Source organism: Phoenix dactylifera, chromosome 12 (genome assembly GCF_051530095.1).
Source record: "Phoenix dactylifera cultivar Ajwa chromosome 12, Ajwa_hap1_PhDact_Kaust_v1.1, whole genome shotgun sequence".
In the NCBI taxonomy this organism is placed as follows: Eukaryota; Viridiplantae; Streptophyta; class Magnoliopsida; order Arecales; family Arecaceae; genus Phoenix; species Phoenix dactylifera.
The window spans coordinates 22,987,394-23,130,426 of NC_143201.1; the positions used below are offsets into that span (position 1 = coordinate 22,987,394).

At 40.0% G+C, this 143,033-nt stretch overlaps 7 protein-coding genes, 1 long non-coding RNA gene and 3 pseudogenes across 17 annotated transcripts; 3 read left to right on the plus strand and 8 right to left on the minus strand.

The window, feature by feature from the left end:
* Positions 1-4,091: 4,091 nt before the first annotated feature.
* Positions 4,092-10,515, minus strand: LOC103701142 (putative UDP-3-O-acyl-N-acetylglucosamine deacetylase 1, mitochondrial). Of its 6 annotated transcripts, none has more exons than XR_015972264.2 (8): positions 10,322-10,515; positions 9,925-10,221; positions 9,455-9,661; positions 8,407-8,505; positions 7,289-7,353; positions 6,370-6,499; positions 6,126-6,270; positions 4,092-4,649 (listed from the first exon to the last, which is right to left on the minus strand). XR_015972264.2 is itself a non-coding variant. In XM_008783125.6 (8 exons), exons 1-7 carry the CDS (start codon positions 10,394-10,396, stop codon positions 4,596-4,598), a joined length of 942 nt encoding a protein of 313 aa, XP_008781347.3. In that variant the 5' UTR covers positions 10,397-10,513; the 3' UTR covers positions 4,092-4,466; positions 4,591-4,595. The 6 variants fall into 6 exon arrangements, 5 of the variants coding, with proteins under 5 accessions (XP_008781347.3, XP_008781354.3, XP_008781340.3 ...); XM_008783125.6 differs by lacking the exon at positions 6,370-6,499 and having other exon boundaries at positions 4,092-4,466; positions 4,591-4,649; positions 10,322-10,513; XM_008783140.6 differs by lacking the exon at positions 6,370-6,499 and having other exon boundaries at positions 4,177-4,466; positions 4,591-4,649; positions 6,167-6,270.
* A 4,092-nt stretch (positions 10,516-14,607) lies between these two features.
* Positions 14,608-32,062, plus strand: LOC103701127 (protein VAC14 homolog). Of its 4 annotated transcripts, none has more exons than XR_603137.5 (20): positions 14,608-15,094; positions 15,214-15,327; positions 15,495-15,560; positions 17,615-17,704; positions 17,802-17,921; positions 18,024-18,052; positions 18,155-18,297; positions 18,378-18,472; positions 18,719-18,805; positions 19,088-19,195; positions 19,278-19,369; positions 19,593-19,674; positions 24,590-24,655; positions 26,029-26,144; positions 26,324-26,444; positions 26,538-26,699; positions 26,782-26,910; positions 29,368-29,436; positions 31,257-31,470; positions 31,610-32,062. XR_603137.5 is itself a non-coding variant. In XM_089926703.1 (20 exons), the coding sequence occupies exons 1-20, from the start codon at positions 15,005-15,007 to the stop codon at positions 31,712-31,714; spliced, it is 2,220 nt and encodes a 739-aa protein (XP_089782829.1). In that variant the 5' UTR covers positions 14,610-15,004; the 3' UTR covers positions 31,715-32,062. The 4 variants fall into 4 exon arrangements, 2 of the variants coding, with proteins under 2 accessions (XP_089782829.1, XP_008781327.3); XR_016398100.1 differs by having other exon boundaries at positions 14,610-15,094; positions 19,278-19,409; positions 19,573-19,674; XM_089926703.1 differs by having other exon boundaries at positions 14,610-15,094; positions 19,278-19,409; positions 19,573-19,674; positions 31,195-31,470.
* A 17,263-nt stretch (positions 32,063-49,325) lies between these two features.
* LOC103701116 (glutamine synthetase cytosolic isozyme 2-like) lies at positions 49,326-53,725 on the plus strand. Its single transcript, XM_008783094.6, has 13 exons — positions 49,326-49,680; positions 50,426-50,465; positions 50,582-50,685; positions 50,769-50,817; positions 51,029-51,135; positions 51,268-51,355; positions 52,013-52,141; positions 52,238-52,312; positions 52,468-52,521; positions 52,706-52,743; positions 52,871-53,030; positions 53,126-53,186; positions 53,290-53,725. The coding sequence occupies exons 1-13, from the start codon at positions 49,607-49,609 to the stop codon at positions 53,382-53,384; spliced, it is 1,074 nt and encodes a 357-aa protein (XP_008781316.3). The 5' UTR covers positions 49,326-49,606; the 3' UTR covers positions 53,385-53,725.
* A 2,321-nt stretch (positions 53,726-56,046) lies between these two features.
* LOC103701107 (phosphoglucomutase, cytoplasmic 2) lies at positions 56,047-74,331 on the minus strand. The gene is made up of 18 exons (XM_039130160.3): positions 74,021-74,331; positions 73,039-73,120; positions 69,395-69,450; positions 68,486-68,599; positions 68,300-68,362; positions 66,991-67,110; positions 66,808-66,908; positions 66,328-66,387; positions 66,132-66,231; positions 65,875-66,032; positions 65,699-65,794; positions 60,644-60,707; positions 60,485-60,566; positions 58,856-59,031; positions 58,668-58,744; positions 56,867-56,999; positions 56,530-56,646; positions 56,047-56,438 (listed from the first exon to the last, which is right to left on the minus strand). Exons 1-18 carry the CDS (start codon positions 74,099-74,101, stop codon positions 56,367-56,369), a joined length of 1,752 nt encoding a protein of 583 aa, XP_038986088.3. The 5' UTR covers positions 74,102-74,331; the 3' UTR covers positions 56,047-56,366.
* Positions 74,332-78,535: 4,204 nt separating this feature from the next.
* On the minus strand, positions 78,536-81,814 carry LOC103701099 (putative inactive receptor kinase At1g48480). The gene is made up of 2 exons (XM_008783072.6): positions 80,280-81,814; positions 78,536-79,477 (listed from the first exon to the last, which is right to left on the minus strand). Exons 1-2 carry the CDS (start codon positions 81,601-81,603, stop codon positions 78,798-78,800), a joined length of 2,004 nt encoding a protein of 667 aa, XP_008781294.5. The 5' UTR covers positions 81,604-81,814; the 3' UTR covers positions 78,536-78,797.
* Positions 81,815-90,698: 8,884 nt separating this feature from the next.
* On the minus strand, positions 90,699-92,338 carry LOC103701093 (plasmodesmata-located protein 6 pseudogene; annotated as a pseudogene).
* A 141-nt stretch (positions 92,339-92,479) lies between these two features.
* Positions 92,480-102,576, minus strand: LOC103701087 (ubiquitin-conjugating enzyme E2 variant 1D-like). 2 transcript variants are annotated; one of them, XM_088709153.1, is made up of 6 exons: positions 102,293-102,571; positions 97,817-97,852; positions 93,612-93,751; positions 93,363-93,488; positions 93,121-93,247; positions 92,639-93,012 (listed from the first exon to the last, which is right to left on the minus strand). In XM_088709153.1, exons 1-6 carry the CDS (start codon positions 102,318-102,320, stop codon positions 92,954-92,956), a joined length of 516 nt encoding a protein of 171 aa, XP_088565279.1. In that variant the 5' UTR covers positions 102,321-102,571; the 3' UTR covers positions 92,639-92,953. The 2 variants fall into 2 exon arrangements, with proteins under 2 accessions (XP_008781270.1, XP_088565279.1); XM_008783048.6 differs by lacking the exon at positions 97,817-97,852 and having other exon boundaries at positions 92,480-93,012; positions 102,293-102,576.
* A 3,611-nt stretch (positions 102,577-106,187) lies between these two features.
* On the minus strand, positions 106,188-108,777 carry LOC120111915 (nudix hydrolase 17, mitochondrial-like). The gene is made up of 5 exons (XM_039130161.2): positions 108,413-108,777; positions 107,594-107,705; positions 106,925-107,008; positions 106,697-106,825; positions 106,188-106,600 (listed from the first exon to the last, which is right to left on the minus strand). The coding sequence occupies exons 1-5, from the start codon at positions 108,484-108,486 to the stop codon at positions 106,484-106,486; spliced, it is 516 nt and encodes a 171-aa protein (XP_038986089.1). The 5' UTR covers positions 108,487-108,777; the 3' UTR covers positions 106,188-106,483.
* Positions 108,778-124,093: 15,316 nt separating this feature from the next.
* On the minus strand, positions 124,094-125,302 carry LOC108511616 (cytochrome P450 86A1 pseudogene; annotated as a pseudogene).
* Positions 125,303-133,386: 8,084 nt separating this feature from the next.
* On the plus strand, positions 133,387-134,288 carry LOC103716316 (21 kDa protein pseudogene; annotated as a pseudogene).
* A 1,843-nt stretch (positions 134,289-136,131) lies between these two features.
* LOC148700488 (uncharacterized) lies at positions 136,132-139,419 on the minus strand. Its single transcript, XR_015972265.2, has 3 exons — positions 139,068-139,419; positions 138,280-138,326; positions 136,132-137,548 (listed from the first exon to the last, which is right to left on the minus strand). It is a non-coding gene; the product is annotated as an uncharacterized LOC148700488 (long non-coding RNA).
* Between the last annotated feature and the right edge of the window lie 3,614 nt (positions 139,420-143,033).

Consider the following 143,033-nt stretch of genomic DNA (forward strand, 5'->3'; position numbering starts at 1 on the left):
AGGAATCTACAAACAGTGAATACCGAAGTTCGATGCGTTTGTATCAAGATTTCCATTAAATTCAGCTCTCAACCAGTCCGAATTAGAGAGATCAACTGAAGAAATCCTTAAGTTGTCCGTTCCCACGAACCAAAACTTGCGACCTGCTAATCTGAGGTCTGACATGCACTTTTTTTCGTTTGCCTGTCTGGTGGCTTCTTAAATATAAAACTTGTCATAGATGGCGGTGCACTGTTTATTGGTAGAATACATCTATGATGTTTAAAATATGTTAAATGATCAGAGCTGGTACTTGTACTCAAAAGTATTATAACATTATATTGGACTAGTACTGACATATCAGAGTGCATCATAGCATATATCATAAAATAATGGGCTTTCATTACTTTCTTTGAGCACTTCAATCTATGTAATAGCAGTGGATTCGCTGTTTCACCAGGAAAACTGACTTAGTTGGTGGGAACCATATACAAAAGTTTGCAGGTATCGGATGAAACAGGGTATTTGTCACTTGTCAGGCAAGGATTCACCGATATGGCTGTTCCATGTCATAGTGGGACTGTCGATCCTGGCATTGTGCAACTACAGCCCATAAAGATGAAAGTCGGGTATGAATCATTCCACCCATCTGTGCGTCATTCCAAGCATCCAATGTAGCTCGCAAACATATATATTCTCCTATCTGCTTACAGCCACAAAGAGACTCAGTTGGCAGTTGTAAACTATTGTGGCATGTATTGGAAAAGGTAGGCAAGAGATGATATAGCTGGATAAGGAGGAGGGCTTTAATGTACATTGAAGAATCTTCTTGGCTGTCGACAAGCACTTGGAAGGGAGGGGGAGGAGCATTTGGTATTTGGTAGAACTAGTTTGTGCTTTACCTCTCTTTCGAGCCAAAATAAAAAAAAAAGGCGGGAAAACCACGACAGATGCTGATGTATATAATAGCACGCTTGATTCATGCTAGTCATAATCACAAGATATACCAATATGATTATCATTTTTAATACATTCCAAATTTGATTTTGAATTTTAAACATCAATAGCAGACATGATTCATGTAATCACGAAATAGGCTAACATGATTACCATTTGTGGTGCATTTTAAATTTAAAATTAAATTTCAAATATCGGTTATGCAAATGTCTTCCCTCAATCTTGAGATATGCAAAATTATCATTTTTGCCGTATCTTAAAATTGAATTTGAAATTTATGATTTAAATTTAAAATGTAACAGAAATAATAATCATGCTGGCATGTGATTGTGGCTGGTATGAATCAAATCTGCTATCATACCACAACGACTACATGATTTCCTGGGAGCAACCAATCTTATCTTCCTAACTAGTTAAACAAGCAGACTCAGTACCACTTATCATCAATACTAAATAGTGACAACCTAACTAAGACCAGAGAAATGGTTGAAAGAGATTAGTCATATACTGATCGATTTCTACATGTTATAAGCAAAAAACACAAACGTCAATAGTGATGTTATATCGATACTTATAAGTCAGACTCTGCTTTGGATGTTACAATCTTTTTCCTGGGCAATATCATGTCACAAGTTATATGACGCATGCAATTCATTTGTATGTCTGCCATAGGCTGCATTTGTTAATCTGGAGTATAACCTTTCACATTCTTATTAGTGCATAAAATATTATGCTTTAGACAATACATCCTGATCGTTTGATGCATGTCCATGATGGTATCTAGTTATCATAGCATAACTATCTCTCTCACACACACACATCAATGTATACAAAGGCACATGCAGGTCACCATCTAAAAGGGATTACGGCGCCACTGAAAAAGAGACTGAACTGCCTTCAGGGATGACAGAGATGAGATAATATGCTGGAGAATAAGTGCTTTGCGGGGGGCATCGCTTTCATGAGAAGCAAAGGCCCCAGATTTTGGGATGACTGGAAGAAGTTGATGGGCCCTGTGACCTCAAGCATCCAAAACCTTTGCATGTCTCTCGTCTCACTCCCATGAAAACTAATATCTGTAACTAATAGTGCCTTCTTTTTAATAGACTCAGCCAACAATGTGAAGCATAATTAGCAGACCAAAGCAAAACACTGTCAGTACATGTGAATGGCGACAAATCTCGGATAATTGTAATGATTTCTTCAATCTTAGAGTGAAATAGGGAAATAGAAAGAAGGGTCATATGTCCAAACAACATGTATACAGAATATTATATGAGTGCACATTAATGAAAAGAGTGTCTCTTTCATAAAATTCTCTAGGGTTGAATGTGAGAGAAGATTCTGTTGGGATTTGCATAGAAGCATTGCATCTCAACTTAAATGACCTCTTAATTTGCATATTCTACTCCATGAAGAATCAGATTTTTCGCTGAACAGAATCAGATAAGCAAATAACACTCCATGAAGCAGCGTCCATTGGTTTTATCACTAGCACATGAAGATTAGAAAAGAGAGATGCTGGACAATTAGGATCAAGTTAATATAATGCACAAACATTAAGTTTGCTGCAGGTAACGTCCTTGTAACTTTCAATTCAGAGAGATTTTTGCAGTATCTAAATTAAATGAGTGAGTTAGCACAAACAATGGAAATCTTGAGGTTTGATGAGAAAAAGTGCGAGCTTTATATTAGATAAGCAATTGTCTGCATTCTAGATGTTTTCATGAGATGATTTAATCAGAGATCTTAGTTGATATGGGAATATAAATAGTATTTTTTTATTAGCAAGGCAATGACAGTCTCAGGCTACGGTAGAACTTTGAGGGGTTTGCTCAGATAGATGTGCGGAAGAAAACTTATCATATGACATGCTTATGTACATGGTATATCCTCTTCTAATACAGGGATGGGGAAAAAGGCCAATAGATTATGTCGTTTTCGCAAGTGAATAAGAAACTCATCCAGACTACATTGCTGAAGAAAAGTAAGGCTTCAGGTCTCAAAGTCGCAATTGGATCCACATGATTAAAATCATCACATATAATATGGCCCTCTGCTTCTTTTCCAACACCTATCCTTTTTTCTCAGTGTGGCAATGACAATGATCAATAGGAAGAGGAAATAGACAGACATATTAGAAAAATCCAGTATTATATCAATATCTATTCAAATTATAGTGAAATATGAAGCAAGAAAATTTAAATCTATTATACTCATAGAAACTAAATATATCCAACAAAATATTAAAAATAAGAATATTGATTAAAGTTTCGATGAGATGTGCAAACTCACTTAACTTCCTGCCATAGAAACAACTTCTTGCACATTTCAAGAACAGATGGATGACCTAGTTAAGATCTCCATGCTAAAGTATAAACAAGAGACAAACCACAAATGCTATTATTTTATAGAAGGATTGACATAGAAGAAAAGAATGCTTATCTTTGGCTTCAACTGTCTATATACTGTGAACCTTTTTGGGCACATGCAATGCACATGAAAGGATGATGCTCCGTGACCCTCTGTCTGGTTATTTTTCAGCTATATAACTTGTTAAAACATCCTCCCGCTTTTAGATGGTGCACTTCTCGTCTTTCCCTCGAGGAAAGAACTATGTGGGGTGTTTTTTATCAAGGGCTGGGAACATACAAATGAGTGGAGAGTGGAGACCTGAGAAGCCTTTTATCCCAGCAGAGCAATTGCATTATAACAGTAGAAAATGCTGGGCTTGAACGGTAATCAGCAATTAGCCCAAGAAGGTGCCCAATAATCACAAAATAGAACAACATCAGTGTCAAGAAATACATGCACTAACAACTTAGCAACAAAAACAATGAAAGGTAAACATCTCTTACCACTAAAACAGGACAGCATTCTGCCATGAATGGTTCCTGTGGCTATTAGCGTACCGAGAAAGCTACAGTACTTCCATTAGGATTTGGCAGTCTCTTCACCAACTGGATGGTAGATAGTTTTGATGCCAAAATTTCTAGCCACTGAATAGCTTCCATCAATTATCATCAAGCATTTATGATTATCTTCTCTCTTGAAATAATAAGTCAAGCCAAACACACGTCGAATTCCAGAAATAAAATGATGAAAACATACTTGCATCAAATTGACATTAAATCAAGCCAAACACAGGCAAGCCAGGCGAAATCACTACTTCAGGCCATTTCTCACTTGAGAGGTCCTCCATGTTATGTTTAAGCAATAGCTCAAATTGGGACATGAAAATTGAAGTTAAAGGCTTCGTGCAAGTTTCCTCTCCACATGAAAATGAAACTGCCGATTTAGCTTCCCATAAGCACTTCTGATATAACAAATTTATAATGCCCAGAAATGGTTGCACTGAAAATACTAAAAGAAAAAATAATGGAAAAAAGGTGCTCCACAAGCCCTTCTTTTGCCATCAGAGATAGTCATATTATGCTCAAACATTTACAGCAACAATCACATGCCTGCTCCTTACATTCCATAAAGATCTTGCTCGATCGGAGCCATCGGATGGGGTACGATTTGCAATCCTGTATGTATCCACAAGTATGGATCCAAATAAATTATTGTACAACAATTTTGTACACCATTTTTGGCAGCAGATAGAGTTCATTTTCAGAGCAACTTGCAGCCTTAGATGAGCTTATGACGTACTTTTATCAACAAATCTTCAATAGGCTTCGCACAAATTCAGTATGCAGCGAATGACCAGCCTGCATCACAAGTTGATCATAAAATGTCCACAGATGGCAAGAATATCTTTCATCAACTTCAGTGGTAGGAATACTTACATCAGAAAACTTTTTCACAGGAGGCAAAATATATGTAGAATTTTTCCTTGAATATTTAATTTATTCAATTCAAGCCTCTTTTGACACTCCGATGATGATTGAAATAATTCACTAATTGTATCTTCTAATTCCCTCTTTTTAAAAATTAAAGATGTAAATCTGAAATTATTTAAATCATGAATGTTGTACAAGCACTATATATTAAAGTACTGTTATTAAAAGTTTTTCTTTGATTGCTCCACTTTTTATTCTTCAATATTGAAGGTCAAAAGTTCAAGGACTAGCTGAGATGCTCAGTTGACTCCTTAACCTTGATAGGAAGATGGCTTATTCAAAAATTCGTGCATAAGGCTAAGGAACTTTAATGCAAATTGGTGTAAGTCTCACTGCTCGGAAACATCCAATGCAGTGCTGACCATACTGTACAGCAATATGATTTAAATATGGCATCTTTAAAAGATAATATCAGTTGTCTTTTCCAGATTTTTCTTCTTTTCTGTTAAAAGCAATGCTTCAAATTCAGGCTGTCATCCTCAGAATTATAGAGATATTATATGATGTTCTGTTCTCCAAGAAACACCCTATCACCAAGGTGCATCCAGATAACCAAGCCCATAGATGGGTGGCAAGACTGAAATGGAACAAGTCTACACGTATGGCATGCTCAGCACGTCTAAGAGAGTGCAACATCCTTTTTTTTTCCCCCTAAAACGCTTGAATTTAGTATGTTAAGACACCCTATGTTGGCACCTTTTCAGAAAATAAAGGTCAAGCAATGCTTTTTGCTATAAACTTATATCAGTTTTACTAAGCATACACTAACACAGTCCTTTATTGGTTTTAGTAAAACAAGGATTTATTATTGTAATTAATTTTTCTTAAAAGTTATAAGATAAAAACAAAGGATTTGCCTTTAATATCAAATTACAGCCACCTTTACTGACCAAAAAATTATTTGTACAAAATCTACTCCAGAAACCACTGCTTGAGTTACAATTCTCCCATCCTACACTCCTCTTTAATCTCATAATGGAAACCACCAACTTTTCTTTAATGTGTTCCTTAATTCTTAACAGTTTTTAACCTTTCAAGTCTCCATTCCAATGTCCCTCAAATTTCCCTAAACTTTGCATTAAATGCAAAGTCTGCAAAATGAGGAAGATTAAGAAGTAGATGAAAGCAATGAGATCTTAGTTTCGGGAGTAAGGATACTACTACAAAAAAGAGCTAGTGGAGAAACAGTATTTCAATGTTAACCTCCAAATGTTCACTGGATAAAGTTGAAAGAGAGGCAAATTAATCATGTCAATATGATACGGAAGGACAAATATCCACCTCAATTAATTTTGAACTATAACTAAACCAAGTTACATATGCATCATAAGTAAAGAACCAAACCTTATATGCAATTATATGTGCAAGCAAAAGCCCTTGGTTACCATTTTGTGCAAAGAGAGAAAAGTCCCCCACAAGATCTAAAACTTTGTGGCGGCAAGGTTCATCATGAAAACGTAGTGGTGGATTTAACCAACCAGCACTGGCACTACAAAAGAAGAAGAAAAAATAAAACAAATTAGATTTGCGACGAACATCTGAAAATCCCAAAAGAGCATGTAATCTTTTGTATATAGGAAATTTAAACCTTGTAGATCACATCCAATGTTTTAGGTTTGCAACTTTTTCAGCCCCCAATGTTGAATTTCGTTCTGAGGGCATAGTTCTCTCTTGACACCATATGTGTATTATAACCACCACCATATAGAGCGAGAGAACTATATATATAATGCAAGGATTTGTCTGTCAAATTTCAGACCTAAAACAGGCTTCACATGGAATTTGGAATGACAAAACAATCGAAAAAATAAGGCTCTCTCGTTCAGATTAGAGAATGCTTTAAAAAAATTAGAAATGATAAAACAAGACAAACACAAACACACATGGGAAGATCGTGCTGAGTTTAATATCAGCACCAATTGGCTTCAATCAAGCTGCAAACTGGTTGAGATGACTAGGTAATTTGCCTGACATAGCCCAAGATGCTTACAGAATTGAGGTTGTGTCAGGTCAGTCTACAAGTTTAAAATTAAGCCCAAGCTTGAAATATTAAGACTTCATATGTTTAAGTTTAGCTCAAGGTCAGGGCACTCGTAATAGTTAGGGATGGTATCAGGTAAGCATTTACCTCTGTTACATTGTTCCACGTTATATATTTCAGTCACAAAATGTGCTCTTATGTTAAAAACATCATGATCTTAGCCTAAATCATATCAAATGACAGATTCAAACAATCCAATTTCAACTTATGATAAAAAATAAAGTAATCTTGCCACAATTTTTGCTTTCTGATTCTTTTTAAGAATGTTGTAAGTGATATATCTATGCACTATATATGATGCAAACCCCAAGCATAGCTAGATGGTTGCACATGGAGGCCAAGTATCATAGTATCTCGCTTCCCTTCAAAAATTACACTCTACTTTAATAGATTAACAATCACCAAAATCATCCAAAATAAACATGATAAACATAGATGATGTCAAAACAATTATGGGACATCTCGCCTGCAAACAATGGCATTTTCAGCTGATCCTCCTTGAATCAACCCAGCATTGCGCATTCTTTCAACCTACAAACAATTTGTATGCACATTGACAGGTTATGATATATGAGATAATATGAGAAATTTTAAATTAAAATATATCAGTATTAGCATAGCCTATTCAAAATGTTTACAAACTATTGCAAACAAAGTTCGCCATCTCGGTACTGGACCCCATACCGGTGCCACACTAGTACTGTATCGGTCCAGTATAGTATGAGGTCTTTTCGGCGTACTGAGTGTCAGTACACCACCAGTACCAAGTACCGGTATCGAACCGGTACGGTATGGTACGTTCTATACTGGCCCAATACGGACATCATGATTGCAAAATAAATGTACGTGCAAAACCTCTACTGAATTTAATATTACAAAAACTGAAAATTGAAATAATAAAGCAGCAATGCATTCTGCCAAAAGTAGGACAAGGCCTGTATTTTAAAGGCAGGACTATCAGTTGAGATGGAAAGTAAAAAAAAAAGTGACAAATCTGAACATATCTTGCAATCAAATGATGTCCATATACCAGCCATCTGGAAAGAGGCTTAGGCATGACAGCATTTAAAGCATCCAGATTCTATCTCAAGGACACACACAATGCATACGGGCAATAGAACCTAGCAATGGCAACAATACCCTGGTTGGCGCATGCTTTTTCTTTTTCACAAATTGTTGTTAGGCTCCACTTATGGCTGCTTCTGCCAACTCTACTCTTATTTAGTTTTTTTGGGAGGTTGTCCCTTTCTATCTTCTTGACAGAGGAATAAATTTTTCTCCACATGCTCCTTATTTCAATATATACAATTCTGTTTGCTTTTTTCTCAGAAAAATCAATCCACTCATTCATCTTTGGGTTTCAAGAACAAAACCGAAGAATGCAAACAAAAATGCCAAAGTTACAGCCACCATGTAAATTGGGTTTCAAGAACAAAACCGAAGAATGCAAACAAAAATGCCAAAGTTACAGCCACCATTTAAAAAATGTTGATATTATATGGAACCAGGACGGAGTAAGACAAGTAATACCAGCAATGAGAAAAATAAGATTGCGAATACAGGTGCAGTAAGATGTAACCGAACCTCCTCATATATGCAAAATGTTCTTGAAGAAGCTATTTCCTTCAAGTATATAGAGGCATTCAAGAAACAAGAGAACCACTGACAACCAATAGCTGGCACCTGTTACATGATGCGTATGTGATTTAGTACCTTAATCATCAAGAATTATTGTACGAATCACATTAAATAAATCATATTCCACCTTAACCATTAAACAAATCATATTCCACCTTCAGCTAGTTTTCCACCATCAATATCATGCATAAGTGCATAAATTGCAAGCATATGGTTATGCAATGTCGATGGTTTGCTAGATATTTAAAAGGACAAAAATCAATCCATGGAAACCAAATAATTCAAATGTCAACTATCCACACAATAGGGTTAATGAATGACTTGAGCGTCTAATGCTATTGCATCAGGTCAAATGTAAGAAATGAGAAAACTGAAACAACAAAACTCTAAGGAACGACATGAAATATGCACTCATCCTTCTACTTTTATGTATTACAACGTACACCAAAAGTATAACTTATATATTTTATGATTGTAAGCAAACCATGTGTGGTGATATTTTTGATCAATAAATACAAGGTATAGTGTGCTCATGATGATCAAATCTTCTCAATTTTTAAACAGGAAACTTTTAAGATATTTTTGAATTTATTAGAAAAAAACTCACAAGACTTCGGCTATTTCAAATCTTCTCAATTTTTAAACAGGAAACTTTTGTTCTAGAACTCCATCGAGTAGCCAATAGAACTATGTAAAAACAAGTAAGAATACATGGAATACACTTTTTTTGTATTTTCCCATATTATCATAATAATAAAATAAGATTGCTAAACTGACCTGTTTATTATTTCATAGCTATATGTAGTTTTTGAAAATTATGTTTGCTGTATGTCTAATAAACATAGTTATCTCTTTTTCACAGATTTTAGCAAGTTTTCCGGGAAAATATCTTTGAAAAAAACTGGAGAGGTTTGTTGCAGTGAGTGGCCTAGATTTAGGAGCTTGTGTTAGCAAAATTTTCCCAGTAGCAATTGGCAATAAAAAGAAAATGTACCTTCGGAAAATCTATTCCATAAGTGATCTGAACATTTGAGGAGGGGAAGGCAGTTACAAAAGAATCGTTCCTCCTTAAATACATGGGCTCATGCAGCTCGGGTGCTAGTTTATCCATATTATGGCCACTGGAATCCTCCGCAGCACACAAACCGGCTTGTTCTATCGCCTCAACCCATCCTTTCGCCGAACCATCTAACATAGGGATCTGAAAATTAGGTTATCATTTGCACTAGAAATTCTCCCTACAAAATTTCACCTTGTCATGCCCCACTAGAAGAACTCCATTGTTCTTTGCATATTTATCTCAAGATACGTCCCCTAAATGGCTCAATTTAGAATAAAGAAGCAGCAATATGGCATAAATTTTCAAGCAAAGGCGACGTTAAAGGCCAAGGGATGGGCAATAGACCCTAGCACCATCAAAGCCGGGAACATTAACGAAGAGAACAGGAAAAGAAACCCAACAACCTCGTCTCCGCCTTCAATCTCGATGCGGCAGTTATCGACCCCGCACGCCTCCAGAGCCGACAGGAGGTGCTCGACGGTCCGGACCCTCGCCCCATCGCCGCAGAGAGTGGTGCAGAGGGGGGAGTCCATGGCGTGGTCGATCGTGGCGGGGATCCTCGCCCGGCGGGGCCCGGAGACGAAATACCGCCCCTCGCCGGCCATCGCCGGGAGGAGCCGCGCGGTCGTGGAGGTGCCGGAGTGGAGGCCCGTCCCTGATCGCGACACGTCCGAGGCTAGGGTTTGCTGCGGCCTCCCCGTCTTCCATGGAGAAACAAAGAAAGAGAGGCGACGGTATTATTGACAGGGTGCGACGGCGAGAAAGAGGCGCGCACGCGTGAGAGAGAAAGGGACTACCAACCGGCTTCCATGAGATAGCGTGGGAGACGGGTTTAAGAGCCCGGGTATAAAAGGAGAGGCATCCTCGATGGCCCATCAGGATCGCCGGAGAGCGGTGGTCTCCTTCGCCGGCGCGAGGTTCTGTACGCGAGGCGGTTTATAAGCACCAACCCCAACATCGCCGATCAGCGGTGGTCTCCTGAGTTCGGATTGTGTCTTTCGGGCGAAAGAACGATTCTTCTTCTTTCGCGACAATAACCGTTGGATCGTAATTTGCACGAATCATCGAGCAATCCGAACTCCTGGATTTCAAAGTAACCATTTCAGAAACCAAGGGTGGATCCGTGCGAAGATTTTTTTTTTTTTTTTTTTAAAGATACACCACCAATCTAGAGCTCATCGTACGGTGAACCTAGGTAAATTATATTTATTTTTAATTAAGCTTCGGGCTAGAACTATTTAAAATTTAATATTCTCTGCATCAACTAATGATCAACTCTAACTCATCCTTGATCAAATTTGGCTGGATGGGCGACATATCAGCCATATGATAGATGGGCAATCGGTCGCCTATCTTCTTTGCAATGCATATATTGCAGAAGATCCAAATAATTTATAAATTTAAAAATCCAATCGTCTTACTTTAACTCAAAAAAAGGATTGAAAGAGAAGCTTATGGTTTTCATAGGATTAGACTTTTGGCATCATAAAATTAATTTTGAAATAAGATTAAATTTGGATGTGGTATAACTTAATTCTCAAATAGAAATAAATTGATCATATCAATTAATTCGAGTGTTAGAATCTAACTATTTATTTAAATCTCACTTGAATCTAACTAAAAAGTAAAAATTATTAGACATCAAAATGCGAAAAACCATGCATTGTGGAGGAATAAATCATCATGTATGCAAAGAAAAGAATTTAATAAGACTATAAATTTAGAAGTAGATTTGGTCTAACTTAATGTAAAACCTTATATATGTAAATAACTCGATAGTAGAAGAGTTTGTATTTAAAAGTTCCAGTTATTCTTTTAGCATGATATCTAGATAACTTGACGGAGAGTGAGTCATTCAACATTAAAATGTTAACGAAGATCTTGATCATCGCTTTATTTGACCGGCAGTTTGAAAGAAGCTGTTCCTATTGTACTTTATTAAAATCAATATATTTAATAAATGCCCCACTTTGCTGTCTACCATTTTGATTCAAATCAAATATGCAATTGATCAAGCTTTAGTTGTACAAAATCTCCGCTTGTTCTACTCAAATGAATTCAAAGAAATTTATCATAAATGCATCATTTTTCTAATTATCAAATGATTAAAATCCTTCCATCACATCACTATCATTTTGTTCAGACGGTTATCCCATGTATGCATCTCAAAGCTGCAAAACTCTAAAATACAGAGCATTGAAACATCGGAAATCACAATAATCCTTGAGATAGCCTATATATCATAAAATTACATGTTACCATGACTAAATACCAAAAAAAATAACTCAATATTCTCATAAAACCTATATGTTATCATAATTAGACACCAAAAAAAGAAAAGAAACAAATGACAAATAGAATTCTTAGCAAAAATTGAACAACATGGAGATCGTACCACAAAATGCAACCATTCTGATGATTCAAGAAAGCCAAACTAGGAGAGAAATCGAGTGGTAGAGATTATCAAAGAAGGAGATGGATGGAGACATGGCAGATATCCTTGGAGCATCGGTGGCTACGAATTGGGCAGTAGATCGAATTTGTGAAAGAAACCGAACACCCATCGGCTCCCCATGTCGCAAAACCCAGGAACACGAGGAGTAGAGGATGACGTGGACGAGAGAAGGAATGGTGGTTATCTTACTTCTTTTGGGTATCCCCATCCCCTGGTTATCTTAAAGTGAACTTCGATGGTGGCATGGCGGAGGATGGCGCCTCTGGGGGCGTGGGTTTTGTGATCAGGGACCACCAGGGCACCTTTATTGCTGCTGGGGGACGGAGCACTTTCGGCGGTGCGACGGTGGGAGCAGAGCTGCAGGCTGCTTGGGAGAGTGTTTGGTTTGCGAGACGAGTACTGAGGGCCGAGAGACTCGTTCTCGAGGGTGACTGTTCTACGGTGATTGACTGGATACGAGGTGTGGACATGTATGGTGATGGCCACCATCTGATACGGGACACCCGGAGTTTGGTGCGGGAGCTAATCTCCTGTCAGGTTGCCCATGTTTATCGAGAGGCGAACAGTGCAGCAGATTGGGTCGCCTCTTATGTTGTCTGGCATACTGAAGAAGTCTTTTGGTCTAGTTTAGATGGCGTTCCACACGCCTTATTTTGCTTACTTTTCTTTAATATATTTGGTTGTATTCACGTTAGAGGTATATGAATGAAATACCATTTTGACCCAATAAAAAAAAAAGAAAAAGAAAAAAGGAATGGTGGTTATAAAAGAAGCTTGGTCAATCTAAGACATTGCCCAAAAATGCCGCCGGCGAGTACTCTTAAACCTTCCGATGCATAATAAAGATGCTCGGTTGCATGCTGTCTTTTTTAATTAAGTTAGGCAAATTGGTCCTCTCAACAACCGACTTGGTTGGATAAACAAATTTGGGAACATTTGCCCTGATAGAGAATGGAGTCAAGCCATGAGTTGGTCCATCTACGTTTCTCATTTAATGGTTGGAATGCTTATGTTGATGAAGCGATTGCTTGCCGACTTCTTTATATTGAGTCGGTTTCGTCTTGTCAAATGCTGACTTAGATGGCTTTGAGGATTCTCTTTCTTTTTCCAAAAAAGAAAATTTTTCTTTCTATAAATCATGTGACTTATTATCTAATTGTTATTGTCCCCGAGGGGGCAGAGGAACGGCCACAGGCTCCCAAGCAAAGATTGTAAGAGGCTATTAAGGAGAGACTCTCAAGCTCTCGTTGTAAGAGGCTCCTATGGAGAATCTCTCAAGCTCTCATGGCTATCCTTGCACTCGACTCCTCTTCGATGATCGTTTCGAGATGCTGTCTTCTCTCCAAATGGGATGCACATCCTTAGAGACCGAGATGCGCATTCTTAGAAGCCACTTTTCTATGTCACCTGAGATCTGAGCGCCGTGAGTACGAGATTTGCGTCTTTGAAGACCAAAATGCGAGTCCTTAAAGCTGCCTTTATGTGCATCTGAGATACGAGCGATGTGCACGTGAGATGCGCAGCCGCTGACTAGAACCAGGTTGAGCTATCGAGTCTAAGGTCAAGCCACCAAGTCTCTAGCTGAGCTATCAAGTTTGAGGCCGAGCTATTAAGCTCCTAAAGTCCAAGCTTCTATGCCAAGCACTTTAGGCCAAGCTTCCAAAATGAACACTTAGGCCAAGTTCTGAGTCCGAGCTCCCAAGCTAAGCACTTCCAGACCGTGCCTCCTACAACCAAGCTCATGATGGCTGAAATTCTAAAAGTTGAGGCTGAGCTCCCAAAAGTCGAGGCTAAACTCTTGACGATGTACTTTAGGTCGAGCATTCCACGTTAGGCATTTAAGGCCTAACAATCTAGAAAGATTATTCTACTTTGATGTTTTTTTTTGCTATTCTCGCTGTTGCTCTAAAATCTTGGCCGATTTAAGCATTGAAGGCGATTCGGTCGGAGCCAACTTGATGGGTTATTTTCTTCACTTTGTATGCAGATCCGCAACTCTCTATGACAACTTGATGCTCTATTTTTCACTATATGGATGGAGCAGATTGATCTACTTCCTCCCTGCCTTCAAATCACCAAATTATGGTTGGGTAGAATTTGAACATCAACATCTGCTAACAAGGAGCAAAGTCTAACCTTTATTTGCTTGAGCTCCATATGATGATGCGATGTTTTATTTATTTAATCCCGGAGGAAGTTTCTAGGAAGCTTCCTCCGAACATTTCACTCAAGTCCCGCCTGTAATCAAGCGTGAGTTTCACGTGCACAGACAAAACCGCAATCTTACTCTACATCGGAATTTCCAAATTTACCCTACAATAGGAGCAGAATTTATATTTTCCGCGGGGTATCTCGGTCCAAATGAAAACAAGAACCTCGAAATCATCTTTTTCCGAAAGGTAGGATTCGAAGGTAGATTATCCCTCTTCGAGCTACATTCATCTGCCACCAAACCGTCACCGATCTACGGCACCATCCGTGCCACCGAACCCCGCAAGCCAAATCTCGTTTCTCAAATCCGTTTCCCGCAGTACTCGATTCCCGTTCCAAAATAACTCGTTTCTCCATGGAAGAAGGATTTTGCTAGTCGAAAAAGGTTTAGTGGCTTTTAAAGCCCCGTTGATTAAACGACGTGGCCGTGACTCACACTCGTGACGGTAAACGAAGGCGAGCGGCGCGACTGGTAGAAGGAAAGAAAATTTGCGAAAATAGAAGAAGCCTTGGGAAAAACTCTTCGAGCTCTCTCTCTCGATCATCTCTTCCCCCACCCCGCCCCACCAAGAACTTTGGCCCAGGGCTAGGGTTAGGGTTTCTGAGTTCCCTCCGCGGTTCGGGGCTCTCCTCGTCGATCTGTCCCCACGATCTCCCGCTGTCCTTGGCGGAGGCGCTTCCGCGATTTCCGGCGCTCGATCTGACGGGATCTGCGCGGGCGATGTCCCGATTCGAGAAGGAGGAAGTCGGGAGGCGCCTCCCGGTTCCGATTCTCGACAGATAGCCCAGGGATCTCCGGACGGGCCGTTCCCGGCAACATGGCCGACGCTCTGTCCATAATCCCGGCGTTCGTTCTCAGGAACCTTGCCGATAAGCTCTACGAGAAGCGGAAGAATGCGGCCCTTGAGGTATTCGCCCCCCCTCCATCGGGATCTTCCTTCCATCTCTCAATTTTCATCCCTTTCGGTCTCAAAAGTTGTTGATTGTTTCTTTGGCATGAATTTGGGAACAAATAAAACGAAAACAGATCGAAGGTATCGTGAAGCAACTGGCGCTAGCGGGAGAGCATGACAAGATAGCAGCTGTGATCAATCTGTTAACCAATGAATTCACGTATTCCTCGCAGACGAATCATAGGAAGGTCTGTCGATAGTGGAATTGTTGGAATCCGAACTTCGATTTTATTGAAATTAGTTTTTTTAAATTTATTCCAAGTTTATTTTATTCTAAGTTTGAAAATTTCCAATAATGTTGGTTCCTGCTGTCTTATCTTATAATCTAATGGTGATGCTGTGTAATTTTTGGCAGGGTGGCTTAATAGGGCTTGCCGCAGCTACTGTTGGTTTGGCAACTGAAGCTGCCCAGCATCTTGAGGTTGGTAATGTGAAAAAAGTAAATGAAACTTGCAGCACATATGATGTCACCTCTTTTTTTGATACTCTGGGATATCTGGATCATGCTAAAATGACCTATGCTAGATGTTGATTGTAGGCAAGATCTTTAATGCTTCATGTTAATGCCGCGAGGAGCTGATGTGTGAAATGTATTCTGCTGTACATGCGGATTAGTGGCATGCATTGGCATGCCACAAGAAAAAAAACAAGATGACGATTAAATAAAGCTTTAACTTTTATTTTTTTAGATATTTCATTGGTCGTTAACAACTTAACAATGTCTTTTTCATACTCAAATGGTAAATCTATGATCCAAATCCATATAAAAGTTGCATGCTGCAATTTTTGAAGAGGTCCTAAACACCTGCATAGCTCCATCTAAACTGACATAGGCAAGAATAATCAAAACAAAGAGTTGAAGTGTTGACTTTAAGGTGGCGTTTGGTAGGAGCATAAGGAAAATGGGAATAAGGAAAAACATGCTGCGTGGTAGCTATGCTAGGGATCTATGCCAGGTTCTGTTTGGCTGTTAAAATTTTTTGGGAGAGCTAAAAATTGGAATTATAGTATATATTATAGTATAAATTGTCAATCTTGTTTTTTGAAATTGCAAAAATGCATAGTATATGTTATACAACAATATTAATATTTTAAATAAAATATCAATTTTAAAGAATAATAGCATATATTATAACATTACAATAAATATATTATATTATAAAGGACATGATATAAATAAAATATATTATATAGTGATATTTTTTATATTGTAATATTAATATTTTAAATCCTATATTAATGTAAAATAATAATATTATGTTATTATTTTATAATCATATATTATTTTACTATATTAATAGGTATACAACGATCCTATTGTATATTGAATTTTGTATCATGATATTATACTATAATACTAATATTAAAAACATTAAACATGAAATATCATATTATCTTAATGTTTACAATATTCATATTCTATAGTATTATTGAAATACAAAAATTTAATAGAATGTTAATTTTCTTATATTAATAAAATAGAATACTACGACACAATATTATCATATAATATAAGATAATACTAATAGTATTATTATATTAATTTATATTAATGTAATAAGTATTAAGTATTTGCTATAATAGATATAATATTATTGTAGTAGTATTGTTATATTATAATAATATTATTAGTAATTATTTATAGCTTATCAAGATATATTTTATAGTGAATATTATAATATAATAAAATAGTAATATTTTGTGATAGTAGTACTATGTATAATATATTGGCTGCTATGTGATAATACTTATGTAATATAATAGATGCTATAAGATTAATTTCAGAGACACAATTTAGAAGGGTGAGAAGAGCACAAAAAATGGGCTTAAGCCTATTCCAAGTTGGATGTGAAATAGCCTATGCCCCAAAATGCAAATAAGATGGTTTGATTGGGCATAGCCTATTGCAAGTATATGCCCATTTTGAAAATGGTGTTTGGCTAGCATAAGGCCCCAATTCCGGATCTTATGTTCCAATTGAATGCCACCTAAGCGTGAACTGTATAATTAATATGTCATATTTTACTTAGAATACTTGGATACAAATGAAGAGGAAGATATAGGCAATAATACTCCAGTTAATTAAAAATGACAAAAAGAATTAACATAAGAACATTAGGGGTAGGCCAAGTAGTAGGTTGCTAAGAATCGGCTCGCTATATAAAAGAACTAATCATGCTTGCCTAGAAACCCTAATATGGGCAAAGATATATCTTTTCAATAATTACTTGATGTTCTTTTCTGACCCATCAAACTTACATCTCAAAAAGCGTTACATTGGCTCAAATAAGTAGGAAAAATAGGAGTAATTTTCTAAGTTGTGTGCATATTTGTTTTGATATAAAGACAATAGGTTCTCCCTTTTCTGATTCATCGTGTCCTTTTACTTCATCTAATTCAGCTTTTTGTGTATGATGTTTGATTTTCTATGTGAAAGATTTTGTAATACATCTTTTTCTTGTACTCAATTGTCAGCAAATTGTACCGCCTGTACTTAATTCCTTTCTTGACCAAGACAGTAGAGTTCGGTATTATGCTTGCGAAGCATTGTACAACATAGCAAAGGTAAGTACGAGCCTAGTAACTGTGACGGCTTATGTCTATAAATATTGTTAGAAGAATAGTGTACACTTCATACTATCTGGTCTCTTTCTCTCTTCAGGTTGTAAGAGGAGATTTCATCATATTTTTCAATAAGATATTTGATGCACTTTGTAAGCTCTCGGCAGACTCAGATGCTAATGTGCAGAGTGCTACTCATCTTCTAGACCGGCTCGTAAAGGTAAGATATGAATTTGATTTTTCTTTTTTTTCCTATAAGAAAAAATATGTCAAGCTTTTTTTTTTTTGTTATAGTTGTAATGTAATTGAATATATTGACCAGGATATTGTAACCGAGAGTGATCAATTCAGGTGCACTATCTAGCCCTATTTGTTTAAGTTTTGATTGATGAATGCCTATTTTTGTCTGAATATGTTTACATTAAAATACCATCTTCTTTGTGTATTTTAAAGCATAGAAGAGTTTATACCACTTCTGAGAGAACGCATGAATGTACTCAACCCTTATGTACGCCAATTTTTGGTGGGATGGATCACCGTTTTGGATAGTGTTCCAGATATTGATATGCTTGGTTTCCTTCCAGATTTTCTTGATGGTAATTTTCTGAAGTATCCCTTCAAACTATTTGCGCTTCCACTTTCTAAACATCTTACACAAATGATTCATCCTTTGCAGGTTTGTTCAACATGTTAAGTGATTCCAGTCATGAAATACGTCAACAAGCCGATTCCGCACTTTCCGAATTTCTGCAAGAAATAAAAAATTCTCCAGTAAGGCTTCTGTTCTCTAGATAATAAGGTGGTTTGCAAGGAATTTTTCTTGAAAATAGATTATAATATTCTTATCATCAATCATTTTCCTCTGTAGCTGCAATTAGATATCAACTTGTATCCTATGTTTCTTTGAGCTTTCTGTAGATGTTTTATTATCACAACAGAAATTATCAGGAGCAGCATTATTTAGTAATCAATTTCTAAAAGTATAAGATTCTAATTTGACATGTCCATGCTATGAAGAATGTAGATTATGGTCGTATGGCTGAAATATTGGTACAAAGGGCTGGTTCTCCTGATGAATTTACTCGGTTGACAGCTATCACATGGGTAAGAATAAGTTCTCTTAGAGCTGTAGCAGTCATACTTTGTTTTTTGAATTGTAGTTTCTTGACTGATGGCAATATTTTCTCAACTTTTATGATGTAAAATTTCATTCAACCTTTACCCTTTTATCTCGTTACCTATTATTTGGTATTAGGATATATAATTTATGCTTTGCCTATTCTTACCTATTATTTGGTATTAGGATGATAATTTGCACTTTGCCTATCATTACCATTATTTGGTATTAGGATAGATAATTTACACTTTGCCTATTTAATGATGCAGATAAATGAATTTGTAAAACTTGGTGGAGACCAGCTTGTTCCTTACTATGCAGATATACTAGGAGCTATATTACCATGCATATCCGATAAAGAGGAGAAGATCAGAGTGGTATGATTACTTCTTTGTTTGTTGCAGTTGCAGTCAACAGTTATTGGTTTCAGTATTTTGTTGTTAATCTTTTTGTTCTCAGGTTGCTCGTGAAACCAATGAAGAGCTTCGTGCCATTCAAGCTGATCCGGCGGACGGATTTGATATAGGGGCCATCCTCTCTATTGCAAGGAGGTGCATTTTTTTGTCACCTGGGAAACAGCTAGGTTTAAAGGTTACTTATGCCTCTATAATTCATGTATTAATATACCTCTTGTGACTCTAAATGAGCAACAGGAGGAAGTACAGGAAGTGTTTCTTGTTTTGTGCTATTATATGTTTTTATGGGGGGCAACAGTCATTTTAAAATGAATTAGCCATTTATGATTTTGTGATAGTGTCATGATTTTCCTATCAGGGAATTAACTAATGAATGGGAGGCTACCCGAATTGAAGCATTGCACTGGATCGCAACTCTTTTGGCCCGGCATCGAGCTGAGGTAGTTAGTTATTTAAAGAATTTATATGGACGATATACATTCTTGTATGTAAGTGGTGTGTTTTTTTTTGGGTTTCTTATGTTATTTCTTCCACTTATTGTGATTGATCGCCAAATTGTATGCTTAACTGAGAAGGAACAATTTTTGAATTTTTAGTATTCACAAACTGGAAATTTGGTGCATACTCGTTTTCTTTGCGTGGCATAGTCTGTGACTTTTGTTTTTACCTTTTTCATATTTTTATGTGGAAATGTTTGCACCATCTGATTAAATGCAGATGTTATGGTTGTAAATTCTGAAATTATGTCAAGAAGGTAAATCAAACCTATGTTATATTGACTTATGTGTGAGTGTGTGTGTATCTATATGTTGAATCCTTCTAATCTTTAAAAATTTCTTCTTTGGATCCATACACACAGTGTCATTCCAATGCCCATTTTCTAAATGTTGGGTGCGCGCGCTTTAGAGTAAACTGAAGGGTCCGGATAACATAGCTTCCACCAAATGTATAAAGGACAAGTCTTGATATACTCAACTATTGTGCAATTTGAAAGGGTGATCCACTTGATATATGTAGCACTGTAAAAGAATTGCAAGGCCAGCTGTCCAAAATTAAGTAGAATCTTGGACCGTTAAATGGCGTTAATTTAGGAAGGAGATGGAGATTTACTTGTATGGTATTTGGTACCATGTACAATTTGCCAAAAGAATTTGCAAGGGAACTTTTTAGAAACATTCAATCCACTCCTTAGTTTGGTCCGAGAAGGTAACACTTCCATTACGAGGACATGATAAAGCCTGCTCCCCTCCTTTTCTCCCTTCCCTTTATTTTGTACATTTTGCTTACCTTTTTGTTGACAGAATCAGCAAGATTTATATCATGCTCGATTGCTTTTCCCTTTCTCTCTCATTTAATATAATGAAATTTGTTGCAAGAAAGACATGCTTTATTTCTGTGTATATTGGCTAGGAGAGTTAGTTTTCAAGAATGGATTTAACATGAGCACGCCTGGTGCAGGGAAAACTAAAAGATTTCTGTAACTTATCATACACTCTTTTGTTTCTACATATTCGAGAGAAGGAAATGATTCCGATTGACTGTCATTTGCATTATCTAAAACTTGAGTCTGAATTGACACTAAATATATCGATATCTCAAATACCATGCAGTAGAGCCTTCTTGCTTGCTTGCCAATGCTAACATGCCCTTCTATCCAATATTTTACCTTCCATATAAATTGTTTGGTAAAATTTTGTTTACACACTAGAGTTAGAGTACATTACCTGGATGATAGTTTACAATGTTCCAAACGACTGAAGAATGAGTTATATCTACTAATTGTACAATGGAAGTGCTCTCTTAATTTCTAATTTTGTGAATAAACCAAACCAATCCTAAATAATTTTGTTTTCTAATTTATTAACAGTGAATTTCTGACCTTGCATAAATTGTATTAGTTATAATTCCATGAAACAAAAAATAATGTGTTCAGTTTTTCTCATAATTGATGGTACATTCTTCCTTTCATTGACTTGAGGCATGATTATATCAGAGTATTGCAAATGCTAATTTGTTAGGCATCGTGAATTAAAGTTAGCAATGTGGTTACTATGCGACCCTTAACAATTTCGATAAGGGAGCAACCAAGAAATACTGAACCGGTCTATATCGGCCGGTCCAGCCTGTACTGAACTGGTCCGGTCTCTGATCGGTTTGGTTTGGGCATAGAAAACGGTTCCGGCCTCTACGGAGCCGGAATCGGCTGGTACAATAGCGAATCGAACGAAACCGGACTGGTTCCTTCGGCCAGGACTCGGTGCAAACTGACACTGAGTCAGGTTCGATCTGCCACAGCGGGCCGCGCGCGCTGTGACCTTTTTGACCTTCGGACCGGTACTGAATCGGTCCAGTAGCTGACCGGTACGCCTACCAGTAATGTTCGGCGATCCTTGGGAGCAATTATGTGCTCAAAAAGTAGTCGCAGTAAGACATGTAAGTTTTTAATTGTAGTGAGAGCTGGAAAAAAAAAGGAGATTGTAACCTTTTAGCTTTTTAAACTTATTATAGATGAGCTAGCTAGTGTTATTAAAGGGGTATGTAATATCCAATTAATGTACGTTATGAGAATAGTGATGAATCTTTGGATTTAACTGAGCACAAAGTTTAAAATTTAAAATTTTAAACAAATTGGAATTAGTGCAAATTAGATAGAATACATTTATGATGCAGGATAGAACAACCTATGGTACCAAATTGACGCAGGATAGAAGGAGGAAGAAGAAGAGGAGGAACGAGAAGAGGAGGAGAAGAAGGCAGGGGGAGAGGGCAACTCAATATTATGCATTCACAAATCTCAATAATGCAAACTGTCTTCTCAATTAACATAGTAATGGTTTATATAGACAACTCAAAACTCTAATAAGAGTTTGCATAGAAATAAAATACTGGATTCCTCCTAAAATTCTAATTCTAGACTCCACAAAAGTTTAGTTCTAATTTTAGACTCCACAAAAGTTTGTTAATTTTTATATTTGTGCCTAACAGAAGTGCATCTAGATTTTTTATTGGATAGTCCCCCGTCAATCTGTAGTTTAAAAAATTAAGGCCATATGTGTGATTAGCGACAAAAAAAGGTAACTTAAAGTAATCATTTTTTTCTATCTCATACAGTTCATATGATAACTCGAGGAGTCAATTGTTGACATGGCCTTAAAGTTCAAGAGACATATCCATATGGTTGACATTTTACAGGTCTGAAGATTGTCCAAGCATATGATGATTGTTTCAAAGAGCGCAATGTTGAAGTTGACGCACGTTAACGAAATTATAATGAGCACACTAGAAAAATGCAAGGAGTCGATTGGTTGAGGTTGAACTGTTGAAGTGATTCAAAGTGATTGTGACATGGTCAAGTTTGATTCTGGCCAAACAGGAGCATAGGTTTTTACAAAAGGGTGGATAAAGATGTGGGGAATGATTGCCAAAAGCTGGATTTTGAGAAAGCTTGCATTGATGGAAGATTTAGTTATTGATGGTATTGAAAGTTAAGTACGAAGTACTTCAAGTTGGTTGGAGAGAGTCTTTTGAATGTGGTTGTTTGACTTGTGTGATCATGTGTAAGAAGATTGGATTTGGCTCCACTTAGGGGTGGATTTTGGATATGTATGTGAAAGAAGCAGAAATTTGAAAGAGTTTGCAAATATTTGCATGAGACTTGCTTTGGCCAAATGTTGGCTTTCAATGGTATACATCTTAAAAGGAATTACCAAGTTGACCCCAATAGATTATAAAACTTTGTTATGCTTTATGCTATTGACTTGCATGTTTCATGTTGTTGAATATGTATATCTTGTATGTAGAATTTGGTTTTTGGGGTACATGTATTTGAGATGGATGATATGAGGCCAAAAAACAATATCAGATGTTCAAACTATTCCCTGTCGTTAATGATGAAAAAGATGATCTGGTTCATATTGTTGTGTCCAACTCATTCCTGACTGTTATGTCCTATTACAAGTTACCGTCTAAGTCTGACACTCATAATGACTAAGCCTTTTTCATGTAAATACATGGGATTCCTTCTTCTAGATTGATGTGTGAGATTAATGGTTTGATGGCCATGGTGTGAGTATGCTGCTTAAAGAACTTGAATCCAATGACTGGTTGCTTCGTATGATTTAATTTATCTCACTTTTTTTTATCAATGGAAATAAGATACTTGTGACATGATTGTTTATATTTAAGCTATTTGCATTTAGTAATATTGGACAATTCCTTTTTTGAATTCCTCAAGTTTCTATTAGTGTGTGCATGTGCTCATTTTGTGATTTAAACTTAGGGCTGCAAATGTGTTGGGTAGTATATATTTCAACATACATGTGCATGTTTATATGAAATAAAACAGGATTACTAAAGTAGTGATGGGATCTTTTGGGTCTTGTAATTGATTTATGCGGTTGAGACTCAAAGGAATACTTCATATTGCTCCAACAATTGTATCAGTTAGACTGTTAGGCCTTAACCTGGGAATACTTACTATTGCACTTTATATGTATGTACACAATTGTATATATTAGTTTGACAGTGGAGTGTTATCTTTTTAAATTCTGCTTAATGGTTGCTTTGGTAGGGTTCGACAATAATTTGGGCACTATGTGTGTGGTAAACAGTCTGATTTTGGCTTCTGTCACTGAATGATTTTTTTAGTTCCATATTTTCAGTTGGACTGGGTGGTTCAGGTTCTAGATATTTTGGATTTTTCAGAATTAGTTTGGTCCGTTGCACTTGTGCCTCTTCTTATTTTTCTGCCTTTTCTTTCTTAATCACTTTTTTCTGCTCAAATATTTTTGAATTTGGTTTGGACTAAAGTGGACCTAACATTTTGATACTGATCTGATTTACTGAAGTCAGGTCTGAATCTGGTCATTTCTGGGCTTGCTTTGATTTTGGGGTCATGTCAATCGGGTCCTTTATAGCTCTTGTTTAGGCAAATGTTTAGTTTATTATACACTAGCGACTGTGAGATCATTAATGCATGCCATGTATAGAGTTACATTGTTTATATTGCTATCATGGAGGCATGCGTTGATGTCTATTTCTATGCCATGCATGCACAAATGCATGAATTTATGTTCCTGCAAATGCTTGTCTACTCATCCCATATAAAGTGCAATGCTGTTATGTTGCCCTTTCAAAATTTTATGCATTTCAGGTGCCTGCATTCATATTCATGTGTATATGTTGGTGGTTATGCTGGTGAATTTGCATATTCGTGTGGTCGTATTAGTAAATTTGATTGTGAAATGGCTTTTTTGTGACGTTTCTGATCCTGTCCACTTAGTATACTGCCTATGGATCTTTTCTGTTATTTGAGCTTTGCTCATCTATGCGATTTCATGACTTCATCTGAAACAGGTTATTTCATATTTGAATGAGATCTTTGGTTCGCTTCTAAATGCACTTTCAGATCCTTCTGATGAGGTAAGTTTTTTGAATATACCCTTTGTCAATTTCATTAACATTCCTTCCTTCTGAGCGCTGTTTATATATCAGAAACAAGATAATGCAGCATTCATGTAACCATTTATATGAATAAGGAGCCAAAACTACTTGTATATTCTTTGCAGTGTCATGTTTAACTTTGCATATAACTTATATATTCGTAATGTTTTCAAACCCAAATGAAGCTGGCATTACACTTCCATTTTATTATTTTTGGATATTATTTTCCTGTATCTTTCAATGCTAAACTTTTGCTGAGTTCTACTGCTTATTGAATATGGTAACAAAATTGGTAAATATGATATGGAATTTTGGTGACTCTTAGTGTAATCAAATGAATTGTCTGGAATTTTATTCTCTCTCCTTTTTTACCTTCTCTAGTTTTTCTGTTGTGAAGAAATTTATAACAGTGAAATTTTCTTGGTGCCCCTCTGCTTTGTTGCTGGGGCTGTTTTTGTTTTTCAACTGTGAGCTTTTTAATTGTGCCATTCTGTGCTGAATCATTCAACCATTTGTTACCTATAATTAATTACTAGGTGACAGCAATACAGTGCCTTGACACCCAATGTAGTGATTGTAAGGAATTTATTTCTCATCTTTTCTAGGTATTGATCTATGAATTGCAAAATGCATTTACTTTTGTTTCTTTATTGGGTTTTGAATTTAAATAATTGACTAGTACCGGTTCATTATTTTCATTTGTATTGTGTAGAAGTTACAACTGCATTGACAGTTGTGGAAGATGCCTAATGCCTTTCCTATTTTTGCCCTGAGCTGTATTGCTATGTGTCCAAGATGTGAGGCCTTTAGTTCCTTTTTGGTATTCATATCTTCTTAATCTGTTCGTGCTCTTTCAGTTTTCCTTTATTTTAAACAAATACTACACTGTTTTATTTGTGTATACGTATGCTTGGTTGGTGTCTGTTCCCTGGACCCTGGTTGATATTGTGTGAAAGTCATCTTGTGCATTGGCTTCATAATAATATGATAGACTGCAAGATTTAACGTGCCGGTCCGTGATAGATGATGTTGCATGTGTGCTGCAGTACCCAATTGCACAGTATCACCCTGTGCCACAACTTATCGGCCCATGGCAGTTTGGTTGGTTCATTATGGCATGGCACCAATCAACATAGCCCTTCTTCCTTTTTTTTAATAAATTTTTTGTTTTGGCATGGCAAGGCATGCACCATGCTGGGAACAGACCTGCTAATGGCAATTAAATCCTTGGTTGACTGCTCAGCTTTTGACAATATGATCCCAAATCTTTGTTACATGTTGAAATTTTTCATGTGATTGCTGCTGCTTGACTTCAAATCATTCAAGAGTTTCCTGCATATGGTTTTTTGCAGGTGGTTTTGTTAGTCCTAGAAGTGCATGCCTGCATAGCAAAAGACGATCAACACTTCCGTCATCTTGTTGTTTATCTAGTCCATAACTTCTGCAATGATCGTTTGCTTCTTGAAAAGTATGTATTTTTTACTTTTCCTGTATTGTCTTCTATGTGTTACTGTGATGGAATTTCTTTTAATTCAATTCCTTAAGAAAAGGAATCAAAACTATTACCTCTACTAAAAGAAAAAGAAAATGGAAATGCATCACTTGGAACACATATCAATCACAGGTTTTTGTTTGTTACGGTTTCAGGCGTGGTGCTTTGATAGTACGTCGACTTTGTGTTCTTTTGGATGCAGAACGGGTTTTCCGGGAGTTTTCTACAATTCTAGAGGGTGCAGATGACTTGGATTTTGCGTCTACTATGGTTCAGGTTTTCCTTATTTGCTGAGATCAGTAGTTGTCTTCTTCTTCAAAGCAAAACAGAAAATTAACCTTGGTAATTTAATTGTTTTTAATGTTTTAGGCCTTGAATTTGATTTTACTCACGTCATCTGAGTTGGCTGAGCTACGAGCTCTACTAAAGCAATCATTGGTGAATTCTTCTGGCAAAGATTTATTTGTTTCTCTATATGCTTCTTGGTGCCATTCACCAATGGCAACAATAAGTTTGTGTCTGCTAGCCCAGGTGAGCATATACTGCCATGGATTGTTCTGTGTCTTGCTTGAACCCTCAAAATCTTCTGACTTTTTACTTTCTTCCACCAAAGGCATACCATCATGCCAGTTCTGTAATTCAGTCACTGGGAGAAGAAGACATAAATGTGAAGTTCTTGGTGCAGCTGGACAAGTTGATCCGCTTGCTGGAGACTCCAATTTTTGCTTACCTACGATTGCAGGTATGTACTATGTAATGGATTTATTGCATAATTTTTCTCTCTTGATGAGTCAAGTCTTTTTTTTTCTTCTTCTTTTTTTTGGGTTGAAAAAGTCCTTGTTTTCATAGAAGGAATTCTTCAACCTCAGCAAACTATCCTTTTTGAGATGTTGACAAATTTGAATCTGGACTGGGTGTGTCAGCCTTCATGAGCCCTTAAGATTTTTCAAATGTGTTTCCTGAAAATTGGTTCTGAAATGGCCAAGAGTGCTACTTTGTATTCTTGTCTGATGTCATTTAATTTTGCTAAATGGATCCTGTCCTAAGATAATCATGAACTGTAGCTTCAAGCTGCATTAACTAACCACCATGTTTGAAAGAAGTGATAAAGGTGGATCTTTTTTGTAAACCATGTCTCTTAGTCTTCGGTCATGAGGCACTCGATCCACAATTTGATTAGGTCAGTTCTGTGATCTCTGTTCCATGATCAAACATATCATTTAATATCCTGGTGACCACTATCATGGATCTTAAATAAATGTATAGATCTTGTGATAGATTCTGTTACAAATCTTGTACCTGAGATCCGGTTATTGGATCCTTCAAGTTCATTTTTCGTGATAAAATCTTAAATGACCAGTCCCTAACTGTTATATTTATCTGTAGCAACTAGTCATCATTTGTTAAGTTAGCAGCAAATAAATTGCCATCACATTCTTAGTTTTTGCCTCCTCATCAGGTGTTTGGCATAAGTTTTTACCCTTAAAGATCTTTCGTGATTATATGAAACTTTTGTCTGTACCTTCCATCTTCCCATCTATGTAAGGGAATTTGCAACTGCTTTCTCTCATTGTCTTTTCAGGAGATTCAAAATGTGTCTACGTGGTGCTAGATCTCTTGGCACTAATACCATTTTGATGTAGGGGCTCTGTGCTTGGACGATCTTACTCATGAAAGAAAACAATTAGATCTGTTACATTAGGGCTGCTGTCATTGGCTGAATACTACTTACTTCCATAACAGCCCTGTATAAGGGTCAAGGGTTTAGGGTTGAGGGTGGATATACCCTTTTCCTCTGTATGCATATACATACGTGCCTTGTTACTTGAGGCCTGATGGACCTAAAACAAGATAAATTATTGATATAATTGGACAAATCCTAACCTTAAGTTAAACATTTGACTTTTTTTTTCTTTTTGGGGGGGGGGGGGGTAGGACTTGGTCTTGTCACAGCACTTTTAGGCCATGATATCTTCTAGAAGAACCTGTTTGGTACTTCCACATCTTGAAGATGTGCCTTACTGGGTTTCCCCAAATTGTATCTAATGAAGCTGAAATGGATGTTATGATACCTGAAGGTTTGGTCTTTGACCAAACCTGAAAATATCAAACCTTAAACCAAAGCAGAAAGCTAGGACTTAACCAAACCAGAAAATATTATATTTTGAAAGTCATTGGATGCTGAGTGCCAAAGAGTGCGAATATAGGGATTATAGGAATTATATCAAGTTTAGCTGCAAATAATGTTCCATTTTTCCTACAATTGTGATTAACCCATTTTTTTTTCTTCCATTATCTGTCATAGTACCACTTTTATATCTTATACCAAGAGTTTAAGTATCTCCTTTACTGGCTCCATACTAGCCAAGCACTGCATAGGATGCCCTCGGTACAACCCTAGATTGTGTACTGCGTATACTGCACAATATACATTTTTCCTTTTTTAGATTTTTGTGCTCACTTGAACTGGCCTCATTTTTCTTTTTTACATTTTTTTGTCTTGTATCAAAAAAAATGGGCCTCATGCTGGCCCCACATTGCCCCATAATGCGGTATGTACCGTACCATCTGATAACCATATGGGCCCGTACCTCAATTTTTAAATTGTTCTTTTACACCCCAATTTTTAGGAGTTTTGGACAGCCGCCCACATCATGTGTACTGGCACCTTGCTCCTTAAATATATTTCCTTCATTTTACGGGGAGTATATATAAGACATAACTAGTTTCTTATAAATGGATGGAATTTGATTTGTGCCTGAAAAGGAAAGTGGCAAAATTAGTAAATCTAATGTCTAAAAGAGAATTTTCCTAAACAAATATGCCACATTCATCCCCATACTTTTACATCACTTACTAAATGCTGTTTCTTAAGAAAAAAATATTTATTTTTTTGTTTGCATCACTCATTCAGAAATTGGACCGCATGTCTTTCATTTATCTTAGAAGATCTTTAAAGTTTGTTAAGGGTAATGATTAATAGAAATCAAGATGAATTGTCTGGTGAAAGTTGCCTTGGGTAGGAAATCTACAGAGGCATTTCTGTCCTATAACTTTTTGTCACAATGAATCATATGTTGATTTTTAAAGTTGCTTATATTTTTCATGTCAATTCAACAAATCTATAGATCATGATTATTGGTTTGCTTTGAAATTTTGTCTTCGATAAATTAACTGTTTTTTTTAATAAAAATTGCAGCTTCTTGAACTTGGGAAACATACATGGCTATTAAAGTCTTTATATGGTCTTTTAATGTTGCTTCCCCAGGTATGTCTGCTAGTTATTTATCCATTAAATTGTTAATTTTGTTTAATAATATCAATTTCCTTTCTCACTTTTTCTTTTCCTCCGTCACATCTTTGTAGTATCCAATCGTATGAGCAGTTTTTGTCTTCTACGATGTCATATGCTACTTCATTAACAGAAAGAAATATTTTCCACGTCTTTCTAACATGAGGTCACAAGAAATATTTTGATCTATTTAGACTTCTTGAAGTATTTTTTTCTGCCCGTACCAATGACAACTAAACAACATCTTGATTTCTTTCTGGTTTCTTCCGTTTCACAAGAGGTAGTGCAAACTATTTTGCTTTGATGGGCATTGCAGTTTTTTGATGTTGCTGTCTTCCTTTCCTTTTGTCATTTTCACTTACCTTTCTAAGCAAGTTAGACATGATATACTGCATGACATGTACGAACAGTTGTTCATGCCTATGGTCAATAGACTGGCTGATGCTTTGTTTGATATTCTTTAGTGTACAATCGTAAGAACAACTATCAAAACTTGTCCTGATTACCAAGGGCTTGTTTTGTGGCCTTATTCTCCTGATATTCTTAGTTAGGGCCACCTTTGACGTTCCTGAAAGCTTTTCCAAATTCTTCCTTGTTGCTTTCATCCACATTAAGTTAGGTCTTCCAGTTTTCCCCTTGTTTCTCTTGATCCTCGACATAAGCTTGAATACATCTTCTTTTTGGAGCCTGTTATAGGTCTTTGTTGCACATATCCATACCATAATTAGTTCTGCATCATGTGATCCTGAACTGGTGTAACTTCCTCGTTTCCTCTCCAATATGCTTATTCTTCTTAGTTTTAGCCATGCATCCATATGGATTTGTCATCTTTGCCAAGTTCATTCTGTTTGCTCAGGTCATTTTTATTACCCAGCATTCTGAACCTTATTTCATTTAATAGAATATAAGCTTACAGCAGAAGCATCTCTCTATTTCATTGACCCATCTCAATTTCTCACAGATATGTCTTCGTCTTTCTGCTAGTTTGTAGGATATATTGATGATTGCAAAATAGATCCCTTGTGGTATCTCTGTCTATCAACTTTAGATGGAACTTTTATCATTTCAGTGTGCATGACATGTTGTCACCAGTAATATTATACCAAGAATTTTCCAAAAATTAGTGGAGTAACTAACAAAGATCATTGGTTATTGACTATGCTTCATCGTCATTCTGATGCAAGCCTTTTCTTGTCAAATTGGCATTTCTGTTATTGAGCACCGTTTTACCATGAAAATTGTCTGTCGGCGGAATTGAGATCCTTGACCATGGCAACTTTTGCACAAATATGGCAAGTGTGTGTGAAGCGTACCTTATTGCTTGTACTAAAACTCAGTTAAACCATAGGTTATAATTCTGAGCATGATTCGTCAAAGATTATTGGATAACAGTTTGTTAATAGTTTATGAGAAATGCTAGTTTTTTGAGAGGATGCTGACTAAAGTATTGCAAATTAAGATGTGGAAAACCTAAATATGTCAAGTACAGGCTGATAGCTATATAGTATTCAATTTTGAGTTCATGGAATAAACCCGGCTTATAAATTCAATTGCCGAGTTATTTTTTGCATGCTGGGTCAATGTTATTAGACATTTAGCATGCCTTCAATTTATTATGCCGAATGAGGTTCATCATAGACTCATGATATGAATATATTATGCTCTTTCTCAGATGACTAGTTACATTTACCTACTTGATAGTTTTAGCTTTATGTATACTCCTTATGTTTGCAGCAAAGTGCAGCCTTCAAGATATTACGGACTCGATTAAAAACTGTAACTTCTTCCAATTTCAGCAATGAGCTCAAGCGTACATCATCAGGAAATCCATACTCCCAGATTTTACAAATAACAGAGGACAGCAATAGGAATCAAGATGCAGCCAACATTTATAATGCACTCAACTTCCCATCTAGGTTGCAGCAATTTGAGCACATGCAACACCTACATCGGATGCATGCCAAATTACAGCTGCAATCCCGCAATTCGACATCCTCAACATGGTCGCAGGTTGGATTTGCTTGTTTAGGATATTTTTGAACCCTTATTGGATTAAACAAAACTTCATGACTTACATATTTATTTGCTGCTTCGAACATTAGGGAGCTAAATTTCTGCTCAGCAGTTTACTAGTGTGGCTGATGTGCAGGAAATGCAAAAATTGAAAGAATCACGCCGTCCGTCACCCCTTCCTGACGTAAGTCGGCCCCCCCCTAGATCATCCTGGAACGTTTCAGGACAGCTGCAACGTTGATGGTGCTGGTTAATTTTTGGCACCATGTCTGGCCATATGGCACTGATCTCAGCATCTCAAGAATACTGTGCAAGGAATGAGATCGGTTAATGTAAAGTTGTATATCATATTGGTCAGTCTGCTAGATTTTGTTGTGTTGGGACAGCAGGGTTTGAGAAGCACGGCATGAGCTGTACTCCGTGAGTTCCCTTTCTTTTATTTGTCAGGCAAGTTGGCTCATGTGGTTTTGTAATTTTTTTATTGAAGACCACATGAGTCGAGGATTTGGGTGAGGAGATTCAGTTGTTTATACTGTTCAGCTGATTCAGTAATCTTAATAAAGCAGGCAGGAAATGTACATTGTAGTCAGCGTTTGTTAGTATTGGGATACTGCGTATTATTATTGGTAAGTGGATGCTGCATATTATTACTACAGCATATCACGTATTTATTTTTCCACCCATGTTCGCATGCTATTGGTTTCTTAGTTAATAATGGTCGTCTAGTTTAGAAGCACGGAGGTGGATTATAGAGTCATCCAGTTTTGGCAGACTATACTTTTATCACTTGAATCAGATAATCATTTTGCCTATCTTTGATTCCTCAATAAATGACTACTAATTTAGCTGAGGGACGTCTCTCGTGCCGTAGTTTTGGTTGAGATTCTATTACGATGTCGACTTCCCACAGATCGAAGGTCGAATTAGGAAATTTCTTAGCAATGATTTTAACATGTCATGGACATTTCAGTTTATGCTAATGTATCCGTTAAAAATTTTTTGCTAGACAATTCGTCGTTTAGCGTTTCGTCTGCTTGCCGTTGAGCGATTGGCATCTCATGGTTGTACTAAGAGAGCTTTTGATGTGCGATCTTAGTTTTAAGCTATAACATGTAGAAAATTATAGCACGCAAGATGCGAGCATGATTGACAACTGTATGATGTTGGAGCATATTTGCCTGGAGATTGAAATGTCAAAGCAATCCTTTGAAGCCTGATTTGAAATCATGGTCATCATTCTCTGAAAAAAAACTTAATAGTAGGTTTTAGGAGGCCTTTTGTTCAAATAAGCAACCATGAAAGAAAGTGATTAGAACAGACAAGCCATGATATTTATTTTCCAGCAGAAATTACTAAATCAATGATTGTAGAATTTTTATAATTTTTTGTTGCTCAATCAAATATCAGGATGGATGAAGGTGAGAAACAGAAATCCGTGCTAGAAGCTGATGCCGCAATAGATGCTGAAAAAGGTAGCCATGCAGCTGCGAGAGAAATAGTAGGCATATGATGCTCCAGGTAGATATAAATAATTAGTATCTACAGAAATGCTGCCATTTTTCAAATGGCTGGCTTTTTTTGTAAATGATTAATGGCTCGAGAGAGGGAAGGGAATTCTGCTAGTCTAAAACAGGAGTGACATGGAGGTGGCAATTGCTGCTCTGCAGAAGATTAGTTCACATCAAAGAACACCAAACATTAATCTGGACAAATCCTAAGTCTCGTGTAAGATATTTTTGATGTATAGGATCCTCTACGGTGCATGTTTTGCATGGCAGAGTTTTGTACATTGCTCCATGGCTGCCATCAGGAGATGGATTGCAATTAACAGCGACATGCCGTGTATTGTACATAATGTAAGGCTTTTCTGCATGATAGCCTTCCATCTCCATGATTGTATAATGCAGCAGCTACCGAGTGTCGTATGGCACTCTGTTGTCCAAACCGCATGTGAACTCTTTTCTTAGGAGGAGAAAGATGATAAGGATGATGACTAAAAGTGAATCCACATGTGCTCAACTAAGCCCCCTGCTATACAGAGAAAGAGAGAGGGGGGAGGATAAGATTCAGTGCATATGTTCTCCATCCTGTCACGCTACCACCACTACACTAGTGGCCCTCATGGCCTCCTTGCATACCTTTCCTCTAACCAAAATCAGCCTGATATGATGGATACCATGCTCGGCCAACTTATCGGAATTGCTCAAGCTAGGGATGATTGTGACACCTACACCAAGGTTGAAGAAATTAGCACCAACAAATTTGGCTGGAAGTTAGATAGTGGGCCGGTATTGGCAAAAACTCAGTGGCAGAGGACACCCATCCAACATTCCATCTTACTTGATCCGCATACATTTCCATAAACATGCTACAAAGTTAAGTGAAAATTGAGACCATTAATAACACGCAACATTTTTGTATCTGCAATATATAAAGAAAAACAAGTAAAATGCCGACATCACTTTCAGAGGAAAATTGCCAACATGTCTTGGATATCAAGCTCTGATGAAAGGTTCCAGGTTCAAATGCAGATAGTAGCATCTCCATCATTAGTATCAAAAGAATTCTTAATTAATTAAAATTTTGTGCTTAGAAAGCATGTGGGACAAGTAGATAGGCAAATGCATTCCAAGTTAAAATTGATTCTTCCCCCATCTTAATAGGATAAAGTCTTCAAAAATGAGCAGAGGAAATTTCAATAGTTTGGATCACACACACACACATACACACAAAGGCTCTTTGATTAGGTCTTCAGCACAATCCTTTTTTTCTTTCGTTTATTTGTCTTTTTGGGTACAACTAAGGCAAATCTATCATCAAAAAAAATAATAATAATAATAAGGCAACTCATTTGTTATTGACAGTGATGAATAGTTTGCAAGGAGAAGAAACGAAGCTAAGATAACATCCCAACATTGGCCAAACAATGATATGCTAAAACTTGCCATATACCTAACGTCAATGACCTGAGAAGAAGTTATGGCCAAGGAGCTGTGAGATCACCTAAGATTCTGTAGTGACATTATCATTTTATTATAATAATAAGATTCTATAGTGATATTGTCATTTTATTATAATAAGTAAACAACCTTTTTTTTTCTTGGATTGAAAGAGCATGAGGTAGGGTGGAGGAGGCGAAGCGGAGCCGCTCGTTTGAACGCCCACCACGGGCACAACTCGGAGTATACTGATATACTAATTGGAGTTAGAATATTTTGTACATGTTCCTTATAAAATTCTGCGATACATGGAGAGCCAAGCATGAAGCATCATATGCCACTCGGGGAACAACTATACTAAGGCCCCAGTTGCTATAAAGAGTTGAATAGAGGAAAGGGGGCATGCAACTTGATGCAAGAGCTTATGGGGCATTGATAATGATGGAGAGAACACGTCAAATTCTTGACCAGTGACCCTCTTAAACATATATTATGAAACTTGTTTAACGTTGTAGATGTTTGAAAGGTGGGATATCTTGGCAGATGAGTACATGCATGTTAAGATTCCACGCGAGAAGGGTCATATCTCATACGTGTTGTGATTTTAAGAAATTCATTGAAGGGTCAACTAGCTCTTTTGGGGATTCTTTGAACACCATCTTGCGACCTTTATGAGGCCAAAGAGGCATCATCATGAAGCCAACTACATGTCTATATACGTACGTGCATACGTACATACCTACATACATATAATGGATAAATGTGTTTGATAGATCTAAACAAGACCAAATGTGACCAAGACCTGAAACTTGTGGCACAGGACTCGAAAGATTAAACTCATTTTTGATTAGAGGTGATCAAGAAAATAGTTTAAGAAACTACCTCCCAATTATAGATTACGTACCCGAGCCAAATTCAATAGATGGGTTCAGAACGAGCCCAAAGAATATAGATAAGTCTAAATGGTGTCCCAGTGCTATCGTTGTGTTAAACAACAAAACAATCCAACTCAATCCAATGAGAACCAGACCATCTACGCCCATATAAAAATATAAAAACAGATCATTTTCAGGGTGTGCATTTTTAAAATATTGTACCCCTCAGGGTAACTTAGGTCAACTAAGTGGCCACCTTTCTAGAGAAGGTGTTGGATTTGAACCTAGACTTGGACATAGCATTCCTCCTATCTCTCAATAAACAAAACTATGAAGTCAACTTGTGCAGGGTTCAGAAAGCGTTTCAAATGTCCTTATCGTTGTTCAACGTCTCCAACCATATAGTTTAAAAGTATTTAACTTCTAAACAAATGAAATATACAGAAGTATCAGCAATCAAGTTGGCCAAGTTATGCAAACAGAACCTTCAATTTTTTTATTTACTTGCTTTGCTAGAGTTCGATGGTTTGCAGGTGGAAGAAGTTGCCGGTGTAATTGAGAAAGTAGATCATTTGTTTTCTAGCTCACTTTTTCAGCGAGGAGTTAAAAATCCAATTAAGATGAATGTCAACTATTTTTTTTACTTTAGTTTCTCATTCATGACAACCAGCCAAAAAAAAAAAAACACCTTCATGAAAGTTTCTCATTCTAAAATGTTTTTTTAGCAAATACCACCTGTAAACAAGTTGTAGTATACGTTGTTTTGTTGTTGACCCAGAACATTTGACCATAGATAAGTTTTTTTAGCTAGCATTGCTACGGAGAGAAGAAATGACATATAACTAGTACTCTGACCTGCTGTGATTTTTCTTCATGGATGGTATAAATTAGTAGCCAAGCTTCCTTTCTGAACTGACAGGTCTTCTCCCTCCTTCACTATCTTCTTTTGATTTGCCCTGGTTTTATTGTTGTTAAAAGACAATTTAGAATGGTTTGTACCATGTTTTATTACATTATCGGCATATACAACAACATAAATTTACTAATTAATAATTATTATATATATATATTTCTCAACAAGAAAACTTCATAGATGCTTGCCTTTCTTCTATAATTGTTCTCTATAATTGTAGGGAATGACCTACATAAATTAATTTTTTGTCCGTCAAAGAACATAATTTGCTAATACCTTTCACATTTTAAATGTATATATATTGTACAGGCAATAACTAGCAATCCCTTCTCAAGCATAATCTCTTGTAAAAAATTATTTGACATCTTGTTACCAATTAGATGAAGATGACAAAGTGAAATAGACACGTAATTTTGGATTCAAAAACTTGCAGCGCATATATACTCTACTCGCAAACTCTTTTTTTGAAGTTAAATTTTACTAATAACGCTTCTTTTCTTTTTGCAGCATATATCTTGATGAGGAGAATATTTATCTATCTGACCTCGATGTGATCCAAAGATGCCCTTCTCCTTGGATTGCAAGCTGACCTCCGCTTTACCTAGGACCGAGCCGATCTCAATTGACCTCAGATTTCAGTGACAACATATCTATTTTACTATTGAACACAAACTCTCTAGCTTGTCAGTTGCATGTCGCCCATCTCCACACCATCTATCTCGCACGTCAGACATATCAAACTCTAATGGTAAGAAAAGTAAAAGGGTTGATCTAACCCTATGTGACTATATATGCTTAAATGTCATTACTCAAAATAAAAAAAGACCGGGTCTAACTTGTCTTGTGTGTTTTTTTCAAGGAGAATTGGAAGTAGAACAAAGGAAATGATATTTGACATCAAGGCAAGACAACAAGAAGTACCTGCAAAGATATGCCAATGCAATAATTGAACCATGTGGCTTGTTTTCAAAATTGCTTCTCAAAAAAGTAAAAAGATGGCACCAAAAAAAAGTTCTCAAAAAAGAATTGGAGAATAAAGTTGTCGATACTAATATTTGTACAAGATCTCTAACGGTCCTTTACAGAAACTCTACCTTCAAATTATGGAGAATATTCATGCAGGCTCTGAGAACATAAAAAATGAGAACTTAATGGATACTCTTAAGAATGGTGGCAAGCAACCGGATTCGTGAAAGATAGGATATACAAATCATGGTTGGGCTGAAAGATTAATTATCTAACGTTGATTAGGAAAAGACTGGAATCAAAAGGGAATTGCGGTTTGGGTATAAAGCCAAAATATGTTGGAATATTGATTAAGGTAGCTGGAATAGAGAAATTTCATCCAGCAAGGCTATCAACTTCGACAGGTAATATTATGCTCCTGATGTTTGCGTCAGTCGGGCTAAAATCCACTACTCGACCAATCATCGACTTCTGTTTCGAGCCGATCGCAATAATCTAGCTAGCGATCTTTAGCATTTTGTCAAAAGAAAAATATAATTGGAGGTTCAGGTTGTATCTTTCGTACAAAAGAATAATCGATCTTCTTTTATGATATAGCCCATGAGAATGCGCTCCGCATGGATCTCAAAGTACTCCATATTTTTCTATTCACCTGTTGCATAGCTCTCGAAGCAACCATTGCATGATCCAATGATGGATTCGTGAGAAGAAAGATGAATTCTTTTTTTGTATGAAAGATACAAACCTGTACCTAAAATTTAAGGCTTAATGAGATGTATTCATATCGTGATGCTTCAAGTCAGCCTCCTAGACTGGTGAGGCCAATCAACGGTTGGCAAGTTCTAAACTTGCTTCTTAGACTGGTGAGGCCAATCAACGGTTGGTAAGTCCTAAACCTATTTGGACGAGATTACCTACTTCTCCTTTGAACCCTAAATCCTTCTATTAAATTCTTTCTTATTAACTCTATTTCACTTCTAAAACCAAATTAATATAGGGTGCGGATTCAGTGGAGCATGCAGTATGCCATCCATTGAATCCAGCCAACCATTAGGTGCCACGCTGCCTAAACTCCGTTTCTTTTAAAAAATAAATAAATTAATGAAAATAAAAGCGTGTGTGCCGCTTTCTTTCCCCCTAATTGTCCGAGCGGAAGGGAGAAGCAAACTATTGATATGGTAGCCCAGTGGAAGCGTGCCTTACTTCCAACTAAGTGGTTCCAAGTTCGAAACGCACAGGCGTCGATTAAATTATGGAGATCGGATGCTCCCTACTCGGACACGGGGTCTGAAAGGGCGTATCGCTCTACTGGTAATCTCGGTGGTGCCAGATGTGACGTACTCACATGTGGTATTTGTTGCTGAGGGTCCAAACCGAGAACGATTGGCACAGCGGTGTGAACGGGGTTCCCTTTAAATTGCTTTGGTTGCGCTCCACCTTCCGCCGGGAAACCTGCAAGCAAGCCTCGCACCACCACTGGGGTAGTGAGGGCCCTCCGACGATCAAGTTAGAAGGAATCGAAGGAGAAGGAGAGGTAGCAGGTAAGATGATGCTATGGAGAATCTTGCTTACCCTCCCCCTTCCCCCCCCAGCCCCATATATATATCAGGCTGGGGGGTTTTTCTGGGGATTGGTCATCGTGTGGCACGATGGGGTTGCCACTGACGTGGCCGTTACAGGGCGTCGTGGGGCAGCGCCGGGTACGGCCATGGCAGGGCGTAGTGGAGCTCCGCTTTGTACGGTTGTTACAGGGGATCGTGGGGCAGCGCCGGATTCGGCCGTTGCAGGGAGTAGTGGAGCAGGGGGCCGCGGCGTGCCTCAGGAGAACAGTCTGTTGTTGTCAAGAGATTGCCGACCCGAAGTCGGATTGCTGGATCCAGGGGGCAGCCGACTTGGGGTCGGACTGCGGAGCCGAAGATATCCGACCCGAGGTCGGATTGCTGGATCAAGGGGCAGCCGACTCGGGGTCGGACTGCGGAGCCGAAGATATCCGACCCGAGGTCGGATTGCTGGATCAAGGGGCAGCCGACTCGGGGTCGGACTGCGGAGCCGAAGATATCCGACCCGAGGTCGGATTGCTGGATCAAGGGGCAGCCGACTCGGGGTCGGGCTGCGGAGCCGAAGATATCCGACCCGAGGTCGGATTGCTGGATCAAGGGGCAGCCGTAGTCTTCCTGGGCGCGCGTGCCGGTCACGTGGGGCATGGTGGCTAAGTTCCCCCGTAACAGTAGCCCCCCACTTCCGAGCCTGGAACCAGGAGGGGAACGGGTGAAGGGAGTGATGCTTCGAGATTGCCGCCATCCCTCGGAAAGGCGCGCGCGCTCCGAGCTCCCCGCTCTTTTTTTATGGCGTATGGCGGTTGTCGCTGATCTGGCGGTCTGCGGATTTCGGCGGACATCCTTCCTTAATGGCGTCGATTCGCCTTTGGGGCGAGAACGATCCTTCGGTAGCCAGGCGTCCTCTGGCATCACCGAGGCGTCACCCGCCTTTCTGCCTATTTAACCGGGGGCCCTCCCCCGTCCGCCTTTCTCTTCACAGGCATCCTCGAGTTTCTCCCTTGTGCTGTTGCCGTTGCCGTCGGACTGTTCGTTCGCTCCTCCTTTGACGCTCTCGGAGCCGTTCTTCCTTCCCTTCCGGTGAGTTGCCCCACTCTTCAATTTAGGGCTCTCCGTACTTTCTCCTTTCGTATTAGTGTACCTCAGTCGTTCCGGTCCCTTCTCCCCTCTTGACCCCGTCCTGACCGTAGATTCTCTGGCCGTTAGGGATGGACGAAGTAAGAGCGGACCGCATTCAGTCGGAGCTGGTCCCCGAAGACCTAGATAGGTTAGTGGCCCGGTACCACCTTCCCGAAGCCTGCAACGTTACGCTCCCGGGGCCTGAGGAGAGGATGTCCCATCCTCCTCCAGGGAAGGTCGCCATTAATGAGGACATCCTTCGGGCTGGGTTCCGCTTTCCCCCCTCGGACTTAGTCGTGCAGGTGCTTCGAGGTTTAAGAGTGGCGCCGACGCAACTGGTGCCGAACTCATGGCGTACCCTGACAGCCTTCCAGGTTCTCTGCCGCATGCACGAGGTTCCCGCCACCCTGAATGTCTTTTGGGAATGCTACGGCCTGAACGGGCACCCCCAGGACAGAGGGTGGTGGTGCTTTGCGGCGCGGCGAGGGTGCGGCCTCGTCAAGGAGGCTCCTTCCTCCATTCATGGCTGGAAGGAGCGTTTCTTTTTCATCGACGTAGATCCCTCTTGGGGAATCGGGACAACCTGGGAGACGCCGATGAAGTCCCCGATCGGCCTATCGAGGTTGTCAAGGGAGGAGTCCGATGGCGTCGCCGTTTTGAGGGGGTTGGTTGCCGAGGGCCGGCTCCTGACTCTTGAAGTTCCTCCGGCACTAGGCCAGGCATCCGAGGGTTAGGCCTCAGGAAATCCTTCCGGCGCTAGGCCAGGCATCCGAGGGTTAGGCCTCAGGAAATTCTTCCGGCGCTAGGCCAGGCATCCGAGGGTTAGGCCTCAGGAAATTCTTCCGGCGCTAGGCCAGGCATCCGAGGGTTAGGCCTCAGGAAATTCTTCCGGCGCTAGGCCAGGCATCCGAGGGTTAGGCCTCAGGAAATTCCGCTCATTGGTCGGCCAAGGCTGGCGCAAGCCGAGGCGACCGGTCGGGGCTTCAGGCTAGTCTGCTCCCGGGATGATCATCGGGTTAGCCTGGCATCCGAGGACTGAGCCTCGGGGAATTCCGCTCGTTGGTCGGCCAAGGCTGGCGCAAGCCGAGGTGACCGGTCGGGGCTTCAGGCTAGTCTGCTCCCGGGATGATCATCGGGTTAGCCTGGCATCCGAAGGCCGAGCTTCGGGGAATTCCGCTCGTTGGTCGGCCAAGGCTGGCGCAAGCCGAGGCGACCGGTCGGGGCTTCAGGCTAGTCTGCTCCCGGGATGATCATCGGGTTAGCCTGGCATCCGAAGGCCGAGCTTCGGAGAATTCCGCTCGTTGGTCGGCCAAGGCTGGCGCAAGCCGAGGCGACCGGTCGGGGCTTCAGGCTAGTCTGCTCCCGGGATGTTCATCGGGTTAGCCTGGCATCCGAAGGCCGAGCTTCGGGGAATTCCGCTCGTTGGTCGGCCAAGGCTGGCGCAAGCCGAGGCGATCGGTTGGGGCTTCAGGCTAGTCTGCTCCCGGGATGATCATCGGGTTAGCCTGGCATCCGAAGGCCGAGCTTCGGGAAATTCCGCTCGTTGGTCGGCCAAGGCTGGCGCAAGCCGAGGCGACCGTTCGGGGCTTCAGGCTAGTCTGCTCCCGGGATGATCATCGGGTTAGCCTGGCATCCGAAGGCCGAGCTTCGGGGAATTCCGCTCGTTGGTCGGCCAAGGCTGGCGCAAGCCGAGGCGACCGGTCGGGGCTTCAGGCTAGTCTGCTCCCGGGATGATCATCGGGTTAGCCTGGCATCCGAGGGCCGAGCCTCGGGGAATTCCGCTCGTTGGTCGCGCGCCTATCACTTGCTGCTCGACGGGGTTTCTCCGTGGCCAGCTGCGATCGTATTTCTCCTCCTCTCGACGCGTCGCCTGGGGAACACCAGAAGGCTATTAAATGTTAATTGAGGCGTTACCTGGGAAATCGGATCGGCTAGTTGCTGCTTGCGAGGAGTGCCAGTTAAGCGGCCGCGATACGCGCGTTCTTCGAGGCGGATGCGGCCTGGGCGCATGCGGAGATACGTGTGCCGTGGGATACACGCCGCCCGGAGTGTCCTGCATGAAGAATGCAATTAAGGAGAACGACGCTTAGGAGGTCGTGGGAGGATACGCCTTGAGAGCCGGAACGGCTCCGGATTCGATGCGCCCGCATTTATTGGAGCCACCCGCATCGGAACAACCGGGGGGCCACAGTTTGGCTATAAATATAAGTGCAGGTGCGGTGGAGCCTGCCAAGCCGGAGCTGTTCAGGTTGCCATGGATCGTGGACCTCCTCTCCGGTGCGTGGCTGGGAAGCCCCTGCCGGAAGAACGGGAGGTGCGCCCCTCGCGACTTCCGCCAACTAGCCGTTTCATCTGGGATCAACGGGGAGATTCTCCCCGGTGGAACTCCGCTCTAGGCGTTTCATCCGGGATCACATCCCCCCTCTTTTCCGTCCCACCTCCCGATTGAGCTCTGCGCCAGACGCTTCATCCGGGATCGCGCCTCCTCGCGCTCTTCTCCCTTGTATTCCTTCCCTCCCCTTCTCTTGGGGAGGGCCGGAATATCCTTTGGAGGTGGCGTTCCTCTAGGAGCAGTGTGAACTCCTTCTTCGTCCACTTCTTCTTCGTCCGCGCCGGCTCTTCGTCTTTTGCGTGAGGCGTCGATGGCGCCTCCGGGGAGAAGCACCCACGCCCGGTGGGATTGCAGCTGCTTCGGGTGGAGGGTTCGGGATCCCGGATCTTCAACTCTACGGAGTCCCCACCTCTTCCTTACTTTCTTTACTCCCCAATCCCCCTCTGGGAATTCTTTGTAATCACACGAACACGCCATTGTGACCAGGAATTATTGAAATGAAAAGGACTATACATTTTTTGAACTATCTTTCTGGCTTTGTCTTTCTACTGGTAATACACCCGTAGGTTAGCGGAATTCCAGCTCCTTGGAATTTCTCGACCATCTAGGGCCTCCAACTGGTAGGAGCCAGGTCGGTTTACCCAGCGAACCCTATACGGGCCTTCCCAATTTGGCGCCAGCTTCCCACCTTCCGCGGGTTGAGATGCTTTGGCTCGCCTTAGCACCAGATCTCCGATTCTGAAAAGTTTTGGTCGGACCTTAGAGTTATAATATCGGGCCACCCTCCGCTGATACATCGCCATCCGAACCTGCGCCATTTCCCTCGCTTCTTCCAAGAGGTCCAAGTTTCCTCGGAGTTGCTCCGAATTGGCCTCGGGTCGGTGCGTAGCCACCCGGGGCGAGGGGAGTCCGAGCTCCACGGGGACAACCGCTTCCGTGCCATAGGTTAGGCTGAAAGGCGTCTCCCCGGTAGGGGTCCGATGCGTGGTCCGATACGCCCAAAGGACGTTCTCGAGTTCTTCGACCCAAGCTTGCCCCGTCCGACCGATTCGCGCCTTAATTCCTTGGAGGATTGTCCGGTTTGTCACCTCGGCCTCATCGTTGGTTTGGAGATGCGACACAGATGTGAACCGATGCTCGATCCCGAATTCCTCGCAGAAGTCACGGAAATGCTTGTTGTCGAACTGTCGACCATTATCCGAGATGAGGACCCGGGGTACCCCAAATCGGACAATGATGTTTTTCTTCACGAACTTCCGAACTTGCGCCTCCGTGATAGTGGCCAGCGGCTCTGCCTCCACCCACTTGGTGAAGTAGTCGATTGCAACAATCAAAAATTTCCGCTGGGCGGAAGCGACGGGGAATGGTCCGAGGATATCCATTCCCCACTGTGCGAAGGGCCAGGGTGCGGTGATTGGTGCCAAGGGGACAGAAGGGGCTCTCTGGACGTTGGCGTGGCGCTGGCAGGCGTCGCATTTCCGTACGTGATCCTTTGAGTCCTCCAACAAGGTAGGCCAATAATAGCCTTGCCTCATGATCTTGTGCGCCAAGGACCTAGCCCCCGAGTGCGATCCGCAGACGCCCTCATGGACTTCGCCGAGGACGTAGGCCGCCTCCGAGGGGCGGAGGCACCTTAAGAGGGGGGCGGTAAACGAGGTCCGATACAGCCTCCCTTCATAGAGTACGTAGTGGGCGGACTTCCTGACAAGTCGCCGAGCTTGATCTTCGTCTTCAGGGAGGATCCCTTCGGCGAGGTAGGCGACGAGCGGGTCCATCCAAGACGGCTCCGGATCAATCGCCATCACCGCTCCAGCCTCGCCGATGCTCGGGGCATCCAGGGTCTCCAGGTATACTGCCCTCGACAAGTTGTGCGCCTCTGCGCCCACCAAGCGGGACAACCTGTCGGCCCTGTCATTTTCGCTTCTGGGGACCTGCTGGATGTCGACACTGCCGAGGTCGGGAATGAGTGCTTGCACCTTCCGGACGTAGTTCTGCATGGTCGGGCTCCGGGCCTCGAACTCCCCACGGACCTGCCCGACCACCAGCTGGGAGTCGGTGAAGACCTTCAAACGCCGGATGCCGAGCTCCCCAGTGAGTTTGAGTCCTGCGACTAGGGCCTCGTATTCCGCCTCGTTGTTGGTAACTGGAAATCCAAACCTCAAGGCACACTCGGCTATCACTCCATCAGGACTGGTAAGGACCAGCCCGGCCCCTCCACCCTCGGGGTTCGACGACCCATCGATGTGAAGCGTCCAGGTCGGGAGGTCGAGGCTGGGCGTTTCCGGCGGTCTAGGTTCCGCCTCCTGCACCGTGCACTCAGCGAGGAAGTCCGCGAGCACCTGGGCCTTGATGGCGGGTCGAGGCTGGTAGCGGATGTCGAATTCTCCGAGTTCTACTGCCCACTTCACCAGCCGTCCCGCATTCTCGGGATTGCTGAGGATCTGTCGTAACGGTTGATCAGTTAAGAGGGTGACAGAATGGGCCTGGAAATAGGGGCGGAGCCTCCTGGTCGCGGTCAGCAGCGCGAAGGCGATCTTTTCAGCCTTCGTATACCGCGTCTCGGCGTCCCGTAGGACCCGGCTGATGTAGTACACAGGCTTCTGGAGCTTTGCCTCTTCCCGAACCAGCACCGCACTGACCGCGGTTCGGGAGACCGCCAGATAGAGGTAGAGCATCTCCCCTTCTTGCGGCTTGGACAGTAGGGGAGGAGACGCCAGGTATTCCTTGAGCTGGTCGAATGCTGCTTGACATTCGGCAGTCCAGAGGAAGTCTTTTGGGCGTTTTAACACCTTGAAGAATGGTTGGCAGCGTTCGGCCGATTTTGCCACAAATCGTCCGAGCGCGGCGACCCTTCCAGCGAGCTCCTGAACTTCCTTTACTTTGGTCGGAGGGGACATACCTTGGATGGCCTTGATTTTGTCCGGGTTGGCTTCGATACCCCGCTGGTTGACAATGAAACCAAGGAACCTCCCGGCCGAAGCGCCAAAGGCGCACTTCGCTGGGTTCAGCTTCATGCGAAACTTCCGTAAGGTGGTGAAAGTCTCCTCCAGATCCACGATGTGCTGGTCTGCCTGGCGGCTCTTCACCAGCATATCGTCCACGTACACCTCCATGTTCCGGCCGATTTGCTCTTTGAAGATTTTGTTGACGAGGCGCTGGTAAGTGGCGCCAGCGTTCTTTAGACCGAAGGGCATTACCTTGTAGCAGTACAGCCCCCGGTCCGTTATAAAGGCAGTTTTCTCCTCGTCCTGTGGGGCCATCATTATCTGGTTGTAACCGGAGAAGGCGTCCATGAAAGACAGCAGCTGATATCCAGAAGTCGCGTCGACCAGTTGGTCTATCCGCGGAAGCGGGAAGCTATCCTTAGGGCACGCCTTGTTCAGGTCGGTATAGTCGACGCACATCCTCCACTTCTCGCTCGCCTTCCGGACAAGTACAACATTTGCCAGCCACTCGGGGTAACTCACCTCCCTTATGAATCCTGCCTCCAAGAGTTTGTCTACCTCCTGGTCGACCACCCGGATCCGATCCGGGGCACAGTGTCTCTTCTTCTGCTTCACTGGCCGGTGGGTCGGGTCGACGTTGAGGGCGTGAGAAATGACCTCCGGGTCGATCCCAGGTACATCGGCCGCCGACCAGGCAAATACATCGGCATTGGCTCGGAGGAATTCCACCAACCGGGCCCGAGCTCCCGGGTTGAGATTGGCGCCGACCCGGACCACCCGGTCCCGGCGGCCTTCCTCAAGGGGAACTTCGACCACACCCTCGGCCGGCTCCCCCTGCCGCAAGGCCACCTCGTCTCTGGCATCAAGGGACTCGACGCTTAGGGCTTCTGCGGGCTTCTTCCCTTTGAGGGTCGCTAGGAAATTGCCGTGCGGTCGGTTGGTCGCCTCGGACCTCCCCGATCCCGACCGCCGTGGGGAACCGCATGAGCAAGTGGTACGTAGAGACCACCGCGCGAAGGGCGTTCAGTCCGGGTCGTCCGAGGATAGCGTTGTAGGCCGAGGGAACACGGACGACCAAGAACCCGAGTCGCACCGTGGCTTCTGCGGGTGCGACGCCCGCAGTCACAGGCAGCTCAACGACACCTTCCGCCGGGACAGCGTCACCGGTGAATCCTATGAGGGGGGTGGATATTTTGTGCAACAATTGTCTGGACAAGCCCATCTTTTGGAAGGCCTCGTAAAACAAGATATCAGCTGAGCTTCCACTATCCACAAGAACACGCCTTACATCATAGTTTGCCATAGTGAGGGAGATCACCATGGCGTCATCGTGGGGGGTCTGAACCCCCTTTACATCCTCATCACAAAAGGTGATTACATTGCCGACCCTCTGCCTCTTTGCGACGGCCGCCCCTAACGCTTCCGTCGAGCCCCCTGCTTTCCTCACGGGCCGGGGGCAGCCCCCAGTGATAGTGTGGATTACGCCCGCAACGGGTCGATTCTGCTCCCGAGGCTCCGGAGGGGCCGGGTCGGCCGGACGCGGGTCTGCGGGGGGACGTCGGTCGCTCACATATCGACCGAGACGCCCCCGGCGGATGAGAGCCTCGATCTCGTCCCGAAGCTGGAAGCAGTCCTCCGTGTCGTGGCCGTGGTCTCGGTGGTACTCACAGTACGCTCGGGAGGGCCTCTTCCCAGGGATCCTCCGCATCTGTCTCGGGGCCGGGAGGTCCTCCCGCCCCTTGATCTCCATAAGGATCTGGGCCCGGGGAGTCAGGAGAGGGGTGTACCGGTGAAAACGTCGGGGCGGAGAACGAGGGCGTGGGGCGCCGTGGTTCTTCGCCGGCGACGGGCTTCTGCGCCGACGCTGAGGCGTCGGGCTCCTCCTCTGGCGTGCCTCTTTCCGCCTTTTCTTCCCAAGCTTTTGAGGGATCTCGGCGGCCTCCTTGCTCCGGTGGGCGGCCGCCTCCTCGGCGTCCGCATACTGGTTCGCCCGGGACAACAGCTCTGGGAAGCTCCGCGGCAGGCGTTTGTCCAGGGAGAAGGTGAGTCTGCCCTTTCGGAAGCCACGCTTCAGGGCTGAAAGAGCTACTTCCTGACTCAGGTTCCGGACCTCCAGCGTAGCCCTGTTGAAGCGGGTAAGATAATCCCGCAGGCTTTCTCCCTCGTTTTGCCGGACATCAAAGAGGGAGTCGGAGACCAGTCGCCGCCGGCTACTGACGGCGAAATGAGTGATGAAGAGGCGAGTGAACTGGTCGAAGGACCGGATTGAGTCAGCCTCCAGCCCGGCGAACCATGCCCTCGCCGGGCCACGGAGGGTTGCCGGGAAAGCCTTGCAGAGAAGGGGATCTGATGCTCCGTGGAGGAGCATAAGGGTCCTGAAACTCTCGACGTGATCCCGCGGATCCGCCGCCCCGTCATAGGGCTCGATCGCCGGCATTTTGAACCCCGACGGATTCGGGGTCCGCAGGATCCTCGAGGCGAGCGCCGGCTGGGAGGAGATCTCTAAGTCGGCGAAGGGATCTTTGGAATGGCCCTTCAGGACCTGGAGTTGTCGGTGGAGATCGTCCACCCGCCGGTCCAGAGAGCGCGACCGGTGGGTGGGAGACAAGGAGCGGCGAGAGGGGGACCGACTGGAGCGCGGGTTCCTCGAGGACTGGGGGGTCTGGGAACGCGCCCGGGCCCGCCTCTCGTACCCCGCGCAGCTCCGGTGGGAAGGTCCCGGCAGAATGGAGCGTGCTCGAGAATCCTCCTCGCGCCGGCGCTCCTCCCCATGGGAGAGGAAGGAGCGCGGGTTGAGGAGGACAGGCGAACGCTCAGGCAGCGGCGGCTCCTGAGCCCGCTGCGGCGCCCGGGACATCGCACCCTGCAGATTCTGCACCGCTTCCGCGAGGGTGCGAACCTGCTGGGTTAGCTGGTCGAACTGGGCGGCTTCGACCATCTGAATAGGCGGTGGGGCGGTGGAGTGTTGCTGAGAGCGTGTTGGAGATGCAGCGGCCTCCCGGCCAGTGGCGCGAGAGGCCCCGCGACCGGAAGCATTGGAAGCTCCACGACCACCTCGCCGTGCCATTACGATCGCTCTGAGATCCGGTCCCTTCCTCTAGCGCCAACTGTTGCTGAGGGTCCAAACCGAGAACGATTGGCACAGCGGTGTGAACAGGGTTCCCTTTGAATTGCTTTGGTTGCGCTCCACCTTCCGCCGGGAAACCTGCAAGCAAGCCTTGCACCACCACTTGGGTAGTGGGGGCCCTCCGACGATCAAGTTAGAGGGAATCGAAGGAGAAGGAGAGGTAGCAGGTAAGATGATGCTATGGAGAATCTTGCTTACCCTCCCCCTTCCCCCCTCAGCCCCATATATATCAGGCTGGGGGGGTTTTTCTGGGGATTGGTCATCGTGTGGCACGATGGGGTTGCCACTGACGTGGCCGTTACAGGGCGTCGTGGGGCAGCGCCGGGTACGGCCATGGCAGGGCGTAGTGGAGCTCCGCTTTGTACGGTTGTTACAGGGGATCGTGGGGCAGCGCCGAATTCGGCCGTTGCAGGGAGTAGTGGAGCAGGGGGCCGCGGCGTGTCTCAGGAGAACAGTCTGTTGTTGTCAAGAGATTGCCGACCCGAGGTCGGATTGCTGGATCCAGGGGGCAGCCGACTCGGGGTCGGACTGCGGAGCCGAAGATATCCGACCCGAGGTCGGATTGCTGGATCAAGGGGCAGCCGACTCGGGGTCGGACTGCGGAGCCGAAGATATCCGACCCGAGGTCGGATTGCTGGATCAAGGGGCAGCTGACTCGGGGTCGGGCTGCGGAGCCGAAGATATCCGACCCGAGGTCGGATTGCTGGATCAAGGGGCAGCCGTAGTCTTCCTGGGCGCGCGTGCCGGTCACGTGGGGCATGGTGGCTAAGTTCCCCCGTAACAGTATTCATGCCGAAGCCCAGAGGAGTAACCGAGCCAGGCTCATGGATGAAGAGGGTATGAGTAAAACCGGCCGGGATACCCAATACACGGTCATTTCTGCCCGCATCGAATATTCTTCTGGCGGGTTTGGGGACCAGTGGGGGCTGCTATGTGGGGGTGGGTTTGTCTCTTCCTCCCCCTTTCCCTTTTTCCGCAGCAAAAAAAAAAAAAAGAAAAAAAGAAAAAAAGAAAGAAGAAAGAAGAAGGGAGAAGCAAAGCATTCGGTATTATTTCATATTTATTTCCGAGAGGAGCCGTGAGAAAACGGAGGTTTCTCTCCGTTTGCCGAGTTAAAAGAGAGATCGCGCGTCGTCCATCGAATCCGCACCCATATTATACGAGCATTTCGTCATCTTCTCTATTTCCGATAGCCTCCCCGGTATGCAAATTCCCACCGCCACCTCCTTCGCTATATAAACCCCCCTCCCCCGCCCCCCATTCCCCTCCTCACACAATATTCCGTTCTCTCAATATCTCTGAGACAGGGGAGGTTCTCTTTCTTCTTCTTCTTCTTCTCCTCTCCTTTTCTCCTAGCAGCCATGTCTCTACTCTCAGATCTCCTCAACCTCAACCTCTCCGACTGCATGGAGAAGGTCATTGCCGAATACATCTGGTTTGCCCTCCCCCCCCCCACTCTCTGTCTCTCGCTCTCTCTTCTCCTCTGTTGTTTCTCTTTCTCTCTCTCCCTCGTTTGGTTTTCTATCTGATTGTTTTCTTTCGGATGGTGCTCTGTTGTTCCTTTCCATTATCGCACTTTGTTTTGCTATGGATATCTAATAAACAGTATCGATATCCGCTATGGGTTTCTTCCGTTTTGTTCTCTTGTCTTATCCCTCGTTTGCATTTTCTCTGTTGGCTCTTTGAGCTGGTTTTGTTACTTTTCTAATAGTTCTTACTTTCCTTATAGTTGAGTTTTCTTTATTACAATTTTTTTTACGTAGTAGGTAAGCAATCTGGTTTGGTTCTTCCCCTCTCTGCTCTGTGCTGTTTTACTCTGTTTTTATCTCTTCTCCTTTGGTTGTCTGGGTAATGCGCTGTCGCTCTGATTTCTTACGTTTTGTCTTTGCATAGATTTCTAGTAAATGGATATGTACGTCAAGTTTGGTTTGGTTCGTCCCTTCCTTGGCGTGCTCTTGTGATCCCTGTTTTCCTTTTGTTCTCTTATTCTCTTTAGGGTGGCAGGCTGTTTCTTTTTTCTTTTTTTTGTAATCTTTATTACGCATGCCCTATTTTAAGCTCTGTTGGGTAGAAATTCACCAGTCCAATGGAGTGATCAACTGCTCCATTTTCTTTGGTCATTTCTTCACTGGATATATCGCGCATCTGATGTTTAATCTAGCTAATATTATATCCAACAGGGTTGGAGGATCCGGTATGGACATCCGGAGCAAAGCAAGGGTATCTTTTTCAGTCCTTAAATTTTATTTAGCTTTAATTTTTTACCACTTAATATGTTTTTTTTTTGTGGGTTTGATTTGCTCAGTCCATTTGATATATACAATTTCATTTAACAGACGCTCTCAGGGCTTGTCAGTGATCCCAGCAGGCTTCCAAGGTGGAATTACGATGGTTCGAGCACTGGCCAAGCTCCTGGGGAAGACAGCGAAGTGATTCTATGGTATGTTTCCATATTCCTCCATACTGTTTTGGTACTTATATCCTCTCTGCGTTTGCATTAATTCTGTCGATGGGTTCTTGCAGTCCTCAAGCCATTTTCAAGGACCCTTTCAGGCGGGGAAACAACATTCTTGTAAGAATTATTTTATTTTTATATTGATCTACTTGGAACTTATCATTATTAGTAATCTTGTTTCTGTTGAACTTTATGATATTAGTTTTCTCATGGAATTTTTCATACTTGCTGTATGACATGATTTTTTAATGGTTATAAGTTGTTTGGATTCTTCTTATGTGCATTTCTTTCTTTTATTTAGATTACCATTTCCCTTTTTCATAAGTAGGTCATGTGTGATTGTCGCACACCTGATGGCGAGCCGATACCCAGCAACAAGAGATCCAATGCTGCTAAAATTTTCAGCCATCCTGATGTTTCTGCTGAAGAACCTTGGTATTACTTTTATGTCTTCTTACTGTTTGTGCTGTTTAATTATCTTTAACCTCCTTTTCTTCTCTTCTGATGATTTGTATTTTATGTTAATGGGATCTTTCATTTTTTGTTCCTCTCTTTCAACTGGAACAGGTATGGAATAGAGCAAGAGTATACTCTTCTTCAGAAAGATGTGAAATGGCCTATTGGGTGGCCTGTCGGAGGCTATCCTGGTCCTCAGGTAATTATTTGCTACAAACCTGAGGTGCTACATGATGGATTCCTTTGACTTTCTTATCTTTATGTTGCTTTTAATCTTTGATATGGTTTTTGTTTATGCTTGATATATGCTCTGCTGTTCTCTTAGAGAATTGCTAGAAGCTTATATTCGCGCCTTCTGCATTTCTTTGCTTTACACATAAGAATTTATCGAAAATGTTTCGATTGTTATTGAGAGAAGAACGACAAAAATTGTGTAGTAAGCACTTCTATCCTATTGATTCTTTTGTTTTGTTGTTAAATTTTTGATGTTCATGTCCTATATGTTGAAGCTCGTCATTTCAGGTTATCTTTATTGCAGATATAATAACTGCTTCTGAATTGCTTTTTTTTTTCCTGTGCCATGTTTTTCAAATTTTCTTCTGTTGGCTGATGTTGCATATCTTGCAGCGGCTTTCTTTAGTTCGTTGCTGTTGTTAACATTTGCTCGTAAATTTTAACATCATTCTCATCATTATTGAATGTATAGATCAGTTTTCTTGACCTGATGCTTCCTCCTTGCACCAAAGTAAGATCATGTATAAGTCTTGCAATATAGGGGATCACACAGAGAGTGTTTCTCCGATACGCTCAACCTTATCAACTTGTTCTAATGAGTAAGGATGATTTGTATCATCAGGGCCCATATTATTGTGGTGTTGGCGCAGAGAAATCTTTCGGGCGCGACATAGTCGATTCCCATTACAAAGCCTGTCTTTACGCAGGGATTAACATAAGTGGCATCAATGGAGAAGTCATGCCTGGACAGGTAAGGTTTTTGTTATTTTCTTTCACGCTCTTCAGTTCGAAAAGCTGATCTTTAGTCATTGTTCGACGCCACTTTGGGACATTTCTATCCGTACAGTGGGAATTTCAAGTCGGTCCCGCTGTTGGAATCTCTGCTGCTGATCAATTATGGGTTGCTCGCTACATACTGGAGGTAAATGTGGATGTTCAATCATATATATATATATTCCTCACTCATGGCATCTCATATGGATGAGGGACAGGCATATGCTAGTTTTGAATCTGAAGAAACTATAGCTATCGAGATACTGAAATTCTAATTGTATATCGCTTCTTCGATGTACACAGCGAATTGCTGAAATTGCAGGCGTGGTGCTCTCTTTTGATCCAAAGCCAATTCAGGTAAGATTGGCTTTCTTCTTTTCTCTGCCAGATCTTGTTCTTCTGACTTTGTGCTGTGTTTTTTATTTTCCGGACATTGAAAAAGGAATCTTGTAAAAAGAAATAGAAGTTTTTCCAGTTTATATCAATGTCATTGTGCTTTTCTGATGCTCTAAGTTGCTTCTTGAATGTGTGGTGCTGCTAGGGTGATTGGAATGGTGCTGGTGCTCACACAAATTACAGGTAATACAATTCACAGTGAATGATATGTTGCTACCACTTCAGTTCTTTTTAAAGGAAAGGAAGGAACAACCTTTTCCATATCTGAAGGTTATGTTGATGTATTCCTTATTCTGTCTGTGGCTATCAGCACCAAGTCCATGAGAAGTGATGGAGGGTATGAAGTCATAAAGAAGGCAATCGAAAAGCTTGGCCTGCGGCACAAAGAGCACATTGCTGCCTATGGAGAAGGTAATGAGCGCCGGCTTACCGGGCGGCATGAGACTGCTGATATCAACACCTTCGTCTGGGTATGCATGTCTTACAACTCTCCTGTTCAGAGACATACTTCAGAAGAGCATGAATTTCAATTGAGTGCGTTCATCATCTGTCTCATGGTTGGCAGGGAGTTGCGAACCGCGGGGCATCCATTCGTGTTGGCCGCGACACTGAGAAGAGTGGCAAAGGTTAACAATGTTGCTCAATTAAATCTATAGTCTTCTTTCTTTTTGCTAGCTGTTTTGCTTTCAGATCTCAGGCTAGTAAGTTCCCTTGTTCTTCTATCATCAGGATATTTTGAAGATAGAAGGCCTTCTTCCAACATGGACCCCTATGTGGTCACATCAATGATTGCAGAGACTACCATCCTCTGGAAACCAAATTAATCACGAGAGGCCTGCCACTTGCACCTTCTGTTGGATCCTTCCATCTCAGTCTTCAGGGGTTCTGAGGCAATGGGAGCTCTTTATCTCTTCATATGTCTTCAGTTGCTGTTCTTGTTGTGGTGGTAGTTTGGAGTCATTGCTCTATACTGGGAGAGAGCAGGCAGGCAAATAGTTTTGCCTATAGTAATGTCAGTAATAGCAGGAAGTAGTGTGTCTTAATAGCATAAATGTTCTCTCTCAAGTCCCAAAGCAGATCCTAATTGTTTGCTTGCAGTGTAATACTTTAAAATTTGCTGCGAATGACTTGCAGCTAAATGCATCCATGAAATTATTTGTGGTAATCTTGATTTTTGGTTGTTGAGTTGGGAAGTCGTTCGATGGAACTTAGTAGTTGGATCCCTGCATTTTAGTTTTGCTTGCTGCTATCCAATGACAAAGGCAACTTTTTATATAATTAATGTAATGATGACTCTCCTTTGAACTGATCTGCATTGTCCTTTTGCAATTTTTTTTCTTCTTTATTTTTTTCAACATTGCTCAATTTAAATGACCATCAAGAAATTTTTTTACTGATTTTTTCTCTTCAGAAGTAACTAAGATAAATAAATTTATGATCATAAAAGGTTTTTCTATTCTTTTTTTTTTTATTTCCAATGGATTTTACTTTATCGTACTGATCAGAAAAAATAATAATAACAATTTTTATGGCTGTTATTTTAATCTAGTAGGCAGAAAAATTTGGATTTTTTTTTATTTTATCCAAATCAAATTTTCATATGAAGCAAGGCATGAATGATTAAAAAAATATTTTTGCACACGAATTTATCTGATTAGTTATGTGGTAGCATATGGGAAGGTATTTGTTTGCATGAATGGCTTTAAAGAAAGGAAAAAAAAAAATGATAACTAGGATCTATTGTTGCTTTTATCTCAGATGGTAGGACCTCTCTGTCGTGCGTGATTACTACGTTGGAAAATTGCATGAGGCCGATGGCAGCCTGTACACATTTTTTCATGGATAGAAAGTTATAAATTATTCTTCTTTTAATCGCATGTGGCAATAAATTGCCTTTCATTTTATTATACATAGCCTAATCACATATGACTAATATGCTCAGTACTGGGTACGAGAACCAAAGAGAACGTTGTCGATTACAAAGCCAATACGGATCTACGGACCACCCGGAGACATGAGACTTGAGATTGCCGGACTTCTCAGTTGTAAACCGAAAGGAGATCAGAGATATACACCTCGGATCGACCGTTGCTGATCTAATCGAAGTCGATCGATGGAGGTCCGCCATGTGACCTCCACTAGAGGCACCATAAAGCCACTTAAGTTTATGCAACGAGGGATGGTTATGGCTCGTCCCATGCAGCTAAATCCCGCGATGTAACAAAATTTTCAGGTCGCTGGCTCCGGCCCTTATTCTATATAAGCTGCACCTGAAGGATCCAAGCACTATGCTACTCTTGCTCTCAAAACTCTTTTTCAAATGTCTATTGTTCCCATAATTTTTGTCTTTGCATCGGAAAATTTTCTACCGGACAAAATCTGGCAACCTTCGGTTTTTTTTCCTCTTATTTTTAGGTCAGATTTCGAGCAGATCCCTTAGTCCGAGCAATGCAATTCAAGCAGAATCGACCGGTCGCCGTTCACTAGCTCATCAAATTCGGCCGGGGCGGATTTTGGCAACAACAAAAGATACGGGTGTGCTCGTAGTATTGTGCCACCGTCCAACAGCCTCCACTTGTTTTTTTTCACCCTTGTGACGGCTAAAATTCTTCCAAGAGATACATATCATCGCTACTTTCCACAGTTTTAACCTAGCGAGAGACTACAACCAGATTTGAACCTGGTCCAAGGCGAGAAGGATCCTAATCAGCTGACAAGAGGATAATTGGCAGCTGTATCAATGATTTAGATTGAACTTTTTAACTAGCAAGAAAACTTGTTTCTGACAATAATAATTCATCAGGAAACCATCTACATTCTACTATGGCGGAGAAAAATAAAATCCTCTTATGCTACTCTATTATTCTAGTCCTCCTAACCTCGGGACTCATCTTAAGAATCACAAACAGAAGATGCGGAAATCAAGACCGATCCACTTTTGCTAAATTCAACTATTAATAATTACTAAAATAATTTAGTATTTTATTTATGACTAATAATATTTATTTATTACTAGAAATACTTAAAAAAATTGATAATAAAATAACATTATTTTATTCAAAAAAAATACTTTTAAGCATTCATGGCAAAACTTCACTTTTATAAAAAAAAAAAAAGACTTTCAAAAAGGGATCACCTTCTACTCCCACTTTCGTGCAACCACAAGCTTCCTTGATCATAGCTGGCAAGCCCCCACTTATGAAACCTTCTGCTGTCTCTTTGCTTATTCCCTCATCTCAATGATGTGGCTTGCTCTTTTGCTGTAACCATTTTTCTTCAATAATAGGGTGTAAGACTGAGACTTATTTTTTCTTATTGGACCATCTAACAAATTTATCTTATGGTCTAATCCTTGTTTCCTCGCCTTATCACCATGCCTGATATAAGTACCACATTGCAAGAAAATCTTTTCTCAATTTCATTTTCACAATTACAAAGATCTCTGACCATCAGACCATCAGCAAACGAGCAGCACCCTCTTTCCTCTAAATGAAGCATCAATGCACTCCTATTATTTCTTAAGGAAGAAAGTCTTAGTTCCCGTCCTGGAAGTAAGAATTCACAAATCTGTTTTGTGAAATCCAGATCACTGGTTATCCAAAAAAGATTCAGTGTTTGAAAGAGAGCAATATAAGATAAATCTTATTACACTGTTCTTTTGCCCTTGATGACAGCACCACAGATAAGACCGGATTGTATGTGGTAAACTTTCAAGTCAAATCTTCGTAGGATGCCCTAGTCTCGTACCACAGTCACACAAAACCAAGGAAGCTCGACCCCTATTTTATTAGTTAATCTACTTCGATTTATGTGATAACAGTGGGAGCAGATCGGCCTGTGAACTCTTGCATCTTTGAAAGCTTAAGCGCCACGCCCACCTATAGCAAGAAGTATCAGAAGTCACAACCCTAGAAGATCAAATCATTGGCATCAAACAATGTGATAAAGCTGAAGGCATGAGCTCCTTACAAGTGGAGCAAGTGCTTCTTGTGAATCCCTCCCAGTCTTCATAGGGTCCTTCTCATATTGCTCAATGTAGACTCGAATGGTTGCACCTTCGGAGCCAGTCCCAGAGAGGCGGAAAACCTGAAGTGCATGATTTTGGAAGTTAACAAAATACTGCACATAAGGGGAAGTCCTATAGAGCATGTCATCTAACATTAAGCATAGATCGTGCAGTCTATGACATGGGAGATGAGAAAGGGGATAGATCGTGCAGTCTATGACATGGGAGACGAGAAAGGGGATAGATCGTGCAGTCCATGACATGGGAGATACAAGAAAAACAACAAGGGAAACTATTTACCAGTCGTGATCCATCCTCAAAGAGATATCGGATTCCCTGATGCTTTGAGATAGAGTCATCCACAGGATCCTTGTATTCAAATTCATCCGCTTGGACCACATTTGAGACATTTGGTCTTACCTCCCTGATAATCCTGAAGAAAGCAAGCAAACATATGTATCTCTTAACAAACGCCTGCCTAACAACTACATTCAATCAATAAAGGAAGACAGATTAATATATGTTTACACAAGTCAAGCTAATAATCACATATTATTTGTGAGCCTTTCATTATGCATGTGCATGATACAGTTGAATCATCCCTACTAAATCATAAACAGTATTCAATCCTCAAGGAAGGAACTCTTTAAGGACTATGGACAATAAGATGAATAAGATTGACCCCTTCTTTTTGATTCTATCACCGAAATTTTCTACATTCATTTATTTTGAAAATAAACAAAATGATGAACATGCGAGCCCATAATTGACAGTAGAGTAAAACAAATGAAGCTTTATTATCTAGTTATGGTCCCGACAATCCAGGATCCTTGGAGGGGTGAACTGGGGACAATCTTTGACCTTGTTTTTAAACAAAGTGACTACCCCAAGACTTGAACCCACGCCATTGAGCTTGTCAGCCCAAGACTTTACCATTGCACCAAGCAATGGCTCCCAAAGAAAAACAATTAAAGCAAATAATAAAAATGCTTCTTCTATAGTAACACCTAATATATTTACAAAGGCAATTTGTATTTCATAATTGAGGTGCATGAACAATTGATCACCATAAGAACTTCATAATGAACACATTAGTGCTAAATTAGCACTGTATATAGATAAATTCCAGAATCACAGCCCTGATGAATAAGTCTCGTCCCATCTACTAGGCTCATTTTATTATCCTATTCCCTATTCATTTGAATCAAGGAAATATCCCCTAAACAAGAGCTACTTTTATTATTCTCCACAAGCACTGTAACAAAATTTTGTTCCTTTGAAATTCAAAACATGTCATAAGATAGTAGAGAAGAAAAATAAAAGTGCAAATATGCTGAACAAAAAATTATTCACCATATTTTATCACATAAATGGATGTATTTTGACATGTTTTCATGCCTCCATTCATGTATCTATGGTATAATCCATGTCTCCCAATTAACCAAGACACTCATGCTAATAAAACCTCCTACATAAATCCAAGCCCATCTAATTACCACAGCACTCTAACACTCATTGTACAATGAACCACCAGAAATAATTCTCAGTAATTGGAAATTCATTGAACATTAAAAATAGATTACAGACATCCTGAAGATCTGCAATAAAGACCCCAGATTTCCTTCAATTGTATCAAGGCTACTCCAATTCCAATCAGCTAGAAGCAACCATCAACCCTATCCCTACATTGTTAGAAATAGTTGAATAATGGGAACAAGATTTATCTCAGCTGTCAAGAAGTCAAGTTCCCTCCGTAAGATCAATCATATGATCTCCAAAAACTCTTTGTTCATGGATATCATAATGTATTTGATGAAATGTTTTAACTGAAATGACAGAACTATCAGAATGCTGGGTTCACAAGTATACGATGCAGAAAAAATGGGAAATTTACTATCTAAACTCAATAGTCCATGTACCATTGAGGAGCACAAAATGATAAGTCTCATGGTTTAAGGTTCAATCCCACTCATTCCAAGAAGAATTAAAATTGCTTAGATATCTTAATGCATGAAAAATATCATATGTAGTGGCAGTCTTATCAAAGTCTAGTGGGTATCGATGATAAAGTAGGCTGGGAAATATGCTAGCAGAAATGTACTTGTTGACATCAGGAAGAGATGATTGCAGGTTGACCAAATGTTCCATAAGTTCCTTAGCCGCACCAGCATCAACATTCTGCACCAAACAATATGAACCAGTTAAGAAGAACTAGCAAGCATATTAGGAGGATGAGCAGTCAGCTACAATTATCTTTTGAGAGTAATATGAGCATGCACTTTAGTCTACCTCGTAGTCATATCGAGTATAATAGTGACGACCATAAGTGGCCCAATGCTGAAGAACTATATCTTCAACCATGACCAGCTTCTCCCCATCAAGTTTGTCCTTGTTTCTATAAGCAAGAATAGAAAGCCAAGCTAGAACTGCCCAGATACCATCCTTTTCACGAATATGATCCGAACCTGTAATAATAGCCAATGAGAATGCATGTAAGCTCCTTGCATACCTATTCTTGCATATAATAATTTTGTCCAGAGTTGAGAGACTGATAAGTAAACTTACTGCAACATGCATAAACAGGAATAAAAACACTTTGAATATGAATCCTGATTCACTTATTATCTAAATTTAATTTTTAACTTTATCATTCAAAATACATTCCAGATGATGCTGAATATGTATATACATTGAAGGCAGGATTTCCCATGCAGACACTACAAGAATGTGTGCACACAGAGATAAAGCACAGAATACATGCATGCCCTGCATGCAAGTACCTACATATTATGTGCACACAGACAAACAGATATACAAACATACAAAGTACATGCATATATAAAATATATGTACATATTGGTATGTATGTACTCATACATACATATATACTACAAATGTCTCCACAGACATGCATAAATTATAAATGTTTATGTATGTGCATATATATGGGTTTGCACAATTATATTTTGTTCACTGTTGGATTTTTTTCCTAACAATTAATAGCAATTATACAGATGAAAACCACTTGTTTTATGCCTTTGCTCTGATTTGATTTACTAATTGATCCATGATAATAATATAGAGGTAAATAAAACATCACAGCACCATTTTCGCAATCAGTTCTGAATCCATAACAGGAGAACAAGAAACAAACTATTTGCCTCAACAGTCTCTCAGTACACCAGTCTCTTCCTTTCCATCCAAAAATTCCTCAAATTCCTAACATTATCAATGGTATTGCCTTAGTTTTGTGAAGCTGAAGAATGTGTGGGTGCGGAACAAGTTTTCAAAGTGGACAGCACCCTATGTAGAACTCTCCTGCTACTAAGGACCCAATCTCTCAGTCCAACTTCTTCCCTTCTTCCCACCTATGAATAACACCCCCATCCCTCCCCTTTTACCTAATCCAATAGTTAGGCCCATTCTCTAAGTCACAACCATCATGATCACTTGGTTTCCTAGTCTACCTCACACTTTCCTTGCACATAGAAGGTGGCATGATTTGATGAAAGAGAAACAAGAAAAGAATGGAAAAGCTAAAGATGGTTTGGAAAAGGAAGAGGGCTGGGGAGAGTTCAATGAATGGTCAATTGTGTAACTGAAGGAGTTATAGATGCAGTAAGTCTAACATGTAAGAGAAGCCATGATGTAGGCGAGTGGCCATGAACAAGGCTGCTGGGGCAAGGATTATACAAGAGAAACAAGTAAGAAAGGACTAGTGGAATGCTTGCTTTTCCTCATAACTTTGCAGAAACAGGGATACGCACACATGTTCACATGCTCAAAAGCATTTTATATTACATTGTAGGTCTTTTGATTCCATTCCAACCAAAATTTTCACGTCTTTCCTTTTAACATAATATAGAACTCCAGAAGATTAACACTGCAAGATGCATGAAGTAAATAAATATCACCAACCTGTTCCAAAGCTCTCTTCACCACAGATTGAACAAAGGCCAGCATCCATCAAGTTCCCAAAAAATTTCCAACCAGTTGGTACCTGAAAAATGCCATTAATCTAATTCTGTCGAAGCCATAGAATTGAAAGCATCGGTGCTCCTTATGATTAATAAATACCTCAAAAAATTTAAGATTTAGATTTTTTGCCACAATATCAAGGGCAGCTGATGTTGGCATGCTCCTGCAGGTACCATGGACAATATGTTCAGTGAAGATTATTCACATTAAAGAGCTAGGAACTTTTATTTAAGACTTTCTTAACAAAGATTAGTAAGCAGTGTCCAACCTGTTAAAGAAAATCAACACAACTATGATGCATTGGATGTGAGTTATATGATCTATTACGACTGGCATAGCCAGTATTTAAGTGATCAATTGTAAATTTGCTTGTATTGGTTATGGTCCAATTTAAAGTTAATATAATTGGCTTTCTCTTTATTTATTTTTCAGTAAGTTCCAATTACAGAGAACACATCAAATGAAGACAAAATTTGTAATATCACAGCTAATCCTTGCCAAAAGACTTAAAATTAGAAGTGATTGTTAAAAGTGACAAGGATTTTCACGTCTTGAATCCAGACCTCAGCACTAACAACCAATGCAATAAACACCCCTGAAAACCCTCCAAAATTTCTCCAAGAATAATGAGAAATAAAGACATTACATATTTTAGGTTTCACCTGTCACTGAATCACGCAGAAAAAAGTAGTACTCCCTGCATGAAGTCACACCTCATTCTCCTGTAATCTCATTATTTACGGATGAATATGAGCAGCCATTAGAGAAAACATAGGCTTAACATCAATATGTTACCACAAAATGACCCATTTAAATTATCATATCAGGGAACCGAGACAAAAACTTACCTAATTCAGATTAAATCACATAAACTTCCAGAAGAAATTAGTGATATGCTTTTCTTGTGATCCCATCCATTTAATCACAGAAAGTGGATAATATCATTAAGCTTGTTCATAAGTGGCACACTACAGGAGAGGGCACAAGTCTGCTGTTAGGAGATCAGAAAATTGGAAGCCAAAGCCACACTAGCATCAAAAGCGAAGTAAGAGTGAGGGGAGGCATGTTACAAGAACAATACTGATCAACGGCCATTTTGGTATTGCAGAATTCCTAGAATTTGTTGCATTCTCATCCATCACCTCACCGTCCACACACACACACACAGAGGGAGGGAGGGAGGGAGCGACATAGAGAGAGAGAGAGAGAGAGATCAGCCAACATGTATCCTAAAGTTGCAACATATCAGCATCCCAAACTATTGGGGCTTTCACAATGTAAAAAGTAAAAACTACTTCTGTATTATGATAGAAATGTATGAAATAAATTCCTAAAGAATGCTAGCAATAATGAAAAAAAGGGTTGAAAAGATCACTTGTTTTCTTTATATTTAAAAATTTTATGTTTTCAACCAACATTTTAGGTTTTAGTGGTAAAAAATATTTTCCCGTACAATCATGGCCCTAATTTTTTTTCCTCCTCTGCATGTTAGAATTCTACTCTTACCCAGAGGGAAACAAAACTTTAGTATAAAAATCTTGCCTATAGGAGGTCAGCCAACACAGCAATCTGGCTTTTCCATCTAAATAGCATTTCTGGCCAAGGTAAGGGTATGCGTTCTAATTCCAATTGAGAAACTGCAAGATAGATGTTTCCTTTTTAATTAACTCTCTATGCAACTAAAACATCCATACATCAATCATAATTTCATACATCTTGAAGACTCAGGACAGACAATTGCACAGATGTATATGTCAAAGGTTGAACAGTTTTTGGCACAATATTAACTTGGATAGATGCCATAAACAGGAAGGTTTCTCCATTCAAAACAAGTGTTAGCATTGGGTGTCTCGTACTACCGTACTGTATGTTGCAGGGAACCAGTACTCAGTATGTTGCTCAATACTGTGCTGTACCAAAAAATGGTGGGTAGCATCACCCTTACTTCGCCAACACTAACTACGATACCATGTATCTGTATAATACAGTAGATAGCAGAATCTATTATGCCAATCCTCAATCAGTTTGGGTGCTGATACCAGAATTTCAAACCTTGATACAAAGTAATGAATTACAGAATTTGAACATTTTGACTGTAAGAGTCCTTGTTTCATGTTTATCAAAATGCTGCACCCCTTTTAAGTCACCATATTGCAGCCTAATTCATAAGCTCCAATTGTTTCACCAAGTGATCAATGTCAATTACCATCAAAACCCTGGAACCAAACAGTCATACAGCAAGTCCTCTTCTGTATTTATCGAAATTCCTGGAAACAAAATAGCAAATGGACCAAAGAATAACCCTTACCTCCATAAGAGGAAGTAAGACATCCTTTTTCCAACAATTAACTTACCTATCTCACTTGCTTTAATAGCATCCTATGCCATGTCTGTCCAAACAATAGAGGGATCAACAACAAAGGCTTTAGATATCAAATCCTAGAACTTCTACAGCTGGTTCCTTATGATTACTTTCAAAATTCAACAATATTTAAGTCACCAACTCCATAACCACCTTTACACATATGCTACTAGCAATTTAAACTAACATGACTTGTTTCCAGCTATTGCATACTCAACCCCACTTTAAAATGTGGACCACCTTCTCATTGGTTGTATGCGCATGGAATGACTATTCATCTATTGTATTTTCATCAAATAGGGGGCAAGAAGACTCTATGGAAAAATGGTGGTTCAATTCGATGTTGCCTTCCCTAACAAAAGATTTTTTTAACAGATATATTCTTTTCACTACTTTTTATGTCACTTAAAAGGTGTCTTTTCAGAGCTGTGAGCAAAGAGACAAAATTCAAACCAACCAGTTTTTTTGGGCCAACCATGGCATTCTGATCAACCTTAGAGAACCATAAAAAGCTGAGAGAACTCTCAGGAAGAAAATTTTGTTCTACAATTCTTATTTTAGGCAAACTAGTCACTAAGCAATCTACCTCCAAACAAGCTCGTGAAAAAAGGGAATATTTGAGGCCCCAAAACATCTCAAATAGACCAGGTGACACCTGAGATTTCAGCAATTGCTATTCCTTATTAATTGAAAATATGGTCGTGACATCTGCAAATATCATACACGAATAAGAATACAAATATTGCTTTGGTGAAGTCCTTCCTCCAATTTGAAGATATTGATATAATATGAGAAGTGAAACCTCATAAAAATGATACAACTCATAATCCAAAAACTGCATCTCCAGGGTAAAGCTCGGCAGTTCTAGAATCTTCATCAACAAACTCCATTCCATATAACTATACACCTCTATATTAAGCTTAGAGATTGCTCCGGGCTCCTTATCTTTATGTTTTATGGTAACATACTAATGGGAAGTGAAATACAATTACAAAATTTTCTTCCCTTTCATGGTAGTACTCTAATTCTAAGTTCAAAATTTTTAATGATCCTTCACCAGAACAAATCTAAGAAAATAAAAGATGTTAAATTTTACAAGGTTTGACCTGAAAATTAGACTCAACCATATCAACAATCTTGATATCTCAACTCTACTCCTAAAGATATCATTCCAAGTGAATAATAGACCTTGGCTATCCACTTATTTTAAATGTATTACTCCAAATCCTGAATACATTAGAGGACCTGTGCGAGCATGTGTTTAGTCTCACATCAACTATCCATTGCAAATCTTTGGTATTTATACATCACCAAGGAACCCAAATAATACCTTCCTGCTAGCTTTTTTGGATGAGGTCCTGGATTGCTGCGAATGGTGTTATGAGTAGATGTGGACTAAGAAAAATTGCAACACGGGCTCATTTGGGACTAACCATGGACCAATCATCGTGCTTGTATTAGGATTTGATTAGACTAAATCCTTAGCCTAGCAAGGATGCCAGAGCTTAAACAAACAAGTGTATGATCACCCGTACAAATGCATGCTTGGTCCAACATCAATTATGCACTAGAGAGATCTTGGATAGTTATGCAAGACTAAAGAATCCAAATAACACTTTCTGGCTAGCCTTTTTGAGTGAGGTCTTAGATTATTACAAATGATATCAAAGCAAACCCAACATATGGTTCATGTAGACTAGGGGACACTGCAACACGGCCTCACTTAACCATGGGCCAATCATAGTATTCGTGATTGGATTTGATTTAATTAGATTTGGACCCTTAGTCTAGCAAAGACACTATGGCTTAAACGGGCAAAGTATTTTAGAAGCATTGTAGGCATGTGTTTAGTCCCACACTGGTCACGTGCTTGAAAGATCTTGGATACTTATGTAAGGCTAAGGAATCCAAATAGTACCTACCTGCTAGCCGTTTTGGGTGAGGTCTTGGGTTGTTACATTATGCATTCCATCTATCCAGTCAGCTAATTTTATTGATAATGTATCAACTTGGCCAAAACCCAAAAAATCAGGAAGTATCTTCGTTCTACTGATAAGCTGATAAAGAGTAAACGCTATAAAACCAACCATGATGGACCAAAACCACCTAAATAAGGACTCATTCTCTACCTACCTTTGAAGTATCCAACTTGTCAAGGAGAAAACAAAAAGAATCATGTTCGAACTTGGGATATCTTCAAAAAAATAACCAAATACACGAAATCAAATGAAATTTCATATTACATTTTTTTTACTTTTCTTAATCTTGAATTGCTCTTGAATAAGTCATTCCTCAAAAATTATTTGGAAGAAAAAATTATTGAAATATTAATTAGTAAAAGCCAGGATAAGAGTATGTCTTTCCTCCTTCCCTTTTTACTCTTACTAGTGAATCTTGACTCCTAGACAAAAACTTCGAGGTTTGTGACCTCATACAATGTACATTAAGGAACCTTCATAGAGTGGTGTCCATATATTTTCATCCAAGAGCTCTTAATCTAGCCCATTACATCACACATATCCCCTTCGATGCTATTCACCATATCATCCACTCCCTAGTGCTATCTAAATCCATCATTGGTCTAACTGCATGACTTAGCTAATGGGTGAATAGCCTAATCTTAAGCCTTAACCTCTTATTACAGATCGAGGAGACTCGTAAATCCGATAAAAGGTCACCCTTTGGACTTCACATCCAAATTTTCATAACAATTAGGAACCTATGAATAGAACTAAAAGTATGTGAAGATCATTTTATTTACATCAGTTAATTGAGAAAGCTTCGAAAGATACCTGGCAACCCCCTTCAAACCAGAGGTGAAATATGGAATGGCTTGAACAGCATTTGCAGCAATTATGGCAACAGAATCCGATGGAGTTACAAAAAATCTGATTACACAAGAAAAGCATTCGTAAGTACTATGTACAATATATCTATCATTATATAGATAATCTCAGTGCATGAATACCTTTTGCCAAGGATCATGTTACGATCCGCATCACCATCAGCTGCAGCACCAAACTCAGGTGGTTCACCTTGAGGGCCTGATTTACCCAGTCCCATTCGTGCAACTAATTCCTTTGCATATGTCAGATTAGGATCTGGGTGACCACCTCCAAAGTCTTCCTGAGGTCAAAGCATGGAAACAATATATGCAACCTCAGAAGAGATATTCAACTCAACAATCTCCTAAGACTAGAGAAATTAACCAAGGTTCAGAGATACCTTAGGTGTGCAATTTATAAGTGAACTTTCATTTGCACCAAGCTCTTCAACAAAAATGTGTTTCGCATAAATTCCAGCAACACCATGAAGTGCATCATAACTGAGAGTGACCAAAAAGAACTGCCTTCAGACTCATTGACAACAGATAGTATAACAAGAAAAACAAGGAGATGCTAGCTAGGCACGAGATACATACCAGAATGTGAACTTTGGACATGCAAGCAGCTTTTGAATGGACTTGAAGTCAAAAATTGTCCTGATGGGAAAAGGAGAAGCATATTAACTTTGCAAAAATGGAAGAGTACTCTTTTTTTTTTGTTTAAGAGGTGCCATTCATCAGATAATTCTAAACATGGTTTTTTATTTTCTTTTTTCTAAGCAAATGATGGGATCACACCAACCATTTCATTGGATAATTCTAGACACTTTTATTAGGGTTTTTACCATTAAAAAAATCAAATCCAATTGTTTCTGCTAAATCATTTTTATATGAACTAGGATTGCATCAATCTCATGGTTAGATAGTATGATACTCCCAGAATGACAGAATCGGCCCCTCTACAATCTTAATCATAATGAAAATATTAGAAGTTAAAGCCAGATCAAAAAAAAAAAAAAAGAATATGAAGATTTGACATCAAGGAACCATACATATGCACAAGGAAAAGAAGAGTACTTCATCAATGTTACATAATCACTGGTTGAATCAAAGACCTCCACATCAAAAGGTCCTTCAGGCCCACCGAAGCTACTTACACCTAAAACAGAAATATCTACCTGCAATTAAAAAATGAATTAAACATCAGGTGCACAAATGAAGCATTATGAGACAAATGCAAGCTCTTAACATAGATTATACATCTGGAAGATCTTCTGCAATTAAGTATTCTTTTATAATTTTAGTATTTGCAAAGATCTTATCAGTAATAGCCTCTGGAGCAGGCCCTCCATTTTCCATGTTGTACTTGATTCCAAAATCCTGCCAGAAGCAAAAATCTGATAAACATAACAACAAAAGAATCAAAGACTATAAAAGAAAACAGAATTTTAGTCATGAATGCATGTATAAAAAATGTTACAAGCGAAAATTTTTCACCATATCAAGATGAAAGTTTGGTTCAAAATTTAATTGAACCCAGACAAGGATAGAATGGATGTTGATATATCTACAGTGCATGAACATGTTACTATCAATGAGCACAAAATCCCCTTTGATCTGACACATGATGGATATATTGAGGTCAAGAAATAAGACATTTCAAAGTTTAGATATTCCTGCTTGCAGTTAAACAACAAAACAACTATCTTTCTTTCATGGGAAAAATAAAGAGCCAGGAAGGGTACTTAATTTAATGTGTGAACAATTTCTAAGAATCCCACTCACCTTCATGCAATGATGCATGGTTTTTGGAACTGTAAAAGCAAGAGATAATAAAATAAAGAAAGTTTTGAAGGTAAAAGTACTGAATGGGGCTAACATATGTTTGTAAGTTAGATCAAAGAAGTAAAATCCCGACATAAAATTTGATTTGACAAGCTTACCTAGTGATGAAGCACAATGCTTAATTTAATTTATAATCAACCTTTTTTTACATTCTAGCCCATAATGAATGCTAATTTCGTCATGGACAATTGACAATGAGAACTCGATACTAAGCCCTTTATGAAGAAAAATAATCCTTGTATAATTTTTGTTTATGTTGTGTTCTTAGGAAATGGAATGTTCTGTCTAGGGTGCCAAGCCTGTTTTAGAACCAGAATTGAATCACTTCAGATGTGAATAAGGTTTTGGAAATCCAGCTTACATGCCAGAAGGTTGGGAAAAATATAAAGAGCATCAGTGGAGCCATCCTTATGTAAAATGACAAGTAACATCAGTACACTAGTGCAACAGAATAGGTTGAGCTACATAACTCAATTCCTATATAAATTGTATAACCATATTTCTGTGGTATCTCAAATTTTTAAAAAATAAAGACAGCAGTAGTTTTTTATTCTTCAATACCATGGTCACCAAACAAACAATATGGTTCTTCTCTCTCTAGTTGAGAACATTTTAGATCTCCCACTTATCTTCTGAAAACTTTTCAATCTTCTGTTAAGAAAAAAAAAAGAAAAAAATTTAACAGAACTGCAGTGGTGAAAAATTAACAGCATAAAAAAAATACCTCATGCGGACCACCAGGGTTGTGACTTGCTGTCAATATAAAAGCTCCTGTTGCCTTAGATCCCTGTGGTTGAAAGCATAATAGGGACCACTGTTAGATTTCGTTGAATTATCCGTGCCACAGAAACAATCCATTCACAAATATCAGGGGTACACAGGACCATATCTAATAAAAATTCAAACTCACATCTGCACCAACTCTTTCACGTATAACAGCTGAAACTGCTGGTGTTGACAGTAAACCATTTTGTCCCACCCAAATACGTCTTACTCCATTAGCAGCTGCCATTTTGATAATAACCTGCCAGATTTAAAACAAAAGCTGAGAACTCAAACTAAACTATATCAGAAAGAAAACCAATATCATTTTCAAATAGATTTAAAAACCACTAATCAGCTTATTGAACAAACAAACACCAACCAGACATTAGGTTTGGAAACACTTGCATCATCATACATCTATGAGTGCATACAAGGAGAAATCATTTTAACCCTCCAAATTATGAAGGGTTGTTCGACAGGCTATGCTTGCATGTACTTTTAGCATGAAGCTCATGCATGCTTGTGTTACAGAGTGTCCATTGGGAATTCTAGCCAATAGTTAAATGATTGATACACACTTTAGATTTATTCATATAATAAGAAACCCAAATGGTGTTTAGCCATTCAGAGGCCTTTCAGTTGCCGGGAAAAAAAACAGGCTACAAACTCCCCTCACCTCCTCCTCTCTCGCCCATTTCCACCTCCCTCTTACTCCACAACTGGCTACCTACCAACATCCTCTTCCACCTCCCTCTTCCACAACCACCAGCCATCACCACGGAGAGTGATTATAAAAACTGATGGATTTCCTATATGTCTTGTATTGACAGGTGGGACATAAAGTTGATGGCAAAGGAAGGCAACAAATGCAGACAAATAACTTAATGATCTTTTTTTTAACTGATCTAAATATATGAACTAATGATGAACAACTAAGATTTGTCATTACACTCCAATTTATGACCTGAGAAAATCATGATTCTCACCAAGGGATTACATGTAACATCAGAAGGCATAAAGAAGTAGATTTCACAAGTTCTTGCATTAAAAGTACCTGAATAGCATCCTTTGAGAAATAACGGCCATCACCAGAAACAACAATTGTAGCACCTGCATTATGAAGCTTATGCTATGATATACTAGAGGAGAAAACTTACAAAGATGTTATAATGCTACCAAAACAGCAAAACAGTAAATAATAGGTTAAAAATATATGTGAAATGCAATCCCATATGCATATTATACTCTTGTGGAAAAGCACGTGGTAAATAATAGGTGAAGGAAAAAAAGGATTATGTGGGACTAGAGTCCATCACTTGCAATGCATGTGAAAGGACCTATATTGAGGCTCCAGGCTCTGGAACCAGCCGCATAAGGCCAACCTTAGAGCCTTTTCCATTTTATATTAACTGGAGCCCAGCAGACGCAATGAATGCACAAGGAATCTCCCTAGTAAAGAGTCTGGCCAACTTTTTAGTAAATATATAGTTTTTAAACTTTTTGGATCCAGTAATTAAGGAAAATATGGAAGACAGAAGTCTCTAGACTCTAGAGGAAATTGTAAAGTCCAAATTGTCATGTATCTGATCATAGGATGCATAATTATGTAAAGAATAAGGCAGCGAGGTCACCGGAGCCATATATCTTTTTTTTTCCTTTTCTTCTTTTTTTTTTTTTTGGGGGGGGGGGGGGGGGGGGGGGGGGGAGATGGGGCCTATGATGAGGCTTTAGGCTAAAAGAAGCCTTTTCCTATTATATGTTTGTAGATGTCAGATATCGTCATTTTAGTGGACAGGGCAGCTTTAAGCAGAATATGTTTGATACAACAAAATAGCAAAAATTGCATCAATAACCAACAGTTTAAATGGTTTGTGACAATCCAGAATCATCAGGATAAAGCTAATTGTTCATGACTATTGTGTGGTGATAATTTTTGAATAATCACGAGCGATGTCAACAAGAAATACATAGGAAAGCATGCAACATAAAAAAATAAGTTGAGACCCAGATACTGGTCATATTTTCCAGACAGTAAAGAGGATCAAGAGTGGTATCTATCAACTTCCTTCGAGAGTCCAGTTATATATAAGCAAGCAAGGGTCATCAGATGATTGTAAGGTCTGGTAAGATAAATGAAAGAAAAGATAGAAAATTAAAGCCCTAAGTAACTGGACTATTAGAAAGGATGCAACAAAAGGAACTCGATAAAGATATAGGGTAGCCATCTTTTTTCTTGATCAATCACCATTAGCTTCTTGTTACTAAAATGTCGAAGTGACATTACCACCATCTCAGACAGTATGCCATTTTTTTCTTAGATAATGTCTAATTTCATTTTTAAACTGGTCTATGTCATCAAACTTGCTAATTGAAAATCTGCCATCTCAACTTCTAGACCAAGTCGAAGTCATAATGAGTGTTGTAATCAAATCAAACCGTATGTATATGTTGTGTAGGGAGTAAAACATATAGATTTTAGAGCAAAACAGAAGGGAAGACCATCATAGGAATGAATAGAGGATAAATCTATGTGGGGAGTCCATTAAACATTTCAATATTTGAACAAGAATTTTCAGAAAGTGATACAAGGAACAGTACAAACTCTTCACATCAAGACATTTGCATGGAAATCCACTTGCCTGGACTAATTTCAAAGTAGTAGATCTTAGAATCTGTTATAATCTATGTAAATAGAAAGAAAATGTTTTTTTAAATGACAAAATATCATAGTTAAATAGTTCAATTAATAATTAATGTTTAAACATCAAACTCTCTTCCTCCCTCCCCCCTCCCTCTCTCCTGGACTTGGTAGGGCTTTTTAAATGATAAAGGATCATTTAATAGTTACATAGTTCAATTAATAATTAATGTTTAATAGTTAAATAGTTCCTCCCCTCCCCTCCCTCTCCTGGAATTGGTGGGATTTGGTTTATACCTTCCTCCACCTTTTTCTCTCATGGCAACAAAGCAATGGTCCCTCTCTCAAATGGCGGCCTTCAATTCCCAAGCTCAGTTGTTATTATAGGCACTCTGTTCCTCCCTATCTGTTTTCCTTTAATTTCAGTTTTATTAACAGCAGGCTTTCTTTAAGATTGTTTTGTTTAGCCATGAGCATTTTGTTTTACACCCAAAGTCACCTATTTGCATTCAAGTTCATCATATTAGAGGTTTCCCCCTAAAAGAGAGTTATGATATTCTGTGGGATTTAGTCAACTGAAAAAACCTTTTCACTGATACCAGTATGAACACAATCTCAAATAAATTGTACTTTGCATCCTATAATGTAAACTTTAAAATTCCTTATATTCATAACCAAATCCTTAACTATGAATAAACTTTATACAAGAAAATCCTATTTCTTTGGAAGTTCCATATTTACCCGCTTCCTATATTATTGAGGTCTTTAAAAAATGAGAAAAACTAGGTGCTTTCTCTTCCACTCTAAGATATAACACTATAATCATTGCATCATCAAAGCTGGGAGCTTCTCCCTTTCATTAATATATCACAAACACAGTCTGAACTAAGTTAGTAGCAAAAGAAACCAATTTACTGATCATATTCACTGGTTCTTAGGGCTCGTTTGGTTCGCGGGAAAAAAAGGAGGGAAAGTGTGGTCAACGGAAAAGTAATGAGATGCCTCTTGTTTGGTTGGAGTTTTCAAAGGAGAAAGATGTGAAAGTTGTATTCCCATGGGAATATGATTCCCACATTTCTTGGAAAAGTCTTTCCCATGAGAAATATGGGAAAGTTACTTTTCCATGAGGCGGGAATCACCCCATTTTTATTTTTTCCCAAGAAGGCCCTTCAGCATTAAAGAAGCATTAAAGAGGCATTAAAGATCTAATTTTTATTAAGGATATAATAGAAATTATACATAACTTTCCTAGGAAAGTGGATGGCCAACCAAACATAAGCACTTTGGAAATTTGTCACTTTTCCATGGTCAACCAAACATGCCAAAAGTACTTTCCTAGGCATCATCTTCCTAAGAATTTGTTTTCCAGGAATCATATTCCTAGGAAGGAAAATGCTTCCCGCGAACCAAACGAGCCCTTAGTGTTTGATTCATAAAAAAAGGTTCTAGGTGTATAATGATTGAACCAAAGTTTTAACTCCCGGCAGAACGACGGGCATTGCAACTGTCTCATTATGTTCATGTGAGTTAACGAGACCGGGATGGGGTCAGGACACCGAAACCCATCTATACGAGGAGAAAAGAAGAAAGAGGAAAGAAAGAAAGGAAGGAAAGATAAAGAAAAAGAAAAAGTGAAAGAAGAAAAGAAGAAAAAGGAAAGAGAGAAAGAAAAGAAATGGAAAGAAGAAGAAACAAGGAACAAAGAAATAAAGGACGATAGAAGAAAAGGAAAGAAAGGTAGAAGAAAAGGAAAGAAAGAAAGGAAAAAAGGAAGAAAAAGAAAGAAAGAAAGAAAGGACAGAAGAAGGGGAGAGAGATGGAGGATATCGACTGGAATGCATGATCGGGACCGCCTTCAGGACGGGGCGAGACAGCGGAGTATCCCGTTCCATGGAGAAACCGGGATACTCTGGTCCCATAGGATTTAAAATCTTAAATTGAACTACGGATTTGTGACAGATCTAGTTATTATCGTCTAAAAGGACAGCAACCCAATAACTTCTTATAGACCATTGTCTCACTAGCATTAAGTAATGCTGAAACAGGTAAAAAAAACTCACCTGTCACTTTGCCGGCAGAAAGTGCATCAAAGGTTGACTGAACAAAGTTATGCAGGTAATTAGGTTGCTTAAATAAAGTCACCTGAGAAAAAACATGTCCATTTAGATTGACAGCACAAAACACAAACATTGTCAAAAGGGTTGAATAATAAACATTACAATGCTTATCAACCCCAACCAATAAGAGGGGGAAAAAAAGGACCACAAGTCCAAGACAGACACTAAAAGAATTCTTGTGGCATATTAATGTTAACCAGACGGAGGCTAACATGCTCTATAATCTCCCTTTTTAAAGCAGACAGAGGCTTCATCTTTCAGGAAATAAAGATTTTAAGAGTAACTGATTAGTTTTAGTATATTAAACCGAAATAGTAGAGAATTGAGATAAGCCTCGATGCTTGTTGTTGTCTCTCCCATAGGAACAGGAAGCAGTGTTAATGTTATTACTTGTTTGATTTTATAATCAATACTAAACAACTAAACAGAAGGTGCAAAACAAACTTATAAATCTGACCGAATTCAAATTTTGACTGTTGCCCTGTTTCTTGAGCAATTCTAAATTTTCACTACCACAGTAAATTCTCCTGATTTTCTACAATCCCTCGATTTCTTTTAAAATAACCAACCAAATCTCAACAGTCGTTGCAATGCAAAACGAGATGGCCAATACAACCCAACAAGAACCAAAATATGGGCATAACACCTATCGATCAATCAAACTAAGCCGATCTGATTCACGAGCTGAAAGATTCCTCAATTAGGGAAAAACTGATATCGAAAAAATAGCAAAAAGATCGACGCAAGATCAGCTGGAACGTGACCAATACGAATAGTGTCCAAATTCAGCACTAAAAAAAGAAAGAAAGATAGAAAGATCCCATCGCCAACTCTACCAGGACCGCGAAACCATTGATCTCAAGATCTACAAGGGAAAAAGAAAAATGAACAAAGAAACCCTAGATCTACGATAGGCGATCATTACCTTCTTTCTGAGGCCTGAAGTCCCGGGCTTCTGCCCCTCAAAAGGAGACGTCTCCTTCCGAGTCACCGTAAACATCACCATTTTCTCCTTCTTTCTGTCGAGATTGAGATCAAGATCGACAGAGCGGGCGAGAGGTGGGGAAAGAAAGGAAAGATAGACACGGGAGCAACGACGGAGGTAGTGTGGTGACGAGAAGCGAGCGTTATACGGCGGACGGCGCTGCTTCTAGAAGCCGCATGGTTATCGAAAGCCGCGGCGGGTTCTGTGGGCCGGTAAGATGTCGGTTCCGCGGTCGGGGCCGGCCTGCCTTCGGTCCCAAACTCGGCTTGGGCCATCAAAAAGGCCTGATCCTGGATGACCGACCCAGAAGAGCACGGTCTTCTGGAAGAGTTTAATGCTCCACTACTCGCATCAATAGAATTTCGTAAGTACGCAGTGTTTTTTCCGGTACAAGGGAAAATTCAGAATAAAAGAGAATAAAGGAAAAAAAAAGAGGAGGTGTTTGATACCGGATGATATCAAGAGTAATCTGTAATCTGGATAGAGATGGTGAAATCACCGTGCATTTTTGGAACCCATAGAGTGTCTAAATAACACAAGGAATAACTACTAGCATATATTGTTGTGTTGTTGTGTCAGGCGTATTCAAGAGTGTACTTTTTCATGAAATGAAATGCAAGGGAGAAAAAAAATTAATTTATAATTTAATTAATTAATTTTTTTGGAACAGAAATTATCAAAAAAATATAAAATTTAATCATGTTTTTGTTGAAAAAATCTTAAAAGGACAACTCTCATTATTGCTGAAAGGTTCACATATACTATGTGGAAATATTATTTCTATGTTTCTAAACTAGAAGCTCCGGAATACAACTGAGCAATCTTAACATTGCATTAAATCTTGCCCTAAGGGTCTCTTTGGTTGGAGATAATCTAGTATGAGAAAATAAATCTCATACCGAATTACTATATTTGTTATAAAAATTAGATTAGAGAAATGATAAAATAAATAGTAGACTTTTTGTTTATTTTTCTGAGAGAGAATAAAAAAATGCTACCAAAAGGTGGTTTTTATTTTCGCATGCCAGATTACCAAATAGAGGAAATCTTAAAATATCATTTTTTGATGGAAATACCCTCATTTAAATTATGTTAATATTATATTAATTATACTATAATATCAATATATTGATTAGTAATTTTTATAAATAATAATATATATTATATTTTTTAATAAATACTTATTACTTATCAATAATTTTAACATCAAGATTTATTAATAACTAATATATTTATTTATACACCAAAAACATACTAAAATTTATTTATAATAAAAAAATATTTTGTAATATATGTATAATTAGTTTAAGAATATCTAAATTAAATAGTGTTTATGTAACTATTGTACGACTCATGTAAATATATTTTAATATTTGAAATAGTCAATATTGATAGTATTAACGTAAGTAGGCTATAAATAGCCGACAAGTAGACTGAGAAAAAATATTATTACTTGAATTATTTATTTAAAAGTATAGTTAAAAATTTTATAATATTTTCATATAAGATTATTTCCAATCAAACATAGTAAAATTTATTTTTTTACAATTATTTTTTGAAATAAATAATTTTTAAAAATAGTTAGATTACTTTATAATCTGACAAACCCCAACCAAATAAACCCTATGTGTAAAGAAAACTTGTGAGCTAGCTCAGTCTTTCCGTCATCGTTGATATATTTTGGAGTTTGGTAATTATCACTGTTTGAATTGGACCTCTTAATTGAAAGACTATGTCTACCGGAAGATTTTGAAGTGATCAAGTTCCTGCATATACATGGGTATTCCCAACATTGAATTGATACATCTAAGAAAGTCAAAAAGTAATACATCATGGAAAGCACTAAGCAACTTCGCCTCGCCCATCCATAAATGATCTCCTAAGTGGTCAGCAACAAAAGAAGCACCTGTGGGTCGGTTACTTTTTCTTTTTTTTTCTTTGATTGATTTCCAAACTATAGATGGAATCGTCTTCTTTATTCCTTTTTGATGAAAGGATGGCAGACCGAATTCTCTTTTCCATTAAACTCTCTCCATGGCATGTCACTGTTGCTCCGCATCTCAGCTGACCCTTCACAGTCTTTCTATCTCTTTTGCTTTGTTTTCGGCTTTCCTTCACAAAAAAGAAACAGCCTTGTTTCCACTTCCCACTAAGGCCCTGTTTGGGGGAGCTGTTGGCAGTAGAGCTGTTAGAAGTAGAGCTGTTGGAAGTAGAGCTGTCTGAAGTAGAGCTGTTATAAAAAGCTGTTTGCTGTTTGGTAACTACATTCGTAAAGTGTTGTGGTACTTTGTTTTGTGTTTGGTAAACAAACTGAGAAAGTATTTTGTATGACAAAATTACCATAAAGGACATTGCATAGTATTATACAACAGAACATAATAAAACATAACATAAATTAATACATAAATATACGATATAGTATAATATTATTGTAATATAAAATAATATTATGTTAATATAGCATAATAGTAATATAATTATTAGAGTAAATTAATATTTGGTAATTTAACATAATATTAAATTATTTAACATAACATATTAATGTATTATGATATAATGTAATATATATTATATTTATAGTATAATACAATAATAAAAGTATAAAATATTATAATTGTTAGTATAAATTAATTTCTCATAATATAACATAATATTAAATTATTTAAAATAATATATTAATGTATTATAATGTAATGTAATATAATACAATATTTATAATATAATACAATAATAAAGGTATAAAAAATTATAATTATTATTATAAATTAATTTTTCATAATATAACATAATATTAAATTATTTAAAATAACATATTAATGTATTATAATGTAATGTAATATAATATAATATTTATAGTATAATACAATAATAAAGTTATAAATATTATAATTATTAGTATAAATTAATTTTTCATAATATAACATAATATTAAATTATTTAACATAACATATTAATGTATTATGATATAATATAATATGATATTATATTTATAGTATAATACAAAAATAAAGGTATAAAATATTATAATTATTAGTATAAATTAATTTTTCATAATATAACATAATATTAAATTATTTAACATAGCATATTAATGTATTATGATATAATATAATATGATATTATATTTATAGTATCACACAAAAATAAAGGTATAAAATATTATAATTATTAGTATAAAATAATTTCCCATAATAATTTTTCATAATTTTTCATAAAATAATTTTCCGCGGTCCAGGGGCTCTTCTTTGTGGTCCACGCTCGAGGAGGACCTCAGCGTGGGCCGCGAGGTTGATGATAAAAAAAAACAATAGATTGATTTTGGAAGGTATGGAAAAGGATTAAAATTTTTTTCTTCTAAAATGTGGTTGAAGAGATGCATACAAAAATTGAAAAGAAAAATACATTTTCTTACGAAAGGGAGTCTGACGGCTAGGGTTCTTGGCTCCAGCAGATTTTTAGGTTTATAAAGGGACAAACTATGTAATTATGTTATTTTAATATGGGCATTTTTGTCAAAAATACAGCTTTCCAAAAATGCTGAAACAGCTTCCTCCCAAAAGCTCCAAATTGGAGCTTCCTCCCAAAAGCTGTTTTCAGCTTCCCGCAAAAGCTGAAACAGCTTTTTGAAAAATTTACCAAACACAGTTTTCCATCTAAAAATACTTTTGGAGGGCCAGAAAGTACTTTCTGACCCTCCAAAAGCTCCCCCAAACAGGGCCTAATACATTTCTTAACTACTACATTAACCACATCACACTCAAATCTTTTCTTCGCGATAAACTTCACCTCCACTCCAAACTAGTGGTCGTATTTGACGTAGAATCCACGAATTGTTTCCCTTTCTAACGTCAGGATGCTAGTAACAATTTACAAGACACAAACCTATCAGGCGCGAACATTAAAGTTCGATGGGATGGTGATGGATCGACCACTGGACCAGGCCTAGCTGAAATCCAAAGCTACTCGAATGATTGAATGGCCGGTTTGTCTTCATTCCAGTATTTTTTCTCTGTCGCCAGAATTATATAACTCCATCCCTTTTCGACTTTATTCTTTGCTTAGTCTCTTGAAAGGCATAAGATAGGCTCAGGTTCTTTTAAGACTAGGTAGCATGAAACCCGTGAGATTATAAAGAACTCAAAGTATATATAAACGAATGAAATATACAAGACAAAGGATCTCTTATATCAAATAACTTCCTCAAACTAAAATGTTGAAATCACCTAAATTTGATTCTATGAGGTACAAAAGCATGGGGTCAGTCACCAGCCTCGTTATCAGATATAATCGACACCATTAATGTCTCCAACAAGCTGCACCCCGACCATGCCTGTTCACCAAACAGAACAAAGAGAGGTCCCCCTCAGTCCAATTGCTACCTAACCAGTGAGCAGCCAACTCAAATTTCCAACACAAGAAGAACCTCCAAGAAATAAAAAATACCCACACAAAAGATAAGAGAAGAAGGAAAAGGATTCCTTAAGCTATCAATAACATCAACATAAGGTATTCATCCTAGACACAAACGCCAATCCCCTTCTGAAAAACAGAAAGAAAAACAATTACATGTGCTATGGAGAAAAAAAAAATACAGCATGCACAGTTTGCTTAATCATAAGAAATGAAAGAAAAATAAACACCTCCCATCTCACAACCAGACAATTAGACACCAGATTCATTCGCCCATGAGTCCATGCCGGCCGCGATCGGTCGTAACTCAAGTCTCAGACCCAGAGGGCTTGGTCCCCTCGATGGAATTGGTTCTCCTTGAGGACTGGTCATCACCATCATCCATGCTCTGGTCTTGCTGCTGGCCTCGGTCTGCAGCTCCAATGCTGGAATTGCGGATCTCCTCAATCCGGACCACCACCTCCGATATCGTAGGCCGCCTATCTGGATACTGAGCAGCACAGTCTATAGCAAGCTGCAGGAGCTGCACCATCTCCTCCTCGACATTCTGATACCGCAGCAGCTCCAGATCAAACACCTCCGATGTCCACTCCTCCTGAACAACCGATTGCACCCACCTCGGGAGGTCGACGCCCTCATCATTGAGGAGGGCTTGTGCTGGGGCCTTGCCAGTGAGCAGCTCCAACAGAAGCACTCCAAAGCTGTACACATCGGCCTTCTGGGAGACCTTCTGCGCATCGGTGACCTCTGGAGCCCGGTATCCAGCAACGCGGGTAGGAGCCGAGGCTGGACCTACAAGGAGGGCAAGCCCGTGGTCCGACACCCGGGCTTCATATGACTTTGTCAGCAAAATGTTGGATGACTTGATGTTGGCGTGAGAGGCTGAAGGGCCCGTCGAGTGGATGTACTCAATGCCACGGGCTGCGGCAAGAGCAATGCTGGATCGTGTGTCCCAGTTGAGAGGGGTCCGACCAGATCCTCTGTTCCCTGCATGATTGTTGAATGAAATGGAGATAAGATAGATAACCTGAAAAAATCCTGCGAATGCATGAAGCAATCTCATGCATGACATACTGCAAGCAGATACGAACACAGAATTGTGCGGTTTGAGAAATGAATCTTAAATTATGCAAAGACCAATAGATTTGCCTGTAAAATGTCGCACCAAGAACAATGTTTCGAGATTCTCATTCCATGAATTCGCATCAGCAAATAAGAAGGATTAATAAAACAAGTCACCTACGATCTTCGAATACATACAAGCTCCTAATGACAGAATAATGTAATCAGTAACGCCTCCATACTGTCCAGCATATATTTTCATGCATGCACATCTTCAAAAATCATGACCGGAGTATATTGATAAAGAAGAAGAACACAACATATGACATAATATCCAAGGAGAGAACCAAGCAATTCAGTTCAGCCGTGCGAATTTAAGAGAAGATCCAAACTCAAATCTTGTCACCATTTTCCATTCACAACATGAATACAAGAAGAATTGCAGTGATATTACTAAAAATCCTTCGCATACACAAACAGTTTTTGGACACATGAACTAAGCAAAACAAACATCTAAAGCAACACCTTGTCAATAAAAAACTTATAATCACTCGAATTAACGCACCATATCCAACAATAGATCTACATTATCCATTTGAATGGCAAAAAAAAAAAAATCAAAATAAAAAACCCAGGCAAAGGTCACACCCCCTTGCCCAGAAAAGGAGGACATAAGTGGTCAGCAGAATTGTAATAAAAGAAAAGAAAGCTAGAAGGTGGAGCTCACCGTGCAAGAGGGCGGAGAGGCTGCCCATGGGCATGTAATCATAGACAAGAAGCTTCTCGTCCTTGCTGTAGTAGTAGGCCCGGAGGGGCACCAGATTGGGGTGGTTCATCGCGCCGACGGCCTCGATCCTCTCCCGGAACTCCTTCTCCGCAAGATTGACGTCCTTGAGCCTCTTCACCGCCACCGTCGTCCCCATCTCCAGCACCGCCTTGTACGCCGTCCCGGACGTTCCCTTCCCCAGTACTTCCGCTGAAGCTCTTAATAGATCTTCCAGATCGAACGGCCTCTCCCCGCTCCCGAAAAACACTAGCTTCTTCCCCGCCGCTTCCCCCTTCGCCGACGCCGCGGCCGTATACGAGCTGGCCCCGTTCCCATTCCCTCCCTCCCCTGCCCCCCCATCCCCCCCCGCCGCCGCCACTTCCGGCGGCTTCGCGCCCACCGGCACAGCTTCCAGCGACCTCGTCTTACCCGCGCTGCTGCTCCTCTTCCAACAGAGAAGGACCACCAGGATGAGAATGATTAAAACTCCGGCGGCGGCTCCGATCGCGATTCCGGCTATCGCTCCGCCGGAGAGTTTCTTCTTGTCGTGCTTCGCCTCGCCCTCGACGCCCGCCGGGCCCTCCGCCGCCGGCGACGGCGACGGCGACGGCGGGATCTCGCCCGGGCAGGGGCCCAGCGGCCCGCCGCAGAGCCCTGTCTTCATGAACGCCTCTGCCGGCATTTTCCGGAGCTTGGACGGGATAGATCCGTTGAGCTGGTTGAATGATACGTTAAACCAGGCCAGATTCGGGAGGTTCAGCTCCGGGATCTCGCCCGAAAGCCGGTTGCTCTCGAGGTAGAGCGTGCCGAGGCGGGTGAGGTTGTTGAACTCCTGCGTGACGCCGCCGGAGAAGTCGTTCCCCGCGAGGTTAAGGCGGACGAGGTTCTGAAGCGAGAACAGGAATGCCGGGATCTCGCCGGAGAAGCGGTTGCCCTGGAGGTAGAGGTTCCGAAGCTGGGAACACTTGGCGAGGTCCGCCGGGAGGCCGCCGGAGAGGGCATTGTAGCGGAGGCTCAGCGTCCGGAGCGCCGTCAGGTTGCCGACGGTGCCCACCGGAATCTGACCCATAAGGCCGACGGCAGGGAGGCGGAGGACGGCCACGCGGCCGGCGACGCAGGCTACGCCCAGCCACGAGCACGGCGTCGTGGAGTCATTCCACGGGAGCACCGCCCGGCCAACGGAAGAGCGGAAGGCGAGGAGGGCGGCCCGGTCGGAGACCAGATCCGGTGCTCCGCCAGGGATGGAGGAGAGAAGAAAGAAGAGGAAGAAGAGAGGGGAAGCCATGGGGGCGGTGACCGGACTCCGGGGTCACTTGAGACTAGCTCATGGAGCACTCACCCACTTGGAGAAGAGGAGAGAGAGAGGGAGACAGAGGACAGAGTAGCCAAGTTTGGAGGGCTTGCCCCGGTACTATAGAACTCCAGCTTGGCTCCTTGACCAATCGATTAGTCGCTTGAAAAAGTAAAGTTTGCTAAGCGGAGATAGTTTAAGGTTTTTTTGGCCAGCAAGATATATTATATATTTCTAGCGTAAATACACCCATAAACAACCTGCAAATAAAAAGCCGCATAGGTTACCATCTAATCAACTATATTGTTGCCTCTACGTAAATGTAAGCTACCTCAAAAGAGCCTAAGGAACCCCCCCCCCCCCCCCCCCCCCCCCCCCGCCCCCCCCAAAAAAAAAAAAAAAGGCAAGGATTTTTTTTTATGGAACTCTCAAAGAGAAGCCTAGATGAACTCAGAGAGCTAAAGAGAGGCTTTTTTAGTTTAGAGCTTTGCAAGATATTTTTGGAAGATATGGTTATTCTTAGTCAGCTAGATAAGGACCATAAGGTATGCAATGGAACACGTGAGGATCACCACCTATGCTTTCTTTTGTAAGATTTCTCTTTTATTGACTGAAAAAATTGTTAAGAGAGAGAGAGATGGGATGACATTTTTGTCCTCCAACAAATTCTTATTACAATCGTTCAACAACCAAATATTGTTTCTGTGCCTTGAGTACCACAGATTTAAGGTTTCTTTATCAGCTACAACTTTACATGTACAGTGGATTTATCATTGAAGAACTAAATTAGGTCTAATGGCAAATTATTTATTTATAGCTTTTTGAAAATAATATTAATTTTATAAAAATTACTTAAGTATTTTTATATCATTTCCAAAAACAATAATTTTATCTCAAATTTATTGAGCGAAATAGATTTTTTAGCTTAAATCGAACAAACTTCGATTATGCGAGATAAAGAAACTTGAGAACATTTAGATATTGAATCAATGGTCAGTGATGAAATCAAAATGGAACTTGAAACACTCCATGTGAAGGAAATAAATTTTTGAGAACAACAAGAAAATTCGAAAACTAAAAGATGGCACGTTTCAAGAAGGGTATATCCATTTGCATAACAAAAACGTGGATGATGTGTCTTAGGTATGAATATTAATTAAAATGATGTTGTAACAATGTAGGGGTTCGTCATATAATGAGGAGGCTTTGTGGATTAAAGCGATAGTCTGGCCCTTAGTGCAACGAAGTTCCAAGTTTCGGTCTCCTTTTCACGTGCCCCAACGGTTAAAAGGATAAAGAATTACCGCCTAGAATTTGTCTCGCCGAGGCGCGGGGTAATTTCACGTTCCAATTATAACCGCCCGATCACGATGCGTCACGGACTGACGAAACGGCGTCCGTGTCCCTTGTCGTTTCGCAAAACGACGTGTCAGAAAATTATTGGCCTCAGAGATACGGGAGGCTGTCGCTGTTCTTTTCCTCGCGGCTGATGGGAATGGGACGGCGGTTCGAGGGCAGACGTCGGAGTTGGCGGTAGTAGTCCACGCTCCGACCGCGACCATGGCGAAGGAATCGCCGCTGCATTGTGCCGTGGGACTTCTAGAAGCATCTTGCTCTTTTTTTTTTTTTTAAAAAAAAAGAAAAGACAAGAAGGAGGTTGTTGATCAGGACCGTTCTTTGGGACGTGATGCTACCATGGCCGTTGCATCCGTGGGAGCAGGAGTACATGTCTCTCGAGAGATGCGCCGCCTGACGGAGACCCGAGGGACCGGAGGAACGTGGGTGGGGGATGACGTGGGACACGCGAAGAACCCGGGATGACGAGGAGACGAGGTGGGCCACCACGCCTGACAGCCAACCAACCATGGCTGTTTTTTTTGGGGGGTGGGGTGCACAAGCCATGTGGAAGGGACACAGAGAACAGCTGTTCCAAATCCCGTTGGACGGCCATGATGGCGGTAACATCTACCGCACGATCACGTCTTAAGCGTGACTGCAGGATTAGCTGCGGTAAGAATTGATCGGCTTCATACTGGAAAGTGATGGTAAAATGTGGGTAGAATTCAAGCCCGTCATCCTACTCGTAGCCCTTTTTTGAAAAAATCTTTTCCCCGTTTTTAGAGGGAACTCGCAGTTGGGGGAATTAAAGCAAGCGGTCGGTAACTTTATTTTAACTCTACTTTCCGCCGTTGTTCCCAAAGGAGACGTGAATATAGAAATGGAACATAGGATGCCCTTAATGATGCAGTAGGGTCCACCACCGCTCTGTAGCATCTACGCACGTGATTAGAGATCATAAATTCTCTTGGTCGGGTACAAACAGTCCTAAAAACCATTACCTCGCGCCTTTTTGCGGGTACCGCAAGGGTCGGGTGGAACATGGGTCAAATTTAATACATGTCAGGATCAAAAATCCAACATATATATATATATAATATAAAATATAGATTATATTTTTTAAAAAAATATATTTTTTATACTTAAAATATACGCATACACTCATTTAAATTAATAGCCTTAATGAAATAAAAAGATCAATTTTTTTAAAAAAAATTAGAAGAGAATACACATTTTTCTTACATCCTCATATGGCTGTTATGCCACTTAAGATTATTTTGATTATTTTAAAATTTTTTCTGGCATGTTATTTGAGTTCTATTAAAGACTAATAGTTTGACCAATATTTTGTTAAATTATGGATTAAAATGTTGAATGAAAATAAATGTTAGAGAGGATAAATATAGATTTTTTAAATTATTAGATGTAATTGTAATTAAAAAAATTTTATAATTTGTTTTTTTATTAAATAAGTAATCTGATCTGATTTATACAATTTTATCAATAAAGAGGCCAAATCATGTTAAATAGAATTTAATTGGATTAATTAGGTCTTAAATAAATTAAATGTATTAGTTGGGTGTTAAATGGGTCCAATCAAAATTTGACACAACTATTGAATAGATAGAAATATGTTAGGGCTCTAAATCCGAACATTATTTGTCTAACAAATAAGTTAGGTTAGGTCGATCTAGTTATGACTCAAACTCATTTATCCTAATCTGAAATCATTTTAAGCGAGCCGAGTCGGAGTAGGTCATAAATTACCATTTTTGTGCACCACCTTCTAATTGCTGAGATGTATATCACTATGGAGGTGTAGGTATTTTATCTTTCGACGATCCAAATAATCTAACCCTCTTGCACATGCTGGTTTCGTTGACTCAACAAGTTGGCCGGCAGTAGGTATATAATGCAAATTATTTTAGAAAAGCTATTTATGCACATCTTGCTTTTAATATAAAAAAGTCTAAAATTTGGGCAGGGTATCGACAAGTGGTGGGGGCGAACTTATTAGAGGGGATCACAAGAAGTAGCAGCTCCCCTCATGCAGCTACTGTGAGTCCTCATGCTTCCGGTATGTAGGAGATTTTTTTTTTTTTGAGAGAGAAAGGAGGCCGGAAAGAGCCGCCCGGCTTTTATTAATGTAGATAAAAAAATTACAAGATCAAAAAAAGTCAGCAGAGTTGAGTTGTTGTTACAACAAGATTAATCCAACCACCTATATATTTTAAGATCAAAGAAGCATAAGAAGGAACATGATAGCTAGATATTGTAGAGGAGATACTGAAGACAGTAAAATGGATGGAAGAAGAAATGAAGTTGGAGACCTGGGTGAATTTTGATCATCCTGTTTAGAAATAGATCATGATGTACGTAGCGGAAATAGAGTTCTCACTTCACTCTAATTCCATCCACCAGCCTCCTTTTGATTCTCACATGACAAACGCGAGGCCCACAACATGCCTGCCTCGGTGCATGCGGTGTGTATACGAAGAAGGGATATGGAAGAATCGCACACTCAAACTCATACTTGCCCAACAGTACCTGTGTAAGCGTGTGTTTAGTACCATATCGGTTATTCGTCAAGAAGATTTTGGATATTTATATAGGATTAAGGAATCTAAAAATTACTTTTCGATTAGCTTTTTTTTAGATGAGGTTATTTTGCGAAGGCATTTGGAAGCATTTTTTGGGACTTTCTTTTTAAGCTTCTCAACAAGAGAAGATTCGACCAGCAATGGGTTGCTTTGATATTCTTTCTTCTCTGTTCTTCGAGCTCATCCCTTATCATTAATAACTCACGTGGAAGATGGTTTCGAAACTAAAAAGGGCTAAAACAAGGTAACCCACCATCCCCCCTGCTCTTGATTCTCGTGGCAATAGAATCTTTAAGATTGCAGGTTCTGAAGGCCTTATCTCTAGTACTAGATTGTTTGAAGTCACTGGTTAGTTCCAGTGCCTACAGTTTGCTGATGATATGTTGATTTTTTGCAATGGCAATAGTAGTCATCTAAACATGCTCGAGTTTATTCTATATGCACTCAATGACTGATTTAAAGATCACTAGTTTGGACAGTGACTTTAAGAGTGGAGGTGATTTAGGATCACTGCCATATAAGATTATTGAAGTGCAACTAAACAGAGTGATTCCGTCATCTTCTTTCACATCATCCTTGGTTTTGGGTTCTCATATCTACTGGTGCCCGTCTTGTAAGGCCGCAACTCACGTGAGGCAAAAAGCCACATAAAAAGGCATAATACAGCTTGCATGTCGCTTTAACTTCTCCACAGAAACCTTGTGATGGGTGAGTTTTCAGCTTGCTCAACTCATGCATGGAAGGAAAGGTCACACTCAGGAGGTGAACAATGGAAAGATAAGAGACTACTTTCCTCTAGCGAAGCATGTTTCACCTTATCTCCGTCACTTTGGGACCTTCCAGTAGCCCTTCTTCTTACCAAAAAGAATGGCCCTTCTCCTTTGAAGTTCCAAGGCAAGACAAAAGTTGTAGGACTTCGGGTATTCTCCCTCATTTTTTTAGGGCTCGTTTGGTTCGCGGAAAGTATTTTTCCTCCTACAAATATAATTTATAAAAAGCAGATTTTTAGAAAGAGGATGCCTAAAAAAGTACTTTTGGCATGTTTGGTTGACAACGAGAAAGTGACAGATTTTCAGAGTGCTTATGTTTGGTTGACCATCCACTATTCTGAGAAAGTTATTTATAATTTCTATTGTACCCTTAATAAAAATTAGGTTTTTAATACCTCTTTAATGCTGAAGGACTTTTTTGAAAAAAAAATAAAAATGGAGTGATTCTCTGGAAAAGTAATTTTTCCATGTTTTTTATATAAAAAATTTTTCCATGAAATGTGGGAATCATATTTCAATAGGAATACAACTTTTCCATTTCTCTTCTTTAAAAACTTTAACCAAATAAGAGGAATCTCGTTACTTTTTTATTGACCATACTTTCTCTTTCTTTTTCGCGAACCAAACGAGCCCTTAATTTTTTTTTTTTTTTGTTTAATTCAAAAATTGGTATAGGCCAACAAAGTTAAGGGAGAGGGTGGATACCGAGAGGCCATTTTGGACCGCGAGCACGCAATGATTCGTCACCATTCACGCAGCCCAAGGGGTTTCACATCCCAAGTTACACAGATCAATGGCTCCCATGGGAAAGGAAGTTATAAAACAACTGTAACTAATCCACATAAAAGCTGCCATATAGAAAGACGCGAAATATGGTCCACAAGCAAGGATGGCAGCCTAACGAAAGTAGCTGCTTAGTTATTACCTATGGGATACTTCTTTAGATAGCCGTATGATTGATTACAAATCATCTAAACAGTCATTATTATTCATAGAAGATTATATCTTTGGGTTGAGATTAGGTAATGAAAGAACTCATCAAGCGAACATTGTAATAGTAATATAGCATCAACCTCCATATTAATATAGAACTTTTTCTGTATGTCACTTATTTTGCTTGTGGAGTGAATGATTCCATCATTGTGTCAACCGAGAGACATCACCTATTAATTAGAGGTCAAGATTTAACAAGCCAGCAAATACACTCAGGGAAGAAGCCCCATTCTCAGATAGGCGTGGGTATATTTAGTATTTGTTCGCTGATATCCAAACCAATTAGCTGATCGATCACTGTGATCTCTACGTAGAGCCCTGTGCATCTTAACTAGGCTTGCAGCACGCAGGCCTTCAACTCAAGTCTAAAACAACCACTTAACAAAATGGAACACAGAAGAAAATGTAATGGCAGGGCATCCTAGACCAGCCTCTCAAGTCACAGCATTTGATATGTTGAAGTAGTTTTTTTTCAAATTACATGAATAATCGAAGGCCACGCTTACACCTTCCAGGCTTTCTCCTAGCAATAATATCCTGCAATAAACAAGGATCAAAATGAATCATGCATGTAGATTATTCATGTTGTTTCCTTATTTTCTTTCCTTCTTTTCTTTCGATCGCAACATCATGTGAAAAAGAAGTGCGAAGGATCAGCACCGGAAGCAACTAGCTCAGAAAGATGCAGAGTTATGAATTGTCATCCCATACATTTTATTTTCACTCATCAGCAACTCCATGAACATGAAAAGCTGTGGACAGTGAATATAGTTTCTTAATTCATGGAAGTAGACAACTGTAAATTGTAGCATCAATCAACATAGCTAGAGATCCTATTCCCTCTGTTCATTGCCATGCCTGGAATGCTACACTGGCACAATATTTTAGTGGCTAAATAACACAGATCTATATTTCTAAGATCTTACATATTTGCATATTAAGATTGTGTCAATAGGATAAGTCTCATAATTACAAGTGAAAATCCTTCCCCCCTTCTAAGTTCGGATTTTGGTACATGTTTCTAATCATCCTAAGCAGATGGTAAGGAATCTTATTTGCTTTGCATTAAAGCCATTTAGAGACCATGCCAGAAACTTTTCAGAGTTCCAGCTAAGGATAGTTTTCTTAGGTACGCAGTTGCAGTATCACAATCACCTTCCATACACATGTTTGAGTGCTCTGCATTATTGGTTGCTATCAGTCTTGCCTAGTTAGGGCAGGCTTAGAAGCATATAAATGAAGAGTAGGATGAGGATCCTTTGCAATGAGGTTTTTGTACCATAAAGTCCTTCACCACCGTGGATGGCCGCCATATCATCCACCTCGGAGACAGACAGCTCTCCTTCATCACCGCGAGTGTATCGCACTAATGGTGCCTCGCAGTATTCCAAAAATAAATGAGAACCATCCATCTTCGAGATAGATGATGTAGGGGCTATTTGTGATAGCGTCGGACTTTTCTGTTGCATTGTAAAGGATCCGAACTCATGAAAAATATATATCTTTAAGAACTTAATGGGGATGAGTGAAGGAAATTCGACAAATTTATGGAACTAGATAGAAACATAGGATCAATGCAATGTTCGTCTTCCATTTTTGGATATTAAATAGTTTCCATTAAAAACCAAGGACCATAATACCAGAAAACCAATTTGTACTTATCCCTCCCAAACAACTTGATATACATGGCAGGCAGATACGACAATTTATATCACCATAAGGAAGCCAATTTTTCTATAAGAGCGTTAAAATCATCTCAGGGACTTAGAAATTTTAAAATGCAGAGTCCTGTAGAAAAAAGTTTGACCTCTTCTCTTGGTTATCAGGTTATGTGAAGTAATTCATTTTCTATGTTATTTATGTAAACTTAATATTTCAACCCAATATATGAAACTACATGAAAATGTATGATTCATAACATGAGCATTAGCTTGACGGTCATAGGGTCAAGGGCTTGTGTCTTGAAAGGCACCATCCTTAAAACATTTTTTGATCTTGCCATGAGTTTCCCAAGGAAATATCCAAGGCTCGAGAGCTAATGCCGAGGTTCAATCTAGAAAAAAGTTTTTATATAACTAATAGTGAGTTGAAATAAGATCCACATATAAATTCCATGTTACCAGAAGTTAGAACAGCCAGCTGGAATATTATAGGTTCTCTGGGTCATTTGATCGATACTAATGAAGGAGTCTTTTTTTAAAAAATTATGCAACAATAGAAGGTGTTATGTAAAATTCTATTTGTCAAAAATAATCTAATCATTTCAAAAAATAATTAAAAGTTTTGATTAATGTATATATGTTGTATCAAACAATATTTCTACTATTATAGAACAATCGTAACAAATCCTGAATCAATAGAACTAATTGAACTTTGAAAACAAGATTAGGCCTAGTTTTATTTCAGGGCTTGATCAACAATCTCATTGCATTTGAGAACTCCCAGAGCTTAAATATTAACTAACTTAGATGGTTTGTACTCCAGGCTCGAACCAGTATGGTAGAATTTGGCAAAATACAACCTGAATTCCCGTTGAATTGAAATGCACTTAAATAACTAAACCTGGGATTTTTTTTTTTTACTATTTTAAAGATAAATAAGCCCCTAGTATTTGGTTTCCTCAAACTTTTTTTATGGCTTTGATCACCACAACAAGTTAAACGAGAGAAATATTATTGTGTATGCATCGCTTGGTCCATGCAGCATGGCTGGAATATATGACCTGTATGTGTGGATCTAATTTCATGCTATTGTGCAAAGGGAAGTGGAACGCAACTGTGAGCATGTAAGACAACGCTAAATTCAATATTGGATGCATAAATGGAACCCTTAAAGTCCATCTACTTTTCCCTTGTTTAAATGACCTTTGTAGTATAACATATAGTGCAAGCTACACATACCCGAACATACATACATACATACATACATATATATGTAATATATGTATATACACTAAATCATGCACATCTACATGTGGCACATTTGACGCGTAGCCATGCCTTCAATAATTTTGGATTCTGTTTATACCGGTTTTACGGGTACTAGAAACACCTCCAACTAAGATTGCGTTCGATTGATGTACAAGTTAAACCATATCAATTTAGATTTCATTTTAATTAAATAAGATTTTGCAAGCCTTCAACCCTAGCTCAAACTAACTTGAAATCAGATTGGCTTTCGTAGGCCAATCCAAACCATGGTTCAATTAATAAGCATCCGAACCGTCCCACTTTTTGGTTTGGCTATCCCAAGCTTAACTTGAACAAGTGTCAAATCATACTATGAAGTCTTGGGCAGCAAGTCAACCCCGACGAGTCCATTTTGGAAAAGAAATTCAATCTCCATCACACCGCAAGGTTGATGGAAGAAATCATCTGGCAATCGTAGATGAACCCATCAAAGGAGACACCGATTTCGTATTATGTACAGCATAGCACACAAGCAAAGGTCCAAAAAGGAGAAGTGTACAATCGCAAGACCAAACACAACCAAACCACACAAAGCCACCTCAAGCTCGTCGTTTAATAGCGGCTAGCAAGAGCCCATCTCAACTTTAGAAAGCGCTCGAGTAAACTAGATGTTCGCCACCGCCACACCGGAAAGGAGCCACAGAGCCCGGTACAGCCACCGCCGGTGAGCCGAAGACGAGTCATCACCCTCTCCGGACCAGAACCTCGCGTAACACTTCCCCAAGTACAGGTCCCCTGACTCGGCGTCGTCGCAGTCCGCCCTCAGCTGCCCGACGGCGTCGGCGAGGCACGTGCCGCAGTCCTCCGGGCTCAAGTCCCCGACGCACTGCGCCGCCCCGCGCACGTGCCCGGCAACGCCGAGACGGAACGGCCCCACCGCCTCACCCGGCGCGGCCAGGGAGGAGAGAGCCATGTCGCTCATGGTGGAGGTGTGGTCCGAGGTGGCGGCGGGGCCGCAGCGCTTGAAGGCGAGCGAGTTGTCGGGGCGGCCGAGGAAGGAGTCGTTGCCGTAGCGGAGGAAGCAGGCGCGGAGCTGGAGGGTGGCTGCGGTGGCGGAGGGGCAGAGGGCGGAGAGTTGGGGGAGGGCGGAGCGGACGCAGGAGGCGCAGTCGGGGAGAGATAGGTCACTGCGGCACTGGTAGAGGCCGAGGATGGGGGCGACGGAGCCGGCGAAGGAGGAGGAGAAGTTCGAGTAAGTGGAGAGGGCGGCGGCGTTGGCGAAGGAGGCGAGTAGGGAGTTGAGGTTGGACTGGTAGGGGGAGTTCGGATCATACTTGAGGTTGGAGCAGGCGGCGTAGACCAAGGTGGAGTCGTCGCCGGAGGAGGCGGCGGCGGCGGCGGCGGCGGACAGAAGAAGGGAGTAGAGGAGGAGGAGTGACGGGGAGGAGAGGGGAGATATTATTTCCATCTGTGGTTTTTGTGGTGGCTGCGTTCTTTGGGTTTGTCTGCTTGTGGTTTATGTAAGTGATGGATACTTAGTTTGGAAGTAACATTAGCGAGCCGGCGTGGGAGAGAAGTGGGAGGAAGTAAAGGTGGCAGAGAGGTTCGAGAGTAGAGACAGCTCGAATCTTTGGGCGAAATCAGTGGTTGATACCTTTGGTTAGGCACGTGCAAGGTATAAGATGCATCAACTTTTTTTAACAACTAGATGGACAAATTCTCGTAGGTGCAATCTCTGCAATCTTCTTTGCAGAAAATTTTATTAGTTGAGGAAAGAGGCGGATTTTTGATTGTATTGATGACGCACAAGCAGCCAGGGGGATATGACCAGCTATGAAGATGCATGGTGAGATTGTAGCCTGAGGTCCCCAAGATGTGTCCAGGAGGATGAAGATGCCGAATTGATAGCAGTCTTTAAGAGCATTGTGTTCGCCCAGTGTTGATTCCTCAGAAGCTTTTGACAAGGACTTTTATAGGCTAGATGTTAGACTTAACATGAGAAATTATTCTTAATGAAAAGCAGTTACCCTTGCCTAATCTTTTCTCTCAAAAAAAAATAATAATAACAATAATAAAAGAAGTGAGCGACATTGATGTGATAGCTTGTAAGATTCCGCAATCATTGACATGCAATCATTGACATAGCAAGCATTTATCTGAAGCAGGACAAATCTGGATTACAGCAGAGTAAACTAATATTATTTTCACTACAGCTCGTTAAATAAACACAGTTACACAACTATTACAAGTACAAATTATATAGAATGAACTAAAGCGGGTAAATTTGATTTAAGGATGTAAACTGTTAGAGCTTAATCAACAAGTCGTTGAATCTCTCTCTCTCTCTCTCAATAACAGTATAATTGATCACTCGAGGCAGACATTTATTTAAAAGAAAAGAAAGAAAAAGGAGAAAACATAATAAATAGGTCTCTTAGCACTGTTTTTTATTGCACCTTCACTGCGCTATTCTTTCATGAAGGTTGAAGTCAAGAAGACTTGAGAATACGTTAACGGCTAATTTAAAGCTCGAATGCCTTGTGCACTCAAAAGTACAATATACACAAGCATCATTGCTAATAACAGCTGAGTGCATGTAGCTTACTAGTTATAGAAACAAGATTACAGCTCCAACTTCACAGGTTGGGCATTGGCTTGCAATTCAGGGTGCCTCTTAGTGACGCCACCAATCTTAACCAGATGATATTTACATCACTGCATTCATCTCTTTCACTTAAAGGATAGAGCACCTGAGAATCAAACCCTTTTGCTCCATCCTCTGGTCATCGTTGCCTGCAAATGTTTATTAATTTATTAAACTGTACAACTCAAGCTACCGCAACATATATACAAGGGATCTAAATATCCAGCGGCTGGGTGCTAAAAATCTGACAGACATACCTTCTGGAGGCTGGTAAAGCTTCCGGTTCCGAGGAGCTGACATTTCTTTCTTCAAATTGACTAGTATGTCCTCCATGGCGTACTCCCTTTGCCAGTGTGCAAGCATCGGAAAAAGACTTGGCTCAACCTGGCAAAATTAAGTTATAACTAGCTAAGTACAACATTTCATCAGTATTAGAGATGATAAAATCTTAGCTAGCATATGCTATATGATAAAGTCTTAGATAGCGTAAAATATTTACCACTCCAGTTTCCTGATTTACACATGTCATGTTTATACGAGTCTGGAATCGCACAGTTGGTGGATTATCTGGATAGTCTTTGTCACAGAATAGCTTCAACTGATATATCCGTCCCTCGTGAACAGTCTGAATGTTAAATGAAGCAATAAATATTTGGATTTCATCAGAGATGTGTATTTAAGGCAGAGAGGATAGCATGACCGCTAACATCTTTATTAGTTTAAACAAGGTAGCAAGGACAATACATACATTGTGTGGACCAATAATTGTCCCAGTCCAGGAACGCATATAGATATCATCAGGATCGTCCATTCCATAGCTCACGGTTCCATCACCAATACCTTTCTCCCCTCTCTCAAGCTCTTCCAGCAATCTAAAGTTCCTAGGAACTGAAAAATAAAACAAATGCAATGGTATAATTACATATGCACAATCAATTACCTTATCAGAAATATACACTGGCACATGCATCAAAAAATTCAGAAACATAACCTTGTACGCGCTTTTTTTTTAAGCATATAATTTGATTATAATGCAACGTAAAACAATGAGCTGCAGTTCTGCTCCGAAACAGCCTGAATTGAAAGCTAAACAAATAAACAATAGGAAAATTTCAAGAAATCAATGATCCAGATATTGTGAGAATAGACTGTCAATCTTAATTAACGCACTGAAAACTCATGATTGATAGTAGGCTATCAATTGCCCTAAGTACAAGGACATATGACTACAGAATTATTAACGCTACCTTGTTATGCTTAACGCTGGTGATCTGGATCCCAATTAATAGATCTAACCCAACCTGATCCACCTAACCAAGCCCATTTGCAACCATAGTGTTGGATCTGGATCAACAGAGGCTGAACTTATCAGGTAACATCAAATTTGAGTTAACATGGCCTGACACAGGAATCAGCATGTACAATATTTCAATAAGAATATTTATAGAGATACTAATAATATGATACCAAATTCAAAAATGGTAAATCCATAACTCTCTTTCTCCTTTCCAAATTTCCACTCTCCCCTTCCCTCTTACATTCGCTCTCCTGCACTTCTTTTCTCTCTATGCTTCCATCTTCCTCATCCTCCCCTCCTTGACCTATCCAGTCATCCCAACCACTGGTTCCATCCCTCTCACCTCCAGAGTGTCCTACCGTCACCTGTAGCCCTGCCACACCCTACCACCCTGTCCCCATATCACTGTCTTCCCATTGCCTCACAACAGGCCACCATCTCGCTGCCATATGTTGACTTTGCACCATCAAAGACCAACAAGCAGCTATAGTCCCTTGCTGTCCTCTCCTTCCTTTCCTTTTCCATTTTCTTTCCTTTTTCTCCTAGGCTGGATCTTTTTTGCTGGACTGTCAAAGGATTTTAGACAGAAGTGCAATCTGTACTAGATTCAGCTCAGGCCAGTTGGGCTTTGATGATGGAGATTGACCCAACTTGACACTGACCAAAACCAACCAATTGCCAGCTCTAGTTATGCTATTTGGTGTTGTACATTGTAAAATACAATTCCAATGGCCTAATGTTCACAACAGCTTATAGAAAAACAAGCATGTTGCAACATGAAAATTGCTCCACCCAATTTGTTCTTATTTTCAGATGATACATGTTAACTTTGCTCCATCTGTTTTATACAAGAACCAAGTTCATTAGAAGATTGACAAATTGGTGATATCTAGATGGTTACACTGGAAAATCACAACATTTTACAACCCCCTGATATGAGTAAATTTTTAATAATCAATTCACTGAAGAAAATTAACTAGAGTTACACAAAAGGTTGACAAGAGGAATGGAATAGATAAGTTCCAAGTAAGAGCAACACTGTAATCCCAATGGTTGGAACTTGTTACATAATCTTCCTTTGTCATTAAATCCAGACACAGTTACATGCCACCATAGTTCAACAAATCCTGACAACTTTTACCTCAATTTCATGTCTTGAACCATTGGCAATTTGGCACCACTTGTAATCCAAGATCCTCTCCTTACCAGCTCCTCTCCTTATTAAGCCTGTTTCATTCATATTTGTGTAACATATATGCCCCCTAGAATCAAAGACTGAAATTCATTACTTTATCCTGAACTTTATCACCAATGCTAGCTCTAATATACTCACTTCAAGCACTCATATTTCTGCTTTTATCACAGATACACCTGCACATTCTCATCATTTAACAATTAACTTATGTTGCCACACTCTTCATAATGAGCACCAAATACATCCAAAGGCACTTAGGACCCCACCCTTCAATTTCTATGCAATAAAATCAAAACAGCAAAAGGATCAAATTGAGGTAGTTCATCATCATCAGCTAGTGTCCCACAGAGTGTAGGGTTTTGCACCCCCTCCTTTCCCTAAAAAATATAAGACTTTAGCTTCAACGTCTGACCGCTATATATTAAGATCGATCAATGGGATATCTGTGAAGTAATATAAACTTATGACCCAGGTTACAATTAACAAGGGCTACACCACTATTGTAATAAACTATTTTGTCTCATCATAGCTAGTCTGAGCATTAGTCACACTCGATATACTTTATTATATGCACCTTTCTACCTTGACAACCACTATCCTGTCGCACTTTATACACATGCTATCTTTGCATCAATCATGATTGTCGATTCTTTTCCCGCTAGCAAGAACACAGGTGTGGATTCTCTCCTCTTTATACATTTCCACCATCTGCCTTCAACAAGAAAACAATCTCCGTAACTGGCCTTCCTAGTGTGTAGTCAACTTGGTTCTTCAAGATTGTCAACATTTGTCTCCATCTTTGTTCCAATGTGCTCACACAAAACCTCACACTAAAGCTTATAAAATTGATTCAGTGATTATTCAGATTGGTGCATCACTTTTTTCTAACAATTTGCATAAAGATACTAACTCCAACAATTCAGCAATAACCCATTTCAAGAATTCATTGAATAAATTAAAACCGAACAAGCTTCAAATTGAGCTTCAATTTTCAAAATTTTCCACGTAAAACATATCACCAATCTAATGATTTTGATGGAGCTAAACATTGTGTCTTGTATTTGAGATTGAGGGAACCCAATTCTTGTATATTATCAGCAAAAGCCAGAAGCTAATCAATTTGGCTCACTTTAGAATGACAAAAGAAAGTTTCATTGAAAATGCAAGTTAATCTTTTTTTTCCTGGTCCAAAAGTATAATTATACCTACAATTTTTTTGTTTTACAAGGAAAGAATGCAAATTGCTCCTATAAATAATTTTTGGCAGTCATCTAATATATTATAATAGATATATGTGCTTACAACTCCGTGGCTAAAAGCTTAAGTAACAACATTTAAAGTGCTGAGCTTATATGCATACACAATGCATGGCATGTTTTATTCTGACTCCCCTGTATAAGTATCCAACCTGTCCAAAGCAAAGGGAAAAATTTACCATGACAGCAACAGAGAACTGGAAAGAAAATCCAGATCATATCAAAGTCCAAATGTCAAATCTTCTTCATCTCCCTTCTCATTTTACCTTCCCCTTGTACTTTTTATTTACGGTGTGAGCCCTAGTGTTCGTTGTGCCATAATTGCTTTGCTTGAACATCAGTGCCACGTTCCAATGAAGAAATCAACAATTCATTCTCATCCCGGGTCATTAATTTTGGAGTTGAAAGAAAAGACCGCAAATTAGGTGTTTAACATGTTCTTAAGCCATACTCCTGCTCCCCACCTCTCTAACTCCTGCACCCTGTAGCACTCTGAACCATAAACAGTAAAGAACTCATTATTCCTGCAACATATCTCACTCCAGCTCCTGCTACCATTCTAAATCCTAATTTCTTAGGTTCTCAAGAATGGAGAAATGCTACAAAAACCTAGATCTTCAAAAAATTGGATCTATAGAGGACTCCGAAAAATTGCACTTTTTGAAGGGCCGAGTGCTTTCAAGAATTGAGAAGAAGACCAATCCTTTTCTTTGCTGTCTTTTTCTTGATCTCCATTATCCACAGAATTATCTTCGTTAGAAACATGCAAGGGTTAATTAAGGCCCCATTGCTGCAAATATAGCAGCAAATAACTATATGGATCACCAAAGGACCTAGTGGTTGATAGAACACGAGAAAATAGCAACGGGCATGTTTTGACTCTTGCTTGTAACCATATTGTCCATCTTAAAGAAACAATTTATCATGAAGCATATTATCTAATGGTTGCAAGACTTCATAACTGGCCTTTAGCCATATTAATGCAATTCCTATACCACCACCAAAGATATGTGCTTTGAATACATGGCACGTAGGATTTTATCAACCACGCCTTGTGAACACCCTCCTCCCACTAAGTGTGCCCCCTGTCTGAAAACTTTGCAAAAGTGGGTGGAGTTGTGCAGTTCATGCCATGTGCAGGTGAGGGAAACCTAATCAAGCATGTCAGTTTAGCACTCATCATTTCTCAATTGCCACAATCATACATCTCTTGACCACTTTATAGGAAGACAGCGGCCCACCTGAAATATGAAAGCAACATAAAACCAAGTTTCATCTAGTATGATTCAACTCCATCCATATGAAACACCAAAAGAGTGCTATAATCAGTATACATCCAGGACCTCTACATAGATACCACAGAACTTCAAGTTAATTATATTACAAAGTGAAAAGAATGAAAGCATGTTATCCAGAATGTGGCATATATTTTGGCCTAAAAAAATATTATGTAAAAATCAATAGTTAAGAGCTCGTTAATATGACATAAACAAGGATAAATTGTTGAAACATGCTTGATAATTTGTGTCCATCCATAATTTTTCTATGAATTTGCAATTAATATCAGCCTTCATCCAGTTCCTTGGCTAGTTAAAGAATGCAAGTAACCTCAGAGATTTCAAGCAAAATGTAGAGCAATCGTGTGCGTCGCACAGGTAAGTAGTTTCCTTATTCCAACTACAGAAGGCGACTAGAAAGCATATTACAATTTAACGTTTACTTGTAGTGTAACAGCAAACCTTAACTTAATTGTTGTCCCAAGAAAATGTGTGGCTACAATTTTAAAATCAAACAACAATAAAAAAGAAAAATGTAATTATCATCTAGATTGGAATAGCTTCTAAAGGGGTCATATTAGCAACAGTAACATTAGCTGCAAGCCTACAAGAGAAAGGGAGGGCTTTGGGAAGCAAGTGTGGAACATGTGGTAAACGATAAAGAGGGTAGACAGCTAAGGAGGACTATAAATATAGTAGCATAGAACAAAGGCAAAATATTACTATGGAAAGGAAACAGAAAGCAAGCATTCTATTGACTACATGTACTAAATAGAATCTTTTACAGATTTGTTTTTAGTGTGGGTCGATTCATGAATAAGAAAATCCAAAAAGCCAAGTAAGGCAAGCATCTTTTCCTGCTTTTAACACACCTAAGAAATTCAGATGAGTGTCCAAGTCTGAGATGAACCAAGCTCATGGTTTATCTCGGCTGAGATGGAAAGCATGGAGTTTTGGAGAGATCCAAGATTTTCTCGAGATCTCAGCTAATATTTTTGAACCAATATAGAAAAATTTCGACCAATATGGTAGCAAGTTATTAATTAATGCATCCATTTTAGGAGCTAAAAAGGTGATGCCAGACGCTATGTCCATGCTCACTGCCCCCCCCCCCTCCCTCTCCTCCAAGCGACATTGTGACGACTCAGGACCTTACCCAAAAAGGCTAGCTAGAAAGTGTTACTTGGGTTTCTTGGTCCTATATAAATATCCAAAATCTCTCGGCACACAAACGATGTGTAACTAAAGATACGCCTGCACGATCTCTCATATACTCTCCCTATTTAAGACCTAGCATCTTCACTAGTCTAAGTGTATGAATTTCATCAAATCTAATGACAAACAATATGATCGATCTATGGTCAGCCCCAAAAGAGCCCATATTGTAATGCCCCCTAGTTAAAAGGTATTGTTTCGATCCATTGACTTTATATAAGTACCCAAAGTCTCCTCAATGCATAGCCGATGCAGGACTAAACACATTCTCACACAAGTCCAAACATAAATGGTATCAAAACGGGTTCAACCTATGGTCCATATGGATTAAGAGACACTGCAGCATGAGATTATTTGAGGCTGACTATTGGCTGATCGTCATGTTTGTGATTGGATTTGACTGAATTTGGACCCTTAGCTTGACAAGAACTCCAAAGTTTAAATTAAAAAAATATATGAGGATCCGTGCGAGCATATGTTTAGTTCCACATCAGCTATATGCTAGAAAGATCTTTGGTACTTATACAGGGTCAAGAAACTCAAAGAATATCTTTTAGCTACTCTTATTGGGTGAGGTTCTGGATTGTTATAAGACACCAAGTAGCTCAAAAACACCTTAGCATCCTTTCATGCCACAACCCCTAAAATCCCTCAAGACTACCCATTAGCACCTCCTTAAATGATATACGCCACCTTCTCACCTCACCCAATAATCTCTCTTTCTTTCTTGTTGGACTTGATTACCTAGATTCATTCCAAGATGTCGCAAGTCATAAAGTGGATATTATGATGGATAAACATTAGTAACATTGTTACTCTTTATTTCAATAAGATGATTGACCTTAATGATCATATTATCCATAATTGTTTCACATCAAATTTTCGTTAATGTTTCAGACCTACTTCCAAATATAGTTTTGGTGATTTTGCATCACAATAGCAAAAGTCCAAAAGAAAATCTGTTAAAAAGAATATCGAAAGATTTTTATTCAAAGTCAGAAGATAGTTCTTCCATCTTATGGCAATACAACATACGATAATTTAAATGCCTATGAAATGTTAGTTCTATGATAGCTGAAACTTTGACAAAAAAAATTACTTTTCATGTAAATATTTTAGGAAGATAAGGTTGCAATACTTCCAAATTTTTCCAAAACTCTCAATATATATGCTTAACCTTCAACAAGTCCTTCCCTATATATAAACAAATCAAGGAATTGCAAAAAAAGTTAGTATAACAAATCTATACAACAAATTTAGCCCCATTTATTACTTTTGCCATGAAACCTCAAACCATAATATTAAGGAAGCTTGTAATGTCACCACCCACCTAGACACTTGCTTCTGTCTTGGAAAGACCGTGTTGACATGCATCAACAATACATGTCAGACATGTTAGACAAGGACCACATTCTTGGATTATTGGCATTAAGGCTGATGGAGCGTTAAATTCTTCCAACATGAAGGCCAAAATGGTTCTCACAAAAATCTTGTTATAATTAAAATTGGGGTTTGGATTCTTTACATTTTTTTTAAGAATGAAGGCACTGAAACCTCATGAAATGTCATATCAGTTTTGTGTTTGAGCAAGGTTGGGGGTTCTATTTAAGAACATGTATGTTTACAATGATAGTAAACAAAGATAAGAAATGATCAATTTAAGAGTTCATGATTATATTGGTGACCACTTTTTAAACTCAAAGTATTAATCATGACCAAAATTATTCTCACTAACACCTTCCTAACATATTATTGACTACTTTTTTATGTATGACAACTAGAGTGGCATTATCATGGACTCATGGTTAAATGACAATCAATTTCTAATATACTATCACTAAAATCAAAGAAGCATTTGTCAATTTTATAGATGAAACAACTCAATAGATATAACCTTTCAATGTGTTGTATTCTGCAACATTAAGTAATTAATGTTATAACCTACTTAAAGTTATTGGGTTTCTTCCAGTATCCCTGTATCTTCTAATTAATGTATCTAAGTAATCAATGTTTGGTATCTTTCCATGTTATAACCTTGTATTTTTCTTCTAAGTATGCATCTTGCCAAGTTAGATACTTCGACACATGTCCAAATCTAACCATTCTTTCCATCTTCATGCATCAATAGCTAATTCAGATGGCCAATTGGAAGTAATTAGTTAACAATATACAATAGTAACCTGTTTTTGCAGGGCCGAAGAGTGGATTATCACAAAATGGGGGTACCATATTAAATTGCCTTGAGTAAAAATCAGAAGCCACATTATCTAAATCCTAGCTAATCTACAATTTTATCGTATTTCAATGAGAAGAGATGGAAGAGAGAACTGGAGCCTGTAAAAGTCTATAGGCAACATATCCAAAATTGCCATTTCTTCCTTCACAAATGCACATGCATACACAATAGACATCTAAATAGAAAGGGAAAGAAAAGAAGATAATTGTGCATTGTATCGACAATCACATGAGAAGAACCCGCTTTTCTGAGTTTTCCCCTTCTTATTTCCTCTTAATTTTGCTACTTTGGTTTTGAAACGGGCACCGAGCTCATAATCAAATTGCTATGTCCTTGGACATACCCCTGCCAACAATACTCAACTTCGCAGAGCCAATATCAACTTTATGCCCATCTTAGAACCCTCAAGAGTAGCCAAATATCCCAAGAAACTAGCATTAAACGATGATGAGTTCTTCAATATCGTTTGTTCACCAGCAAAGTATACACCAGGTTAGATCTTGCCTTATAATACACCGCACTCTTATCAGTGCATTCTGCCCCATTTCAAAACACCGGCATCTAATTTCCAGAAATAAAAATCAATGCAAAGAAAAACAATTCAGAAGCCGCAGAAGTTCGCACAATATTTTTATCTGCACCTACCACATCAGGTCAAAAATTCTTTTTTTTTTTTTTTTTTTTTTGAACACAACCACCACCATCATCCCAACTCCGAAATCATTACGAGCGAAAGACAACCATCTCAAAAACAACATCAAAGAACTCAGAAAAGAGGAAATATTAACCCAACCATTTCCTATTTCCTTCCAAGGAAAAGCAAAAGCAAACCCTAGGCAAATCAGAGAAGAAACCCTAAAAGCGCCGCAATCAAGCACGATTCCCGTGACGAAGAGCACATCAAGAAATGAAAAATCGAAGCGCATGGAAAGAAATTGATGATGAGAGCTCACCGACAACCCGCGATCCCTCGGAACCCATTGCGGCCTCTCTCTCTATTTCTTTTTCTGTAGCTTGGGTCAGGGGACTGACACTGGGGTTCTCTCTCTTATAGATAGGGACTGCGGCGAGTGGGGGAAATAAGGGCAGGAAACCGTCACGGGGGGTTACGGTATTCGGGGCTTGTGTTCTCCCGTCCCGAAGAAAAAGTGGGAAAAGGAAAGGGGAGGAGGAAAAGGAAAGGTCCTCCCACGAGGTTGCCTTGGAGCGTAGAACAGTTGGTGACAACGGAAAAGTAATACTGAGAGTGTGTAACAGGTAACGGAGGATAATGTAAGCGAAAAAAACAAGACGTTTTTTTTTTGAAGTTTTTTTTTAACATAAATATTCTCTAAAATATTAAATTTTGCATAAATATTTTTTTAAAAAATTAATATTTACATATATATATATATATATATATATATATATATATCTTCATAAAATATTATTTTACTATTTTATCTTTTTTATTCTTATTTTTGTGTGTGTGTATATATATATATATATCATCTAACATCGTTAAAAAATTAATAGTTTCAAATTCCTGCTGTCCCCGTGAGGCAGAGCTACCGCCGGTATTAGGGGCTGCGTTAACCGAAGGCGATTTTCCAATAGCTAAATACTCCGGTTGTTGAAGAACAGGAGCTTGGGGATTGTTATCTGGTTCAAGCGCGGCTTCCTTAATTGCACTAGCGCACTCAGGTGAGCAGCAAGCCGTTGGTTGAACCAATAGGGGCTCTGGCAGAAGGTACCACCAGACACCCAATCCCAGCAGAAGACATGTTAGTAGGACGAATCGGCTGTCTTTGACGTAAGCGAAGGCCATTGCCTCTGATAAGCCGAATGTCCTTGTACGACTACTTTTTCTTGTGGCGTCCGCTAATCCAATAACGTAATCCGGGGATCTAAGTAGGGTGGCTTTGTTGCCTCTATTTTGATCTATTGCCGAAGCAAAATGAAAGGGCAACTGGTTGATCCCGGTGGCAAGCGGTTTCCATAAGGAGAATGGTTGGAGTTCTACTTTTTTGAGCGAAATCTGTCTTTCCGACGTTTGATTTTCTTTTCTTTATTCTAGCTTGGAAATCGGGTTGATCCATTGTCGCGATAGATGACTACCGGAAATCCCTGCCTTGATCGTTTTCGGAAAGCGCCTTCCCCTTTTTGGTTGGTTTAAGGGGCGAGAGGGGGCGTGGAACTACTACTACGATTCTCATTATTCTCATTTCGCTTTATACTAAAAAGAGGAACACGGAAAAAGGTTGATTAGAAACAAATTGTGCAAAGAGGCGATGCATGACTCCAGCATAAAAAAAATGACATTAATCCCGGCGCTGTGTGATTGAGACAGCTCTAAGATCTTGTTCGTAGTTTCCCTTTAATAAGTTGTACTCAGTGCTTTCGCTGAGAAATGTTTGGGAGAAGGATACTGCACCATTAGTTGAACCATCTCTCTCGGATCTCTCGGAAAGCCTTTGGGTTGTGGGGCTATTGTTTCCTTGAGGCATGGTTTGAGCCCTGGTGCGGAGCTCGGTAGTAGTCTGACTTCGGGAAAAGAACGGTCGGAAAGCACCAAGCAAGGAAAGCACTCAGCTAAAAGCATAACAGCAATCCCAGCCCGCAACAGCAAGAAAAGCAGTCCCTACTGCCGCGTCAAGCTAGGCCTGAAACCTCCAAAAGAGAAAAGGAAAGCGCTGTTAACAGCAGGAAGAGCAGTCCGTACCGCAAGCCGTACGTTCAGCGATTATTATACGCAAAAAGCGGATAACGCAAGAAATGATTGCTTAATTACAATGAATATAGTCCCTAAAGACGAGACAGAGTCCCCAAGGACAGCTTTCTTTATAGAAGATGCTGCTAGCGCATTGTACTGGCCGTAGGGGACTCAAGCCCTCGTCGATTGAGAGGCATCCATTTCGTAGGTTCCTTGACACGCGGAGCGCGTCTCGTGGGTACAGTCGTCACCGCTACCGAATAATGCTGAGAAAAATGGGTCGAAGCAAGGGCGGTAGGCGGGGAAGGAAGCGCTAACAGCCAACAAACCAAGTCTTTTTTCGTATTTAGTGCTTCCCGCCGCGTGAAGCAAGAAGCATATCGCCCGTACAAGTAAAGTCAAGCTTCGCAGCCATCCCTGCTTGCATTTTCGGTGAAGTTTTCCACTTCGTTCAGTTACGGGGGGTTGGAACTCACTGCTTTGCGCCGTGCTGCTACTTCTTTGGGACGGAGGTGTGAATGGAAGACAAAAAAAATAGCTTTAATAGGTAGATTAAAAAAATATATTTATAAAGCGATCGTGATGGAAGACAAAAAAATAATTTTAAATTTTATTTTATTTTTTATTTAACATGAATATGATTTCTATTAACAGTATTAGAAGAACCGTTAAATCTGGAATATTTGTACAAAAACAGTATTTTATGAGAATAAAAAAATAAATATAAATTTTAAAAAAATATTTATGCAAATTTGAATATTTAAAAGAATATACATGCCAAAAAAAAAAAATTCTGGGCTTAGATAAATTTGGCCGGTCATGTAGGACCCGCATTTTTTTAACTTATTTGGAATTCCAACATTGTTGGCGGAGGGGTGTTTAAAAGTAAATTATTTCACAGATTTTTTTTAAAAAAAAAGTGCATAGCCACACATTTTATGGGGGTAAAAATGATAGTTGTTATAACAAATCATGTGGACCTACATGTTAACTTATATAAAACTTTTTATTAGGACATTATATAATGGTAGTTATCCGAGATCTCTTCACTATTCAGTTTTTTAAATTAATATTTTAAATTCAAACATGTGGTAATAAGTGTCTTATCATTCATAGAGACAGTGAAGTACTTGCTTGAACAAATGACAATAGCCATTATAACTTATATGGATACAAATAAAATATTGACGATTAATTACATATATGAATCAGATAGTTAAATTTTATAGACCCTCAAAATAAAATATTATTGTATAGAAGATGATCGAGTTAAAGACATATTAATAATATTATTTATTTTTTGAAGAAAAATATCTGAGCTATATAACATCAAATAGTATTGTAAACAAAACAGAATGTCGTATCTTATCCGTATTCATAGCCTTTTTTTTTTTTCTTTGAGGAATATAAATATAGTTATAAATATTAGTTGAATATTGAAATTTGTATTAATATCTGGATAGATTTATCAAAAAAATGACTTAAAATGATACTATCTGGTTCATTTTTGCTCCTACTTTTGTTATTTTCTCAGGCATTGGATACAGGTAATTTTTACATCACAAAATAAACAGAAATGTTAGAATATCTGACAACTTGAGGAAAGCTAATACAAGACCAACAAACAACTGAAAGTTATTCATAAGCTAGAGAACAAGGGCTCTAAAGCATCACATACCCTGTCTTCTTCTTTTTTTTTTGTTAATAGCAAAATCACACTGTCACACCCCTCATTTTATTGATAAATAAAAGGAGAACCCAGATCAAAGACCTAAGTAGGAGGAAGGATCCAAATTAGACACCTCAAAAGCAGAGAAATCAAAACAGGGTTGCATCACTTCCCCCCCTTACAGATGGGTAAATCACACAATCTTCATGCAGACACAGCCCATTGCATGGGAATACAAGAATTCATGAAATTGCCTGGGAGTAGTATTTGAGTGCCGAACAAAGTGACAGAGTTGCATCACTTTAAAATTATGGACTCCCCATGTAGTTCCACCATCTGACCAACAAAACAACTTAAACCCAACCTCTCCATATCAACCTCTCAATATCAATAGCTCACCAAACAGCCAAACCCCCTAACAGTCAATATGTGTTAGATACCAAGGTGAGTTCCAGTTTCATAACATATGCCACATGGAAGACACATATGAATTTCTGACAAAGAACATTGGTAGAAAAAGAAGGCACAGGCTCATACTTACAACACTTCAGTGCTATGAGTTGTCCTCAATTTTATTGGACCACTTTCAGGCAAATGGAGGACATGAACAGATGTAGCTAACTTGGAGTTAACTGAAGGCAAAGTTCTCTATTTGCCAATTGTTACCGAAAAGAAAAGGAAAAAAAAAGAAAAAAGAATCCTAACAGTAAAACAACAGCAAAAAAAAATGAATTATATACAAGCAAAATGAAAGATCTTGTTCTTGTTGCTGAAACAGATACGCTATGCCGCTGAAATTGTCCTATTTCTGCTCGAATTTGCGAGCCGTGTTACCAACCTCTCCAAGGCTTCTTTCATCCACAAGGGCTTGCATCCCTCTCTTGCTTCAGCCACCGTCACCTGAACGACCAAATCATCATAAGAGATTTAAGTCTCGTTAAACTCTATCAGACCACTTAAACATTATTACATCGATGATGTTCTTGATCCACTTACCCATCTCCGTTTGCGCACATCCATCTCAGGCCAGTCTACTAGTACATCTGTCACATTCAAAGGGAACATGATACCCTCATAAAATGCATCATGTGTTTTGCTCTTGTATTTCCATCTACCAAGTCTACGCTGTATAAAGGCATAAAAATTTAGTTAGCAATGTTGCCACAGGAATCAATTGTTTATCATGGGAAACAGAACATGAGACTAGAAAGTTTGCATGCTAACCTCAACAGTTCCCTGGACACCAGCTTCCTCCAATGCCTCCCTTGAGGCTCCTTGTTTGATTGTTTCATCAGTTTCCCAACCTCCCTGCGAAAAAAACAACATATAATTCAGAATTAAAATCATAAAAACAGTACCAAAGAAAACAATTTTCCACTTCTGCTGCACCAGATGAATGTCTGCTGCAAACAAATAATCAAATACAAAGTAGTTGAAGTCGTATACAAACAAAATCCTAGGGCCACTTTGTGGACAGAAGACAGCGATAGAAGATTAAACAAAATTACTGATTTTTCCCTGAAACACTCAAAACCAGGAATATTTCTGACAAGTTATATTTGCCACTGAAAGTCTCAAGACCATGAGTCATAAAATATTCATATCTATTTTCCTTACAAAACGAGAAGAATCTTTTTCTAACTTAATTCTTAAAAATGGATCATACCAATATATGACATTAGTCAAGTAGATATACTGGAAACTGATTATATTTCTGCAATTTCCTAAGTTTCAAACTACGAGCGGTGATAATCCTGCTGTTGTGAAAAATTTCAAGTTTGTATACCAATTACTAGTGTAATCATGAACTTTGGAAAATTGGAATTTTGTTAATATATTATCCGTTTTGAGGGTTAAGAGAGATCTCGGATTGTCTTCGGAGATGGTCTATACCTTTGGGAACATCATCCCATATCCTTTCTGAGAACTAATGACAAGGACCTCGACTGCTTGATCGAGATCATCACTGCATGGCTTGTCGATGATGAATTTGTAAGGAATGCATCTGTCAAAAAAAAAAAATCTGTAAAAAAAAAATAAAGAAGCAAACTTAATAGAAATTGCTGTTAACTAGAAAACTTTTTAACGTACAAGAATCTTATTATGGAGAGCTTGAAAACTAAAGTAGTCAAATCCCAAAACTTGGGGTAAAGTTAAGATGGAAAATTTGTTTTAAAATAAAAGTGGGCCAAACAATGTGAGAAAATGAAAGGCGAAAGCAAAAACCTCAAGGAGAAGAGATTCTAAAACAGAAATCATCAAAAAAGATTAAAAAGAAAACACAAAAGGTAGAGCCCAAATAACGTTCCAAAATTTTTATTTTAATTTTCTCATGGAATTCGAAAGAAACAAACAATATTTTTTTCCCTTCCTGGCAAGTGCATCGGATTCGGAAGAGAAAAACCAAATCAAAGCACGAGGCCAGAACCAAATCAATAGCATGCCTGAAAAAATTCATGAACAAACCGCGCCAAGATTTCACCTTTCCCCAAAAATCACCGCAAACGAAGAAAACCCATGCCAAAGATCCCAAGAGAACGAAAAACCACACAGCACGCGAACAGAAGCAAAAAAACAGAGCGAAACGCCGCCGGAATCCATAACCAAAACCAACCCCAAGATCCCATCTTTCCCTCAAAATCACGAAAGACGAGAACCCAGGCCAAAACCAAGCGCGTAAGGCTTCCAGAAATCATGGGAATGGGAACGAACCCGACAACGAGCCGGCACCCGCTCCTGTTGTACCGCTGCAATTGCCTCCCCTGCCGCGACACCAAAGACACCATCTTCCTCTCTCCCTTCTCCGAAGAAAAATCCTCACCCAAAATGCCCTTCTCCTCTCTCCCTTCTCGCCCAGCCCCCGAACGATCCCTTATTTAAAACGCACAACGGAGGAAGAAGGACAAGAGTAGGCGGGCGCCCAGCCGAACCCAACACGCGGACTCGTTCCAAAATCTCGTCGAATCCCTTGAGAGAGGAACCAGCGGCGCCGCGGTTCTGGTTTTCGAGACGAACGGAAACGGGATATAAATAGAACGGGCGAGAGAAGAGAGAGAGAGAGAGGGAGGTGGGGAATTATTAGATTAGAACAGGGGCACTTTGGGAGTAGGGTCGGGTTGGCGCGTGCGGAGCCCCCACTTCTTTCCTTCTGGGGCGAGACGGGACGGGAAAACGGTTTAATAATCTCAGCTGACGGTACCACCGCCACGTGCCCCTGTCTCATTGGAAGACTGTTATGACTTTGGAACGGGCTTTTGTTGGTGGGCGATAATGATGATGATGATGTTGATTGGTAGTGATCATGATGACGACGATGGAGATTGGCTTGGAGGGGCTCCACAAAAAATGCTAAGGACTCCTTTGGTTCGCGAAAATAAAAAGAAGAAAAAAAATATGACCAATAAAAAAATAATAAAATATTTTTTATTTAGTTAAAATTTTCAAAAGAGAGAAAAGAGAAAGCTGTATTCTTATGAAAATATGATTTCTATATTTTATAAAAAAGTCTGAGAAACATGAAAAAGTTACTATCTCAAAAAATTTCTTCAGCATTAAAGAAGCATTAAAAAGACATTAAAGACCTAATTTTTATTAAAGGCATAATAGAAATTGTACATAACTTTTCCAAAAAAGTAGATAGCCAACCAAACATAAGCACTTTGAAAATTTGTCGTTTTTTCATGGTCAACCAAACATGCCAAAAGTACTTTTCCAGGCATCCTCTTTCTATAAATTTGTTTTCTAGAAATCATATTTCTAAAAGAAAAAATGCTTTCCGCGAACCAAACGTGCCCTAAGTTATAAATCAATGCTTCTATCTTTCTTCCTCTCTCTGAGGAAATCAAGGGGTACACCAGTCAATAGGAGCAGAAGTTGGGAAAAGTGCAGGGTCAAAAAAAATTGCTTTAATTCTCGTTTGCCCTATTAGCACCTCAGGCCAAGTAACATACTGAATGACTAGTACAAAGATGGAGTGATAGTGTAAAAGTACAAGTATTGCGGCTGAGTTTTAGCTATTGGCTCTTGAGATTGCATCCTTCATCATGGCATGATAAATTGCCCGTTTGTCTTTACTTTATTTGTTTGTTTTTTCTACAATTTTATATACAGCAGTGATATATAAAACAAAGATAAGATTTCAAAATGTAGTTAAAAAGAGAAAGCATTGCGTTTGTTTTTTTTCGAGCGCAGGTTTTTCTCATACTCTACTTACGTAGGCAAATAATAAGGGGCACAAATAGATAAATGAGAAATCCGGGCTCGAAGTGATGTCTCAAAGGAACATCGATTTTTCATTTTAACAATCTTTGTTGTTCAAGTCTGCCAATTTGAAATTTTAATGCCTGAGTGGTGGCACGGTTCATATTTTAGCTCTTTTTCTTTAGGCAAAGAGATTACGTTTTCAAAACAAATTTTGGTTAATATTATTTGGTACCTCCCCGTCTCTTATTTTTTCTATATGATCACATACTTATAGATGGTACTTGTAACAGCTAGGACCTTATCTTTATTTAAGTCCTGACATTCTCCCCAAGTTTCAAATTTAATCACAAGGATCCCGATCGGCCCGTGGTCAGCCCTAATAGATTAATCCTGCAGTGTTCTCTAATCCACATAGATTATTGGTTGGATCCACTCTGAAACTATTTGTAACATTCTAGAACCTCATCCAAAAAGGCTAGATAAAAAATATTACATGAGTTTCTTGATATGTATAAGTACCTAAGATCTATCAAACGAATAATCGATATGAAACTAAATACAGTCTGTACAAGTTCTTACACATAATTAAAAACATTTGTTCTTTGATTTCTTTCCTTCATAAAAGTTTAAATGTCTCCAAAGAATCAAAGGCAGAAAGATAAACATCCTCTGATTCTGTAACTTTCAAGTGGGCCGGGAGCCAGTATGGCCATTGCGAGAGATGCTTTTATATAAAGACATCCACTCAGCCAATGCCTCAACCTTATCAAAAGCTCTCGATGGTTGATGGATTCTTGTTTGCATTTTATGAGTATTCTAATGAGGAGGAGGTTGACGTCCTCTGAATGCCATAATGTCTATTCAAGAACATGGCTTACGTGGGATGCTTTTTGGCCTACCGCAGTATTATGATATGCATGAGGGAGTGGATGACAGGAAAATGGGGACTCGGATTCCCCTATCCAAGTTGGATGCTGGTCATCTCATAGTCAAAAGATGACATGGGAAAACATAACTACTTTTACGTTGCGTACTTCATTAGAACGTTTCCACGTCGTCGCACGTGTCGTTGACATGTTTGATAAGGATGCAACCAGCCGCACAATGCACGATGGCACCAAGATGTTTTTCTTTTGTGTGATCCCATCTGTTCTTTAGTAAGTTAGAGAGTAATTGAACAACTCTCCAGGAAACTCGTTGTAATATAGAAGATTTCTCGTTGTTTTTGTTGTCTAGTAGTCGTCTTTCACGAAGAAGGAATCTAATGGGATGGGATCATGGGAAGCCAACTGAGACTCCACAGAACTGTCATCATTTATCATTCATGGTCGGCAACGGCCTTGTCCTGTTGCTGCAAGTGAGTTGGGTCAGGCCTAGGTCTATGGCAGTGCCGGCTCGAGCCTTAGGCGACCGAGGCGGTCGCCTAAGACCCCGGCCCAGGAAAGGCCCCCACCCAGCCATTTGTTTTTTTTATTCCACCATGGCGCTATGGCAGACCGCAGATGAGACGGGGTGTGGGTTTGGGCGGCGACATGAAAGGCTGAGACTGAGCTAGCAATGGGCGACGGCAGTCGGCAGACGGGGACTGGCGACGGGCGATGGCGTGGTCGAGCGACGGGGACTGGCGACGGGCGACGGGCGATGGCGACGGGCGACGTGGCGACGGGCGAACGGCTATTTCCTCCCCGGCTCTCCTCTTCTCTCCCCCCTTCTCTGCCTTTTTAATGCCGGAACCTTCTCCGGTTCTTCATTCTTGGCACTCGGCAGTCGGCAGAATCGGCTTGCAAAGATGCAGAGCGGCGAGCGCAAAACCCTCTCCAGCTCTCCTCACCGACGTCGCCGTCCTCGGCTCCGAGCTCCGGCCTCCGACTCCGAGCTCCGAGCTCCAGTCCACCGTGCGTCCGTGCAGAGTCCCGTCCTCTCCTCGCCGACTCCGAGTCGCCGTCCTCGGCTCCTCCGACCTCCAACTCCGCGGCGACCGAGGCGGCGAGGCCTTCCGAGTCCCGACTTCCGACTCCGAGCTCCACGGCTTCCGGTCTCGTCGGCTCCGCCGCTCCGCAGCTCCGGCCTCATCGGCTCCGCTCTAAAGTCCACTCCACTGGATTTTCAATTTTGACAGGGAAGGTGAGACCGTGAGACCCTAATTTGTGCTTATTAAATGTTAAATAGTTGAGCTCTTCGCCTCTTCCTATGCTTGCTAATCCTACTGAATCCTTCCTTCTTTATTGAAATTTATACCCGTCGCTCTAAGTCTCTGATCCGGGTTTTGTTTGGGTTGTCCACAGTCCACACATTAATCTTTTAGCCATCAAATCCCCCTCTTTCTGCTGCGAGAGTCTTAAAAATCTAATTTTTTTAATGCTTTCTTTCTCTGACTTCTCTCAACTATATTAGATTTGGAGGAATGAGATACCAGAGGGCAGGGGCCGCTGAAGGAGAGAATAGTTTCATTTGAGGTCAGTAAGAGCATTTAGTTCTCATACCTTGTTTTTGACATTTAGGGTTATCTTTTTGTTCTTCTTTTTGGCGTTCATTTGATAAAGATTGAATCTTTTTTCCTGTATCTGATTTTTTCTGGAGAGTTTTGGGGTTCTTCACGGTTTTGATCACGCTTTGGATTGAGTTGAGGCTGGCTTTTTTTTAAAAGTCATTCTCTCCCCAGAAGTCCAAACTCTCAGACGTCCTTTCAAAGTTTAGAATGGTTGTCATCTGAGAGAGCTAGGGCCGGGCAAATTTGTCTCGCACAGGTCTCTACATCTCAGAGAAATAATTGACCAATGCCCTCACCTCCCTATCGTGTTGAAGGCCACCCAGCTGGCTAAACCTTTTCTGCATCATGATGACTTCGAGCCTCTTCACTATGAAGTCTATCATTAGGTGGACAAAGGAGTCATAGTTGCTGGATGTAGCCACACCATATTGGGCACTTCCAAGTTCCAACAAGCAATTTTTGCTTGCAATTTTTGTTGCTTACTCCTGATGAGTTTCTTCAAAGATTTGACTTTTTTGATCAAAGATTGAGGTCTTTGGGTTTCATTGCATTTATTAAAAAAATTTCATAATTAAAAAAAAAAAGGCCCCTCTTACTGAGTTCGCCTTAGGCCCCCAAACGCATTGGGCCGCCCCTGGTGTATGGTGAACAAAGATTTGATCTGTTTGGCTCAAGGGGTCTGTGTCTGGTGCTTGCTGGATTTAGGAGGCTAAGCCTGGAATTGGAACATATCATGGTGATGGAGTTTGCATGTGTTTTTACTTTGGTCTATTCCCTCGGGATCATGCATATTGCCATAGATGTGGGTTTAGGTCCCTGGTAGACCATGGACTTAAGAGTTAAGATAAGGGCCAAAACCAGATCAGATTCGTTTGTGGGTCAGGTTTGATTCTATGTAAATATCCGCTGAAAAAGGTTTAGAGAGAGGATGAAATTAAAATTAGTTTTTTCAGGAACACCCAATGAATGTTCCTGTTGTCAGAAGGATGGGCAGCAACACCCGATATATATAAAAAGAAGGAAAATGCATAGGGTGCCTATTAGTATACAAGAGAAGTTTTCTGGAGCTATTTAGTGCTGGAGCTGGTTAACGTAACATTTAACCATCCCTTGTGCAATAAATTTGTATTATTCCTAATGATCGATCAAATATTGTTTCTCTCAGTAGAACCAACGTATTATATAGAATTGTAATCTTTGGAAAAAATGATCAAATATTTGGAATATATAGACTTAACCTAATTCTGAAATTTAGAATTCAGACTTCAAGCTTATAAGAGCTGTGTCCTTACATCTTCTTGATGCATAGATAGGAGACAACTAAAATGTATAGTTTTTTTTTTGATTTTTTTCGTATTTAAATGATCCATGTATATCGAAATGACCTATCAATGAGTTTCGAATTATCAAACTTTTAGCAAAAAAATAAAAAAAAAATAGTATGTAGCCCAAGTCATAACATTTAATTTGGTGATCAATACCAAAATAGTCAAATTACATTGTTATTTGCTATTGTTATTGTTTCTTTAATTTTATGATAATTGATAAAAGCTATTATGGCATGACATTCACTACCAGAAAACACGCGTATAGTGACGGAGATTCCCGTCACTATACCGTGTTTCCGGTTACTAATATGGAATTTGTGACCGGAGCTCCCGTCACTGACTTCGTTACAAAAACACGCGTCACTAAATTCTCAGTGACGGCGGCGATTCCCGTCACTAACCTCCGTGACAGAACCGCTGTCACTAAGCCGTTACAAATTCAAGAATTAAATATTTAAGAAATTATGTATTTCCCGTCACTATCCAGTTGCGGAGTTAGTGACGAAGGTAACTTGGTCACTGATTTTGTCACAGAATGCGGTCACAAGTTTGGTCACTAATCTGTCACAACCTTTAGTGACAGATTTAGTCGTCACAGACATGGTCACACATTTTGTCACTACATTTGTCATTAATCCCGTCACTGACCTAGTGATAAGTTTACGGTCACTAATTGGTTACAAACGCGCTGAGCAAAATCAATTTTTATTAACCAAAATCCTGTCACTAAGTTTATGACTGCTCGTCACAATACTTGGTAAACAATTTAGTAACCAAAATTTGGTCACCGATCACAATCTAATAACCTGGTACATTTGGTACATTGATTGGCTCATAATAATAATAATAATAATAATATCATTAATAGCAAAGGCATTCAACATTAGGCAAAAGTCATTTTAAATGTCATTCAAAATTGGCATCAACATGTCCTGAATCCATCAAAATCAAAGTCTAAAAATATGTCATAAAGATCAACAGAGATTTCATTCCTCCTAGGAATGCAAAGACCTATCATCTAAGGCAAAAACAATTATAATGAAGCATGATCAGCAGAACCAGAATCACCATTACTCCCCCGATCTGCATGCCTTGGTCCAAAGCCAATCTCTTCTCTCATCTTTTGAAGAACCTCCTCTTGCCATTTTTTCTTTTCCTGCTCAAGAATACGTAGAAGGTCTTCATGAGTGTACAGCTCTGGAGCTTGACTTGTAGAGGTGGAAGAGGATGATGATTGCCCAATAATTCCAGTGAGACTTGTTCTGGCCTTCATAATTTATTCGTTTCACAAGATTCACGATGTCTGGTATGTTAAAGTATGGTTAGGCACCCAGATTCAGCAAAGCAGGGTCAGCATATGCTATCTAACAAACCAGCAGGCTCTGGCAGTAGGTCCACCACAACCAAAACTCAACAAAGTAATAAACGAATTACAAATTGAAACTATTAGTTCATATGATTCTAGAATCAAAATCCATTTTAGACTGGAACCAACTTAAATCCATTAATGATCTGGCAGCATAGATCTAGCCAAACCCAAGTGCACCCTGGTCTGCAACCTGAAATATAAACATCGACCACAGACACAAACAAGGAATACTGTAGATCATCACTTGATCTTTTTTTTTTTTTTATTGAGTATACCTTGTTCTTTCTTACAAATAACAATCACCTTCATGAGGGTTCAATATATGAATGTTATTGGACTAATTTGGGGACAAGAAGTATAGACAATGCAAATGCTATGTTCAGAACAAGAATGAGGAATCGAACAAAAGGACTTGAAAACTTATATGAAATTGGGCATCTCTATTTCCTCCAATATTGCCCCCTTCAGTCAAATGATCATAACTTGGGAATTGGAATGGCCATCCAGGAACATCTCTGTAATCTGCAGGGAAACTTATTATCAGATATTTTCATTGCAAATCAAACTTAAAAATTCATAAATAAATTCATAAAGGTAAAACTGTAATAGCATAAACATCTCTCTCTCTCTCTCTCTCTCTCTCTCAATCTCTCTGTGAGAGAGAGAGAGAGAGAGAGAGAGAGAGAGAGACTTAACCCTTAACAGAACCAAGTGTCCTGAAATCATGCCTAGAAACCACAAACTTTTGTCCTCTGAATGGACAATTATTGAAATGTAAAGTGATAATGTTTATTGTTATAATCAGGGATCAACAAAATTCTTTGATCTACAAGGATTATATATATATCCATTTATCTGAAATGGTATCTGGGAATCTACCAAATAATACCCATGGATGAGGAACTCAAGTATGAACATAACCAGATGCTAATAGAATCCCTATTCCCTAATATGGCTCCTGAAACATTTTTGTATACACTGGGTTTTCTGTTTTGAAATGACTCCAGTACCTAGTTATGGCAAGCAGATGCCAACATTCAAATGCACTTGGATGCGTTCTGAACAGATACTGATGGGAGGTATTTCCTAAGCAGGGGGAAAAGAAAAGGCATTCATTCAATGATTTCACTAGGAGGCAAATGTCCACACTACATGATATAGATTGCCAACTGGAAAAAAGCTCTTAAATGGACATATATACCTGTCTGCATCCAAATAGTTTGAGGATCCTTAGATTGACGCAGCTGTCAACAATCAAACCAAGTGCTTCATCCGTAATGTTCCGGCAAAAGGATAGATCCAGACTCTGCAACTTCAAATAACAGCGGCGAGAAATAGATATGGCTGTTTGCTGCGAAACCTGAGGTCACAATGGCAATACCATTTATGAATACGGACATCAAAATTGGCATCACAAGGGGTAAAATATATAAACTTGACTAATGAAGGAAATGGTGGAGTGTGGAGGCTGTGGTGTCCAGAAAAAATTTAAGAAGGATGTATAGCAATAGTGTAAAAGAAATTTTTGCATGACAGCCTGATGATTTCTGATTTAACCACTATGAGTGTTTGAACTCATCCATCATATTGCAACATCATGACAAATTTAACCTGAAAGCCTTAATAGCCACATCGGGTGCTTAACAATAGACTCTTGCATTGCTTCGGAGATGTGACCAAAGTTTAGTATAAAACTGTTAATACTTATGTGTAGTGTGTGAGGGGTCAATAGGCCTTTTTAAAATGAATTCCTAAATATTTCTGAAGCAAACATATATTGAAAGACATTTTATTCTTTTTGGCATCGCAAAGAATAATTTCTACAGAGAACCATGTAATGACACTAAAATGGAAGTTTGTGCCATACCTTTTTAATACTGTTGAGTGAAAGTTCAGTCAATGACTCTCCAGATGCTTCCAAGAATGCAGCAATTGCTTCGTCACTGACATTTGAGAGAGGATTAGTTCTAGAGTAAGTGACAATTACTTGCCACAATGAGCACTCCTGACAAAACTCAAACATCATCAATGTGTTGCAGACCCACTAATACCCCACACAATGCATGGTGTAGAAGTGAATGACTGAATACATTTTATAGTTAGACTGGGAAAACTAAGGATGCAAACAAAGTTAGCATCATGTGGACCAGATATACAATAATATGAAGCAGTCTGCAAATAAATGTCCCATGAAAGACAATTTTATGTGGCAAAATTAGAAATTAGCTAGCTTAAGAAAAAGAAAAAGGCAAAATAATGTGTAAAGGATCCTATATATGATATATTCAAATAGTATCTCAGAACCATTTAAGATTAACTGGCTGGTTATGATAAAGTGGCTCCCATTTCTTTGGCAGGAAGAAGGGGGGAAAAAATGAAATCAAATTCCCAAACAATCTTTAATATTATGCCCTGGCCTCAAGACTCATGTCGGTATGTTGTATGGTAACTGACAAAAATAGAAGCAAGGTAGATTGTAAAGAAGGGCAAGCATTACAGTAATAAAAACAGGAAATAATAAAATAGAAAAAAAGGAAGAAACACATGATAAGCATCATTAGCATCAACATGAATATCTCATATATAGTTAAAGGACATTGTCAACAAGTTTTAAAAGCTCAATTAACGCCATGTCCTGGCCGAGCAAAGAAATAAGGAAACCCTCGGTAGGTTAGGGTTTACCTCCGGGAAGAACCGGTTCCGACGAGCAAGAAGGAGAGGGGCGTCGACGAGGTGATGTAGCCACACGTTTGGTCCTGGCTGAGAAGGAGATGAACACAGGCGCCGCCGAGCAAAGAAATAATGAAACCCTCGGTAGGATAGGGTTTACCTCCGGGAAGAACCGGTTCCGACGAGCAAGAAGGAGGGGGGCGTCGACGAGGTGATGTAGCCGCGATCGGGAGGCGTCATGTGCCGTGGTCGCCGCCGACGGGGAGGCAAAAATCGTCGGCAAGAGGGAGCCGGAGAGGAGAGGCGGGAGGTGGAGGAGAGGAGAGGAGATGGGAACGCAATGCCAAATCCCTAACTCAATCGGGAATCAACTAAGTCGGTCTGCAAGCCAAATTTCATATTAAACTAATTTTTATCTATAAGGCTGATTTGGGCTAAGTCGGTTTGCAAGCCAAATTTCATATCAAACTATTTTTTATTTATAAGGCTGATTGGACGGAACTTGCAAGGAAAAAATATTTTTGAACTATAAAGCATGGTAAAAAAATTCTATAAAGCAGGAAACTTGCAATAGGGGTGCAAATGGGTCATGGCCGACACCATGAGATTTTAAAATGAGAAGAAGAAATTTGAGTTTTCTAGAGAGCGATTGGAATTTGGATTATCGAAGAAATTTGGGCGGAACGGCGGGCACACTTAGTTTCATTTTGGATATTCCTCCTTTTATCTTTTCTTTTAATTTAGGTTTACTCAAAAATAATATTTTTAATATTTTTGGAATTAAAAATTAAATTTGGTGACAGAAATTTTTGTCAATAATCTGTTACTGCCAAAAATAATCTTTTAAAAATTTATAAATACTAGGGTTACTATATTTGTGATGGCTGAATTTGTCACTGTCTGGTTGCAATTTTGGTTATCATATTGCTGACAGATACCCCGTCACTATGATGGTCACTAAGGTTTGGCGCCCATCCTACCCGCGCATTCTGTGACCGGTCTGTCACTAAACGGTCACTAAGTTTACACCACGGTGACCAAATTTCTGTCGGTCACTAATCCGTCACAAATAGTAACTGATAACGGTCCGTCACTAATTTTCCGTCACTATACGCGTGTTTTCTGGTAGTGATTAAACAGTGTAGGAAGAAAATTAAAACTTTGCATTTCCTAGACATATAATAATTTTGTATCATTATATTACCGGCTAACAGCTAGTGATTTGCGCAGCAGCCATTATAGTACTTCCAGGATAATCACCATGGACCATATCGATCCTAGAGAAAGGTAAAACCACTATATAAGACTCTCTCTCTCTCTCTCTCACACACACACACACACGCACGCACACAGAGAGAGACACACGCACACAAGTAAACACAAGAACTTCCACAGAAAAGCCTATTAATAATAGACTTCCAGCAAAGTCTCCAATATCAGCGGCTCAGCGCATGCATCTAATGAATTGTGGCTGTAGGTCGGAAAAGTATTCCACGCACTTGCGCACGCAGAGAAAGAGAGAGAGAGCACGTCTCAGGTTGGTGCATGGATGCATTGAAATAGTCCAACTAGCTAGGGTGGTGCATGCATGCATGGAAATATATTATCCGTATCAGTCTTCTCCGCAGCTGCCGTCTATGAACTTTGAGGGTCTTTCTACCATAAAGTTATAAGAGCTGATCATGATGGAGCTGCCTTGCTAAGAACTTAGAAATGTCGACTAGTACAACTACCGGGATAGTTCCTTTTCTTTCGTCTATTGCCGCAGGACAATACATTTTCTAAGAAGAGAATAGTTCTTCTTTGTTTACTAGTAAAGCGCTCCCGTCATTATTTTGTCGTTGAGTAGCTAGGATGGATACGGACAGGAAAAACAGCAAAGCTACGGGCTCAAGCAGTACTTGGCACTTAGCAAACATGGACAATGTCAATCCTGGAGAAAACTCTCTCTCTCTCTCTCTCTCTCTCTCTCTCACACACACACATAATTAAACACAAGAACCACAGAAACGCACTCTTCCTAACAATTAAACACCAGAACCACAGAAACGCACATTGAAAAGGCTTCCATCAAAGTCTCCAAGTGCATTCATCTAATGAATGTGGCCATGGGTTCGAATAGTACTATTTAAATTCTTTGATCTTCTTGATCTTGTATAAATATCCAAGATCTACATAGTATAAAGCCGATATGAAAATGAATACACACTCGTATATATGTATTCTCACATATTTCATCGTTTAAGCTCTGACGTTCTCGCGAGACTAAGAGTTCAAATCGATTTAAATCTATTCACAAACACCATGATCTAGAATGGTCAGACCCAATAGACTTAGGCTGCAGTGTCTCTTAGTTCATACAGTCATGGATTGGATCTACTCTTATATCATTTGTCACATACAAGGACTTATTCAAAAAGGTAGGCGGAAGGTTTTATTTAGATTTTTTGGCTCTATAAAAATATTCAAAATCTACCAAGTGCATAGTCAATATGGGACTAAATATGCATCCATACGGACCGTTATAATGGTACGGAGAGAGAGAGAGAAATAGAGAGCACGTCTCAGGACGATGCATGCATGCATTGAAATAGTCCGACTAGGATGGTGCATGCATTGAAATAGTCCGGCTAGGATGGTGCATAGAAATATATAGTCCGCATCAGTCTCTTTTCCGTAGCAGCCGTTTATGAACTTTTGAGCGTCCCACTTACTATGAAGTTACAAGAGCCGGGGAAGGAGCAACTCCTTACTAGAACCATATATAGAAATTTTGGTCATCATGGATAATTGGGTTATTTTGTCGTTGTTTTCTATCCTAGAAAAGTAACAATGCTGAAGACTCAAGCAATTAGCTATCCTATGGACAATCCTTTCCAATTGACTTCAGCTCTTTAATTCTTCAATTAGCTCACGTCGAGAGTCCCTTCGAATGTATATTCTAATCTTTGATTCTTCGTTTACCGGCTGGGCATCGGCCATTTGAAAAAGGAGAGGCTGACAGATCGGGAGCCCTTTTTGACGGCTTTAGATAGTTAGGTCATGTTCCAGGCGTGATTTTGAAATAATTCCTTCTCTCTCAACTAATCCAACTAACCCGTTTGTTTTGCCAAAGCAATAAATAGAATTCTTACCCAGTTGTTTTACTTCTAGCTCATTTGTTTTTCAAATTTGATATTTCTCACAAAATGTTAAATTATATTAATTTTATTCTGTGTAGGTTTATCAGAAGCTTATTTCTCATTCTCCTGCAGCATCTAATTAGCAACTTTACCCAGCAAAAGCTCCACTACTAGCTTGCATGAAGAGCTTTTTCTTTATTTCTTTCATTCCCTTTGACTTTTTTTTTTATTATTTTTTTTTGTGAAAACAACAATGATAGGACCATCAAAACCAAAAGGGCCAAAACCTCTTCTAGCCCGGTGTATGGAGCAGGGGTGCACAATTGCTAGACCGTGGTGCAACTTGCGAGAAAGAAGATTTTAGTGGGAGAGTATACTTCCAATCTCTTTAAAGATTATTGTAAGAAGCATATATGGGAATATGCATCAAGTGACTCCATCCTACACGCTTCAACTTAATGGTATTGTCGGAAAAAAAAATCGGACAATTTTAGATATGACGAGGAGTATATTGAAAAGGAAAAGGATGCATAGAAAATTTTGAGTCAAAGTGATTGCATGTGCCATTTACTTATTTAATAAATGCCCTACAAAGAATGTTCATCTAAAGACACCATAAGAAGCTTGGAGCTCTTTCAAATAAATAATCTCTCATTTTAGAGTTTTTAGACGCATTGCATATGCTAAAATTCTGGAGGCTAAAATAATAGAGCTTGATAATAAAGGTGAAAAGTATATCTTTTTTAGTTATGGTGGGCAAGCAATGAGCTACAAGATGTACAATCCAATTACGAAGAATATGTTCATGAGTAGAGATATTGTGTTTGAAAAAGAATGCGTGCAGGATTAAAACCATGCAAAATGAGACTACTCCAGTTGAGCTACAAGTTGAATAAGAGGAAGTGTCAAGATAAGTTGAGAATGAGCCATAATCATCTCTTCAAAGATCCCCTTCTTCTTCATCATCCTCATCATCGGAAGAAACTTTTACTAAAATGCCACTCACGATGAGAAACTTGAAAGAAGTTTATGAAGCTATAGAGAATCAAGATAGTAATCTAAATTTGTATTGTTTCTTCATGGATTGTGATCCTATATACTTTGAAGAGGCTATTCAAGAAGATAAGTGGAAGAAAGTAATGGCTGAAGAGATCGAGGTAATTGAGAAGAATGATACTTGGGCTTTGACAAGCTTATCACAAAAAAAAAAATCAATTAGTATTAAGTGGGTGTACAAGATAAAGAAAGATGCAAAGGAAGAAGTTCAAAGATATAAAACAAGGTTGGTAGCAAAAGGTTATAAGCAACAATCGGAAGTTGATTTTGGTAAAGTATTTGCTCTTGTTGCTCGGTTAGAGACTATTTGATTGGTTCTTTTTTTGGCCGCTCAATACAAATGAAAAATTTATCAACTTGATGTGAAATCGGCTCTCTTAAATATTTTTTCTTGAAGAGAAGATTTATGTAGAACAACCTTTGGAGTATGTTAAAATAGGTCATAAAGACAAAGTGTACAAATTAAAAAAGATTCTTTATGGGTTGAAGCAAGCACCGACAGCATGGAATGCAAGAATTGACAATTATTTTTATGACAATGGCTTTGAGAAATATCCTTATGAGCATGCTTTGTATAAGAAAGCGACTACTAATGAAGATGTATTGATTGTGTGTCTTTCTGTTGATGACTTGATCTTCATGACTCATAACAATCCAACTTTGTTCAATAAATTCAAGAAGAGCATGATCCGATAATTTGAAATGATGGATATTGGCTTAATGGCTTATTTTTTTGGTATTGAGGTGGTGCAAATGGAAAATGAAATTTTCATTTCTTAAAGTGGCTATGCAAAGAAGATTCTCAAGAGGTTTGAAATGGAGTTTTGCAATCCGGTTAATACCCCTCTTGAAGATGGCTCGAAATTGAGAAAAAGCATTGGAAGTGACAATGTTGATTCTACTTATTTCAAAAGCTTGGTTGGAAGCTTTGATATCTCACTTGCATAAGACTAAATACTTTTTATGGTGTTGTGTTGATTAGTAGATATACGGAAATACCGAATCATTCACATCTCAATGCCGCCAAGAGGATCCTATACTATATCCAAGGTACACCCAATGATGGTTTATTATACTCTCATTTACATAAGTTTAGACTAGTGGATTATTCTGATAGTGATTGGGATAGAGATTTGGATGAAAGCAAGAACACCTCCAACTTGTTAAACTATTTAGATTTTCCTCAAGAAAGTGCCATGAAGATTTTTATTGATAATCGATCGGCAATTGCTTTTGCTAAGAATCCGGTAGTTCATGAGAAAAGTAAGTATATTGATACTCGCTAACATTTTATCCAGGAGCATGTGATGAAGAGGAAAAAAGTGGAATTGGTGCATTGTAAGTCTCAAAAACAAGTGGTGGATATCTTCACCAAGTCATTAAAGCATATGTATTTAGACAATTGAAGAACATGTTAGGCAGACTTTTAAAAATTGGGTTTAAGAAGGGATGTTGGAAATATAAACCCAATTTTTAATAGGTCTTTTTTGACCTTTTGCTTTATGGCATCCTATGTAATTTTTTGGTTTCTTAGTGTGTTTAATAGTCTTTTAATCTGAGTCTCACTTTATGTAAAAGAAAAGAGAAAAACACGTGGGTTTTATGGTATTAATGTGTGTCTTTAGAGTTTCTCTTTGAAAAAGAAGAAGAAAGTGGTAAGAGCTTGATAGGAAAAATCTATTGAGCAGATTTTTGTATTAAAAAGAAAATTATGAGAAGAAAAAGCATCTTCCTAGTTGTTGATTTTCTGCATATTTGTAAATTATATTATCAGTTTTTTATGGTTGAAATGAAGAGTTGTTTTGAAGTGGATTTGAGTCTATCTTTCTTAGTTATTGTGGGCAAGCAATGGGCTATAAGATATACAATCTAATTACAAAGAATATGTTCATGAGTAGAAATGTTGTGTTTGAAGAAGAATGCATACGGGATTGAAAACAAAATGAGACTACTGTAGTTGAGCTACAAATTGAACAAGAGGAAGTGCTAAGATAAGTTGAGATTGAGCCACAATCACCCTTTCAAAGATATCCTTCTTCATCATCATCCTCATGATCATCGGAAGAAAGTTTTAGTGAAATGTCACTCAAATTGAGAAAAATAGAGCTGAATCAGCCGGAGCTACAAGTTGTGTCATCATCCTCAATCGAGAGCCTATCTTGCGTCCTTAGCTGTCTTGAACCGGCTCCTCTTCTCTGTCAGCCACCGCTCCGGCCGGAACTCCATGCAGTCCTTCCCCCATGCCCCCTCCATCCTCCCCACCGAGTAGATGGAGTATGTGACCGTCGACCCCGCCGGCCCCGCTGTGCCATCCGGCAGCACGTCGTCCACCAGCACGTACTTGGAGTCCTACGTACGGTAGCGACGGGTACAGTCCAGCGTCTCCTCCAGCGCCACCTTGAGGTACTCGAGCCGCTCCGGCTCATCGAAGTCCAGCGGCTCCTCCACCCACCGCGCCACGTCCGGTCCCCACGTCTCGCGCAGCACCGCTGCAATCTCGTCCACTACCTTCGGGCCGCTGCGTGACGGTCCAGAAGAACCAGCTGAGGGCGACGGAGGATGTGTCGCGGCCGTTAGCGTCATTCTTCCTCATGAACCGTGAAGGCAGGTCGTCGGGGGGTTCTCCTTGCGCGCGACGATGGCCTCGGTCGTGTATCATGCATCAAAAAGATGGCCTCGGTCGTGTAGTCTCTTCCGGAGGCTCCGCTCGCTCCCGAGGTCGAGGAGTCCCTTGAGATGCCAGGGGAAGCCGGGGTCGAGAAAGCGTTGGAGGGTGGCCTCCGTGGCGGCGTCGAAGGCGTTGGCGAAAGGGTTGTCGATCGGGGAGGTCGGGGGAGAGCGTCTCGGGGCCCTTGCCGAAGGTGCGGCCGCAGATGTTGTCGAAGGTAAGCCGGCAGGAGGAGGTCTCGGAGGTCGACGCTGTGACTGCGATGGAGGTGGTGATCGTCGGAGTGGTCGGCGAGGATGCGCCAGAGGCAGGATTAATTTGAGGCCATGGCCTGGCGGAGGGTGCGGGCGGCGGTCTTGCGCCGTAGGTGCCAGGTGTCGCCATCGAAGTTGAAGATGCCGTGGCCCAGGAGCCAGGAGGTCGTGGAAGTTGGACTGCCACAGGGGGCCCTTAGGGAAGTCGTCGAACCCGGTGCGCTGCGCGTTCTCCAGGTTCCTCGGGTTGCACGTTACCGTCACCGGCCCTTGCCGCCGAGCCACCCCCGGCAGCGGCAGCACGCACGTCGGGCGGAGGTTGTCGGCGATCCAGTCGTGGAGGGGGGAGCGGTGGGCGACGTGGCCCGGGAGGCTGCCGAAGAAGGGCCACACCCTTGGCCCCGTCATCCGCCGCGCCAGCACCCAGAATCACGTCAAATATGCCGCGCGATACCATCGCGCCGTCACCAGGAAATGGATGCTGCCTTTCTGGTTATTGTTGTTGTGCTTGGCATTCTACCATCAGCTATGGTTTCTGATAGGCTAAGGAGATGATTGACAACCTGATAAAGATGTGGGTTAAGAAATGGGACAGGGTTGCATCTTTCGCGCGAAAGGGAGAAAGAAGGATTCACCTTCCTTCGCGCGAATCCACCGTTGGATCGCAATGAGACAGAGAGGAGTGGTATGGGAGGAGGTCCATTCACAAGGTATAAACAGAGGAGCTGCTCGTCCAGTGGCTTGCGCCGACGTACGTAGAAACCGTCCGGTCACCGCGAACGAGCTTCTTCGCAGTTTTGCTCAAAAAATAGCCCAGGCGTGTTAATTTGCATCAAAAAAAATTTCCACTACAGCTGAACAAGAAGACCTCTATTGCAGTCGTCCATTAATGGGTGACCGTCACAACCGTTACAGAAACATTTTTTTTTAGTACAACATATTTGCACTTACAAAACAACAGAAAAGTGCACTACGGCAAAGTATATATTGATTTGAATGACATCTTTTCAGATTATTTCTGCATCGAAGCAGTGCCATTTCAAACAGCCTCGTAAGCTTTCTTATCAGCATCCAATCTGTAATTCATCATCCTATGTCTTCAAAAGAGTTGAGTCTTTTCCTTGTATAAAAATATCAGATCAGCACAAATTCAACTCAAACTGCCATGATCTGGTTTCTACACCATATAGATGTGACATCAAGCACATCTAGTTTTGTCTGCTTGATGATCTATTTAAAGCACTTTTAAGGCCCTGTTTTGGATGCACGAACAGATTATCCGTGCATAACCTCCCTACATGGGAGCTTGGGAGTTTAGCAGCTGCCTTTGTGGGAGCAGAGAGGCCGTAAACACAATTAATCCTCTTGCCGCTGGAACCTGCCTGACCTAGATACCGAGTTGGTGAAGATTGTTGGAGATCTCAACTCATCTGCCGTCCAATTCGAAGATGGATGGGATCATTACCTGCCTCTGCAATGGTGTTCTGGTGGCAACTGCGCTCGATCTGCAGTGATCCCGGCATCGAGCACTCATGACTTCAACTTGAAACAACAAAAATAAAAAAATTCATCCATCAGAGCTATGTCTGGTCGAAGACCCTTCGATGCCTAAGTCAAACATGACTCCTAAAAAATAGGAAGACTGGGAGGGACAAAGAGGCAACGTGAAAGAGTCAAAAGAGAATTTATTTAGAAAACCTCAGAAACACAATACATAGATAAGGACCGGAGCCCGTTGTCGAATAGTATGGGGTTGTACAATGGTTGATAAGATAATAAACTGAGTATCTTGCCTACTGCACCTTTTAATTGCAAGATTTGCTCGTGTATTACATTTGTTAGAAAACAGTTAGCGATCATGACCAACTTGTTATCAGTTGCGAGAATAGTTTGAAATACAAAGGACTCACATATGCCTTTTGGGTCAACCACATGGCAAGCTTTCAATAATCGGCCCATAGCTAGGTGGTGAGTTTTGATTAGTCGGTTCGCTCGTCAGGAGAGATCAGTTCTCAGGTACATCAAATTCCAAAATATTAGGATAATGAGTTCGAATATGAAGGAGCTTTTACTTAATCCTAAGGTACATCAAGGAATAAATGCCAGATCAATGCAATGCTGGAAAATAACACAGCAACACCGTAAATTCTGCATCAATGAACCAGTGGCATCTCTTTTGCCCACATATTAAAGAAACAGGCATATCATTCTTTCACGATGAAAGAAAATATCACGGCAACTCGTTCCTGTATCCAGAAAAAGTTCTACACTGGATCGATCATGTTTTAGTACCACTTCTGTCGGATAATAAGTCGACCTCTTATTCTCTAACTGGTCTTCCATTGGAACTGAAATTTTGTGGACCTTGACTACTAGAGTGCTAGTAAATAATATATGTATACAGCGTAGGAGCACCATTCATTTGCTATAAGCATCCGAACTAAAAACCAAGACCTGAACTAAAATGGTGAAGAGGGACAAAAGGCTGTGCCATGGAGTGTATGAAAACCCCAAATTGGAACGAATCACAAAAATTTAGCCCTGGGATGAAAAATTATATATAAAATGTTGCTTGTTTGGTATTTTTAAACAAGAAACACACATTTTTGACAGTTTAAAGTGGAAATCTCCCCCTGCTCTTCTAATATATGTTGATTAAAGCTTTGATTAGAAAATATAGATAAGATTTTTTTTTCCATTCAAGACTTTACAATTGAAAGATACTAGGCATACATAAAAGGAGAATACGCATAAATTCCAATTCATTTTCTGGCCAAGACATTTGCAATTTTTAAAACTCACAAGCTACTTACAAGCGATTACCCAATTATGCTCCCAGCAACCTAGGGTCATGGGAGAGGCATCATAGAGACACAGCTATTTTTTGGTATTTTGTTTTACGATTACCCCATGACTTTGAACATGTGCCATTGTGCTTGGTAGACCAAATTTTTTTACCATGCTACCAAGCAATGGCCCCTCCTTAGAACTCACAAGCTACTCCATCACAAAAACTGTGAACAATGTTTTTATTTCAGTGCCTACAAAATTTTCTCTCAATAATGTAATATATATATAAAGCCAGAAGCATAAAGATTGTTGAATCTTTAAGCTTTTATCCTCCAGTGCGAATGTATCTCTCATGCAAATGAAATAGTAAACACAGCAAGCTGTCCAAAGCAAGTAAAACCTGAATAAAAAGGATTATTATAGTTTACCTCATATATATAGAAAAAAGAAGATGGAAGCAAGAGAGAAGGCTTGAATAGCTTTTGGAAGAATATAGAAATTCAATGGCATAGCAGAAAATAGATCCTAAATTATGTTCTGAGGATGTTGGTGTTCTTGGCAAAAAATGATCCTAAAATGCCAGAATTGAGATATCAAAACCAATCACTTACAGGATATATTGACATGTTGGGGCCTGTTTAGCTATTTCTATATAATTGAGTTAAAAATTCTGTAGGATTGGTGAATTAGATCATTCATTTAAGCATGATCTTGTATCAACCAAACTCCACTCAGCCAAATTCCGTGAGAAGAAAGAAAAGATCTCCACATATTTTTTTTCTTCCTACAGCCTAAAGACTAGAATTTGGACAGAATTTGAACAGGTTCTTAGAACATGCAAGCTAGATGGGCCAACATGCCTGATTTTTATATAATTTTTAGTCCAATTCTATAAGAACACCCAAACAGACCCATAATAGATTGTAAGAACATTTAAAAAGAATGAAAATAATGTTCTCAAGCAAAACCACTATAAATATGGTATTGTGCATCATTGACTACCGTCTCAGAAAAGTTAACCATCAACTTATTTCTATGGACCACCTTGAAACAGGTTGTGGCTGTGTATATTGATCAGTCTCATTTCTATATTCGAGTTAGAAGCATCTCTTTGTACATGTAATTAATGAAAGTAACAGTCTGAAACTTGGAAGGCCAACCTACCACGTATATTCATCTCTAATGCTATAAATCCTTATACCCATAGGAAATCCTCCTCCTTTAAACTTTCCCTGCTTCCCTAATTGAGCATCTTGACCTCAACTCAAAAACTCCAATCAGCAAAAACCAATCCATTTCATCCATCATTGCATTATTTAGTGACTACTCTACTCAGATTTATAAATTCTTCCACCTTCCAAAATTAAATATTTCCTGATAAATAGTTTTAATTAGTTAACAAACACACCTTGGCGACAGCAGCAGGGTCCATGCAGTAGCCTGTCGAGTTATATATTTTAATCAGTAACCAAGTTCAATAATTGTTATATGCTGGTAGATCATTTATTGAACGGCTCAAATTTGTTAGACCCGGCCTTTTTGGTACAACCCCTAGACACCATTTATTAAGGCCACGTAGTGCTATAAAAGCATTACAAATTGATATAGTTATTCTACTGTTCCCATGTATTAATATTTTTGATTAGTTTATTGATTCATCTCTCGGTGATACAGACCCTTTTTAAAGATATTCAAGGAGAGAGTGAGATTTTTAGAATGGGGAAGTTAATTTCCTCATGGTTATTGGCACAGTTATCTAGTTTTCAGGATTTAAGATGTTTGGGATTTCGGTAGCTGTCCAGAAACTTCCCCACAAAGAGAACAGGTTTTGGTGGCCTGATCAGGCCTACAGTATGTGCTCAAGATGGACCCAAACCCAACCAGCTTGTTAGCCAATTTGTTGTTGATTGGCTAATGAGCACCTATATGAAATTGAGTCTTTCCCTACAATACCTTGCTTTAAAACTTAGAAAAAGTAAAGAAATATGGAGGACATTTACTTCCCAACAATGCCCACTCGCCATCACCTTCTCTAGCCAAGAATTGGTAACTATAATTACACTTTGAATGTTGCGCGTGCGAGGCTAGGCCAACATGCCCTGAGGTCAATTCTAAAAGAGAACAGTCATCCATCTCCAGATGGCAGCCATCGAGAGCTGTACAACACTCTACAGTGCTACCCACACACCGCAAAAGATCCTGATTGGTTCCAAAATTAAGCTCGAGCTTCAGTACATGGAATTCATTAGCTAACAATCTTGTTCTTGATTATAGCGAGAGCAATTATGTCTGAAGTTAAAATTAAGAGCAAGTTAATTCTAATAATGCCAAGGTTGGATGGTTCGTCCTTTGATGGTTGGTATTTGTGGGGCATGTCAGGTTCTTAATCAGCTCCGGATAGGTGCAAGCAACCAACTATCAGGTTGGTTCTGGGGGAGCCACTTCTGGTGATGGCTTTTCTTGGGGAGATGGTTTGAAGCCAGGAGGTGGACAAACCGAGTGATTGAATTCATTATCACATGTGTTTATATATTACTAAGATTGAGAGTTAGGTTGATATCATTGTCGATGTCTTCCATCAGATTGATTGGATGTGCAGCAGCTTGTGCATCTCACAATTTTCTGATAATATGGATGTCTGTCTAGCAAGAAAACATCACAATTTCATATGCATTTTATGCCTGCAAGCTTGCTCTGTAATTCTTGATGGAAACAACCATATTAACATTATCTTGAGTAGAAGTTTGAGCCCCATAGGTCAAGTTATACTGTTGATATATGTGGGAAAAACTGAAAGAATGACATACAAAACAAATGCTGTCCCCACCTTAAAAACAGAAGCTTAGGTCCACATGATCCAGAGGCATCCCTACATGCCTGAAGGTTTTCCAAGTTTGCTGCTGATTGGAAATATAGACATAGAATCTTTAGACACGCCAATGTGTAATCTTCCGGTCCAATGATTTCTGATTTAATTATTAGAAACTTCTGTTCTCAATTGTGGCTCAATGATGCACAACCTTGGTCCTTGGCTACTACCATAATTCAATCAAACAAAAATCTTCAATAGAGTTTTTAGAGAAGAAAGATGAAAAAGTAGCTTTTCCATTAGAATAAAATTCTCATATTTTATGAAAAAAAATTCATTTAGGATATCAAAAAGTCTAATTACCATTGGCTGAAAATTAGGATAATTTTTTTTTCTAAAAATGCCTTTAAGCTTCTAGATAAAATAGAATAAGTTCTTTTCTTTTGTTAAAGATATAATAGATATTTTATACAATTTTTTTCAAAAAAGTAAATGTTTAACCAAATTTAAGCCACTTTAAAATATGTCACTTTTACATGGTCAGCTAAGTATGAGAAAACCGCTTTCTCATGTATTATATATCCATACATCAGTTTTTCAAAAAAAATATTTCAGTGAAGAATTTTTTTTTTTCTTCTGCGAACTAAACATGTTCTAAAGATTTAAAGGCAACATAGATTCACTAGTGAATTTGTTATGATTAATATTAGAGATAATAGATGCAATGTTTGTGAAAGTCAAAATAATGCATGACCATGCTTCTGGTTATCTTTCGCTCTTAGAGTCTCACTAACGTTGTTCATTTGGTATACAATTTGTTAATGAAAAAGTTTGCATGAACCCACTGTTGGCATGAACCTCTCACTTGGAAAACTGCTTCCACACCTGACGCTAATGAAGGGATGACACGTTTGATATGTTGGACACATGGCAGGGCTACATCCTATGTCATTAATGTATCCGTACAAGCCGGTCGTCACATTCCTTTTGGACCGAAGCATTGAAAGCAAGGGGCAGGTGCCATGATGAAGACTTCGCTACATTGAAGCCAATCAACATTCGGCCAATCCTTTTTCTTTCTTTTATCCTTGTCCGGTGGGTAAAACCATTGGAGGGTGGTATCTAATTATCTGGGATCTAAACCTGCCAATTTCCGGGTGCCTGGCTGAGAAGAAGTAACCCTTTTCCCTTCCGGGAAGAAAAATTTAACTGTAAGTTCGAATCATTCTAATCCCTAAGCATGGATTGAAATAAGGGCCGACAAAGCCTCAAAACGAAAAATTATATCCTACACGACATGCATCATACTGCCATATGTGCCGCCAATCATAGCTGCTTGCTCTTATAAGCTTCATTCATAAAGCGCTCGTCTTAAGACATTGTTATAAAAGTGAGCGGCTATGATTGGCAGTGTACATGCTATATAGAATATATTTTCTACCTTCAAACAATAGATAGTACGATAATATGGGAACCATTCATCTAAGAAGTTTGAAGTTGAGATAAACTCTATTTTGGCCTCCACGTTCTCACATTTGAGTAGTCCATGGTAATAACTCACCTGCTTACAAGGTACTTAAATTTGTGAGCGAATTTCTATATCTTACAAGTTTTCATATCTATAAAAATGACTATAAAGATCCTTCTCTTCTATCAGTTGACCATATTATTCTGTACCTATTTTTAGACTATTTAATTCATAAGTTTAACACAAAACACGCGTTGTCTACGAACTACTTACTTCAGTGTTTTAGAAAAGAAGAGGAGGCTATGCAAGATTTCTAGGAGCGGACGCTGCAAGAGGATTGCAAAGTAGAAGAGCTTATAAATTAGAGAAAATAGGAAGGTGATTGTTTCCTATTTTAATATCTATCTTCCAACCAAGCAGCCCAAACCATTCTTTTGATCATATATACATGACCTCCCTCTAAATCCAAAACGAAGAACGATCGTGAGATCTTATATAGAAGAGATGAAAAATGATCGCAAAGGACCACAAATCTCTAAAACTTTTATTGGACACAGGTGATGCAACCGGGCTGCTATGTTGTTCCCCTCTCAGTGGAGGAAAGTGAGCATCTACGATGCGGCGTAGGTTTTCTTCAAAGCAAGAACTCATGGTGGACTTCGAATTTGAAAACAACTGCATACAAGTAGTGGAGGAAATATATTGAAGCGGAAAACCACAATCTTGTTCTTGGATTTGCGTGCGTGTGCGAGATGAGAGTTGGAGTGGAGCACCGGCAGCATTTTGTCCGCCATGGAGGGTTAAAATTGTCGCGCACGTCAACTTGAGTCTTCCACGCATTGGTACAGAGTTTTGGTGCATTCGAAGTTGGCGGATCTTTGACACGTCTCTTGTTAGTGCCGAACTTAAAACCGCATAAAAAAGTATTACTTATGTAAGATCGTGTGTTGGATGCGAACTGTTTTTTTTTAATTTTGTTACCAATATATATATATATATATATATCTTTATCTTTCGGCGAATCACTCGCGGCCGTCGTCTCCTCCTTTTCCGTCTCCCCTCGCCTGCGCGCACGCGTCGCAAATCCCCACGCGTGCCCCCATAAACTCTGTACCAATCGGATACCGACATCGTTATCATTTAACGTCTTCCGACGGACCATGGAGGACGTTCAACGGAGTCCACGAGCTCCGTCGGCCGACACCGTCCCCATCCATATAAATCAGGACCGTTCAATCGCTGCACCCGTGACGGAAAGCTCCAGAATCCCAGGCCATATTTTTGAATCGGGTCCTGCACCCCCACGTGCCCCTTAAAAATAAAGCCAATCCATATAATTGAACCGCCGGGCCCCACATCACGGTGACATTCTCGTAATTTTGGCCAACAATGCCTGGGCAAAACGGTACTTTAGGCTGCCCCAGATCGGCGCATTTAAACTGCCCCCACCAAGTCCCGCACCGCGCACCCCAAGCTCCAAATCCCCCGTTCCGCCCCGAGAACCGAAAAATGGCCGCAAGAAAGCTTGCATTTTTCCTCCTCTCCCTCGCCGCCGCGACGGTGGCTCCGGCTTCCTGCGGCGGGAACTCGACGGAGTTCATCCGGACGTGCTGCGGGGCCACGCGGTACCCGCGGCTCTGCTTCAACTCCATGGCTGGCTACGCGAGCACGGTCCAGGGAAGCCCAGTGCAGGTGGCCCAGCTGGCCACCAACCTGACCCTCGACCGCATCGGCGGCGCCGCCCTCCAGGTGGCTGTGCTCCGGCGCGGGGCGTCGGGCCGGGAGGCCGCGGCGCTGTCGGACTGCTCGGAGGCGCTAGCAGACGCGGCGGACGAGGCGCGGCGGACGGCCGCGGAGCTGGCTGGGCTGGCGGCGGCAGTAGGGCCGGAGGTGACGTGGCGGGTATCGAACGCCCAGACATGGATGAGCGCCGCCCTGACGAACGAGGAGACCTGCACCGACGGCTTCGACGGGGTGGGGCCCTGCCCCATCAAGGCCGAGGTCTGCCGCCGGGTTGGCCGGGTCAAGCACTTCACCAGCAACGCCCTCGCCCTCGTCAATAACCTCGTCGCCACCCGCTAATCCCCTTCTGCTGAATTAGATCTGAATTAATGGATCCTAGTTAATTTGATCGTCTAAGTTAGTTTGTCATTCAGTTAGCCGAAGGGGTAAACTTTTGTTACACATGGTGATATACTTATGTATTAATTTATCTATGCACATATGTGTATATGTGTGTGTGGTCGTAGAAAGGGGATAAAGACAGTAGTTGTTTGTTGTGATCTTTTATGATGGTTAATTAATTTATAGTTGAAGTTGTGTGCGGAATGAAAAGTAGTTGGTTTCGGGTTTGAGATGTACACATATATTCTCTGGGATTGGAAGAATCCCATGAATGTGAACTATTGTGGACGTAGCTGGAGAGATGACAACCATGGATGCGTGAGAACATTTATTGTGTCTGTTGTTTTCTGCGCATGGAATAAAGTTTTCAGTTCTTATTCCCGGAAGTATCCCTCCACCGGAGGGCAAATTATATATCCTGCACCACAGTGCACCAACGTACATATAGATATGCACCATGCCAATCAGGCAGTCTCTTTCCTAGGCGCCAATCACCAAAATAAGTGCATGATAAATGGGACCTACATGGATGAGATAACCTGATATAATTGGGATAAGTAGAAAAATAAGTGCTAGCGGGTTGTTCCATGGTAAAACTTGCTACTGCAGATGTTACCCTCATGTCTAATCTCGGAAAAATATGGTATCCTACTTCATAGCCCTCAGTTTCCGAGTGGTCACCCCGACAGAGGGAGACACAGAGAGGGGACTCGATTGTTACATTACATCGCTGTCCATCGATCGATTGTTACTCTCTATTTTTCAGCATAGTTTATACCACATCCAAAATATGCCAAGTTCTAAGCACCATTAAATGGATGCATGGCTCTTAATTAAGATGGCAACCACTTAAAGAAGAGTAATGAAACGGTGCTCCATTAGTATCGCAAACACTTTTACGGGGCAAGATATATAGCACTGTTGTAGTGCCCAGAGATCGAATTGGTTTGATTCATGATGGGGTGGTGGAACCACAATGCGCACTTTACGCTTGTGCTGCTTTGGCATGGTAAAAATTCGAGCAGGCTTATAACTTATAAGCAGGTCGCGGTATATGGAGTTGTCCTCTGGAGAATGGATACGTTAGTCTTTTGGCACCTTTATTTTATTTTATTTGGAAACAATTGGAGTCCTCCTGCACCTAATTGCCTCAAGTTTGTGAACATCTAAAAGGAAGACGATTGGGGCAGGCAATTTGCTAGCTTACTCTAGGGAGTTTCCATAGAGTGTCTTCCACTTGATAAAACCATCGTCACTACTATATAATTTGCCAAGTGCTACCAATTACTATTATCGTAATACTAACAATAGTATGATTGCATGCATGATTGGAATGTTACTATTCCCCAAAACACAGAATGTTGGATGTTGTATCTCCTCCCACAGAGAGGATGCTAGTTTGTCACTCATAAAGTCCAAGTGAATGAAACGAGCAATGCGGAACGAGTTCATAAATTTTTATTCTTTGCAGCCCTAAATGACATGAGAGAAGTGAAAAGGAGTGCACACCTATTGGTTCCATTGGCTCTAGGAGGCAACGTGAAGCCATGAACTGAGACAAAACCATTTGGCTTTTCTTGCCATCAACTGCGCTAGACAACAAAAGAAGGTGTCATTTAATTATATATACGAGGTCGCGTATGTCGGCGGCAAGCTGCTGCACAACTGGACTTGCTGGCTCCGACCAGTCCGACCCCACTTTAAGGTCCGGCCAACTTAGCTCAGTTGGAGAAGCACGGGAATTAAGGCAAAATATTAATAAAGTTTATGAACGACGAAAACGATCCAAACCATATATACTTCAAGATAGCTGGCCTTCTAAAGTTATAACGGCGGCCATCATAATAGTTCCTAAGGTCCCTTCAGTTATTTAATGCATATCCAAGATTTGGGCTTGTGTTAGGTAAGCATGCATGTTAATGAATAATAATAGAGCTACAAGGGGGTTTTGGGCTAACCGATTTCATATCAGAATTGTGATTTTGGACTCGGACCCAACCCGTTATAAGCTGATCAGGTTGAGTTGGGTCAAGAGATATTTAGTCTATTCGTAAGATAGCATATAAATATAATGGGTTTTGCTAAATAATGCTTGACTGTCATTCGCTATAGTAGCATTTAAATTTGATGTTTCAACATCTCACACAATGAAAATAATGTCATGATCTACAAAGAGCAATCGTTTTGCTAAACAACACTGTCATCTCATGGTCGATACTGGCGTCTTTTGTTACAATGGCTAAACATTTGCCACGAATGCTTTCCCATACATTATGGTAACTTAGAGAGCACTGTTTAGAATAAGAGCGTTATGGGAACCCAGCCGGGCTAGCCATGAGACGTCCCTCGGCCGGGAAGCACGGCGGAATGTCGGAGGAGGGCATGGAAGTCACAGAGAACGAGCTTATTAGCTTAACTAAGTCTTGGGTTGCATGTGATGAGCATCTCGCTAGTTCCACGGCCTGGCTCGTCGTAGGCCATGCATGTACGAGTCGCGACAGAACCCTTCACATGCATGCGAGCATCAATTCTGTACACGTGAATGCGATACGTAAGCTAGTGCCGGCGAGAAGAATTTAAATAAGGAAATGGTGGTGGATGTCATGATTACGTTTAAGCTAGATCTTTTGACTACCCTTTCCATCAGCTTTTGCACCCATCGGATAACTCCAATACTATTTATCTTTGAGATGAATGGTTTTTCTTCATCACATCACCATGACGCACCATATTTCGTCATATTTCAGAAATATGAATGATGGAGAGATAAAACATGACTCCGCGCCGAGCCCTTTGCTCACACAGTCATGGCCGCCAGATTTTTACAGCCAGATGCTAGCCTACGTACGTCACCCTCCTCGTTATCCAGAAAGAAGCTAATAGGCTCAAATTTGTCTTTTACTTGGCTCCACGCCAAAAGTTACCAAGGCAAGCAACAAAACCAGCTAATATTACTCTTGGCAAGCAACAAATTGGCTGGCTGGTCAGATCCCAGCAGTATTACTCTCGATGCAGTTGCCATCACCCGATCCTCCACCAATAGCAGCAGAAATGGGCAGTCTTGAAGCAAGCTATCCTGACTTATAGGCCAACGGCATCGACATTAGGAATATCAAGACCCATTCCAAAATTAGAGAAGATTGAGACCTTCCTGTAGCTTTTCTTTTTAATTATTCTTCTTCAAACCTTCATGGATTGCAACTATCGCACTTCAGATCCGGACTATGTTCTGTCGCGCCCCAAATCTGGAGCATGACATGGTCGTGCTACTATAGGGTATTGCACACAATAATACGATGTCCACGATAACAATACTCTTTCATATAGCATGATAAAAATTTGTTCAATTTCATTTGCTAATTTACTATCTAAAATCCAAGATCAATGCCAAGCTCATCATTAGCTATATATTACTAAAACTCTTCTGCACATTGCCAAGCTTGTTAGTGCAAACTCCAAGTCTAGATCAATATTCGTCCCTACTAATCTTATTTGCCTACGGAGAAAAATAAAAACAGAGGTATATGAGCGATACAGCTCAGTAAGTAAACCTTTTACTACGTTACTAGATAAAGCATAAGTTTTTCATGCCAATACATCATTTATGAAAACTAAATGATATTCTAAAATAAACATTTCATAATATGATATAATAAAACAAGTCATAAAATTAATCATGCGTGCATAAATCATTCATATTATATAAATATAGCTTCAAATTTATTTTACAAATAAATAAATAAATTATTCTTCTGCCATTTAGTCATGTCATAGTTTAAAATATTGCTCAGAGATATTTAGTCATTTTATACCCATAATAGGGCCAATGTTCGTAATCGACATAGATTCATGTTCACATACCAACTTTATACCTGTTGGCAGGGCCAGTGTTCATATGGATGCTAGTATCGGGTGTCAATTTTCCTAATGCAAAAGATCATATATAGCTATCTAAGAGTCTTTCAAAAATTTATATCTTTTTCTTAAAATGTACACATAAATAGGTGAAAAATACTAAATGGCATAATCTAATTCATAAAAGAGCTATTTTTATCAAAACATTCATGAAATTATTTTTTCATGATAAAGCATGATTTTTATAACATATATAATGATTCATAATTTTAAGAGAAGTATGATATTTCTACAAACAGATTTTATGCATAGAAGACATGATCATAAAGAGTACAAGTTCGAAAACTAGTAAACTGTATAAAATTTACTTACCTCTTCCACCTTAAACCATCAAATTTCACTAGACGATTCAATTAACCCTATTAATAATATTAAAAGTGTAATTAATTTTCATTCGAAATAAATAAGAAAAGAGACTGTTGGTTGGGCGATAATATTGGTCTAGTAGATAGCTTGAGCACCAGGGCAGAACTCGGCCCTTTACAGGGTCCATTCGCGTTTGCATGTCAACAGGACCCAATCCTAGGGTCCTTGGACATTCTAGAGAGCTAAAGTGGAGAGAGAAGAGAAAAGGTATAGAAAAAAAGAGGAGAGAGAAGATAGAGAGAAATTAGAGAGAGGAGAGAGAAGGTAGAGAGAGAACAAGAGAGAGAAAGAGAGAGATGATTCTCTCTCCTCCTCTTCTTCTTTCTTTCTTGTTTCTTTCTTCCTCCTAGGCAAAACAGAAGAGGGAGAGAGGACGGCTGGTGGCTGTGCTCGGGTGATCCGGCGAGGTGGCGGTGGTGACGGCCGGTAGCGGTGGCCAGCCGGCGAGGAAAACCAAGGAAAAGGTCCGAAACAGGGGAATCGGACTATCCTTGACCTCCGGCCGTTGGCCGCTCACCGACGCCACGGCTCTGTCGTGGAAGAGAGCAGGGAGACCGTGGCCTCTACCGGAGGTCCGGCGCCCAGAGGCGGCAGCTCCGGTGGCCGGAAAGAGGAAGAGAAACTCGGCCAAAACAGAGGTAAAAACAGGGTCCTCTTGCTGATCGATTTCCGGCCGAGAAAATCTTGGTAGTGGGAAGAATAATATGGCACAGGAAGGGAGTCCAAAGCATTACCTCGGCTCCGGTGGCGTCCGACGGCCCTGATTTTCGGCGGGCACAAGTTTGAGCAGCCGTGAGCTCTACCGGAGCAAAGGGAGAGAAGAGGCAAGGAGAACGAGGGAGATGGAGGAGGAAGAAGGAAAAAGGAAGGAGGAAAGGGCTGTGGGAGCTCGGTAGTCGGAGGGTTTTTTATAACCCCCTCCGGAGTGAACCTGGCGGCCGAACGGCCGTAACGCCTTACCGGCCGCACCGGCCGGCCGTTGGGCGATTGCAACCGCAACTCCCCGGCCGGCTTCCGTTTGGCCGTTTCGGACAGGCATTGTGATCCCCTGTTCTCCCTTCTTCTTCGTTTTTTTTATAGCCTCTGAATGAAAGCCGACTAGGCTTGCCGACTTTGGTCGAGCTCAGGCCCAGTTGGCCTGACTCACAGCAACATTTTCCAAAGAAGGAGATCTTTCGACTTAGAAGACACTTGTGTTAGCAATATATCTCCTAACTAAATAAATAAATCTATAAATTCAATTAATAAAAAAAAAATCTTAAAGGAAATAATATACATGCATATCATTCGGCATCCAAATAATTCTATTTTAATACAAAATAAATCTATTCTAGCACAAAGTAAATCTATGCATTTAATAAGTTTATATCATAGAATTTCAAATCCTACCAATCTACTAATATTAAATTAAAAATAAAGGTAGAAGAAAGTAGCCTGATTGAAAGCAGGTCGAAGCGCGTAGACGCTGTCCCAAAGAAGTATTTGCCCCCACGTACGGGTCACCCGGCAATCCTTCTCGGAGATACGACGACCCTACAACCTCTTCTTCGGCACGTCTCGGAAGAAGTCAAAGCGAACCCGATCGAACTTGCAGATCCAGCAAAGAACGGAATAAAAAGAACTAAATAAACTGAATAAAAATGTAAAAATAAAATTTGGAAGTAGCTAAGAGGGAGAAGAATTTTTTCAGAATTTTTTTACTATTTTTTTGAAATTTTTCGTGCTTACAAAGAGATGAAATCAAGGGGTTTAAATAGGGGTTTTTACAGGGGCCGTTTGGTCATTTGCGGACGCGTTTTCAAACGCGTCCGTTTTCAAATGCGTAACGCCCGCTGGGCGTTACCTTTTTCTCAAACGCGCACGCGGCCCGAGATTTTGGCCGCGTGCGCATTTAAGTTTTTTTTTTTCAACAATCCCCCACAAAAAAAAACTTAAATAATTTTAAAATCAAAATAAAATGCTGGATATCTTATATTATGTAATAGGTGTAGGTACCTTTCGGTTTGAACCTTCACTTAGTGACAATTGATTACATCTGTGGAGCCAAGGTGGTCTTAACCTTGAACCTCGGTCCATGGCTCAGATTAAATCAACAACACACATAATATAGCCCGATCTGGGTTCTAAGCGGATTGCGCTATTATGGCCATGCGCAGGTATCTATCATGTGCTTTTTAGGGAATCGCCCATTTCCCATAATCGCGGCCTCACGATTGCACATATAGGTGAGTCCTAATAAGGAAGCTAGCAAGGAAGCTCCTGCCTCTTGGGTCTCGGACTCATTAAGAATTATACAAACGAACTCATCCTACCGCTTGCTTTTATGAGCACTAGCGCCATAGGGATGAGGAAAACATGAAATAGTGCTCCTCTTAGTCACACTCCGGTTTGTTTCTACCCATTGAACCTTTTAAGGTTGGGTTCCCACCGTGGTGATCTATCTTTATGGGCTAAGCCCCATCCCCCTCGACGACTCTAGAACCACTGTTCTAGATAAACCTTTTGTAAGCTGATCAGCCAAATTATTTTCTGATTTTACAAAATTCAAGGCAATAACATTATTTTTCAATTTATATCTCAATGATTTATGACGTACTTTTAAGTGCCTGTTCATTTTTACATTGGCATTTTCTTGGTTGCACTTATCTATTGCAGATTTACAGTCACAATGTAAGGAGACAGGTGGTAAAGGTGACTCATCTACAGGAAGGTCTATAAGTAGATCTCTGAGCCACTCAGCCTCAGTGCTAGTAGTGTCTAAAGCTAGTTCAGACTCCATGGTACTCCTAGATATTAAGGTTTGTTTGGTGGATTTCCAAGACACAGCAGCACCTCCTAGGAGAAAGACGTATCCTGTGGTGGATTTAACACTAAGGTATCGCTGATCCAGTTGGCATCACTATAGCCTTCTAGAACAGCAGGAAACCCACTAAAGTGCAAACTATAGGACTTGGTACCCTTAAGATACCTAAGAATTCTCTCTAATGCTGTCCAATGATCTCTATTTGGATTAACAGTATATCTACTAAGTCTATTTACAGCATATGCTATGTCTGGCCTAGTGTAGTTTGTTAGGAATCCTAGTGAGCCTATGATTTGAGCATATAGGCTTTGAAGGATAGGAGTTCCTAAGTTCTTCTTAAGATGTGTAGAGGGATCAAAGGGAGTAGAGACAGGCTGACAATCCGAATAATTAAATTTATTGAGTATCTTGTCAACATAATGACTTTGGGATAACTCAATTCCATTTGCACTTCTAATTATTTTGGTATTTAAAATTAAGTCAGCTTGTCCCAAGTCTTTCATATCAAACTTATGACTTAAAAATTGTTTTACTTCATCAATTATCTGAAGATCTGTCCCAAAGATCAGTATATCATCTACATAAAGGCACAAGATCACAAATTTGTGTCCAACTCTCTTATGATATACACATTCGTCTGTGCTATTGATTTCAAATCCAAATGTCATTATGGTTTCATCAAATTTCAAATGCCATTGCTTAGGTGCTTGTTTAAGACCATAAAGAGATCTGACTAGTCTGCAAACTTTATTTTCTTGGCCTGGGGTTTTAAATCCCTCTGGTTGGTCCATATAAATTTCTTCATTTAAGTCTCCATTTAGAAAAGCTGTCTTAACATCCATCTGATGAATCACTAATCTATGAATGGAGGCTAATGCTATAAGGACCCTAATAGTAGTTATCCTAGCTACAGGTGCATAAACATCAAAGAAATCTACCCCAGGTCTCTGAGTAAAGCCCTTGGCAACTAATCTAGCCTTAAATTTATCTACAGAGCCATCAGGCCTAAGTTTCTTCTTAAAGATCCATTTGCATCCTATTGTTTTACAACCAGGAGGAAGATCAGTCAATTCCCAAGTATGGTTTTGGATAATTGATTGCATCTCATTGTCCACAGCTTCTCTCCAAAAAGGTGAATCCAAAGATTTCATTGCGTCCTCAAAGGTAGTTGGAGAGTCTTCTATTAGGAAGGTATAAAAATCATCTCCAAATGTTTTCTCTATCCTGGATCTTTTACTCCTCCTAGGTTCTGCTTCTACTTCTATTGTTCTTGTCCTTATTCTACTAGAGCTACTAGCTATACCGCTATCTACTCTAGTCTTAAGTGGAAAGGTGTCTTCAAAATATGTTGCATCTCTAGCTTCTATGATAGTGTTGTTACTAATATCATTTATTTCTGAACTTATTACCAGAAATCTATTGGCATTACTATTGGCTGCATAACCTATGAATATGGCATCCACTGTTTTAGGGCCTATTTTCTTTCTCTTAAAATCAGGTATTTTTACTTTTGCCAAGCACCCCCACACTTTTAAATAGCTAAGATTAGGTTTTCTATGTTTCCAAACTTCATATGGGGTTAGATCATTATTTTTAGAGGGAATTCTATTAAGGATATAACAGGCTGAAACAAGAGCTTCCCCCCACAAATTTTCTGGTACTCCTGAGCTTATAAGCATGGAGTTCACCATATCCATTAAAGTCCTATTCTTCCTTTCTGCTACTCCATTTGATTGGGGAGAATAGGGTGCAGTCACTTCATGAATGATTCCATGATCTTCACAGAATTGAGTTATGTCATTTGATGTATATTCACCTCCCCGATCTGATCTAAGAATTTTAATTTTCTTTTCCTGTTGGTTCTCAGCTTCAATCTTAAAAATTTTAAATTTGCTGA

What these genes read in the sequence shown, in the direction of transcription:
- LOC103701099 (XM_008783072.6), bottom strand. Translation starts at nt 81,603, where the DNA reads ATGGCTTCCCCTCTCTTCTTCCTCTTCTTTCTTCTCTCCTCCATCCCT. An exon ending in CCTCTCCGCCCTCTTGCACG is followed by an intron (nt 79,478 to 80,279) that starts GTGAGCTCCACC and finishes ACAATCATGCAG; the next exon opens with GGAACAGAGGATCTGGTCGG.
- LOC103701107 (XM_039130160.3), bottom strand. Translation starts at nt 74,101, where the DNA reads ATGGTGATGTTTACGGTGACTCGGAAGGAGACGTCTCCTTTTGAGGGG. An exon ending in CTTCAGGCCTCAGAAAGAAG is followed by an intron (nt 73,121 to 74,020) that starts GTAATGATCGCC and finishes GTTTTTTCTCAG; the next exon opens with GTGACTTTATTTAAGCAACC. An exon ending in TCTCTTCCTGATGTCAACAA is followed by an intron (nt 57,000 to 58,667) that starts GTACATTTCTGC and finishes TGCTTTCTTCAG; the next exon opens with GATTATCAGGGAGGTAAGAC.
- LOC103701116 (XM_008783094.6), top strand. Translation starts at nt 49,607, where the DNA reads ATGTCTCTACTCTCAGATCTCCTCAACCTCAACCTCTCCGACTGCATG. An exon ending in GAGAAGTCATGCCTGGACAG is followed by an intron (nt 52,142 to 52,237) that starts GTAAGGTTTTTG and finishes CTATCCGTACAG; the next exon opens with TGGGAATTTCAAGTCGGTCC. An exon ending in GGTGCTCACACAAATTACAG is followed by an intron (nt 52,744 to 52,870) that starts GTAATACAATTC and finishes TGTGGCTATCAG; the next exon opens with CACCAAGTCCATGAGAAGTG.
- LOC103701127 (XM_089926703.1), top strand. Translation starts at nt 15,005, where the DNA reads ATGGCCGACGCTCTGTCCATAATCCCGGCGTTCGTTCTCAGGAACCTT. An exon ending in CGCAGACGAATCATAGGAAG is followed by an intron (nt 15,328 to 15,494) that starts GTCTGTCGATAG and finishes AATTTTTGGCAG; the next exon opens with GGTGGCTTAATAGGGCTTGC. An exon ending in TTGCGTCTACTATGGTTCAG is followed by an intron (nt 26,445 to 26,537) that starts GTTTTCCTTATT and finishes TTAATGTTTTAG; the next exon opens with GCCTTGAATTTGATTTTACT.
- LOC103701142 (XM_008783125.6), bottom strand. Translation starts at nt 10,396, where the DNA reads ATGGGCCATCGAGGATGCCTCTCCTTTTATACCCGGGCTCTTAAACCC. An exon ending in ACGCTATCTCATGGAAGCCG is followed by an intron (nt 10,222 to 10,321) that starts GTTGGTAGTCCC and finishes TCTCCATGGAAG; the next exon opens with ACGGGGAGGCCGCAGCAAAC. An exon ending in ATGGAATAGATTTTCCGAAG is followed by an intron (nt 8,506 to 9,454) that starts GTACATTTTCTT and finishes ATCATGTAACAG; the next exon opens with GTGCCAGCTATTGGTTGTCA.
- LOC120111915 (XM_039130161.2), bottom strand. Translation starts at nt 108,486, where the DNA reads ATGGTGTCTTTGGTGTCGCGGCAGGGGAGGCAATTGCAGCGGTACAAC. An exon ending in ATGGGATGATGTTCCCAAAG is followed by an intron (nt 107,009 to 107,593) that starts GTATAGACCATC and finishes TTTTTTTCGCAG; the next exon opens with GGAGGTTGGGAAACTGATGA. An exon ending in GTGTCCAGGGAACTGTTGAG is followed by an intron (nt 106,826 to 106,924) that starts GTTAGCATGCAA and finishes GCCTTTATACAG; the next exon opens with CGTAGACTTGGTAGATGGAA.
- LOC103701087 (XM_088709153.1), bottom strand. Translation starts at nt 102,320, where the DNA reads ATGGGTTCCGAGGGATCGCGGGTTGTCG. An exon ending in CTATAAAGTGGTCAAGAGAT is followed by an intron (nt 93,752 to 97,816) that starts GTATGATTGTGG and finishes TTTATTTTTCAG; the next exon opens with TTCCTAGGAACTTTAGATTG. An exon ending in TAAATCAGGAAACTGGAGTG is followed by an intron (nt 93,248 to 93,362) that starts GTAAATATTTTA and finishes TAATTTTGCCAG; the next exon opens with GTTGAGCCAAGTCTTTTTCC.